The sequence below is a fragment of the Dermacentor andersoni genome, chromosome 11 (assembly GCF_023375885.2).
Source record: "Dermacentor andersoni chromosome 11, qqDerAnde1_hic_scaffold, whole genome shotgun sequence".
Taxonomy (NCBI): domain Eukaryota; kingdom Metazoa; phylum Arthropoda; class Arachnida; order Ixodida; family Ixodidae; genus Dermacentor; species Dermacentor andersoni.
The window spans coordinates 114,967,728-115,102,404 of NC_092824.1; the positions used below are offsets into that span (position 1 = coordinate 114,967,728).

The window sequence follows — 134,677 nt, forward strand, 5'->3', positions numbered from 1 at the left end:
TTTCTGTAGTGCCTAATGTGCGAACGAGTATCTTGCTGGTTCTGCGCTCGCGTCTTAAGTTTTATTCCATGTGAATTCCTGGACATAAAGGGAGCAGTTAGCGCGTGCCCGTCTCTCTGGCCCGCATATGTTACTCTACACTATAGGCAAATAATTCCCTGTTTTATTGTCTTTTAAATGTCATGGTACCGTTTGGTATACAGCTGTTTATTGCTGATGGGAAAGACCCGCAGGCCTAGAAGAAAATGAAAGATGAATTAAACTAAGGGCGAGCAAGCTGGAAGTATGTCCAGGAAGCACCGGGCGCAGGCGTTGGAGCCCATCCATGTTCGGTATAGCTTCCGAGTTCGCCGCCCGTGTCCCCGCCAGGGACAAGGCACACAGGAGCGGGAGCGCATTGTCCTTTTATTTTTATTTTTTCGTCTTGCGTTAACTTTCCTCATGAGCAATCATACCGAAAAGTGCTTCAAGTCCCCATGAGAATGCCAATCACTTGAATGTCACCATGATGATGAACGTGACAATGATACTTCTGAGTTTTAGTTGAGTATAATTGCAGCCGAGAGGAACCGGTTGTGGCGGGCGTAGAAGAAAAGAACGTGCGCTGCGCGCGTGGGCATCAGTAGGTGCACGTCTCAATCGAGCAGGAGGAACGGACGAAGAAGAGGACGTCGCAGAGGGGCGCGCGCGACGACGTCCACTCGCCACGCGCGCCGAAGACGACAAGGACTGGGCGGGCCTGCGCGCCATTGGCGTGTGCTACCATCGCGCGTGGCGAGGCCCGCAGCTGTTCGGAGACCAATGGGCCCTCCCTGACTGCGGCATTCCGACGAAAAATTGCGCTCTTCTCGAAAGGGTAAGCGACCGCCGCCGCTCTCTCTCTCTTCTGCGAAGCGGTCGCGGGCGACCGCGCACTGCGGCGAGCCGTCGGTCGCCACTCGGGCCCGGATCCCGGAGCGGCCGATGATGGCACCCAACGGCCGTCGGCGTTCGCACGGCCGCTCGGAAGGGTCGACTCCCTCGTGTCATTGCTAGCGCCTGCGCTGCGGACGTGGTTAGCCTGTACTTTTGTCTACGTAGAGATCCGAAAACCGTTTCGAATTCTTCATTGCTTTGGAGAACTTGCTGCCCCCGTATGACGGCCGCCGCGGTACTGTAGCGCAGCCTATTCCGATGCCATTCCTCTTCGCGATTTTCACGCTTCGTCACTGGTAAGAGCGACGCTGGGCCACCAGCGCGTGTGCACCTTGCTTTACGACGTCGTGCTGCTTGGACCGAAATTTCCATTGCCAAATTCGGCGCGTGACGAAAGCGGCGACGTTGAAATCACCGCGGCTTACTCGGGAACGTCCACATTATGTTATATATGGCAGCCGGGCAAGGTACCATGATGTCTCGGATCGAAGTGAACCGGCCTTGTGCGGTACAGGGGGCGTTGGCTCCGCCCGCCTTATCAATGGAATCGGCCAGCCGTGAACGCTGGCCGCCGAGCAGGTAGGTATACGGGAGCCTATAAGAGCTATCAATAAGTGCGTGCGTAATGAACATTTTACCAGTATTATGGGTTTGTACCATGGCTAAGCTTGAATGGTTAATGGGGGTAAATGTTCCTTTATTTTTTTGTAATGTACGAGGAAAGGGTGGGGGTGGGGGTACGTACTGTCCTGGAGGTAGAATAAAAGCGACTGGAGGGATAATTCACCCTAAAGCGATGACAGCGTGTCCTGTTTTCGTGGTGTCTTTGAGACAACGTGGCGTCTTGCCTTGCAGGTCGACACCCGACTCGCAGTTCCGTTCGGGGCGGTTTCGCGCGCGGGCCCCTGTCGACACTTGCATCGACGGAGTGCCGCTCTTGCGTAGAATGAGGGTGGTCCCTTCACAGCAGCGGCAGCAGTTGCACCTGCAGTGATCCCCGGGACCTCTCACTCGCTACCTCACTTGCTCCCGCGGCGGCGACGACGATGGCCGCGCCCCTACCACCTGGGGGCTCGCCCGGCGGTGGGTCTCCCCGCGCAGCCGTGCCGCCCGGCGGTGGATCTCCCCGCGCAGCCGTGCCGCCCGGCGGTGGATCTCCCCGCGGCGCCGTGCCGACCGGCATCGGTATGCAGGTTAATGTACCCCCGTCGGCTAATCTACCTCCGCCTGTCGCGCCTGGGGTTTCGCCTGGGGCTTCGCCTGGGGCCAACTTGCCTCCACCGCCCCCACCCATTGCAGAGACGGGCGAGGCACAGGCACAGCCGGGCGATGCCATTCAACCGGCGCCGGGCACGTTTCTGACGACCACGGCAGCGGACGCGCCTGTAGCGCAGGTAATATCATCGCGATATGTAGCTTTAGCCTATCCGCAAAACATTATTTCAGTTCTCAGAAATTTAGCTTGTCCGTGAACTCCTTACCCTTTAAAGGGTCACCAGGTTATGGGAGCTGCGAAGTGCAGCAGCAGAGCTGGTAGCGACATGTTGTGACGCATTGTCAGACTAGAGTGCGCTTTAAAAAAATGTATCGAGCGAGTGTGCTCGTCCAAGGAAAGTCATTAAATGACTGCACGTTAACTATTATGCCGCTATACCAATGCTTTACACCAGCAGTTATGTATAGAATAATCTATTAGGTTGCTGAGGTATTTGCTTTGTGTGCCCTCTCGTTAAACTCCGCCTCGCAAGACGTCGCTGCCAGTGCGTTGCTGCCATGCACCTCTCCGGTAACTCGGTATTCCGCAAAAGCTTTACAGACAAGCTAAAACTCTCTAACCGGGTTACCGTAGATTTCTTGCCTGAACGGCCGCTTTGACGGCGCCATCTTGCTCCGTAAAATTAAAACAAAGAGGACACAGAGCTGTTAATGAAGTGACCAACCATATCCTAGTTAGCTGCTGGTGTAGATATAGGAAACAACATCATCGTTAACATGCAGGCTTTTTTTTTCCTGCGACATCATCCACGTAACAAAAAAAAATCTAACGCGTTGTGATTGGAAGAAATGTTACAATGTGTAGCTACCAGCGTTACTACTGCCGTCTACGGCTCTAGTATTTCGTAAAGTGGAATAATTTTACGGAAAAGCTAGCTTATTCACTACATGAAAAGTGACCATCGACCTTAATATATAACTTACAGTTGCACTCTGAAAATGATGCAATACTGGCAACTACTCTATACTTGTATAACAGCTCATCTCAAGTTTAGTTCTGCCCAAGAAAAATAAGTGTCAAGGGTTCCGACGTAAGGCAATCAAGGAATGCAATCCGTAAGAATTATTTTCGTGATCCACTTTTTTCGTTTTTCTGCGTTGGCTCCGACGCCGGTCGGACGCCGCGCACCGATTTGCCGATCTCGGCGATGACGGCTTCCGAGCCAGTGAGAAAACGCGAGAAATATCTATCGCTAAAAGAATCCTTACGTAATACGGCCCCTGGCAGCGCTTTGGGCCCCTCCTTCGAGGTGTCGCAACAGCCAGAATGACAAAAGTGCGAAGATATCCGCAACTTGCCTACTATACTCCAACTAAATGCTCGCCCCCTAGCGGTCGCACCGAGAAACAGCTCATCCAGGTTCAAGCTTGAAGCGAAAGAGGGCCTCCTATCACGGCATGCGCCGAATGCCTCGTAGTTCTCAAATCGTCGTGATGCCGCCGCGCACAGGCCCGAAAAGGGAAGAAAAGATACGGATGTACCGTTATGTACCGCCAACAAACATTGACACCAGTTGACACCAGTTGCCTTCATCCAAAAAGATCACGTACTCGCGACGCCTGCGGCAAAAGGATGTTCCACATCCGCCGCCAAGGTTTGAGTGATGGCGCTGGCTAACACTCCCAGGGCTCTAGTAGGAAACGGTAATACCCAAGAAAGTGGGTGGGGAAACGGCGCCGCGGTAGCTCAATTAGTAGAGCATCGCACGCGTAATGCGAATACGTGGGATCGTTCCCCACCTGCGGCAAGTTGTTTTTTCATCCACTTTCATTTTCATCAATTTATCATTTCTTAATTCAGTTAGTAAGTACAAGTAATTTACCCTGTGTTTTTCTTGGTGTCAATGTTTATTGGCTTATTATATGATATGATTAATAAAAATCGGGCCCCTCGGTTAACGCCCTTTCTTCTCGTTTGTGTAACATTATGCGTGTCATCGCGGTGGAAAGACGTAGCCATCTTTGTTTATTTGGACAGTGTCGCCTGCACAAGTAACGGATTATGGAGTTGCCAATATGATGTGTCGCGTGCATCGCATATGAATAGCTACATTCACATAAAGTCAACCGACAAGCAATTCCACATTCAAATAGATTTATAAAGAAAAAATTCACTTGAAGGCGAGCAAGCAAGCCTTACAGATTATAACATAAAATTAGTAATGGACAGAAATACGACAAAATCGTTTTTTAAAGCTTGTTATAAACTAATGTTGAACTATACTTTCGTTAGTTCTCATATCTAATTTTCTCGTCCACGTTAGTTTACCTGTTACCTTGTTTCTACATTTCAATTATACATAATTATCTTCCCGCGTGATTTATTCGGCTTCATTGTCAGTTACTTCGTGTGGTTAATCGTAACCTTCAGGTGGAGTTCGCTCACTCTGCCCCAGAGAGAATGAACGTATTCGATTTATTCAGTGGTAAAGAACACCCGCAAGTTCAGCTTAATGCGGGACATCTTTACTCCTTTTATCGTTAGTGTGCAGTCAGGAGGATGGCATATATTTAACGTTCTGTGAATCTACCTCAACCCCCATAAACTTGCAAAGAATTTGCTAAATGAATGTTATCACATTGGTCAGGCGTATAATATCTGCCGAAGCGCTGCAGCTATTGACGATGATTGTGATGTAATTATTCAGCTCGAAAAGAAAAAGATGGAACTGAATGTGTGCAGAATGTTCAATTTTTTTTTCAGTGTCTAGGACAAGAGGAGGAAAGAAATTGAAAATGCAATATAAGCGTAGAGTAAGCCTGTAAAACGCAGTACGTCTAGCTCTCCTTTTTGTATTTAGTAGGGGTGCATGCATCTTGAAAATATTTTCTTCGAATTGAATTTTTGTTTGGAATCGAAGTGCTAGACACGAGAATTTGATATTATATTTCCTCGAATGATTGACTAAGGCATAATATGCCATGTTGCAACGAATGTTCGAAATTTCATATCATAGACAAGGGCCGATATACATGGGCGTAGGTCAGTTCCACTTGTAAGCCAGCCTATAAGTGTGCATATGGTCTTGAACTTACAAGCTGTCATATTGAACTGACTTGCATATAGCAATACATGCATTGAAGAACCTTGATTTTGAGAAGCAGGAAAATTATTCTATTAGATATTGGAGGCCTGTAATTCTCACAATCGTATTCGATTCGAACATTTAACTATTCAAACACCTATACTTAGCTTTGTGTATTATGTTAAAGTTCGCGAAAGGCAAGCGTTGTTACAACTTCGCAATTTGTCACTGCCCTCTTAGGTGATGACCGGTGCGAAGCAGGAAGGGCCCAAGAAGGAATACATGGCGGCCGTCAAGTCGTACGAGGAGCTTGTCGGCGAAAACGTAGTTCGCGGCAAGATGTACCTGGAGAGTAAGCCGCAGTACGAGGCGGGACCCATGCAGGGTGCAGGATTCGGCGGTATGGGAGGCGGCTTCGGGGGATTGCCCATGGGAGGCGGCTATCCCCAAATGATGGGAGGCTACGACAGGTTCCCAATGGGATGCGACAGACCATCGATGGGAGGTGGCTACGGAGGTTATGACAGGCCGCCGGACATGTACGGACCTCCGAGGGACAGATACTCGCCAGATCGGGGCAGGTACCCGTCGCCCGACTATGATCGCCCTCCGATGCGGGAACGGCCACGGAGTCGTAGGGAAGATGACTTCTACTACGACGAGCTGCCCAGAGGAGCACCGTCTGAGACAAGGTTGCCCGTGACGAAGGATTCCGAAAGCCGGGCTGAGCGCATCATCCAGAAGATACGTCAGGACATCGAGGCCTTCGACAAGGACGATGTCGCCCCGGAGGACGCGGCGAACGTTCCGAGCAGCAAGCCCAGCGGAAGCTCTGATAGGAGGCCGCGAGCGGGACCCCTGCGCGCCATGAGGAGGGCAACAGATGATTACGAGGATGACATGGAGGTGCGACGCAGTCCGCGCCAGAGGTCGTCCTCGCACCGGTCACGGGAGGACAGCGATGACTACGACAGACGTGGCCGAAGGAAACGATCGAAAACGCGGTACGAAGACGAGGACAAGCAGCACCATCACAAGTCCCGCAGGGACGAGTCATCCTCCTCCTCTTCGTCTTCATCGTCCGAAAACCGCCGAAACAAGAAGCGGCACGGTTCGAGTGACCACGGCCGCAAGCGCAGCGGTTCTAAGCGACGGAGCCGGACGCGGTCGAAGAGAAGGGACGAGGAAGACGAGAGGTCTGCATCGCGTCGCTCCCGCAAGAAGTACCAAGGTAGGGAGGACGAGATGCTTGATCCTCGACCCACGACTGACCGCAACTTTATGCAAGCCGGCATGCTGTACCGATACGAGAGCCAGCCGCTAATGCTTGTCAAGGGAGATGTCTACAAAAAGGAGGAAGGCGCAGCGGCGGATGCGCCAGGACAGGACGCTCCGAAGAACCCCGAAGAAGGAGCGGCTCAACCGGCGATGTTCCTGCCGCCGGACCAGTACCAGGACTTTCTTTTGGACGTCCGGGCTGGTAGGAAACGCTCGGGATACCCTGTTCGTGGGACACCTTCGAATGTGGCTCAGGAACTTGGCAGGTACCATGACTTCCTTTGCAGCGTCTTACCAGAAGGTACCTCTCCTAATACTCTGGCGGCCGAGGTTGGGAAGTACCGCCAGTTCATCCTGGGAACGAACGGCCCCGGGCACGACAACTACGAGTTTCTTGTGGCTACTAACAAGGGCGTCGCGAAAGTTGTCAAGCCTTCTGCTGCTTCATCGGCGGACAATCTCGGGAAGTCCCCCGCCGGTTACCAGTCGTTCACGGTACAAGCGAAACCCCCTAGCGACAACGCGTTCGCGATGCAGGCCATGCCTCGCAGAAGTCCCAGCCGGCCGAAGGGCGAGCGCTACGAACACATCGAAGAGACGCCGCAGCTCAGGACAGAGTGGTGGAGCCGCACAGCGGGCGCCTTTGACGGCACTGGAAGGCCCGCGTCCCGAAGCAGGTCGATGAGGGGCCGCCGCGGGCTGGGGAGGTCCGCGTCCCCCCGCATGATTTCTCCACAGCGGCGCAAGGCGTACGACGACGAGAACGCCGAGGCGTACCAAGAGGCAAGCTTCGAGATGGAGGGCCCCATGGGACAGCAGTACGCACAGGTGCGCCTGTCTAGGCGATCTGGAGACCCTGGCAGGATGTACTCGATGAACCGCAAGCTGTCACCCACCGCCGTCGGCTACGGAAGCCCGCCGCGTGTCTCGTCGCCAGAGATGCTCGCCATGCAGATGCAGGGAATGCAGATGGGAGGAATGCAGGGCATGCAGATGCAGGGCGTACCGATGCAGGCGATGCCCATGCAAGGGATGCCCATGCAAGGGATGCCCATGCAGGGGATGCCGATGATGGGGATGCCGATGCAGCCCATGGCCATGCAGCCGATGGCCATGCAGGGAATGCCCGTCCAGTACGACCCTCGCTCCGGGCGCGTCCCGATGCGCATGGATCGCAGGATTCACCAGATTCTCACTCAGCAGCAGGGAGGAGGAGGGCGCCACAACGCCCCCGTTGTGCAGGCGCAGTTAGACGGCGTCGAAGGTGTCATGTTCAAGTACCAGATTCAAAACGAAAGCAAGCAGCGTCAGGCGGACGACGGAGACAGCAAGACCAAAGACGTGTTCATCGAGACGTCGAAGGAGCCCTCGATAGAACGAGTCATGAGCAACGTCGAAGTGCAGGTCGACGAGAAAAGGGTGTCCAAGGCGACCAACGCGCGTGTTAAGACCCGCGCGTCATCGGCGGCGACGCACGACGCGGGGTCCAGGAAAAACGCCGAAGCTCAGGCAGAGATCGAAGAAATGCCTCACGTTAGCTTCACGAGGGATCCCAACTTCGACTCCCCCCCGCTCGGGTATCCGTTTCCCATGATGCAGCCGCCTTCGCCTCCGCCGTCCCAGGTCATCTCAACGACTACAGTGCACACGCATCAGCACCACCACCACTATCACGACCCGCAGAAGAACTACAAGATCGCCTACTTGCTCCCAAAGAGCGGCGGCATCAGGAGGGACAGGTCCATCCAGGACCACGACCGCTACGAGGACCAAGAGCCGCTGGGCGCCGCCGTAGGCGTGCAGTGCATGTCTTTGTACGAGAGGTTTATGAACTGGATCTATCCGGACACGAAGCAGACGGAGGATGTGAGTCTGATGACGGACGCAGAGGAACTCACCGAGGACAGGAAACAATCCGGCAAGAAGGGCAAGAAGGGTGCCAAGAAGGACGCCGAGGGCAAGTTGGAGGACGGCAAGAAAGACGATAAGAAGGTCGTTGGCAGTGAGCCGGAAGCTGAAGCGAAGGGCAAGTCCGCCGAGGCCATCGAGAAAGGCGAAGGCAAGGACAAGGAAAAGCAGGAAGAAGAGAAGAAGAAAGTGCCTCGTGGTCCTCCGATACCGGTCAACCTGCCGTGGCAGGGACACGAGTACGAGTACGAAGAGCACATCAAGCCCGACGGGACACGCGTCGGTACATACCGCTACAAGGGTCTGGGCGGCGCGCCGAAGTACCCCGACGACGAAGCTCCATCCAAGGGAGCGCTGAGGCTTCCCGACAACCAAGCGTCCAGCGAGCCCGCGGCCTTCGAGGCGACGACAACTCGAATGGAGATGGACGGGCAGCAGTTTTGGCAGCGCGAGATTCGCCCCATACCGGGCAGTGCTCGCGCGGCGCCGATGGCGCCCATGTCGCGAGAGGTGCACCAGAGGCGCGAGAGAGAGCAGCCGTCGGCTCGGTCCCTGTCGACCCCGCAGCACTTGCGCGTCAACGCCCAGACGAGGGCGCGCGTCGTGGAACGAGGTGGAAACAACCTTCCCGACAACTTCGTGCCCGACGTCCAAATTCGGGTGGACTTCGGCGACACCTCGGACAACAGCGGCTCGCGCGACTCGAAAAACAAGTCCAGCGGGGGTGCTTCGTGGCAGCCCGCCGACATGGTGGTCTCGTACGCGCACAAGAACTTTGACGACAAGAACATGTTGGACGATGAAGATGACGACGACGACATGCTGCCGTCCGGACACGTCTACGGAGGTCACGGCTCCACTAAGAAGCTCATTAGGAGGTAAGCGCCGTTCTGTGTAGCTAACTGTCGACTGCACTATGCGGGAGGGGGTAAAGACAGCTGCAACGAATTAGCGTTTAACAAAGTGGTCGCACGTTGTAGCGCACACTGAGGGCGATAGTACAGTCGGGTGACGTTTCTGGCACAGCCAGAAATTTCCCGCGGAATTATGGGCTGTGCAAGCGGGCACATGACATCAATATACGCGTGATGCTGTTCAATATATGAGGCTGCTGCATGGGACGCAACATGTGTACATCGTGAGTGCCCTGCTGCGGCGGGTACAAAGTATGGGAGAAAATGAATGAATGAATGAATGAATGAATGAATGAATGAATGAATGAATGAAAACTGTGCACGTTGGGGCTTCCTTTTCCTCCACTATTCGTAGTAGCTCACAGCCTGCAGAATATAGTTACAAGGGCCGGTACCTTTTTGCTAATAAACGTTTATTTATAGCCACTAACTATGTCTGCATATACCGTTCTGTTGCGCATGGGAACATAATGTGTACTTTCTGATACGTTATGTCATTGAATATCACCATCATAACTTCAGTCGCGTTTTGCCCTGCCATTGCCGGTAGCTAAAGAAGTGGAGGCGGCTTCAGCCGGGTTTCTACGCTCTTTGCTCCGAGATGCCCTTATTTTAGGCGAGTACGCACAATCACGTCAACTAGATGGATTAATTACCGTTTCGACGTATTTCGCTCATCAACATTAGGATGCTGTCATATCAAAACGCAGCGCTACTGTACTGCTAGACAGGAGCGAAATAATTGTGTTTTGTCTTTGCGGATGCTTCGGCACGGCATTTTTATATTGGAAACTGGGAGCTTAACTGCTGGAAAGTCACTCGTGCGAAACTAGTTTCTAAGTAACTACTTTCCTAAGTCGTTACTACTTTAATATGCTTTCCTCATAATTATCACGTTCGGCGGGAATCTCGGGTTACATGTCATGTTACGCATTCCCTGTCGCTGCAATAAGTTTCAACTTAGAATACCAAACGCACTGGTCAATGACCTCCGTGTCGAAATTCCGAAGCTATCGGATTCGTGGATCCAATAAAGCAGCAGCTGTTCGATTTTGTGGACCTTATGGAATTCCAGGGGATGCTATTTCATATCAGTAATTCGCACGCCCTTGCCGTGCTTACCATTCCTTAGGACAATGCTTTAACTCGGGAGCTCCTATCCAGATACAAAGAAATGGTCAGATTGTTAGTCTCGGCATCTACGAAACCAAGTTCGATGTTTACTTGAGGTACCTAAATTATATGCTGACTTTTGGAAAACCACAATACTGGAAGATTTAAGACGCCCTATAACTGCGCATTCAAAACATACTGGGTATTTCAGCGAACACTCAATTTTTTTTTTAATTGCCTGTGGCAGATAGCACAATTCTAGTCCACGAGCTGGTCTACTCGAGGAGACGGACATTACTTGCACAGAAAATTTAAGTGCATAATCTAATAAAAAATTCACTAATTAACATGTTAAGTAGTTGCCCTTGTGGCACATATTGCAGTTCAAAAATTCTAGCTCGGTAATTCGCAAGGCGGATCCACTTGGAACGAATTCTGAGGATGACACTTTCGAGGTATTAATTCCCGAACATTGCCGAGAAATGCGTTGGCGTTCCGGTTGCTTTTGTGCTTGAATGCATAAAATGACGTTTTGTTAAGAAAGTAAGTGGATTGACAGTGCATTTTTACCGCAAGTTTGACGGAGCATATCTCGTAAATGGTGTCATCCACACAATTCTTTTCAAGTGGATATGCCTTGCAGTCTCATCCGCTAGAATTTGTAAATTGAAATACGTGCCATAAGGTAATTAGGTAAAAAGCTTGATTAGTGATTTTTTTTTATGAGTCGATTATGCATCTAACCTTTTTGCGCAATTTCCGCCTCTTCGAGTAGACCAACCCATAGACTAGAATCACACTGTCTGCCACAGGCAACCGTTAAAAATTTTTGAAAGTGTTCACTCAAACACCCTGCGTTTCACAGAGTTGTGAACTGCATTAATTTGTGCAAAGCTTAACAATTAATCTACAAGCGTAACTCTGAAATGTATTACTATTTCTTTAATCGAACTATTGCAAAACAGTGTACTGTTTCCACGTCAGCTCTAAACCATTCAATGAATTATTGTTCACTTTAGACACTCTGAATGAGAGCTTGCAGGATCTCGGTATGCATTTCAGCAACCTTAGGCTTCATTTTTTACACAGTAGGCTAGAAGCACAAGGACGACGAAAGAAAGAGGTGGGACACAGCGCTGTGTCCCGTCTGTTTCTTTCGTCCTTCATCTGCTTCTGCGCTACTGTGTTAATAAATGCCATACCAACTAGCCCACCAGTCTGTCCTTTTGATCTTGCGCTTCAACTTGGCTTCGACGCTCGCCGAACTTCAGCAAATAAGAAAACTTGAGGGCTGTGTCAACTCTGCTTCCAACACTCAGCAGAAGATAACTTTTCTCCCTGAAATGCAAGAAATGTCATTTACGTATTGCTTCACAGACTCTTCTTGGGAAGCCTTTCCGCGTCTCGCTCGTACTTGAATAGGGAAACGGGGAGTTTGCGACAAACCAACGCCTTCTGTCATCCTACCGTGTGCACGTGATGTTTCTCGCAGGGGCCGCAAGGTGCGCGGCATGCCGAACAAGGAGCTGATGGCGTACTCCATGGTGGTGGTCGTGGCCGTCGTAGGCCTTGCGCTGCTCATCACCATGAGCGGCCACAGGACTCAGTCGAGGCAGCGTGAGTAAATCGACTGTGCGAAGGAATGCCGCAAGTCAGGCAGCGGAATAAAGGACACCTTCGGCGAAATTTCAGGTCGCGTAACGAACCTAGTTTGAGATAGCGCAGCCTCCGTGCAGGATTTTACCTTTGAAATGCGACTGGATGGGTCACGAAAGGCTCGTGAAAGTGGTCGTTCCCGATGACGAAGAAAGGGAAAAAAAAGCAATTATTCTTTGCCACATGTGACACATGACCTGGAACGTTTGAGAACAAGCGCGACAGCTCCGCATGACTGCATCATTACCTCCGAGATAAGTGCCGCCTACGTCTGCCCGCACCATGCTGAAAAATCTCGGATGCGACGTGCTGGGACTTTACACGGCATCCGATGACCATCAGGTGCACGCGTCGTCTGCTTGGGTGCCATTTAAAGGCTTGTAGCAAGAAAGTTATACAATTGCCAGCGCCGCGGCTTTGCCAGGATTTCTGCAATAGCGCTTTTTGGAGCCAATTTAACCAAAATGACAATTTTGGTTAATAACAACGTTTTCCAGCAGAAAACACTGACATAGGCAGGCGGGAAGACGACATACGACGCACTGCTCGTGCGGTGTTTCATGTGCATGCATGGAGGAAGGAAAAATCTTGGAAGGATGCACGACGTCAGGAGCCCCGGCAAGTCAACCTCCTCTGACGCGAGCAAAGATGTGTCTCCAGTGGAAAAAAATGGAATCCAAAGTCTCCCGTTTTTTTAATTCCGCGCGTAAACCTCAGTAACGTTGTGCAAAGGTGACGTCGCGATTTTCGAAAGCATCTTCGCGAGTTTGGGCCGCTTTCGTGCGAAACTTATCAAAGATCAACACTGTGACGGTGCCGCAGTGGCGTCATCGTTGCGTGGCGTTCGTTGTAAAGCAACAAATCAGCCTTCGGGGTCACCTAAACGCCTTCGTTGCACAGCCAAACTCGTTGTAGTAGTTTTTGCTGTAGAGGTGTTCACAACGCGTGTGGAGGATAGGAATTCGGACGAGATAATTCATCCTTTGTTATACAGGTCATTTCGTTGTAGAGGCGTTCGACTGATGGAAGTTTAGCCCGAATCAGTAGCCGCGGTAACTCTCCTAGCCGCCCCCTAATTTCCGGACGCTGTTAATAGGCTCCTTATGGCAAGGACACCATGACAAAGTGGGAAGTTCCCGCCGATGTGCTTTGCTAGCTGCTCCTTTGCCACACTTCGATTTGTAAGGCACGAAGCTGCGGTTGCTGTTGCCTTTCCTACTCTTCAAAGCCTACCGCAAAGCACATTAAAGGCGACGAGCAACATTGAACGGGCGCGCAAAAAAAAAAAAAAAAAAAAAATCGGAAGGTTTATTATTATTATTATTATTATTATTATTATTATTATTTCTCTTTTTTTGGCTGTTGCTTTTGTTTTTCTCTCACTGTGGGGTGCGTTCGCGTTCCAGCTTTCGGACTGGATCGCCACCTCGTCCTGAACGCTTCCAAGTTCAAGGCAGTCCAGGCAGGCCCAGGTGAGGGTCTTGAAGCTGCTAGCTTCGCGGTGTTAAAAAAAAAAAAAAAACTCAAGCTGGTTTCGTCGACTGAACCTTCTCGCTTTGTATTTTTCTTTCCAGCCAACGGTGGCTTCTGGCATGCTGCGCCTCCAGTATGCAGAGATGCTCGATGCTTGACCAGAGGTAGGAAACGCGTTCCCGACGCCTACTTTGACTCTCGGGCATGCGCTACAGAGTTTTCTACAAAAATAATTAGAGAAAACTCGAACGTATTGCGTCAATAAATGGGAGCTGCAAGCAAGATGGTTCATCCATCTTGGCAGTGATGGTTATAGTACACGGATTTATCTAAACTTCGTCCTTCTGTCTTCGAACGCCTTTGTGACTGCAAATGAGCATTTTCAAAGAAATATTGCGTTTCAAAGCCACCGATTTGAAAGGATTGCTGCGACCGAGTTCCCTCCAGTAATTTTTGTAATTTGTAGTAAATTTTGTAAGGATGTGCAAGCAAGAGCAATGGCGTCGTTGTTGGGGAAGAAGGTACGCCTCAGTTGGTGCAAATACTTTTTGTAGTGTAAGCAACAACAGTGAACCATGAAAGGAGCTGTGGACCGATGCGTTGTCTTGTAACGACTTTCTTGACCGCTTCTCTCTTTCATATGTTTTTTCCCTCGTCTTTAGGTTCGGCGTACATCAAGCATCTGACCAAGGACTACTTGAAGTCCGCCTGTTCGGATTTCTACCAGTTCGTGTGTGCCCACCGAGACGTGACCGAGTCGCCTCGCATCATTGCCCACCGTGCCCTCGAAGACGGCGTGCTCAACGTGATCAAGTGTACGCGTTCTCCCTCGGCAACCCACTCTAATTGGCGGCGTACAAAAGGGCTTGATCGAGCCTCTGGTTGCAGCCTAGCTACACAGACTTGCTAGCCGCGAAAGCAGCCTTGCTTATAGAATTTATCGAAAAACCCGATCGCAGATCATCTGTAAAGCGCAGTAATTGCTTATACACACGTTGTTATACGTTTTACTTGTGAGCATAACTACCATGGGCCGCTGGTGTTCGCCCGAACAGCAGGCCAGCACAGCAGTTAGCGTGCCCAAGTATCTCGTTATTAAACGGTGAAAACGTCAGACATTGTGGACGTAAGAGCTCGTCAAGCACGTCCTCACTGATTATATACTTGCGCGTACGTTTTTATGTGTAAACGTTTGTAAATGGCGGTGGCTGTAACTAGCGGGTCTTGCTGTCTACTGCACGACCTTTTGTTCGGCTCACAGACTGCGTTTGGTCGCTGTTGCGCTGGAACTTGCAGGAGAGGATGCAACAGTAGGTATACGACCTTTAACCTTGGTCTCCGTGTACCTAGTGGGCGCCCCAATGTGTTTCGTCTTGTCATCACGAGATCGCGTGCAGTCTTTTTGTCGCGAGATTCGCATCTAAAAAAGTACGCGAGCTTCGTGCGTTGCGGTGTTGGTGTCAAATCTAACTTTGTGGGTGGCTTGCGCTCACAGCCCAGGAGAAATACCCGGAACTGATGACAGCCAGGCACCTGTACAAGGAGTGCTTGAACAAAGGTAAGCTCGGTTCTTCGTCATGAGTAAATGTAGCGGCCGTAGAACCAATGCCAGTGCGACCAACGGACTGGTTGACAATAGTATATAGTCGCATTATGCATCTGTTTTCATCCTTTTAACATAACACCGTTTTCCGGTTGGTATAAAGTTGGGATTTTCGTTCATCCACTGGCTTGTTCACTTTAATAGTCGGCTCAATTCATTCCTTTCGTTAATTCACCGCTGCAGAGGCGATAAGTGAGCGCGGCTGGGACCCCCTGGCCGAGCTCCAGGAGTCCACCGACCTGTCTGGCTGGCCCTTCACCGACCCCGTGCAGCAGCCGCTCATCTGGCGCGCCGCGGCCCGGCTGCTGCGCCGGTTCAACCTGCCCGCACTGCTCTCCGTCGGGGTGGAGAAGCACCCGCACAAGCGCGGCGCCAGCATACTCTCGGTGAGGCGCGCGCACCACTCTCACGGCACCCACTGTGTAGCACATTTCAATCGCGTTTGTGCGTGCGGTCGCAAACGACGGCACGGTTTCGGAAAGGCACCTCGAACGACACTACATGGAAGTACGTGCGTATTAAAACGGAGAATACGAAGGCAAGCGACACAATAACTCAAGCTAAGGTGAGTTGAACTGAAGACGCGCAGGACAAAAGGGAGACAAGGCAGGAACGTCGCTGAACTAGAAACGTCCTTGTTATCTCTGTCCCCCTTTTGTGCCGTGTCTTCATTTCAGCTGTTAAAAAACAAAGGAAGCTTTGGCTCGGGACCAACTGAGATTTTCCTATATTCAAACACATGTAAAACGCTGGAATGCTTTCTTTAGCCTACTGCTGAACCGACTAAAATGAAATGTGTGGCATTTAAGAAAGAAGGCTGAACTTTATACATATCGTGGGAAGCAGAATATTGATTTAGGGCCTCATCACTTTTAGAAAGAGTTCTGAAAATCAGTAAAAATAAAATAAAAAATCACGCAGGAACTTATCTGGTAGAAACTCCTCTACGTAAGCGTTGTGCAACTTTCTCGTCTCCACGCAGCCCAGTGTGATTGTCAGCGTTATGAAACTTGATCCGGCATGTACAAACGACAGCGCTGTGGAGACACGAACCGGTGCGGACGGCGTCGCAAGAAGTATTGATGACGCATGCAAAGCACTGCAGGTGGCGGCGCCATGGGCGCTGATAACGTCCGATCATTATAATAGTTTTTTAATAGCTCTTTAGGGCCTTATCCATCCGCGTCGAGCCGTTATGAACCGTGGCCAAACGTACTCGCCTGGAGGCACCGCCGCGCGGAGCGTGCCTTGAAAGCGATCTGCGATGCCGACAGAGTGCCGACTGCTCATAGCTTCGCGCGCTGTGTTCTCGCCGCTTACTTAGCGTTGAAGAGAGACACGTGGGCCCGTATCTTGAAAGCAGTCTGCGAATGTGGCTGAGTGCAGCGTGTGCTGAGAGCTCCGCGAGCGCTGTGTTCTTGCAGCTTCGTTGGCGATGAAGCGAGTCGCAGCACCAAGGTGAATTCACTCGCTGCGGCGGGCACTGTCTTGAAAGCGGTAGGCTTAGGGGATGGACGGACGGACTTCTCATTGGGTAAGCATAGAAATGCTTACGCTTTTAAAATAACAGCCTAACGTTTTCAAACTCTGCACATGAAACATAAATCTCAGTTCTGTAAATTGCATCAGTTAGAGCTTCTCATGCCGACAAACGTTTATGTACGTGTCCACAGCTTACACTGAATTGTTACAATGCTTTCATTCTAAAAAAATCTCCGCCCAAGCACTTCGTAGAGATGGTTAACAAACGAAGCTGATACGTGGCGCCCCGGTGTTTATCACTGGGTCAATCGCGGGCGTTGATTAAACGGTGGCTTGGTAGGCTGTCGGATCCTCGGTACGCAGTTGCTGCTTACGCTCGGCTGCACGAGCATGTTCTTGTGTCCGGGCTGCAGCATCGGCATGGCGTAGACGCGCTCTTTCCAGGTTATGCTCGCGGCGTCGCTGATCGAAAGCTGCCTGCTCCTCAGGAGTACTAAGACGCGTCGACTACCCATTTCGGTGTCGGAGAAAAACTGGTGTGCGCGCTCTCGGCTGCGACGGAGAGCAACTACGTCAATACCGGCGCAGCCAGTCGCGCATGCTCATGGGGTTCCTGCGTCGGAGTTTTCGGCGTGCAGGCGACAGACGGACGGACGAATCGGCTAGCCATATACAGCTTCGCTATAAAAACGTTTACGCCCTTTGAGGCGTATCTTGCCCCAAACAATAGTCCTCATCTGTCTTGTTTGCGTTTCCTTTATAACTCTGTGCTTGATACTTCCTTGTCAATGAAAGGTACGCCATTCTGATAACGCGCACGGCGTCCTGATCTGGAAGTAGCGGGCGCGCAGCCTCATAGAAAGGAAAGGCACGCGAGATTGATGACAATTGTTGTCTGCAATTCTTTTTTGAGCATACGATGGTTCTGAAACTTTTACTGTCAAATTAGTATATTTCAGAGCGGTGTGTAATACATTCATTTTGTCCGCTTTTAGTGTTTCAATAGGTGCTGTTAACAAAATAGTGATGTGTTTTGGTTGCTGAATTGTGTTGTATGCCTCGTTTATTATTTCTTTATTTCAACACTTTCTTCTAATTGAGGTCCTTAAACATATGCTTCCTGAAGTCTATTTTAAGTGCCACAAACATAAGATTCGGCGCAGTGGATGCCAGGCAAAAAGTTTCTCCGTTCCCATGTACTTAGATCGGTACTCCTTTCTGTTAAACTTGCCTTTAAAGCTCGTCTCTCTCGTTCGTCTCGCTGCCCCCCCCCCCCCCCCCCCCCCCCCTCTCCATGAAACTTGAAATCATGAAACAGCACCAACTTCTCCAATTTTCTTTCCTCTAAATATGGTCTATAAACGGATATACTGTGCTATCGAAAGCGAACAGTGAAAAAGCTCACTACGCACGTGGTCGCGCCTCGTTCAAGCCTTTGCACTTGGACCACATGTCGCTTTCAGAGTTCTAGAACGTCTTCCCGAGGTAGTTAACTTCGGCCAGACGTGGAAATCTGAAAGGAACTTGAAACTGAGCATTCTTTGGCGACTTGAATGGTACAAGAGAAAACCACGCACGCGTGTAGCCAACACCACCTAGATAGCACAAGGCCTGTTCACTACGCTCCATGACGTCATGCTACTTGGCCCGAAATTTCTATTGCCAAGGCTGGCGCGACGAAAGCGGCGACGTCAAAGTCACTGTTGCTTACTCGGGAGCATCCCCATTAGATTCTATGGCAGTCGGGCCAGGTAGCATGACGTCATGGATAGGAGTGCACAGGCCTTGTGCTATCTAGGTGGTGTTGGTGTAGCGCGACATCAGTGACGTCAGCTGATGCCGTGGTGTCTCACTTTCTCGGCTAAAAAGCGACCCTTTTCTGCCAACGCCATGAGGTGCATGCAAATGCTTAGGGGCCAGTAGTCCACTGCGAAGAAGCCACATCAAGCGCCCGTGTCGTGTTCTTCTTTGCCTGTCCGTTTAGCGCTGTTACTTTCCAAAACACGTATAGAGCTGCGCTCAAATTTCTTATTAGGCGGCGAATGTTTCTTTTCTTGTTCTCGTTCCCACCCGATCGCGCCACGTTGACCACCTCCGTCGCAGATCGGCCATCCCGAACTGCTGCTGCCCCCGCGGGTGGGCAACCGGTCGCTGAAGTGGTACTACGGCGCCGTGATGCACGCGCTCGGCCCGTTCCGCGAGCGGCTCGTCATCCCGGTGTTCGCCGTCGAGGTGTCTGCGTTCGAGAGCCGCCTGGCCAACATGCTGCGCGCGCAGCCCAGGGTGGCCGTCGAGAAGCTCGCCGACCACCCGGAGCTGGCCGAGGCGAGTCCCGCTTTCCAGGCCCGTTTTCCCGGACCCGCGCGTGGACGGCCATAGTTTAAACCGTGCTATTGTGGACATTATGAAGTTCGCCATCTTGTCTGTCGGCTTTGATTGGCTCTCACGACAGCTCTGGTGGGGACGCTTAACGGAAGCGTTGAATCGATCTAGAGTGTGATATATTCATTAGAGCAACTTCGCACGTTTCTTTTTCTGCCGCGAAATGAGTTCGGCAAATCAGTTCTGCGGGAACCCATGCGTCTTTGTGGCACGAAGTTATGAGGATAATGAAATGAAAGTGGCCAAGCAGCATTTATTTCACGAAGAAATGCAATATTCAGGGCAACCTCTGTACAATCAGGGGTTGACCAATTAATAATGAGTCATGGTACGTCATAGCAGCCGGTACCGCATGCATTTTCACAATGGTGTTGCCGATATTTTCGTGGGTTTGCGTTATTTTCTTTTTCGAAAACTCTTTTTCGGCTGTAACGCTTTGGACAGCTTGGATAGCACTAAGCTGACACTTTAGCTTATCTTAATATATATTTTCATTGATGATGTGTGGTGTTTAATGGCGCAGTGGGCCAGATATGACCAGAGAGTGCCATGACACGGGGTGTATTGTCAATGAATTTCTAATGTAGTAGAAAATGGAGTGCTAATTGTAGGTGCTACATGGCTGTAAAACTGCTAAAAATCTGTTGTTGTAAATGGCGTAAAAATTTATATAACTATCCAAATAATGATAGTGACTATAGTGGGCGCTATGGCAAGTAGAATTTCATTAAGTATAGATGATGCTATAAAACATACAGGTGACTGTAGCAAGAGTGCTCCAAAAGGGTCCTTAAAGGCAAGGGCTGCTTGGCACGTGCTACACATTGTCACGGACGATGTGCGTAATCTTAGAGCATGTGAAGCAGATGGGCCGGTCGTCAGGAGTGCGCCAATCGGCTGGATTGCGAGAACGTGGCGTGAAGGTTGTAACAAAATATATTTGCATTCAGTGCACCTCCAAAGCCCACCGTTCTCTTCCTGCAGTTTCTGAGCATTGCCCTCGAGAACATCACCCACGTGACCAAGTCCACCGAGTTCCTGGTCAAGGACGTAGAGTTTGTCAACGATCTCGTGACCGCCATCAAGGAGACGGCCCCGTGAGTCATTCCGATCGTACGCCAACCCTCGGCCGAAATAATGTAACGATTTCCTAATGCAGCCGTTTTGTTTCCCGCTTTTAACGCGGGTATCTTGCCTATGTTATCACCAAAATCAGCCTCTTTGGAGCAGTCGATAAGAATGGAATGGTGCCGAAAGAATCGTTGCACTGTGCTGGTCCCGTGGCTCATGCTTAGGCTAGAGCTGTCCAAGCTCGCAATGTTCCCGACTGTGACACGGTAACTGTGCCGGAACGTCAGTTCCAGAAGCAACCCCTGATGGTGTTGGTAGCGGCATCGATGGCGGCATTACTCGTCGCCTTGTCGCTACGTGTGGTCCGTCGTTGCAGGTATCTGGCCAAGCGACCACGTGTCTGCGAGCACTGCCCGAGATGGGCGGACTGCAAAACTGCTTTGTCATGGCGTCAGGGCGCGGCTCCGCGTTCGTGAATAGTCACATTCGCCCTGTGCTGGTACTCTAGCGTGCCATCAACTAGCCCCCATGACTGTGAACGCAGTTTCGAAGTGCCAGCCTATGTACACGCATTATACGTATTTGCCGCTTTGCCGGGATGCTAACACAAATACAGAGGCTCGAGAATCTAGCGATTTGTGGAGAAACTGCTTTTAAAACGTTTAGCTTTCTTTGGAAAATTACCGCGAATTTTTTGTGAATGTCTTACCGTTTTCGTGGACCGATCTCGAAGATAGTGATGACCAATACAGCGGTAAAAACCGCACGGTGCCACGTGGTATCACCATCCAGTGGCAGCACCGCTAGCAGTGGTACCGATGGGAGCGTTCTCGCATTCTCTCGTGGCAGCTACCGTTTTGAAATGACGTCATTGAGGGACGCTGCACCGCTGGTCGAAGACGCTGCGCCGCTGGCGCCTGCGACCAGAGGCGGTCGCGGACATTGCACAGGGTTCCCAAGTGATCGTTGGTGAAGTGGCGCTGGAAGCACCGGTTGGTTCCCGCGTACGGACAAGGTGCCGCCGCGGTAAGACGAGCGCCACCTGTTACACTTGTGGTGCGACACAGTGCCACAAATAACCACCTCCCAAAGCCTGGTAAACGTATTCTTGGATAAAGGACTGGGTTGCTTCTTCATATTTATTTATTTATTTATTTACTATGAAGGTTACGTCGAGTTAGCCTCGACGTAACCTTCATAGGTCTGTCTTTTTCTCGCGTCGTCCTCAACGGATTTATAATAGTTCAGCAGATCTAGACGTTGCTAACACCGTGGCTGCTTCCGTCTAAATGACAAAAACATCTGGTCGGGCTATATTTGGTGGATCTTTCGTTATAGCACGTCAGCTATAGTCTTTGACGACTAGACTACCTAGTACAGAGTGTGCGGGGAGGCCCATCTCATTATTCGCGTGTGCACTGTACCCGTCGCGTGATCTCGCAGGCACATCGTGCTCAACTACTTGGGATTCCGGGAGGTGGTGGTAGCGTCGCCTTTCCTGCCTTCCAAGCTGCAGTCGCTGAGCGCGCTGGGCAGGTCGCCGGCGCTGCGCAAGGAGATCTGCCTGAGCGCGGTCGCCGAGTCGCTCCCGGTCATGACCCTCTACGCCGGATTCAACGCCTTCAGGCAGGGACTGCACGACTTCAAGGTCCGTGCCGCTCGCGCGCTTCATTTACTTTGTAGGCTCGCGTTGGGGCTGGTTGAAATAACGTTTGTTGGGGAGACAAGGATTTACGGGTCGCATGGTAGGGGCGCGAACACGGACGGGAAAGTGCATCTAAAGTCTGGTTTATTTTATGAAATCACCAGGTAAACAAGTCCTTTAGGACCGCTTTCTCGTTCATTTTCGTGTTCCTATCGTACGTCAAAACTTTACACTGCTGTTTTCCAATAACTGCTTTTGCCGACTTTATCAATCTTGAGTTAAAGTACCTGGAACCGTATGCTGAATTCCCGCCCCTGCACAGTTCAGTAGTACTGGCTGAACCTCCAGAAGCGAAGAAGCTCGTTCAGCTGCGATGGTAATTGCGAGACGGTGGATCCGCGGTTAAAACACGTGACCTAAAAGTAAATTATTCAATCTTAGGCACTGAGTAGTAGTGAATTAATTAGCTAATACGTGATTATTATTACACGTTTTATCATACGTCCGTCACTAGCGATGCGTCGCCCAAAAGGACGACGTCGTCACGGCAATGTCATAAAAAATCTGGCATTACGTATTATAATTTGTTACAGGTTCGGGTATTACAGTACTGTAGCAATTTGACATTAGAGGTTTAAATTTGTGTTATAGAAATAACTAACTTTCATTGGGGAGATTCATAGCTTCTGCTGATACCAGATTTGCTGTAATGCTGCTGTAAATGCCGTACGTGCTGGAATGAAGTGTCCAAACTTGTCCTTGTTTTAGGAGCGTCTATGGGCTATAGTATAGGCCGAAAGCCAGCTTAGGTCGTGATTATATAGAATAACTTCTAAATTTGGCCTAAGATAGTACATTTTTATTCACTATTGACCTTTTTTCTTCCTTTTAATTGTTGCCTAATCGATTTACGATTACGGATGACGTCAGAATAAGAATGACTAGTTATCCGCGGCGAGTCTGATTTAGAGGGTTGTTTATCCCTTCTTTGATCAGGCTGCAAACGTCACCGGAGCCACAAAAGACGCTGTCTCGTCCTTAGTGAAGAAAATAAGCTGGATGGATGACGCGACGAAGACGAAGGTCTCAAAGAAGGTAAGGGACAAAATGTTTGACCCAAGGAAATCTGAACAGGGCTGAAACTGTGTGATGTTTTCCTTCCCGCTGCTTTGTACTCTAGGTGCTGAGTAGCCACTTAAGAACCTTCCATCCTGGCTGGATATCGGACAAGTTCAAGGTTTTCGCCCAACACGAAAACGTGAGTGCGTTGGTTGATAACAAGTTTGTGCGCTGTTCTTGACAATTAATACTGTCTCTATAAAGCTGCGCTGAAATGAATCACCGGTTTTTCTAAAATCACTGGAAACAGTTAATGAGACGGAATAACAATTATGTCCTCGTGAAAATGAGCGCTTATTATTATCCAAATGAACTTACAGATGAGTGACTGGCTAGTTTCTATAGGTCCTTTCAATTTAGCTAAATTCATAGGGGAGCCATATCATTTGCGAAGATTTTAATTGCAAATGAAAAACTGAAGTTAACGTAAGCTATTCCGAGCGTTCACTTAAAATTATCACTGCTCGTGTTGGGACATAAACGTAGGGGCGTGGCGGCGGACATACGAAAATTCGAATACGATTCGAATAACCTTTTCTGTTCGACTCGGTACTTGATTCGAGGATTCGCTGTTCTAAATTGTTGGATAATTATTTTCTGTTTCAATATTTATTTTTGTTTGAGCAACAACAGCTACGACAGCGGCAACACCTATTGGAGACCCAGGGTTTGATGAACACCGATTGTCGACGAACTATCCCGAATGAGTCTGCCGCAGAAAAGCCGCGGTTCTTGCGTAGAGGCACCGGTTCTTGAGCAAACACATTGGGCTGATCACTTCTAATCAGTAATTCAGTAATCGATAATATGCCTCATTTTTAGGTAGCACTGTATTATTTGGCCTGTGTCAGCATGTTTGATCCCCTTTAAGATGTGTGTAGGTGTATTGATCAAACGCAACACTCTACGTGCAGCTGATGGCGTGCTGTTCGTCTGTCTCATTGCGTTAATTTTCCCGGTGCACCAAATAAATGAATACGGTCGCTCCTCATTTCGGAGCTTCTCGGTTGGCTGGACGCCCATAATTGCGAATGACATTACATGGATTCGTCGAATGATTGAGATTATTTTTTTTTTTCCCTTAACCAAAGGGACTGCACGCGCGCTTTACATTTCATTTTGTTTAGAAACGAGAATTTCGTATTCGATTCGATATCCGGAGTTCGTTTCTATCGAATATTCGTATCCCGTTCGATTCGAAAATTTTCACTATTCGAAGATTCGAAGAGGCAAATGCGGCATGGCTGAGGTTATTATAGGAACCAAGACGTCATGTTATGACGGTTCAACGCGGTCGTTCTTTTTGCCAGATATGTGGGTGGTAGTTTGGCTCTATATACGTATATAGTATCAATATGTCCTCCTTTCAACGGTATTTGCACTGCCGTTTGCACAGCTAAATTTTGCTTCAGGAAGGCATCCATCATCCTGTCACAAAAGAAAAAAAGGAAGAGATACTTCCCTGTACAAATTTATCTCTAGTTTGCATGCGTGAAGTGTGTGAATGTCCTAATGTGCGCAGCGTCACTGTTTTATTTTTCTGTTACCACCGCGCAGAAACTGCTGCGTCTGTGTCGTTGTGCAAGACAAGAACGGTTGAGGTTCGGCATTTGCCACACGTATCTCGCTGTGTTCCGTCTAGATTTGCACCGTTAAACCATGTTCCATAATACGATTTTATTTGTTCCGTATTTAGTCTTACTTCGCAATTGCTTAACTGGAATTCATGTCCCAATGCCGTGTCTGTCCCCGATGACGATGTAGCCCAGTTCATAATGTTAAGTTTTTTTTTTTCATAGCTGTTACTGATGTCCCAAACGTGTTAACTCGTAGAATGTCACCTGTATGGCGCAAGTACAATGTTTGAAAATGAAACTATAGCTGTGTAAAAAATCTGTCTTTCTGTTATCTTCGCCACTACATTTCCCCCATTAAGCGGCGCCCTGATAAATATCGTACGAGAATGTTGTTTTGCCGTAGTGCGTGACCTTGCTATGCACTGCGTTGTATACCAGAGCGAACGCGTGCACTGGATGGCGATGCGCTAATAAAGACCATGCCATATTAAAATGAATATGATCTAGGCGCCGCTATAGGTGACACCTCTTATAGAAGTTTGCCTGATGACTACAGACGCAAAGGTATAAGTGTGTTTTAATCAGCGTGAAGCTTAGTAAGTATGTAGTCTGCACATTCATGTGTTTTTTACTAGTATTTGTCATCGTGTCATTGTTTCAACATATAGCTATCTAAACTTATTAGTGTTTCCTGCATTCTTGGGCCAGTTGGCTCAATAGGGCACGTTTACAGTAAACGCTTTTATCACGCTGATGATTTTAAATTTGGAGGCGTTTCGAATGCGGCCATGCCTCCAGTTAGAGAAACGCCGACGTGATTAAAGGCACGGTTTGTAGCGGTGATTACGACTCACGGAGTGCACTGATGTCAGCTTGTTGGATCCACGGGACATTGCGCTTTGCGGAACATTAAAGAGGGGGGGGGGGGGGGGGGCGACTTTGGCGCTAAGCAAATGGCGTCCGTTTTCCTTCGATCAGGTACCGATGGTGACCGAAAACGAGGGTCTCCGTTCGTACGCGACCATTCGGAAGGCGCTCTTCGAGAACACGTTGAAAACAGAAGCAGCTCACATCGACGAAAGGTAAGGCCGGGCCACCATGGCAACGGTGATCGTAGCAGACATTAGCACATACCTACAACGAGGGACTGGCAAAGAAGCAGGTACAAGAACAATAAGAGGAGGGCGAGGGGTGGAGGAAATATTAGTCATATAATAAACAAATATTGCAGCTAGAGCGTTCGTACTTTAATATTTAGTCCAAAATGAAGAAATAAGAACATGTTGTTGAGCAGTTAGTCTATTGTAGGAAAAACAGGAGCAATTTAATCCTAAATTCATGATCTACATCATTGTCTAACTTATTTTGTTATGGTAACTTTCTTTTAACATGGTCTCGTAGTACTGCAATTTGTATTCTGTAAAAACTGAAGTCACCTTTATGAAACCTCACCATTATATTAATGGTAGTGCGAACTGTTTTGCACTAGACAGTGGCGGCGCACAATTCCTGGAGTTACAAAACGGCATCTTGTTCAATTTACATCTGTTTATCTCTGCTTATCTGTTTTAACCCTTAGCATAAATTTGTGTAGCTGAAATATAGGTGATGCAGTAAGGTTGTGCAGGGTCAGGATAAATGCAGAATAGAGCATTTCCTTCGTCGAGTTGATGGTTCACAAAGCTTCCTTGACTTCCAGGTGGCTGGGTACCATCCTTGACCCGGAGTGTTCCGCTGACGTCCAAGGAACAAACATCTGTGAGTTCACGTACAGACGCTTCGTTACTCAGCAAAGGAGGTTATAAATTCTGGTCTCCTAATTACGTGCCGAAAGTGAAGCCGCACCGCCACCATCTTGGACATTAGCTTGCAGTGAAGAAAAAGGAGCTAATTGCTTTCATTCAATGAACATTTAAAATGGTTAATTTTGCCATGCCGATACTTTCCCGATGTGTATGTTTGTATTAACGGTTTCAGGATGAAGCCTGAACGTCTTGACAAATTTTATGAGAAATCATGTCGATACTCAGCCCAAGGTATACTTTCACCGGGAAAAACCAGCTGTTTTCTAATTAGCTTAGCACTTATTACGTTAACAAAGCTAAATTACTTGATCGGTGAGTGGACTCCAGCCGGCTGTGCTGTATTTCTGAGGTGAAGTAGCGGAAAGCGCTGTCTTCACCACTGGTGATAAGAAGCTGCGGTAGCTCCCACTCAAAAAAAAAAAAAAAAATTGTTTAACCTCCTTAATTTTATATCTAATGGACGACAATGTTTTGCTTTCGCAGATGCTCCGGTGTCCTTCTGGAACGTCTCGTATCCGTCTCACGACAACTTCCTGTGCGTACCTTTACATTGTGCAGCGTAGCTTGTGATGATTTACCTGCTGTATTTCTTTAATGCAACAAAGGTGTTAAATTCCTTTCCATGTTGTAGCATGATGCACATGCCGGACACTCTGCCCAAGATCTCTCGTTGCTTGGTGGCTCAGCTTCTGCGAGAAGGTATGGACATGTTCTGATTGAATGGTTTATCTAGCTAATCCACCTGAAGTTTACCTAAAAGGAGCATTGAAAAAGAAAAGTTGAATCATATTAGATCGGTATATTAATTTTCAAAACCTTTTTTTTTTCATTTCATTGTTGCAAAAAAAGATGAAAACCAAGCTTACCTTCGAATTTCGCGCCCTATATTGAGGTATCAGTGACGTCAGTCTGACTACACGAATTTCGTGGCATTTTATTGCGATACCAATTATATGGACACCCCAAGCGCATTTCTGCTGTCGCCGTCGCCGTGATGTTCTGCATAAAGTCCAAGAGCGATAAAATCATCGCCGCGCGCCGTATGTTGCATGTGCGAGTGACAGCGTGTGAGGGTGAGCCGGCAATCGCGGCTCAATCTCGCGCACGCAAGAGAGGAAAGCGGAGAGGAAGCGCCAAGTCTTCGGTCGCGTTCAGGTTTCCGAGGGGGAGGGTAGGGAGGAGGGGGCGCTTTCGGCTCCGGGCGGCCCGGGCGGTTGCGCGCGCCCGCCCTGGCCACTGTATCTTGACAGCCATCTGCTACGTGGACAGTGTTTTTGCGGCCTAGTTCGGGGTTGGAAGCGAGACGCAGCACGAAGGTCGATTCGCTCGCTGCTGCAGCCGCGCTTCCGCACTCCAGCGTTTTGACAGTGAGTTTTCGCGGTCATCGAGTGAGATGTGTTTGTTTGCCTGTGTGCGCTTGACACCATGCTTGTTAATTTAGCTGGTATGCCCATGTTTACAAGTTTATACGGCCGATAAAACGATTATCCTTATTTGGTATAGCTGTGTATACGAATTTGCTATAGCAATCGATGCTACGCGTTTCGGGAGAAACCGCAACTTTTTTTAACATCTGAGCCATCTATTTGTTAAGAAAGCGTCGACAGAAGTTGTGTGTCGAGTTCCTGTTTACGTTATTTATTTATTTATGTCGACAGAAGTTGTGTGTCGAGTTCCTGTTTACGTTATTTATTTATTTATTTATTTATTTATTTATTATGAGGTAAGCTGGCAGCGTTGGCAGAATCGTTACAGTGCATGGTTGTGTTATTTGCTCCGGTGAAAGAAGTAATGGGACGAGGACAACGCAGTAAAGTGGCAGGCAGAGAGGGGATAGCAGAGAGGTAAGAGAAGGCAGCCATTTACAAATATGGAATAGAGCGACGCCGACAGCCATTGCTGGACGACTGAAAAAAAGTACAGTGAATCTGGCCGACGGGAGTTAGCCGTAGTTTCTGCAAATGAACGAAGCAGAGCGCGCGTGCTGCTGTCGCATTCCCCTCAATGTGACGTAATGTCGAGGCGCAGTCCATACGTTTTAAGTTTTTGAACTATTCTTTTACACTGCACGCCCGCTCTCCCACGCCGACAGGGGCCGGCGACCATGCGAGTCCTTACTCGCAGCCCACGTGGTCAGACGCCACCAAGAAGCACTTCAAGAACGTGCGCCAGTGTTTCACCAAGCAGCTCTCCGAGACCGCCAGCCAGAACGCCTCGAAGACGGTATCCTATCGTTATCGTAATAATCGTCCGCAGTGACGCGTCTTGCTCACTGGTTTCGCGGTGTAATGGCACCTTCGACTGGTCATTTCGTAGTGGTGTCTGAGTGCTTCCAAGTGATGTTTATCTATTTACACATACTGCAGGCATCTTTTTTTTTTATGACATGGCAGGAGGTGGTGCATAGGAAATATCACGTACAAGGTTAAATAACTGAAATAAGTGCTACAACGAAATAGCAACAAGAGCAACTTTTACGCAGAATGTAGGCATAGGGCTACCATTGTCAAAGTATACGTTTATTAAAAATTCAGGTTACAGGGTTAGATAACTGAAAGAAATATTAAAGCAACAAAACAGAAACACAGCGATACTCGCACATAAATATGGCTAGGTATAGATCTTTACAAACGCATCATTTGATGAGCTGCATAGTGCGCCGTCGATGCTGTTCAGTCGCTCCGTAGCTTGGAGGTAAGAAAAATGAATATTTAAAACAATGCAGGAGGGATATGAACAGTACAGTGTCTAAGGGGTTAATACGTCGCACATGACTGGCAAGTGATTGGCGCTTGAATTTGATGGTTTTTTTTTTTTTTTTTTTTTTTTGCAACACGCAGGAGCTTCTTTCAGTGGTGGCAGACGCCGCTGCAATCAGCCCAAGCTTCAAGGTAATTCAGTGCGAGCACTTCCGCGAGATGGGAGGGGGGGGGGGGGGGGGTGACTATACCACTGGAAAAATTTTGTCGAGTAGGTAACTCGTCGATCCTAGAATTCTGTGGTCCACTGCGCACTTCGCAGTGCGGCTATTACACAGCAGGCCGGAGTCCATATTCGTAAAAGTATCTTACGTTATAGAATTGTTCGTAAGAGAAAACTCCAGCCAATCCCGAAGGCCGTCGGCTAGTGGCAAAGCGCACTGTCGCACGTAAATCGTTGTGAATTCGACCCCACAATTCTAGGCCTAATGGCTCAATTCTTCAACCTACACGAAAAAAATAGTTAATTTCTTTGCCGTTTCCATGCTTCGAAAATAATTGCGGTTTGGAGTACGTTGTATAAAGCCCCAATGTTCTCTTGCGACAGATCTACAAGTACTTTGTCAACCAGAAGAACATCGATGGCAAGAGCTTCGAGAAAACCTTCAACATTAATGTCGACCAGTTCTTCTTCGTTTCCTACGCATCGGTGAGTGATGCCGGAGTTGCGTTGCGCGCGCTTGTGAGATGCAGCTGCGATCAAAGGCTCTGCGAGGGAAGAGATGGGTGCAATGAGCTGAAGGAAACTGTGGCCTGTGAGATCGCAATAAGGTGCGCCTCTGCGATCTCAGAGGCCAGGAGAAAAACCTCCACCGCTTCTCCTCGCCACCGCACCCTTTTAGGTAAATGACGTCGACAGATGAGCACGTCTTTCGCTCACATTACTTGGCTTTGTGGCGCGAACACACAACCTGCTAATGCATGAGACACGCACACACACACACACAAAAAAAAAAAAAAAACTGAGTGCGTGTGTGTGTGTAGGGGGGGGGGGGGTTGCCACACTCACACTGAGTGCGAGTGTGGCACGAAATACATGGGCATTCCAGTTACTATTGTGCTTCAACGCATAAACGAGCGTATTGTTCAAAAAGTGGGACAACAGTGCATTTTTACGGCGAGTTTGATGGTGCATATTTCCAAACTGCTGCGATTCCGAAAATTCATTCGAAGTGGATACCTCTTGCAACCTCACCGGCTAGAAATTGTAAATTGCAATGTGTTCCGTAAGACACATAACTGAGACGTTAAATAGTAAATATTTGTTAATTAGTTCATTATGCGTTTGGATTTATTGTGCAAGCAATGTCCTCCTGTCTCGATAACCCAGCTCAAGGACTAGAATTATGTCGTCTGCAAGAGGTGATTTTTAAAAATACCCGTAATACTCTTAAAATGATTACCTCGTATAGTCGCTGGATAAAACACGAATAGATGCTGGTGTCGGTGGCAACACAAGTTATATGCATTCCAATTTTGCCGCTATGTGGCTCAAATATTAGTTTCCCGTCTAATTCAACGATTTCATTTCTTTCTTCAGAGCTACTGCGGGAGCTCTCCGCCTGCGAAGCCTTCCCAGCATAGCGAGGTGACAAACCGTGACAGGCACGTATTCTGTTTAATTCTCAGCGCAGTCTCTTCCAGCGAGGCATACATGCGTGTTCTTGAACAGTAATCACTCACGAACGACGAGGGATTACCTAGGAGCTTTTAGCCGAACCTTTGAATGGATTCTCTCTATATCTTAATTTTATATCATAGTTTACCTAGCGGAAAATGCGGTGCCAGCGTGTGCATGTGTGTGCGGGTTTTCGCAATTATATATAAACGAGCACGAGAATCACGGGAAGATTGGTTATGACGACTCGTCTTGGCTTTGGGCATTGTCTTCACTGATGCCCTTTTAATGAAACGAGACTCGGGCAATATATGTATTGAAACAATATATGTTAGGCACAAATTAAAGCAAGGCGAAGTTGCAAGGTTTACTCGTAAGGTGTGTTACTCTCGCTGCTCCATCATGCCCATGTATTAGCGGCTAAAATAATTACCTTAGGTCAAGTGTCGCTAAAGTGTCTTGTAACGCTAAAGTCGCTTTGAGCAGTACACGACCAGCTGGCTCTGAACAGTCAGTATACCGTTACCGTGTTTGCCTACTTTGCGTTTTTGTGTGTGACGGTGTTGTCCAAAGACATAGATCGGCGATATAGCGTGGATAACAGCAAGAACAACGACGGCAACGAGAAACGTTGTTCTTGCCTCCTTTCAAACGAGCTTCCCTTCGCCGGTGCACAGGGTGAACACCGCACTGAAGAACAGCCCCGAGTTCCACGCCGCCTTCCGGTGCCCTTCGACTCGCGCCATGAACCCCGCGCATCGCTGCCAGCTGTGGCACGCGTCGTGAACGCCACGAGCGCCTCGTTCGTCCGCATCCGAACCGCCGACAGACGCATGAGAAAAAACAAAACCTGGATTCGACGCGAAATCTCCGAAGAAGTTTTGTTTTCTGTACTCTGGGACCCCATTGTGCCTGGACATCAACAAAAAGTGCCGTGTCGACAAAGTGTTCTGTTACATAAATTTTTTTTTTCAGATGCCGGCCACAGCCTTGTCTCTCAAACGACTTATTCTTTGTTGTGTTGCTGCAAATTTTGCTGCGTGTTCGTCACTAAGGAGCCCTAGGAAATCGTAGTGCAATGAAACAAGTTAGCATTAACTTGTGTCGTTGCACATGAAGCGTGAGAACTGTTCCACTCGAGTTACATAAGAAAATACGAGTCATTGGATGCGATAGCATTTAATGACCCTGTATTTTCCTTATAACCGCACATGCGCAGGTGTGAAGATGCGATTATGAGGTGCGCCGTAGTGGGGACTTCGGATTACCTTGGACCACCTGGGGTTCTTTAATGTGCGCCTATGAATGCATGGTACATGGGCGTTTTTGCATTTCGCCCCATATCGAAAATTTCGCCCCGCCTCCACGGCCGGGATTCGATCCCGCGTCCGCTGCCTTAGCAGCGCAACGCCCAAGTCACGACACCACCACTGCGAGTAAGAAATACAAGTCATTGAATGCGGCGCACAGGATGAACATTGCACTTCGGTATATGGCTCTGCATTTTTCTTATAACCACACGTGCACCAGACAACTAAATCTTTTTAAACAAGACGTTCTGGCAAGACGAACAAGTGGTTTCGAGGGAGGGCACGTCGCCATTCCCTTGACCTACAAAGGACACGAGCCACTGTTCCCAAAGACAACACAGATATGGTGACCCTTAATGGGGTTAAAATAGCTTCCCAAGGCAACGTGCGGGCTACACGAGAGGAGCTGTAGCGGAAGGCATCGGAAAACGTTTACCGCCTGTGATTTTTAAACGCGCACGAGCTTTCCGTTGCATGAGCTTTCCGTTGCATGAGCTTTCCGTTGCATGAGCTTTCCTGCATGAGCTTTCCTGCATGAGCTTTCTTGCATGAGCTTTCCGTTGCATGAGCTTTCCTTCATCTTGCCCTGCATCGGTGCGCAGCCGCCATGGCACGAAATCGACCTAGCTGGCCGTTAATGTTCGCCTGCATGCTCTTCTGCAAGGTATGGGACGGCGGTAAAGGAAGAGCATAAAAGAAAATAAATGATGGTATTGTTCTTGTGATCGCGTCGACGAAATATGGCAGGAGGAAAGTTATATAAAACACTAGGTGTTGGTCACGTTTTTCTTTCTTTTTTTTGTGCAGAGCGAGTAATTGCTGCGACATCGCTGCGTGTAGAGCAATGGTCGCTCGCACTTCGATAGCAGTAGCTCACCTGGACGATTTGCCGGAGGGGTGGACTCGGAGACATGCTATCAGATAGATCATTATTGTCGCCACCACTACCACTATCGAGAAAGACCGTATTATCGTTAAAACCAACAGCGCAATTGTTTTTGTATATACCGGGTGTATTACCTGTACAAAAAATGCAAATGCATAATCGACTAATTAACAAATATTTACTAATTGCGTTTTTAACTGATCACCATGTAACACATATTGTAATTTACAAATTCTAGCCGGGGAGTTCGCAAGGTGGATCCACTTGGAACGAATTATCGAGATGGCGCCAGTTTCGAGATGTTGATTCCCGAACTTTGCGGAGAAATGCATGGGCGTTCGGCAGACCTTATCCAGCCCCGCCCTACTCTCACTCTCACTCTCAGCTCGCACTGACGGACAGGGGCCAGGAGCTGCTGGGAACATATGGGTTCCGTAACTAGAGAACCGCCCCGTCTGGTGCCTGCGTGCACCACCTATTTAATTCGGGCCCAATAAATGTTGATTCATCATCATCATTCCGGTTACTTTTATGCTTCAACGCATAAAACGAAGTTTTGTTAAAAAAGTGTGTGGAACGACAGTGCATTTTTACCGCATGTTTGACGGTGCATATCTCGTAAATGGCGTCATCACGCAACCCTTTTCAAGTGTATATGCCTTACAGCTCACCCGCTAGAATTTACAAATTGTAATGTGCGTACTAAGACAATTAGTTAAAAACTTTATTAGTGTATTCTTGTTAATTAGTCGAATATGCATTTCATATTTCTTGCAAGTAATGTCCGCCTCTTCAAGTAGACCGGCTCATAGATTAGAATTGTGCCATCTGCCACAGTCAATTAAAAAAAAATGTTTGAAAGAGTTCGTTGAAACACGCTGATGTAATCAAACTATGCGTGCCCACCCAGGATCCGATCCTCGGTCAGCGACGTGCCAAGCTGTCTTGTCTTCCGGGTTGTCGTCGTCAGAGTTGTGGTCGTGCTCTCGCAGCACCTCCTATAAGTATATAGGAGGTGTTGGCTCATGTCTTTGGTGCCTGGCCGGCTGTTTCCGCTGTTTCGGGTCGCATTTAAGGCTGGCCTTTAAGTGACCATGGTTTCACGTTTTTTTTTTTTTTTTAATTGAAGCTTCCTTTATTGCCTCTGAGGGCGCGACAGTGGTTAATGGTGATGATGATCCTCTGTATACCCACCGTGGGGGATCGGTGAAGGACTGGGCAGTTTGGAAAAAATAATTTAAAAATGGTTTAGGAGAAAAAAATAGGAGATGTATTCTCCTCGGTGTTCTAATTATTGCAATCTCCTTGCGTTTCATTCTACATATTCCTCTCTCTCTTCATCCTCATTGCTACGTGTTTACTACAGTCGACGAGGCTGTGAGCGCGTCATCCGCGGCCGCTGCTACCTCCGTAACTCAAAGAAGATTGGACTTATTTAGACTCCAACATTGCCTTGAATCGTATGTCTTTTTTTTTTTTTGTACATTTAAGCCGCTTCTCATCGTAAGCTTTGCAGAAAAGAGTGAGGTACTTGAAGTTATACGAAAAAAAAAAACGAGACAGGAGACGTTTACAAAAAGCTTTTCTTTTTATTGTGAAATTGCTATTTCATTCCGAACTGCTCTGATTCGAACGGTAAGTCCTGGCGTCCTTGTGTCGAACCATTGTGTGCAGCCCTCGCAGTTTTCCGAAGACTTCCGTACTAGGACCCACTTAGTTACACTGGAAATTATAAACGTTGTTTGTTCCCACACTTCCCTGTAGGCGCGTTTATTTCCAGCCCTGCGAAACGACCTACTAGGCTTATGCAAGTTTTTGCATTACCTACTGAACTTGATGGGCGCTGACATTTTGGCCAAGTAAGAACACCGTGACCTGGTCTGGCGAGTGCCAATGATTATTGATTCTCCAAGCTGTCTGCGGACTCAGCTGTCTGCGGAAAGCTGTCTGCACAACAGCGTCACCTCAATGTGTTGTGAAAAAGAGAATTGCTCGTCAACAAGCACAGTGAGCATAATGTATATTAATAAAAAAATAAGAACAAATTGGTTATTTTCAGCGTCTCCCGCACTGAAAACAGTCCATAAAACGCTCTCAACATATTCAAAATAGCTGCCATTGAAGCGTTTCGCCGGTTCCATTTGGCACCCGGTTTTGACGGCGCTCAGTTCTTGGGGACCTTGAAGGACTTGCTCTTCTTGGAAGGCTTAGCCGTAGTCGCTGGCTCCGTGGTGGTCGTGTCCGTTTCGTTGGGAGGGTTGATCCGGAGCTGCGAACGAGAACAAGAATCGCGCTCTAGCGACATCCCGTGACATCCGAGAAAGCTGACGCTTTGCGAACTTCTTGTTGAGCTGGCTGATGCCACATCTAGAACAAGAGTAGTGTCCTATACCGAGAAGAAGCCGTCGCGTGGCGACAACTACAGAGTAATTCATTCCCCTGTCTCTTAACCCTTCTTGGAGCAAAGCCCACAGCATATCACCGCACATCGGAATGCTTGCACCGCGAGGGCTACCCCCAATGCCTTCACCCTCAATTTCCCTCTGGGAGACTGCGCTGACCAGCTGGGAACCGCAGGAGCGGTGACGGTTGATCCAGCGGACGCGCGGAGTGCCTGCTGATGGAGCCGATGGCGCCCTGATGCCTCAGCCCTACGCGGAAGATACCCCACCCTGATACAAATTTTTTATCCGTCTATCCCTCCTATACAAAAAAAAAAAAAGGTGTAGGCTTACAGCTACTGACAATGTCACAGATTAAGACGTTTCGAGATACTTGTTCTCCTTAACCACGTGAGACGTTGAAGATGGCGTCCTTCGAATAGCAAAACTTGACGTAGCCCGCAACTGTACGCCAATTTTGTACTTCATTCTGTCTCGTGTAAGGAACGGAAGGCCATCTTAATCGGCCTTGTACTTATTCCTTAGCGAAATATCACAACCCCCTCTGGGGGATCAGCCATGAATCGGGCGGTGAAACAATTGCTATTATTATTTTTTTAATCAAGATAACGTGAAATGAAATGAGTATCTTGTAAAAGTGAGTCAGTCTATTTGCGCGTACATCAATATATGGTATTTATGGACGTCGTCTTCAACGCCTCATGGAGTAATAGTTGTAGCAGCAGTCCATGTTATTTTTAGTGAATGCGCGTTATAAAATGAAACAAAAAAAGAACACAAGTGATGAAAGAAAATGTCGGGCCTCCGCAAGGTTGTCCTCATCTATGACTTGGTCAGTGGATGCGTCATGCTTACAAAAAAAAAATTGTGTCGAACTTCAGATTTTAGAAAATGGTAGCACAAAAGCAGTGTAGAGAGTACAGGAACGAGACAGGACACAGTCACAACTGGCATCGTCCAACAACGAGGGCGAATAAATCCAACTGTGCAACACGACTTCAGGAAACTAAACTGACTTTGGCAAAATTTTAAAGGACAGCTGCGGAAGATAAGGCGGACCGGCGGTTCAGAGGTTGCTAGTCATATGTTCAGGTAACAATAACAACGACAACATGTAGCAACTTTGTCACTGTATGACTTGCACTGAAATGCGCACCACGTTTTCGAAACGTACATGCTTGTACTAAAGTTTGTTTATTTTGATTTCCTGAAGCGATATCGCGTACGTTGCGAGGGACACCAAAGAAAACGTGCGTCAGAAAAGGTAATAAGCGGGCGTTTAAACCCGCTAGCATCGCGTGTTTATCTGCAGTCAGAATTTCAAACTACCTCCTTAGATTGTTCACGTCAGTGTCAATATATGGAAATTTAGTCCTGCCTTCGTGATCCCATGCAGTTGAGGCCATGAAGTTCGTTGACCAGATGTACGGTGGAGGAGTTACTTCGGCCATAGTCAAAACGAATCGTTTTAGCTTCACCTGCAGCTGACCTTGGGAATTAGTTTCTGATGTTAACTATTATTGGGAAATAGCCGAACTATATACATTCTAGTTTCTCTTATAAGAACCGTACAGGTTCGTGTGTCGGCCGTGTGCCAGCGGCCCAAGTAAACTGCCTGTAATATTTCTTTCGCAGTAGACATTATGGAAATTAAAAAAAAAAAAACAGGAAAGTGTTGCGTTTCTATTCCGAAGTAAATTGTTTCCGGTTTGCTAAAAGAATAATAAAGAACAATGTGCCTCACACCTTGACCCAGGTACGTGCCAATTCGTATGTTCTTTACGCGAAGATTACGCCGAGATTAGATAAGAAAAGCTGGCTCAGTTTTTCGCCAGCGTTGCCATAAGGCGTCTCCTAATGGCATACTGCCGCGACATTTCATCTCTCTCGTCTGCCAAATTTAGCGAGCTGTATTTAGACGGAAGCCTTCGGGTGCCCCTTGTTTGTAAACAGCCTGCTATATTTCTATTTCCGGCCGCGTTATCGCGGTCGTCTCGCTCCTGCTTCTGCAAGATGTACTCTTTATCCCCCTCCCCTTTTTCTTTTGGTATCGCTAGTTTCGGAAGAGTCTCTAGACTGCGTGAGGTGCATGTATAGCAAGTTCTCGAATTTCCGCCTCCTTACTTGTGGAACGCGATAACGTCTTACGGGGTCTGATCAGTAGCCGGTCTTTCTTTCTTTTTCTCTTTTCCCAGCGAACACCGAACGTGCTCGCAATTAATGCAGTGGCCGACTTGTTTAAACTCTACAGTCGTATTTCAATTCAGTGCCCTACAACTTCCGTTCGGACAAACGGTTTCGTTGTTCACTGTCTTCTCATCTTCCGCGTGGCGGCCTAATATATACGTGTCGCCAACTGAACGTGACACCCAGAAACGGGACATATAGCTCCTGCAAGATGCACTGCCTCGATTCGGCCGTGCCGCAAGCAGCGACAAAGGGACGCTCACCAGAATGCGCTGCTTCTCGGCGCATGCGTACTCGGACTCGTCGACGTCGTTGTAGCAGTCGGACTTGTAGCCCTTGGGCAGGCCCTTGCCCTCGAACTCGCACAGCTTCTCGACGGGCCTCGCCTTGACGATCATCTTGTCCAGGGCGCGCGGCTTCTCTTGCGGGCAGTAGAACACCTTGGGCGTGCTGGCGTCGAACACGATGCTTTTGCGCATCATGTCGCCCAGCGCCACGCATGCCACCTGCGTATCCAAGCGGGAGCGTCACGTGACGCGGGGTGCCTGGCCTGATCGGCTACAGCAAAGCCTCCGAGATCTGGTGGCGCGCGGCGCCGGATCTCGGTGGCCGTAGCTACAAAACGTAAGTTCTCTAGAACCAGAGGGAACTATTAAAATTACGGTCAGCGCGTGGATTTACACTGTTAGTACAGTAGCGCCCCAGGCGCTGCTGGAGACACCTGGATGACTGTAGGTATACAGATGGCCGTCGGCTGTCGTCATGTAGCGCGTATGTGCACTTGCTTTGCGTAAGCGTTCGTGCGAATTGCAAATTTTTCCGTTCAGTTGCTTCATCCTGGGTTTTCCTTTTGTTCCTCTGTAAACATACATGCCGCACGAGTTACTCGCATTTCGCTCGTTCGTTCGATGAGCTTTCATTCCTTGTTCACCCGTTCCTTAAACAACGGGGAACCAGCGCTGCACAGTACGGCCATAGACACAGCTACGGCCATTTTAATTGCACAACTAAAGCGTGCTGACGACGTCCGGTCCGGAGGCCACCAAAACGGCTCGCCATTTTGAGCGATAACAGATGCGCGCCTGTATCGACGTTTGTTTTAATCCTATGCGTTCAGCCAATCGAGCGCTGTTCATATCCAAAATTAAATTATGGGGTGTTACGTGCCAAAACCACTTTCTGATTATGAGGCACGCCGTAGTGGGGGACTCCGGAAATTTCGACCAGCTGGGGTTCCTTAACGTGCACCTAAATCTAAGTACACGGGTGTTTTCGCATTTCGCCCCCATCGAAATGCGGCCGCCGTGGCCGGGATTCGATCCCGCGACCTCGTGCTCAGCAGCCTAACACCATAGCCACTGAGCAACCACGGCGGGCCTTCATATCCAAGCGCGTTGCGAGAACGGACGCGCTCCTGTAGGTTCTAGCACGCCGGCGCTCGGTCAGGTCAGAAGCAGTACACGTCTAGTATATTCAAGATGAGCGCTTAATTTGCTGACGCGACATCACAGCATGTGCTGCTAGAAGCTGTTTCCTCCGCTCGCTACGAAACCACGGTGGTGTGAACAAAGCTTTAGCAGCACCTTCTATAGATGATATTATAGTCGCTTCATGGGCGCCGCCATCTTGGGCTGATACACAAACAATTTCTATGTTTTATTAGACGTAAAGTGACGTAACATGGTCATGAAACGCTGAACGCATTTATACAACTATTTTCATGGCTGCGAATCGACTGTAGTGACGTACACTTCGTCGTCAAAGACAGAAAACAGCAGCGTTAACAGCCCAAGATGGCGGCACCTAAATGCTTTCGTAAAATAATAATAATAATAATAATAATAATAATAATAATAATAATAATAATAATAATAATAATAGCTTTATTTGCATCCGAAAAACACGATGCCGAAGGCCTACAGAAAAAGCTGTCGCATTGCAGCTTGACAAGGCGGCAGGCCCCCGCACTGGCAACTTCACGTAGCAGTCAGCAAATTATATAATATATATGAGTTATAGTCAGCACTCACTGAAATCCATGCATACAAAGAGATAAAACTCATTCCATATTCAGACATCGTCATACAAATTACAGGTTATGAAGTGCAAACATTGAGCTTTCAAGACACTGTTTATCCATACAAGAACGCCACCAGAGACCAGCGCACACAAAATGCACCGCAGAAAGCGCAGATAACTCCGCAGTGAAAGTGCAGCAAAATTATACACTAACTATACTATTCTTGTTTCCCTTTTTGTTTTCTTCTTCTACGCACTAAAGTATTTTCGAAGGTCCGCAAAAGTAATTTTGCCTATAGTAATAGCCTATAGATATAAATGAAAAAAAAAAGCCCGCTTGCTTTCCGCGTGACGTCACGCGCATCACTTTTCGTACAGCCCGCCGGCAGTATAGGCGACCAGCCGCCGGCTGGGAGCGCGTCCTTTTTGTGATCCTGGTAAGTCGTGCTACCTCGGCGTGTGCGCTAGGTGTTGCGGTCACTGTGTGGTTGTGCTGCTGATTTGTGAAGCGCGAGATAGGCCACTGGTCATGCCATTTAAGTATTCGCCCATGCAAGGGTTCCGCTTGAACTACCCCAACGAGTCGCAGTTACCCTTGTTCTCCTTTCCGAAGGAAGAAAGCCGCCATCATAATTTGTTACGGGCAATATTGGGGAAAGAATACGAAGTGATGAGCTGTGAAGAAGTAGGTGAGGTTATTTCTAACGACTGTTCGATAGGTAAAGCACCAATTAGAAAAAAAAAAGGGGGGAAAGATCGTGCCGCTGTCCGCCAGCCGCACCCACGTCCTTTTTTCTCGACAATGTTTCTCTCGGAAGTTTCTAAAAAAAAAAAAAAAAAGGAAAAGCGGCATTTCTCTTCGCTCCATCTTTCTGGCCATTGCCTGAGCGCAGTGTTCCAAAAGACACTGCCAAGAACTATGCATTATTTGTCGAGCGTCAAATGCGGTATTACGGATTACTGAAAATCATGCATAGTTTTATTCAGTTTAGCTGAATGTATGTACGTTTTTTTTTTCTTATAGAACAACGAATGCTATAAGCTTTCATTGGGGCAAATAAAGAAAAGTATCCTCAGCTGCTGCAGACACACATTAGACGTTCGTGTGCCCCACGACGTCAAAGGCACATTTTTCGCTATTTCACTGCAGCGTATAATTTGCACAAACAAATTAACTCATGTCGTACTATATATCGTAAGCCATGTTGCTTTGAGATAAATGGCCGTGACTGCATCATAAATGGTGATTACACGCAGGACAATAATTTCCTGTATTCGCGAGAATGCGCTTGCCATTTTGAGAAGTTCATCAGGCGCAAGACCCCACCGACATCCTATTTTCAGACGACCTCGAGTCATTTCTTCGCAAGTAATAAATAAGAAAGCCTGCATTTAATTATCGTTGTCCGACAACGGTAACTAAACCTTTTCTAATTTTTGCGCCTGTTAGCGCAGTTGCGCTCGAAAGAACACGCTTCCGCGATTAGTTAGATTTAGAGCTACTTCTGTTCATTTTACACCTATAGCATTAGCCTATAGTCTCCACCGGGGCTCATCGCTGAGGAGACGCGGTGACTGTGCACATAGAAAATAAAAGAACTCGCGGCTCAAAGAAGAAATCCGCCGCAGAATATCGCCAACTGCGAGAAGCGTCCGACTACGGTGGTGACGTCACCGTCGGAGCAATCAGCTGGCTTTCAATTATGTCGAGGAGGTGTTGGCCTTAGGCGCTACAGTTAACATGCAAAGATTCATCGCCGGTTTCGCATTGAATTGTTCTCTCGTTCTTTTCCCATATCAGCAACAAGACCCGCCCCTGTCTGGTTCACTGGATCGTCAGTTTGTTGCCTTCTTCAAGCGACTAAATGTGCAAGGTCACGAGCTGCTGGCAGCAGCTGTTTCCAGGGCTGGTCCGTCAACGGCTGCTCAACAGGTGAGAAAATGCCGCTAGCTTCGAATAAGTAAGCTACGGCAACTGTGGCACCTAAATATATGTACCAAGAATGTAGAGGGAGTGTATTTAAATGGTGGCTCGAAGCCTTTTTATGGAAGCGGGTAAGGGGAAGAGAAAGTGGTCTAAGTGCGGCTCATTACGGACGCTTCAACTGCAGAGTTAAGCGTGTGTCTAACGTTAACGTTTACTTGTACTGGCATTCGGAGATCGAGCAAAAATTTGACGAAGCAGAGACGTAGCCCTGTGTTATCGTTTAACGCTGGTCTATTGGTTTGGATGTTAATAACGGACGATCGCATTACAAAAGTCGGGAAACAAGTATCCGAGTAGAATAAGTACCGCAGGAATTAGTAGCCTGCCGTGTGCGCTCACAAAATACGTTTTTTACCCTATATTCTTTGCGACAGCGTAGCCAAGATTCAAGAGGTCGATACGCCCGTTCTCTCTCTCTCTTTCTCTCTCTCTTTATTTATTTATTTAATCGCGTGTGAGTTCCCAACACCAGCTATTGCCTCCGGCTGCCAGATTCCCGCTCGTGGACACTATGACGTAAAACGCCACATGTAAACTCATATATTATGGTACATTGCTTTCAATGGGGTGCGCTTATAGGATAAAAAGAGAAAATGCACTGAACAATGTTCTTTCGTAAAGCGAAAAAAAAAAAAACAAAGTCATGCATTGGCACGTTAGATTAACATCTAAGCCTAAAGTAGTTCGTAGACATTGTGAAAACAGTTATGCGGGGCTTATTATCATACGCGGGCGGATGAAGCACACATAAAATTGGCTGCACGCTTTATGCTGAAGGATTGAAAAGCGGGCGAGCTGGACGCTATCCGTTCTTTGGCAGCACATGTGGCATGAAAGTAATGTGTAAAAAATAATGAGATATTGACGAGCAATGAATGAACGTGATCTCTTCGTTTGACAGGGAAACCGACGGCTGACTTCTACACATGGTCTTGTTCTTTACTATGTTATATGCCTCGGCAATTTCACGTGTGCGCTGATCGTGGTGTTTCATGATGATTGAGTTTTCCTCAAAAGAAGGCGCGCAGCCGCAGTCACGACAGTGGCTGGCAATATGCGACGACTCCACTCCCTTTACGGAATTGGCATGTTCGCGTAGCCTAATACTTACACACCGGTCAGACTGTCCGATGTAGACGCTACCACACGCGCGTAAGGAACTCTATACACCACTTCAGAGGAACACTCAGTGTACTTATTAACACGCTTTTAACACTTAGTGGAACAACATCCTGCCCTAAATGCTGCAAGGTTGAATCATCGAGCGAATATTTGCTTAAAATGCGTTAGGACGCGCGCCAAAGCGAAGAAAAGAAAGTAGTCGGTGTGGGCAGCGATAAAGAAGAGTAAGTATCCGGTATATTGCTTAACTGACTGGAATTTAAAAAAACAAAACGATGCATGTTCAGCTTTATCATCGGCGTTTTAGTATGCTGATGTGCATTAGATGCAGCCTATTCCTGTCTTCTATTGCGTAAACTCTTTTTGAGAAAACAGTTATCCGTTTTGCCTTTCTCGTGACGGGCCCACATCCTCTGTGAAGAGACCGGGCTCTCTGCCCACGCGGATCTTGGCATTAGTCCACCGGGCCGCGGCACGCCATCACGTTTCTCAACAACGAATTGCTGTTTTTCAGGTCGACAGCCAACTGCGGCCGCAAAGCTCCCTCCGGCTGGTTTTTGTCGGTTGCACAAGGCGGCGATGAGAACAGCCTTCGACATTGCGTATCTCTTTGGCTATTTCTGGCCCGTGCGCCATGTTAGGCACCACATATCAATCTATCAGTCAATATTGTGCTTAAATTTAGCGGCTTGCCTTTCACAGAAAAGTCGTCATAGCATAAAACAGCATTATAGTTATTATATTTCTACACGTAAAAACGACCACAGAGAGACGGAAGAGAAGGAGCCAGCTGGCAACAGCCACCAGCGGAGACACAACGCCTGCCAGCTCTAGAAGAAGGAAAAAAGAAAAAGGTACATAGAAAACAAGAAGTAGCGCAGAGATTAAGACGAAGAGAACATTTTCAGTGAAAAATAGGGGTTGATAAAGAAAGGGTGGATATACGTATACAAAAAATGGGCGGTTTCGCCCGCAGGTGAAGCGTTGAGTGTGATAGCAAGGTTTGGCGTTGTTTTCGAGCTACTCGAACGGTGCTCTAACAATACAAGGAAGCGACGTGGCTCAGCAGAAACAGCGCCCTGACAGGTAACCAGGCTTATCACAATGCTGGCGCGAGGATGAACGCCGGCGGCGATGTTACGGGCGTCGCCGCCTGTATGGTGCACGAGATGAGACCGACGGTATCGGCGCCCAGCGAAAAGACTATATTGAATTCTTGACCGTTCAGATCAGTGTATGTAACTCTGTGTGATACGCGCACAGCTGCTCAGGAACGACGCTTTTGCAAACAAACCCACCGCGTGTTACTGCAGAATGAAAGCCTCCAAGCGCGGGCCGTACATAAACCGTCGATGCCAGGACAGCACGACGACGACGGCGCGGTCGTGCCTTGACCGTCTTCTTTATTAGCCATCGCAATAAACAAAAATGGAAATGGACCCACCGGGGAACAACGCAATGACGAGGCATGCATCTGTGTCACAGACATCAGTACGGCTCTCACGTCCGGCAGATGGCCCACAAGTTAACACGAGGTCAGACCACATCACTGATTCGTGTTTTGATTTCGGGTGACAATTAGTGCAAGAAATAGTGACCGAGTACTTTGCCTAATATCACCAGGAATCACTGTAGAGTACTCACCATTGATAGGGTGGCTATCACCAGGAGTTTATCTGAGGCAGAAAAACAAGGCAAAAAGAGAAAGCTGAGTATGGACGACACTTGAACGATAAACGCATTAACAGAACTCTGGCGATTACATCTTACATCTGCAAACCACTTATCCAAAAATGAGAAACGCTGTATAAGCTCCGGATGGGTTCTGAAGTTCCGTAACATGCATTAGCTTACAGCTTTAGGTAGCTTCCGCCGGTAGCTCGACCGGGATTCAAACTTACGACTTCGGCGTCGGTATGAGAAAGCCAGAGCCGCCGCGCAAACGGCGAATACTGCGAGGATTGACTCGATTGAGTCAACGCTGGGCGATTAGTTGTTGTTATTGCTTTATGGCAGCACGCCTGAACCAGTTCTGTGTCCATCTGTCTCCAAGTATACAGGTCAAGTCAAAAGGAGACCGAAGCATAACGTAATTACATGCTTTGTTTGTGCCTTTAGCGTCGAATTGTGTCAAGGCCACGTCGAATATTTATATAGCGTAATGAGCGGCGTTACAAGCGCAACGTTGCGGTTGACCTATTCTGAACGGTTCACTCTATGTCATCTGGGAAGCGCACTCTTATTTTTTTTTAAATATCCATTGTAGTTGACAGTAAACCGCACTTCGCGGAGAGTTAATGTAATAATTGAACAGATGCATTCACGTATCGTCTGCTGCACAAAGTGTTGGCACCCAGCGTCGCACGTAGCACAGTGTGGCCAGGCATGTCTATACAGTACTCAGTGGCGAATTCTGCATCAGTCTTATTGGTGTTTTGCCTATGCAATTCAAACATTCGCCCAGAATCCGCTTCGAAATAAGGGGTTGCCTTTAGGCCTACGTTACGGTATCGTAATCCCGTGCGTAAGGCACAGTCCTCCAGTGAACGAACACGTGAAGAGCACTACTGAAGGCGTTGGATCATTTTGTGAGCTACGCTTAATAGCTTCCAGCTAGAAATCATATGAGAGAGGGAAGTTCCATTCGCTTATGTTGAACCTATAGTGACGTCGCCTCTACAAACGCTTGGACGATAAGGAGCTTTGACATTGACAAGCACAGTACACGGAGTCACTTTCAGCAGGTCATCGCATACTTATATCACGCAATCTGATTATTGAAGAACGTTTTCACTCACTCATCTTGGATCCTGGGGCAGACGTCCTTATTAATCACTTAACAGACGAGCCCTTCGCAGCGGTACCGAGCTCTGTATGGACGGGCAACAATCCGAAAAAGGCTTTGCGCTGGCCACGGGTGACGTGTGTGCGTGCGAGTGGGGATGTGTGTTGTGGTGGGGGGGCCGACAACGGCTGGCCCGTCGCGCCTGGATGGCCGTCTCACCCGCGGCGGTAAGGGAGGTCAGCCTCCTTGCCCGAAACCTGTTTCGGAGTCGGGGGAGGTCTCCTCATGGAATGCCCGAGCAGCAGGAAACGAAGAGTTGTGAGAAGCCGTGCGAAGTCGCTGCAGGTTCTGCTCTGGGGCCGTGCGAGTCCGTCTCCCGTTGCCTATCCGCGCAGACTTCCTGGCGTAACTACGTTCGCGGTCGCGCACAGCACGCTCCGCGGCCGCGCAACGTGATCTCATCTTTGCCTCGCCGTCGTGGCATCTCGTCTCGTCGTCGGGCGGACAAGAAGATTCAAGTGCAACAACCAGTTTTGGTTGTTGTCGCTTGCATGCTTCGTTGTGCCATTGCTTTGCTTATTTCAGTTGTTTCTGTTTTGTTTGTCCGTCTATACGGAAGACAGCGAGCCGTCTCGTAATCTTCTTGTTTCCGCACGGGGCGTCACTTGTCAGAGGGATCTGCCCCTTTCGTAGCGGACGGATGTGGGGGTGGCTTCTCAGTCTCCCAGTGTGTCGAATGAAGATGATATTGCGACGTATAAAAAAAAATAAATAAACGTAGATTATCATCATCACCTGTCGCATATAGTACCTGCTTTGCGCTCGTTTTGAGGAATAATACAAACTCATAAAAAATTAAATTGCACTTTTAATTTATACCCGTGTCAGACACACCCTTCTGGTCGCGATCGGGGCCGATCCGGGTTGAGCTCGATCCAGATCGAGTGTTGCTACACGGTCATTTGCGATCGCGAGTGTGCCAGATGCCTAGATAGGGAGAGTGGGTCTTACGTGGGCTCCCCGCTGAGGCTTTATTTTTGTTGAAAAGTTGGTGGTGCTACCGTCGCCTTCATCTGAATGAGCGGCCCCGCGCGCCGGCTGGACGCTTGTCGCGTCGGAGAATCTACCCTAGCTACATGGAGGTTTTACAGGAGTTTGCAGTTTGCTGCACTTAGTTTTAATACTCGGTGGCGGAAACACCGATTTTATTCCCCAGCGACATGTACTCTATAAAATGAAAAAAGGAGCGATGGAAAGGTTGCAAACGACGCAACATCGACGGCACGTCGAGCAGACGACAGCTACTCAGCCCGTGAGCTCGTCTCAGCCAATGGGCACTGCCGAAACCGCCGGAGCTTCAAGATTAAGGCGATGGCAGCGCCGCCACAATTTCGGCGTTTTTTGCATCACCCTCGGCGCTTGCCAAAGCGTTCGCCAGCTGGACTACAGTGTACTAGAATAGGGAATATTCTAGTACACTGTAGCTGGACCCACTCCCCTATTACGCTCTAATCATGCTCTAATCCGGATCCGGGCAATTGCGATTTGTGAATCGCGATCAGGCTGACGTCTGCGCCCTCTAGCGCAGTTTTCTGAAAAACTCTAAGAACAACCAGTGAAGACAGTTCAATAAAAAAAAGTCTAAAAACCTTTTTATCAGCAATATACTATGCTGTAAAATTGAAATATTGTCCAAGTTCAACCAATTTTGCAAATCTGAGTTTGTAGCGAAGACATTACGCAGTTCTTAGAGTTGCCGACGATCAACAGAAGATGACACGATCCGGATCGTTGGACCGTGTAGCAGCGACCATTGTTGATTGCGATCAAAAAGTCCGATCCTGATCGGCCTCGACTGTAAGTAGAAATGTGCGTACGACACTCGTATTGCTTCCTAATTGTTATATATTGCTGTAAGCTAATTGTTGCCACGTGGGCCTGTGGCGCAACGGATAACGCGTCTGACTACGGATCAGAAGATTCCAGGTTCGAATCCTGGCAGGCTCGCAACTCTTTTTCTTGTTCACCAATGTCCAACTAATCTTTTTTTTTTTTATTTGCCTTCTGAACATATCTGAGTTTTGTGTACTTTTTCATATTACATATACGCTGCACATACGGAAACGTAGACGCATGACATACAGCTCAGCTTTGTTTAACCACAAAATTTAGTGCTTGATGGCAGTGCCCGGCGGTATTAAACTGTATAATATGAATTGGCACAAAAGCGTGGTTTCAACGAAGCTAGTATTAAGCGAGCGAACGGGACGTACAAGGCGTTACTTAGTGCGAGATTAAAAGAAATGCCCTGTATTGTGTTTTCGAAAAGCCCGCGTACGGAACTAGAAGGGGCTCCCAGGCATCCCTAATTGCCGCGGCGACTCGCGTCCGGCGCCGGTAACCCTGTCCTCATTTTTAAGTCACTTTTTATTAGCGGACCCGCTGTGTAATTGCAGTCTTTACAGTCCTTCGCCCGCGAACACTCATTGAGGAACGATATACTTACGACGATCAGCCACAGAGCACCTATATGATCAGCCAAGTGGCGAGGTAGCTGGTGAAGTGCGAGAGAGATGGCGCCACCGTCTACCACCGTGGTATTCGCGGCGTCTGCTTCTGAACGTGATGGAGTCATAACGATAAATAATGAATAAATAGTAATAACTAATCTACAAGCTTTTGTAGCACCAGATTTATTTGTCCTTGATGGGCATTTCGTAAAATTTTATTGAAAATCAGCGATGATTGTTTCTTTAACTTCGTTAAATTTGGTTATATTTCGCAACTTTCGCAGTATTGGCGTTTAGAGATTCTATTACGAAATAAATGCGTAGTTTAGCTGCATATACATACATACTCTTTAATTTGCGAAAGAGCCCTTTTTTGAAGATTGGTCCGAAATTTGTTCGCTTTCGTCACTTCAACTTAATGACCCCACAAAGCCACTGATTTCGTAGTCAGCGAGAGGCGCCTGCTCAAAAAGCTAAGTTCGAAAATTGAATATATATATACACACACACTGTTGGCGACATAAGTCGGAAGTTACTTGTACCAGTAGTCCAAATAGTGTAAAACTACTGATAATATTTTGTTTGGCGCTGTACGATGTTTTAGTTTTTTTTAGTAATAGGGCCTCAAAGTTGTAAATTATGCAAGTTGAGAAAGTTCTCTTCGGGACTTTTAGTGAATCATGATTATTCTTTTTTTTCAGAAACTTCGTGCGGCGTCTCGCAAAACAAAAGTTGATTCCTTTCTGCAGACACATTACCCACCTCATATAGAATTTTCGCTGAAAACAAAAGATGGTCGGGAACCCCTTTTAAGTCTGTCTCTGGAAAACGGGTGATTGTGAACACCATTATCCTTTTTCACAATTAGCCAGGTCACCAAGAAAAGAAACATTGTTTTGGACGGCTGTGTGAAAATACTAACTTACACGATATACATAGAAATTATTAATCTTGATTATTCAGTAACGATGAAATACTTCCTTTGTGTGAGAAACATGGCCCTAGTTTGTAACAACTCGTAGTAGTTTTTTTTTAAAGAGTAATAACTTATTTAGGTTCGTCTTACTAGTAGTTTCCCGCACAAGGTGTGCGTAATTAAGGTGCGGCAAAAATACTTACAATAATAATTTTATGCATTCAGGGAAAATGTGTCTATAAAAACTCGGTATATACCTTACAAAGTTTCTTATCAAATGCATCCATATGACAATCTCGAGTAAAATTACCAGAAAATGTACACCTAATGGTTTGAAAGTCGACAAAAAATACACTTCTAGAGCTAAATTTATATTTGGGGAACGAAACTACCAAGTTATTGGACTTGGTAAAGATACAAGCCATAATTTTCTCAAGCCAAGCAATATGGATTCAACACGTTGACCACCTGCAGTCTAAAATGCCTTCTTGCTTTAGGCATGATTGCCAGTGTCAGACATTACATGCCTGCTAAAGTCAAGCTCATACTGTACATGACTTCACATCTTCATATCTTCAGTATTATAGCCTTGTGTGGTATAATACCGTGGTACCACTAACTTGGCAAAATTACACCTGCTGCAGAAAAGAGTGGCGCGGTACATGGTAAACTTCACAAACCTTACCCCCACCAGCCTCTTCATTCAGTACGAGAAACTTCCTGTGTTTCATTTATACAGCTATAGACTCGCACTATTTTAGACAGATCAAACTTGAGATATGATATGGTATTATACTTTCTTTGGCTGACTTTCAAGAAAGCGACAGCATCAAATACGCCAGGCACACAGATCTGCAGGTTATTCCTACCCCTAGAGCCAATTCTTGCAATCAGTCGTTATGTTACGCGCTACCTTCTTTGTTAAACGACATCTACACGTTAAACGTTGTTCTTCGTCATAGCTCAACTTCGGTTATTAGCAGGGTCTGTTGGCATCGTCTATGTCCTACGTAAGTTCAAGTATTTTCCACAGTGTATTAATTTCTTTTTGAATGTTTAACAACTTTTCGTCTTTTATGAGTCTACTGTACGTTGTCACCCGTCATGACCAATTTCACTTATCGGAGTGTTACGCTTACGCTCTTTGCCGACGCTGGATGTGCATTTTTTTTAGTGTTTAATTTTTTCTTGCATTGTGCTACAGTGTCACTTGTCATGCAGGTGGGGTGTCATTTGCACGTGGGCATGTCGCTTATGTGCACCGCGCAATTCTTCACCGTACAATTCAGTTGTCAAAGTGTGTCGCGCACGGTCCTTACCGTCCCTCGATGTGCATTTTTTTACTCTTTGCTATTGTTTTCTTCATTGCCTGGCATTACAATGCTACTGTACCATGCCGGTGGGGTGACCTGCACATGTGCGGCGTGGCAGCGTGCTTGATGCTGGCACCTTCTTGGCATGTTGACGACGGCAGCAATTTTTTTGATGTATTTACGGCGAGGTATTTGCCATGATAAAGAAACAGGTGGGATGATATTTATGCAGCCATTTTTATGCTAATACTGCTATGGTCATGTTGAGTAAATTTGTACTTTCATTTTTCCTGCAATTCTGATACATCGTGTACGTAATGCATAACGTACATTTCATGCATTTCTGCGTGCATTAATATATTCCAACGTAAATTGTACCCGTTTTGTTATGTGGTTGTTGACTGCACTGCCATGTGTTACCATGTAAATGGTGTTGGGACCTTAGTAAGGCCATTGCGACAGTTAGTCCTGGCCCTTCCTGTCAGAGGCAGAAAATCCGCCTCCATTCCACCCCCCTAAAATAGATGTAGCCGCCGTAAAAGCTTTGCCGACGTTAGGCAAGCACAACCGACGTCAGACGACGTTACACAACAAGCATCACCACCACAGTAGCCACGTACGTCACGCGCGCACCTGGGCGGAATTGCGGTGCACAGGTTCATTCATTTCTAGGCCCTCCGCCTAGCGCAAGTGCCTTATTGAACTAATTGAATTTATCAACGTAAAAAGCGTCAGAAAATTCGTAAAGTATGGCTTAGAACATGCTGACATGATAACACCGGATTGCAATTCGAATATACGAGAGAGCATAATTATATTACGCGGAGACTCGAACACAAAGCCTTCCAGCTGTCGTTTGTTTTAGCGTGAGTACGCCACGCAAAATCCCGTGCTATTAGAAGCTTACAACCTCGTCTTATCACGCTTGTGGTGCGTAAACAAGGCTGGTGTACTGTTACCGGACTGTTACGTGAAGCTGTTACCAGACTGTTAACCCCAGAATTTAATTCTTAAACTCATTAGACATTATATACTAAATGCGCTGGTGTTTGTGTACGCCTACAATGAAAAGAAAATTATGAGCTGGATTTTAAAATCTTCATGTCGCCTTCGTCCACCATAGTGGGAAGAAAAAACTGCACCAGAGAGCCATTGAGTTTTGCCTCCTCAGAAGAGGCGAAGGTGTTTTGCAAGCAGAGCGATTCCTTTATTGAGGCGGCGTCGTTTGCGCTCAGTTGTCGCGCTCCGAATTACCTGCAAAGAAAAACAACGAGGAGGTCTTAGTAATGAAGCGCGTACCTAACTGCAGCAACAAACAGAAGCTAACAATACAGCTCATTTTGCAGAATAGACACGTGGAGGGATGGTAACTAAAGTCAAGTGTGTTAGAGAGTTTTAGAGATAGTGTTGAATTGGGGGACGCAAATGGATTACTCAGTCCGTCTAGGTTCTGCTGGTGCTGAAGCGGCAGTGTACACACAAGCCTCCTGTGTCTTACACTCCAAGAAAAGTTCGCACCTTCTGAGGCGTATCTTCTTTGCAAACAATAATCGTCATCTATCTTGCGTGCCATTCCATTCATGAACGATAAGAACCCAGTATACTTCCAGGTTACGAATGCAGCGTGCATCATCAGCGTGATGTAGCGTTCTTGACAGAAACATAGCGAGGGTAGGTTTTGTAAGAAAGGAAACGCAAGCAAGACAGATGACACTTGTTGTTTAGGGACAAGGTGCGCCCCAAAGGCACATATTGCAATTTACGAATTCTAGTGGGTGAGACTACAAGGTATATCCACTTGAAAAGAGTTGTGTAGATTGCACCAATTACGAGATACCATCTGTGAAATGTGCGGTAAAAAACGCACTGTCGTTCCGCTTACTTTCTTTACAAAACGTCGTTTTATGCATTGAACCACGAAAGTAACTGGAATACCGATACATTTATCCGCAAAATTCGGGAACCCTTGGGATGATGATGAAGATTTATTGGCATCGCCTTTGAAACGGGGTGGCTTCATAGAGTGACCTAGCCTGCTTGAGGTGAACATTTGCTTAATACATACTGATTGGCTAGTTGGTGAGCCATGATATTGAAGCAGCGCATTTAAAACTGACACTTTCACGAATACATGAAAAAGGACATACACAGGCGCTACTTAAACAGGTATGGTACACCCGCTTTTCATTCTAGCATTCTTTTTTAACTACCTTGTACCTATGTCTGTAACGGATCCGGTCGTATCCATCTCTTCTCTGCTTTAGGATCTGGATGTGCTTAGTGGTCTCCGGATTTGTGCTGCTGCATACACATGCCTCATCTAGTTCCGAACATTGCTCCGGTATGTATTGGTCCTCAGGCAACCAGCTCGAGCCTCAAATATCAGGGTACTGCCCTTTGTGTTATCGTTACAGATTTTCCTTTCTAATTTCTTTCTTCCCCTTCTTGTAATTATCCATGGTCCCCCCCCCCCCCCCTTTTTTTTTTGGTCTCTGCGATTTGACCTCACCTGGCGTCAGTAATAAAAAAAGCCACAAAAAGTAAGTATTAACGCTATATTTGCGCCCGCGAACCGAAAGAAAACACAATGTCGCTTACTTTAAGGGCTCAAGAAAAAAAGAAAAAAAAAAAAAAAGCTGACTAGGTTCTCTTGCGCACAGGCGAAGTTCCGGCTGATATTTCAAGCAGGATGCTGAGCCGCCATATTGTTCGGGCAGCTAAGTAGCCTGCATTTCGACGCTGCCTTTGCGAAGCTTTCTTCTTTGCCGGCTCCATCAGTATTGGAACGAGACATGATATCCGTGGTTTATCTTGCTGTCTATTCAGTGCTATACGGCGAGTATTGGTACACAACCAATGACTGCACCTATTTGAAGGCCATGAATGCAATAGAAGGATGTCTGTCTGCGCAGAACGGCTTTTTTTTTACGAGTCCACTGGGCATCGTTCACCGCCACTACCCGCCGAGGTGGCGTAGTCGCTTTGGCGTTGGGCTGCTAAGCCTGAGGGCGCGGAATCAAAGCCTGGCCACGGCTGCCGCATTTCGGTGGGGGCGAAATGCAAAAAACGCCAGTAAATGCAAATAAAATGCAAAATGCAAATATGGAGTCCGCCACTGCGGTGTGCCTCATAAGCATGTAGTGGTTTTGGCGCGTAAAGCCGTAGGATTTAATTTTTTATTTCACCACTACGGCGGGGCCGTGAACTATCGTGAATAAAGGCTGATTCTAGTACGACGCGAGTAGGCAGGCATTTTAGGAACATGCATGTAGAAGGTCCTGGCTGAACGTTCCTAGAATTTGTCACCATCTGTAGTGCTGCCCAGAAATATCTGTGGACTTGATTCAATTCGATTCGTGACATTTATATGCAATAAAGGCGCTGCATTGCGTGTAGCGGGAGCGCAGGCAAGCCTTACTCTTGATCAGAGCCGTCTCCGCCTAGCTATGGAAATTTGTCTCCTCTTGCGAACCGAGGTGGGCAGGAAGCTGTCAAGCAGCCGGGCCGATTTGCGGGAGAACCGGGCTAAAAAAGCAGGCACAGTCAAGAAGCGAACAGGGAGGGTCAGCGGACGGCAGGAGTAGTGTCTACCGTGCCTCCTCCTCCGCCCTCCGAGGCATTGACTTTTCTTCTTCGAATATGCTGACGATATGTATGGAAAGACAGCAGCCCCAAAAGCCGGGCATACCTTTCAATTTGCATTGTCTGTCCAATATGTGGCCTCTTTTTTTGCCCGGTTTTTCAATCGTAGCAAGCCGCTGCAGACCAGAGCGTGCCGCTACCAAATTTAAAGGTACCAGTGACGCCATGTGTGGCAGGTGGTGCCAATTAATGGTATGTGGAAGTATTGGAGTCGTGATCTGTCGGGCCACGTGATAAAATACTTCAAAATGATCATTGCGAGTGTCCTTTTGAAAGAGCCCATTAAAACAGATTAAAAGGTTACGTGTTGTCAGCCTAACGCGCTGCATTGCCGGGCCGTGGCAGCCCAAGGTCTTTGCTCCATGGTACATTTACCAGATGGCGCCACTCGCGTTGCCAAATATTCCGGCGGCCTTCGCATTCACGGTGCTCTGGTCTGTACAGCCGCTGTTTAAAGACCGTGGTGAAGAGGAGTGTGTCCTGCGACTTGTTGCATCAGGTCTTCGTAGCTGTATCTGCTGAAGTGAGTACGGTGTCAAGCGCAATGTTCAGTATGCCTAATAAAAGTTGTACTAACCTCTCCCCCTCGCCACCTGCTGACGGAGAGGAAGTTTAATCATCAGCGACGCGCCGTCTGCCTCAAACCACGGGCTTCAAAGCAGCGAATTACTGTGCTAACGAGGCCAAATCTTTTTGACATTTGACTCTCCTGACCAATAATTGCTTAATACGGGTGAGCGTGCGCACAGGCATGCCTTTACAGTGGGAGGGGGAGGAGGCTTAGTAGGACACAAACGAGCCTTGATGACGTTAATTCTCAGTTCACCCTTACACAGTAAAAGAGCGTTTCATCCGATGTTTCAGATTATTCATACTCATTCGTACAATCGAACAGGAGCACACGTCTTCTGTTGACCGGAGCGGTGTTGGCCTCTTCCACATATGCTCGAAAAGCGATGCACGTTTGGTGAATGGCGCGAGAAAAAGCTCTAAGAGACCATGCGGAGCAGGAAGCTCGCGCTGTTATCAAAATTCCGATTGCACAGTCGATAAATTTTATATGCGTTTCGCGGCTGGAAACACTGTTCACGAACCGGTCAATAAAGTTGGCTCGCCGCCATGTTTTTGGTATTCTTGGCCGGCTAAAGGTTTTCATTCCGAGCTAACGTCGTGGTCGTGCGTTGCTGCAAAAACATTGCCGTGCGCGGAACGAACTTTCTGACTTGGATTGCGTGTGTCCAATCACACCACGTGTGCAAGGAAGCTTTCGGAAATTAGTTTCGAGGATAGTATGCATTTCTGAATCAGTGACTAAGACTAAGCATTTGATTCGTGCCATGCGGTTCCAATTGGTTTAGATATCGAGTTCGATCGAAAAACCGCCGTGCGAATGCTCAGCGCTAGCGCTCGCTCGTTCCAAAGTTATCTCGAATCTCACCTACAACAGAGAACTCCCTGGAGTTTGGAAGGTTAACGGCCACGCAGGCTCCGAGGGCGCTCCGATTGATGTTCATGTCGGTGACCCGCCGCCAGCCGTTCGTTTTGGAGTCGTAGCATTCCACGAACGGCACAGTCGTCGTTCCTGTGAATGAATGAATGAATGAATGAATGAATGAATGAATGAATGAATGAATGAATGAATGAATGAATGAGCGAGCCAGCGAGCGAGAGGACGAAGAAGCTGGTACTGTAAGTTTTATACTAGCGCCCTAAGACTAGCTTCTGGTAATGATTGAAATTTGTGTAATCACTAGTGTTTTGCGCTACTATGAACAGCATGCAGTTAGCTAAATTTCATATTTCTTGAGTCCTAGCTCTCATGCTAGAATGTTAGTATGTAATATGAAGTCATCATTCGAAGGCTTTTGTCATGGGTATAATGAGCAACACGGGGTGTGAATGCCTTTGGTGACATTTAGTCAAGCTCGGCTACATTATATGCCCCTCTTCTTAGCAGTGGTTAATCGTGGATAAACCGCCTTGGTCGCTTAGTGGCTTCGGTGTTACGCTGCTAAGCACGAGGTCACGGGATCAAATCCCGGCCGCGGTGGCCGAATTTCTGTGGGGGCGAAATGCAAAAATGCCCGTGTACTTAGGATTTAAGTGCACGTTAAGAACCTTAGGTGTCCAAATTAATCCGGAGTCCCCCACTACGGCGTGCCTCATAATCAGATCGTGGTTTTGGCACGTAAAATCCCATACTTTTTTTTTTAATCGCGGGCAGTTTTGGCTACTCTACGAAATATCGTGACAATTTTTTTTAGTGATATTCATCGACGTTCAATATCATGAGCATATAGGTGCTTGGCCGTACTACCCAGAATGTATTGTATTGCAACGCAGTGCGCGTTGATTCAGGTAGCCATTGTATTGATAATGTAATAAAACTGTTCCAGAGAAGCACCCTGTCAAGCTGACGGCTTGAGTGGCGTACAAAGAAGAGGTTATGTCTACTAGTAGATAGTATTATTAGGTTAAAGCTGCCAATGGTGGCTGCTATGATCAAATTAAGTGCAACAGCGAAGCGATATCATGCATGGTTAGCACCTTGTTCACATTAGAAACGATAATCCCATTCGCCGTTAGTTAGTCAAATATGTAATGTCGAAAAGAGCACTAGCGAAATTGGAATGGAATGTATCGCGTAAAAATCGGAAGGAGTCACAGCAGCGGGCTCCACCTCACAATAACCCTTAGTGTGGCAAAGCCAGCTCTACAGAGCGCTATTTAGCGAGCAACGCACGCATGCGAGGACATCATTTTAGGAGCATCGGATCGGAAAATCGCCTCTAAAAATAGCTCTTGTTACCGCAACGAACATCACAGGATAGGCGCAGAGCAAGGCGTCAGTCACCGTAACAACACCGGCAGTGTGAGGCCTCTGGTGTCTCCACATAGGCAAGATGCGCGCCAGCTGACTACGATATGTTGAATTATGTTGTACATTAAGCGAACGATACCACATGCATCGACGTAAACGGTACACGTTCGTTACTGTTTCTATATAGAAAAGTTTGGTGGTTTCTAATACAATATAGATTTACTGAGGTGGCTCAGCGACTACAATGTACTGCTGCTAAGTACGGGGTCCCTGGTTTGATTGCCCGCTGCCACAGCTGCGTTCTGATGATGGCGGAACAAAAACGCCGTGCAAACATATTTTAGTCAACATTGTTCAACTCGCAAGTGGTCAAGCTAATCCGATTTTTCCCCTTCTGCAGCGCCTGTCATAGCCCGAGTGTAGGTTTGAGTTCCCATCTATAGTCGTATGTACGTAACATTGATTTTCTTTTATTGCACGCCGTGGTAGGCCGAGACACATTATAGACTTAACAATAACCTTTCCTGGCTTCTCATGCAGTATGTTTTTTGTGGTCTGAGCTGTACATGGTTGATTATAGATTCATATTAACAATGACTGACCGCAACGAAAGGGCAGGATACAGCGTCACTCGCAACAAACTTTCCTGTCCTGTCGTTGCTTGATACCCTTTGGCGTCCTTTTCCACCGTAACATGTATGAACCAACTAGCCCTTTCAACATGTAGTGGTTGACAGCACTCTGACCGTTGAATCCGCCAATGGCGAAGAGCAGGTCGTCGAGCACGGCGACTGCAAAGTTGCTCCTCGGCGTGTGCATATTGGGCAGCTCGAGCCAGCGGTCTCTCAGGAGGTCGTACTTCTCCCCTGCGAGGAATCGAGCATAGAACGTCTCGCTGCACAAGCACGCACATGTATCGAGGCAGTTTTGACTTTCACTAAAATGCTTTCTGATTTCCTTTAAATTTTTTGAAGGGAAACTTCCAGTGAATTAAGAAGAACAACAATACGAGCCGCGTTTTCACGCCAGAACAGAACGTGCATTGGCGCTGGCTAACACTTGCCCTTTTCCTCACCGCATATGAATCACCCACATTGCTTTATGACAAAATAGAGAAATAATATAAACAACACTGAATCAGCACCGTGATTGTTAATTGACTATCAACCAAGCACGTTTTTCTCTCTACACATGCCGGTGATCACATTGAAATCTAAAACTTCTGGTTACGCGCACTCAAGTCAAAGTACCGACGTCCTGCTTATCAGCTACGTCTTCAACCCTTCATTGCTTTCAATGTTGAGTTTGCTGGCGCTAGACTAGTGATCTGTGAAACATTTTCGACTATGTGCCAACCGCCCATCCTACTGGTTTTTCACCCAAAGGTTGTGAGGGAATTGAGAATCCAGATTCAGTGCAGATGCTGATGTGGGTGCGTGGTGTACCCGTGGAAAGCCTGTTCGTTCCGTTGAAGCCCCCGAGCACGTAGACGGTGTCCTGGTAGTTGATGACCCGGACTCCGCTACGAGGCACGGTCATGGCCCGGATGTAGGTCCACACGTTCACCTTGGGGTCGTAGAACTCGGCCGTGTTCAGCACTTGTTGCCCGGTAAACCCTCCTACTATGTACACCTGTGGGAGTGAAAGGAGGAAATGTGTGTTTGGAGGCAGCACGTGAGTTTCTATAACGTCTCGAAAACGTAATTTAACCTACACATAAGCATTGTTTTACTCACTTTTACGAACAACACGTTGTTTAGAGGGAATCGAGCTATAGGGTGATGAAATTGCGGCATTTTAGAACTAGTACGTATTCCATTTGAGCAATATGAGATGGTTAGGGTCTTCTATTGCAGTTATTTGCTCAAAACCTTGTCCCATTGATGCTGAAAACTCCTTATGTGATTCCAGAAGCCATCTGCTAATAGTTGGGCAATGTGACTCCTCACCTAAGGTATATCGCCTGGCCAGACGAACATTCTTCGAATATTTCGAATGCATGGTTTGGGCATAAATAAGCAGTTTAGCGGCAACTATAGCTGGCACAAAACGGCTTTTGTTTATGAAAGCTATGCCCAACTCATGCACGCAGCCTTTTAATCACTTTGTGACGTAATCAAAAATGACGCTTTAGCAGGTCACACTGTACATGCTCTAGGGCTGTTAGCGAAGGGCCAATAGGTTGAAACAACTCGTTGAACTTGTCAACACAGGTTTTACGTCGTCACTTATTCAACGCCATCACGGTGCCCGGCCGCCAAGTCATGAAGACGAGAACTGTACGCGCGCGCATTTACTGAAATTCGACCTCATCAAGTTTTTTAGCACTGGATTACCGCGTTGACGCCGAGTGAAATCGATACCCCTGAAAGCTATGTTGCTCCGTCAGTTGCAACGTTTGCTCGTTACTTCCGCGTAATTAAAGAAAAGTAAAGGAAGCACATTTTCTCCATAACTGGGCAATGGAGTCCTGCTGCTTTGTTCGCGCCGCAGTGCCGTGATACACTGTAGCGCGTCTCGATTGACTCCTTCGGTGACATCTGCGCGCCAACATCATGACGATTATTATGATTATTTTTCTTGGCATGCCGTTCAAAACGAGGCGGCGGCAAATAGCCGCCTAGCCTGGTCGAGATAATCAGGTTTTACCACATTTATTGGAGCCTATCATCTTGTACATCTCTCCTTGGTGTTTTCCATCTTCATTAAAACCTATATGTCTTATATTGTACAATTATCTCTGCCTATAATGACCCGGCCCTATCGATATCTTCCCAACTTCATTTTCTCCCCTGTACTCTATGCGTCTCTTTCATATCTCGGTCGCTGACCAGTGAATGCGCTCGTCCGCTTTGAACCCGAGCGTGACGTTGTCTAGCACATCCTATCGGTCAAATCCCTCATCTGCAACTACGCTCCGATGTCACGTGGCTCTCGAGCTCATCCCCTTGACATCACCCACTTTTTCACCCGCAGCTTCGCGCTGATGGCAAGCAACCACGTGACTAAGCCACTGCTCCAATGTATAGCCGCAATTGAGCCGGCAGCACCATCGTCGACCTGGAAGTTTATATGAACCCAACAGAAGCAGGTCGAGTCTGCTTGTCGGGCTGGAATCGGCCTGTCGAGTTTATGTAAACGCTATAGCCGATAGGGTTTAGCGAGTGTCGAGTCAGGCTGAGCCCAGACAGGGTAGGTTGACCCTGCCCGACGCATTGAAGTGCACGCGCAAATGCGGGCGGGTAGGCTGTTCGCTGCCAGCAGCGATTAACCGGATGCGTTTCCTTATCTCTGGTAGGCTGTTGCAACAATATCGATCCGTCAGGTACGAGAAGAAATATTCTTGAGCTAGTTGGTTTTACATAGCTGAACAAGTAACTTAGCGCAATAAAAGACACAAGCACAAGCAAGGGGAGGAAGACAAAGCGCTTCTCTTTGTCTGCCTTTCTTACGTCTGTGTCTTTTATTGCGCTAAGTTAGCGTCACGTGCGAGTTCACGTAAGCGCTGTCGAATCAAGCCGCCTGAGCGCGACTCGACCCGCTCCTGTCGGGTGCATGTAAACGTGGCCAGTCTTTCGCCGGCAAAAATATAAAAAGAAGAAAGAAAGAAATCGGTGCACGTGGGCGCACCTTGGAGTCGACGACCGTGGCGCAGGCGTCCGAGCGTTGGTCGTTCATGTCGGCGATGAGCGACCACGTGTTGGTCGTCGGGTCGTATCGCTCGGCCGTGTTGGTGCGCCGATCGCCGTCGTAGCCGCCGAGCGCGTAGATTTTGCCGTCGAGCACCGCCACGCTGACGTAGCACCGGGCCACGTGCATGCATGCCCGCTCCGTCCAGCGGTGCAGGAGCTGCAGCGACGGGGGGCACAGAACCAGGTCCCTCTCTCTTTCTCTCTCACCCTTCTTCGCGGACACACGACGCCTGCAGGACAGGGACGCCAATGCGGCTCGGTTTCTCGCTTTCATTGTCTCTCACTTACTCACTCTAAGAAAAAAAAATATGGCACGCGCTTTTTTTTTTTCGAGTGCGCCTTTAGTCACGCGGCAATAATCGTCGTCGTAGTAATAAAGTGCACTTCCTTCCAAAGGTTTGTTGTACAGGTTGCTTTCCTTTCAGTACGAAGTCACGTCATCGTGTGGATTTTATTCTGGACACACGAGTTCAGTGCTGGCTTGTTACGCTATTCTGCATCTTCACAGCCAATCAATCAATCTGTCGATTGATTGATTGATTGATTGATTGATTGATTGATTGATTGATTGATTGATTGATTGATTGATTGATTGATTGATTGATTGATTGATTGATTGGTTGATTGATTGTATTCTTCACGCGTAAGTGCTACTACTGACAGGAAAGCAGCCGGTATACAAGAGCATGAACGGAGGTGCACGCTAGAACTCTGACGATCATTGTCCCGTGGCTAGAGCACACGTAAAAAAAAGAAGTGCCGAATTTTTTCTTTAGAGTGTTATGCCGAGTCGAGCGACGGAGTCGAACAACGTGTGTGCCGTGCAACATCGCGAGCCCGACAACGTGACACCAATGGCGAGCCGCAGTACAGCTTCCCAGAGACACCCTGTATCTCCGGGAAGACGCGTCATGGGAACGCTGTGTCACCATGACACGGGTTAAAGTATCCGCGACTTCGTTTGAACAAACATACGAGGCGTGACACGTGCAACAAGGTCCCACGTGCACACGGGATCGTGTTCCACGTGTCGATGGAAGTTTGTGCCCCCTGTTTTGTGCCTACGTTACCTTCCACCACCAGATGATGTGGTGTTGCGCCTGACTCTCTGTCCGTCGCTGACTCAGCATAGAAGTGATGCCGCCGAATTAGCGTCCCTGCTCTGAGGTACCGATTTTATCGCAGATGTCCATCGATATACCCATACGTTGCGCTCAGCGAGATGTTGCACGAGACAACTGTTGTAGTTAAAAACAACTTCGCACGTAGAAATGTGAAACAGCAAAGCAACCGAAAGGTCACGCAGGCGGCACATTGCGCAAGTCGTTCAAGCAACAAGAGTATGATGTTGACACCAGCTCTAATGGTAACTTGTATAAGACGCATAGACCGACGTCATCGAGGTCTTCACAGTCAGCACGGTGAAAAGTCACGCTTTAGCTCGACTCGCTTATTTTCATCAGTGCCTATGGAAGCTGGCGTTACGAGTATACTCCCTATACTCAAGAACGCCACCATGCGGAAGGAGCTATGAGGTCACTAACGTCTGAAGTCGCATCCCTCGTTGAACGAGATATAAAGACTTTGTGTTGGATACGACAGGTCACCTAAGTCGTACCTCCGCGGAGTCTAGGCTTAGGTACTGAATCCTAGTGAATATTACCGTAGGTTTCATAATGGTATCTTGCACCGTGTTCTTTATTTTTTTTTAACAGCTTGGCTAAAGTTAGCTGTGACATACGGTTTAGTGTGAATGATGGTGGTCTGTACTGCCCGTGTACACGTACTGGGTTGAAACAACGGACGCAATTGAAGCACTGGGAGCCGTCAAAGCCGCCAATCATGTAGATGAGGCCGTCCAGCGCGACAAGTCCGTGGTAAGCCCGAGGCATGATGTCCCTGTCGTTGGGAAATATCAGCCACCGATTGGCGCGGCAGTCGTACGACTCGACGAGGTTCGTCGCGCTGCCATTGCTCCATCCACCGATCACGAACAGAACGTCCCTGTAAGGCATTTCGTTACTACAATTCCTGACAGAGAAGCGAACAATGTGTCAACGCTTATACCGACATCATCCTAGTTGGTATTCATTCGCATTCTAAGGGCTAACATGAAATAGGAAGAAGAAACAGCGCTGATATTTACAGCTGTTTTGAAAGAGTACAAAACACATTTCCTTCCTGAATAGGCCATGCGATTTTGTTTACTCTTTCCAGTCCTGTATAAAGTGTTATTAGTTGGTGAATCCTACTGGTTTGAGAGCTTAGATGGATATCAGCACTCTTACTAATCAGGCGTGATCATACTCTAGATCATGAACGGGTTAATGTAATTACAAGATGTCACGTTCACCAACTCTTGCACGCTGTTCGTGGGATTTGGGCGCGCAGAGAAAACAGCACTTCCGTTTTTCCCGACAGTCCGATGAGTTTTTTTGAGTTCGAGTGTTATCAGCTCAATATAAAGACATCTTGCGCGATAACGGTTTACCTAAGTAAGTAGTCCCTGTGTTGGTACACAAAATATCTTCACATAATCGAGAGGCCTTAGTAATCACCCATCTAGCAGAATGACTGTTCGATGGAAATCAGCGGCAACGCCTTCTGACGTCCAGAAGTAGTAATTAACTTCACTCGCGGTAGTCTTATCTCTGTGGATAAGCGCTTGCCTTGGAATCCTGGGCCTTAGCATGGGATGCGTGAGGTTGATCATTCTTGGGCCTTCGTGAAGCTCAAGTTGCTCCAGAAGTCCATGGACTGGCTCAAGTACAGCGCGGCAGTCAACGTCATCAAGCATGGGATGCGGAAAGACTTCCTCTTGAAGAAATGATACCTTGCAGAGCCCGAATCTGTTACACAAAGTGAGTCGGAGAGTAGCGAAGTTAAGAAGCAATAGGTGATGTTTAAAACATGGTGTCTACGACGTGTTTCCGGCTCCACAATTGCTTCCGGCACATGTATTTAGTAAAATCCTAGTTTTCGATATCTGTTTCTGTTACTCGGAGGCAACCATCGCTGGGGCGTTGATTTGGACACCACCTACAGTACATGCCTGTTACTATAGGCAAGTTCAGGGAACCTAATGAAGAAACCGTTTTGTATGTAAGAACCTTTTGTAACAACGCACACAGGAAGTTCCCAGTAACGAAACACGTGGTACCAAAGGCGCCTGCCATTGAAAAGAAATGCAAATTAATTCGTAAATTCAAAAATGCAACGTTTGTTCCAACTTCTCCCGCAAGAGTTGGGCAGTGTGAGTAAGATTTGTGACCTTATTAACAAGATTGAGTAAGCTTATTACTACTCTTTCCCAATCCTCAATTTGGCGCTTGCGAGTGACAATCATGCACATCTGCTTATTGTTTCGTCGCACGTTTTGTTTAAGCGCTGACTTTATGAATCTTTTCGTTCTTAAATGCTATTTGGCAGTAGCTGGCCGCCTTAGATAATACTATGCCCAGCATCAGAACTTGCCGCAGAATGCTCTTGCGAACAATTCTATAAATAGCATAACGACTTTTTGCGAATTCGGACCCGGATTCCGGATTCATTCACCAATTGAATTGGGATGCGATTGAAAGCGTATACGCGCGGAAAACGAAAACCCGTAAGTTACCTTATAGCGCTGAGAAGGCTTGGTAGGAAGCGATGCCTGTTTGAGGCATCAGCTGAAGTCCACTTTATAGCCGCCGAAAACGCTTTGCCTTCATCGGCAAGGTTGAGCTCGTCAGAGCTTAGCAGAGCCTTGAGATCATCATAGGAGATGCGGTCAAAATCTTGGTTTATCTTTGCGACCTGTTGTGGGAAATGGTGTCCGGTTGTTACTCACGCGTTAAATTTGTAGATATTTCACTGAGTAACAAAGGAAGTAAGAATGAGAAAATAAATGTACACGTGGCCTCAGGGGCCTACACACGAATTCATAAAGATGGTTGCGCTTTATGAAACCAAAATCTCCAGTAGACGAGCTTGCTGTTTATTTTCTCGTTCTCGTAATTTCAAACGTACCTCTATGAAATTCCCAGAAATAAAATTTACGGCCATGTCGACGAGGCTGGGGTGCTTGTGTTCCCTGGCGAACTCCAATATGCGAACGCAATTGGCTACGCTGATGTCTTTGGAAAGGAACTCGTGGCATTTTTGAACAATTCTTTCAATCTGCAATGAAAAAGAAAAGAAGGGGTGTAGTGAAAATAGAATCCTGGATCACGTTTGAGCAAGTACTTCGTCGTAAACGTTAATGCCGCCTGTATTCGAAAGAATATCTGAAATTATCTGGTGTCGCAGCGTTCTTATTCACCTTCATCTCACACTTTGAGATGTTTGTTAACGATGGCTTAAGGCCGCGACTGCACGGGTGTCGCAAGGCGGTCTGTTTACAACTCGAGAAAGTAAACGGTAGCGCAGAGAAGGAATGCAGCCACGTAAGCTGGCTCTCTCAGCGTGCAAAATAGCTTGTCGCGTGTTAGTGTGATTAGCATTCCTTGACTAGTTCACGCACTTTCTGGTGTCTTCTATCGAGCTATGTTTCTAGCCGTCTTTCTGCCGGCTTGGCCCACTGGGTAGTCCATGGTGTAATGGGCAGAACATCGGGCTGCTGTGCTGAGAAAACCGGGTTACAAAACAATCGGACCAACTTGGTTCACTGGTTGTGTGTCGCTCATCAATGAAAAAAAAAAAAGGCATTTAAGAAATTTCTCCGCTGCTTGGGTGGAATCGAATTTGCGTCATATACATTCAGACTTGCTGCACGCGCGGATTTCGCGGCGGCGCCGCTAGGTGACGCAGCATGTCCAGAGGGAAGCGTGTGAAAGGAGCCCGGCTACATACGCTCCTCGAACATGACGAGTTTCGGCGGTGGCAATACGCCTTGTGGCGCTACGTTTCTTCAATACTAATCACATTAACGTCTAAATTCATCGTGAGGTGGGGTTCTACTGGAGCATTTTTTTACTGATAGTGCACTTATTTTTCGACCATTTACATAATCACACTAATGGTTTCACGTGCAAGAACACAGGACGACCTCTGTCTTAACCACCGAAGTTCATTGGGAACAGCGTACGAAGAGAAACACCACGTGTACGCTCACACCAATAGTGGCGTCATGGAATAAGTCAGCAAGCAGCGCTGGGTATCGCAGTCTAACAAGGAGATTGGCGGTTCAGATACACAATCATCATGCTGCTTTTGTATATGGAAAGCTTCTACAAGTTCGCGCGCTTTTTATTGCGCTATAGCAATTGTAGCGCCACTCCAGGAAAAATTTTTGTCTCCGCCGTCGCCGTGATGTTCCGCACAAAGTCCAAGTGCTACAAGATCATGTCGCGCCCCGTGCGCTGTGGCTGCGAAGGAAAGTGTGCGAGGATGAGCGGAGAAAGATAGTCGCCTTATTGATGCGCGCTGTCTTCTCGTGCGCCCAGTGTTGAAAGTCAATGAATTGGGAAGCGAATGTTTACTGCAATTTAAACGGCCGATAAAATTACGAAACTAACTTATTGTAGTTGTCCAACACTTTGCTATCGCTGTCAATGTTTGTCTCTGCGACGTTTTTTTTTTGTTTTTTGCCTTGGTGCTTAATTGATGAAGATTTTGGTTAGATTGAAGAAATGCTTGCTAACAATGTGCATTACTACGTGCTCAGTGATGGGAGGCAGGTGTTTCCTTTAACTTATTGTTGCGCTGAAGTAGACGCTCGTTTTTTACGCAGTTGCCAGTCTGCCCAATGAACGCTTTCGTGCAAGAAAGTGGGACCTGGTAAACGACGCAAGAAACGGAAGGGTTTCGCTGCCTAACGACTTCAGTTCTTAGCGCTCGTTCTTGGTCATTCACCTCGTGTTGCCGCCGTCTTCTGCGCTGATTAAAACTATGCACTCACTTTAACTAGCGTGTAAGCTTCTGCCTTACTGCAATGGGAGTTGATTAGTGATTTTTAGATTAGACGATTTTTATCATCACTTAAGTTGGTTATACCAGACAATTTTGCGCCAGAAAATGAATAAAAGTACGCTAACGGTAATTTTGGCTAGGCTACATAGGAACAGTTGTCTAACACACACAGCTATGCACCAGATATGTGGCAATATAAATCAGCCAAACGTACCAGTAAGTTGTACAAAAACGTTACGTAGAACTTCAGTGTGCCTTAGCTCAGAATACCGCGCTCTGCTCTGCCGTGGCGTGAGCTACACATAATCAAATTGTCGTTGTAGAAAGCAAGCTAAATTTCAGCGCCACGAACAGGCCATAGTGAAGAAAGCAAATAATGTCGAAAAGCGTTTGGACCCTTAAGTTCCGCAACCGATTAACCGTACAAATTAGGTTATACAGTCGCTAACGTACACGTCACCTTCACTTTTAAATAAATACCAGAAAGAACATACCATTGCGAGCCTCACCCATAAACAAATATGACGGTACTTGGTAAATAGGAATAAGTAGATCTTACATAATGTTTCTGGTTTGCACATTGTTTACTGTGTGTGTGTCATGCATTGAAACTTTGTATTCCTCTGGCGCTGTTGCACAATTTCATGCGCAATAATCGCATATTAGGAGGGTTGATGACACCGTGATTTTTTTCTCGCTCAGTGCAGTGTAACTTGATGTATCATATAGTATGTATTACGTCGTATGACCCTGGTAGATGTACTGAATGCCTGTTTTATGTTGTATGCCAATAGTTGACGTGCCGCTTGCGTGTGAGGGCCTCCTGCAAGTACAGAGCTCCTCGCCCGGATTTCTACCCCTCAACAAACTTGTTGGGAAACGGAGCATTCCGCACTTCACCTGGAACCGCTGCGCCGCCAGGAGCATGCTGAGCACGTTGTCGCTGTTGAGCGACACCTTGTTGGTGTAGACGTACTCGAGCAGGGCGGCCATGACGTCACCGCGCACCCCTTCCACGGGGTACTTGCGCGCCTCATCGCCGGCGCTCACCGCCGGCGCAGCGGACTGCCCCTGCTTCGTCGTCGCTATGGCGGCGCCTGTCTCTTCTCCAGGCGCGAGCGCTGCTGCCGCCGACACCCCTGGTGCGGCGGCGGCGTTGATCGTACCGGCCGGGCCCAGCTGGTTTCCCCCCGGTGACGGCTCCCGGAACAGCGGGCAGGCGGCGTACAGGAGCACCTGGTGCACCGGGAACCGGCTGCCATCGTCGCTGCAGACGACCTCGGCGTCGGTGAACACCCGTCGCCGCCGGAGGTCGTCCAGCACGCTGAGCATGCCCTGCGAGTACACGTCGGCCATCCCATGCAGGCTCTGCCACGCTGCCGCTAGGACGCCGTCATGGTCCGCTGGAACGCGCCCCCCCGGGAACCGACCCACCGAGGAAGCCTTCGCTGGGGCCACGGTTCCTCGCGCGCGCTGCTGCTGGTGGCCCCCTGGCGGTTGTTGCCCCCCTTCTTGGTGCCGCTGCACTTCTTTTTTCTCCTCGTCCTTTGGCTGGCCGTGCCGTCCCGCATCCCGTGGGCCTCATCTTCGTCGCTGCGGCGTCTCGCACGCGCTTCGAGCCTGCTGGCAGCTACGAGGACCTTTGTTATGCGCGCCGTCCTTTTGTTTCTGGATTGTAATCGTTCCTCTGACGGGAACTGATACATAATAACAGGGGGAAAAGATCCTAGCATTGTTCGCACGTGACAGATAAGCGAGGACTCAACTGGAACTGTTGAGGCCTTTTTCTTCCGTTTCGGTGGTGTAGGTACACAGGTCGCCCCTTTGCTCCGCGGGCATGAAATTATCCCAAGCCCAACTTAGGATGAAGGCATATGGTGCATGGGGGAAAAGGTACAGGCACTTTGTCCCCTGCGACACACACACACCAGTATATAACTGGTCGCACAGGCATATATAGTCATTTTGTGTGCCTTCTATATGCAGTATCTGTCCTTGGGTATCATCATCATCATCATCAGCCTAGTTACGCCCACTGCAGGGCAAAGGCCTCTCCCATACTTCTCCAACTACCTCGGTCATGTACTAATTGTGGCCATGTTGTCCCTGCAAACGTCTTAATGTCATCCGCCCTCCTAACTTTCTGCCGCCCCCTACTACGCTTCCCTTCCCTTGGAATCCAGTCCGTAACCCTTAATGACCATCGGTTATCTTCCCTCCTCATTACATGTCCGGCCCATGCCCATTTCTTTTTCTTGATTTCAACTAAGATGTCATTTACCCGCGTTTGTTCCCTCACCCAATCTGCTCTTTTCTTATCCCTTAACGTTACACCTATCATTCTTCTTTCCATAGCTCGTTGCGTCGTCCTCAATTTCAGCAGAACCCTTTTCGTAAGCCTCCAGGTTTCTGCCCCGTAGGTGAGTACTGGTAAGACACAGCTGTTATACACTTTCCTCTTGAGGGATAGTGGCAACCTGCTGTTCATGATTTCAGAATGCCTGCCAAACGCACCCCAGCCCATTCTTATTCTTCTGGTTATTTCAGTCTCGTGATCCGGATCCGTGGTCACTACCTGCCCTAAGTAGATGTATAAAACGGACATCCTCCCATATTGCAAACGGTTCTGCCGCCGCAGATGCCGACTTCTGACCCAATCGAAATCGCCTGGTAATGTGCCAAGTCGCGCGGAATCGCAAACGCAGCCATTGTGGCACATTGTGTGACCGAACCAATCGCTATATACTAGCAGAGACCCGCTGTATACGTGTAAATATATGGGCCACTGTGAGCTGTTTCCATCAATAAAATAAGCGTGAGACTTTTTTCGTAATTCCAGGTATTTGAAGCTTCACTACATAGCGGTCTCGGTATTGTCCAGGGAAGTGTTTCGGTGATGCCAAGGGCCTGGAAGCTTGCGGCCTCTATGACAGTCACAGACATGTAACTGCTTTTGAGAAGTCGCTGCATGGGCTGGTTCTTGGGAGTGATTGGGATCGAGTGTATGGTCAGCAGGCGAAGGTCCGCGCAGGTACGCAGGGCTTATATATACGTCGTTGAGTCGGCCCGTGCTTCTGCAACATAGTGCGCCTGGTTCACTGCGCGGCATGAAATTGAATGCGCTGAATTTTTATGCTGGTTGCACTTGCGACTCGCGGAACGTGGGCGGATGACGCCGTAAACCGACATCGACGCACTCGACGGTGCACGCATTTCGCCATCGTCATGTTGTCAGGGTTCGTCGCGTTTTTGCCGCTTGCGCTTTCGTTAGTTAGCGAATAGCTTATGCCGACCGCAGAAATTGCTGACGTCGGCAATGATGTTTGATGATGGCAGCACAAATTGTCGTCGACATGCTTTTGGTAGACGGCATGACAGTTTGATAATGACGCTTCTGGCAGCACGACGGCGGTAGTCTTCCTAACGACTCACCTTTTTAAGGAGTAAGGTATCCAGTTCGGCAATGATTATTGCTGGAAAAAAACCTGCCAAAAAATATAGAAGTTAATGCTATCTGGCTGAGGTCACGGGAAACGAAAAAGAATAAAATCGGTGGCTTTTCAAACGCGTAGTCGAGTAAAATTTCAAGTATACCATTTTGTCAAAGTAAGCCCCTGCATCAACTCGCAAGTCTCGTCTTTTCTGGCCACTCTTAAAGCGTAAACATTGTAAAACTAAAATAGCGCAATACACTGGACAGATAGCAAGACGAAAAAAAAAAATATATATTTATTCTTGCCAATGGGACGCCAACTGGCCTACGCTTCTACACCACTGGAACGCAAATGCAGAGAAGTCAACACGGATTCGTAGAAATGCCGGAGTGGTGGTAACGGCACGCCATCAAAACAAAGCTTTGGCCCTTTGTAAAGAATGGTAACTTTCCCAGACTACCTAGCTACCGGGAAATGTGAACAAGCTTAATGTTCAGCCACACGAAGGTTTATATATATTTCAAATCAATACACCCCTGGGAACTTGGCGATCAAAGCAATATTCTAGTCCTAAAACAGTTACTGCGCTCCTTTTCCAGAATGTTGTCTCAAGGTCAACGCAACTAATTAAAATAAGAAATTACTTGAAAGCATGTCAATTGACTGGAATAAAGATTTTAGTCCACGCCCAGTACCGTTGTTTATATTTACAATTTGATTTAATTCTTATTTGTCCAGCCCTCGATACCGTAACTGGTCGCCAATCCGGCCCTCTGGACAAAAAGTTGCAAGACTCCTGATGTATACACGGAGACTTGTGAAATGGCCCAAGTATGCCGAATCTTTGTCGGATTGAAACGAAAGAAGCGCCTTCGTCCAGCGGTTACAACACGGCATCTTTGTAAGTGTTCCTTCTGCAGAATTGCTTGTGTGTGTGTGTCTATTCGGTTGTTTCTCTTGAGGAATATGTGCACCGTTTTGGTAGTGCATCAGCGTGCAAGAATGGAACGTGTTCGTGGCTTTGCGTATTCAATGTTCTTTAGATATATATACGCTGTAGTTTCTTTCTGTCTTGCTTTTCTTTTTATTTTATTAGTTCTTTTTGTTATTTTGCATTTTCTAATCGGCGAGGACCGCACATATATGCTTGTCGTCAAGTGCTTTGAACTTCCGTTGCAAGTTTTCTTCCCTGGTGATTTAGCCAATGTTTCCGTTGCTGTGACCTGGGTAGTGTTCATTTGCTGCGTCAACGCCTTTTGGTGTAGATTTGTGTACCAATACAGATCTTGAAGGCCGTATTTTTGCAGGCTGCGCGCGGCGGAAGCGCTCGGTTACGCCGCCGCCGACGACGCGCGCTGCAGGTACTAATCAAGTCTACGCCCCGGCCAACGTAACGTTGGCACCAGCTACCATCCAGCGACTGCTCTCTCTGGAATGAAAGCATATATCGAAGGCCATGGGCGGGGTATGCTTTAGAAAACATTGCGTCTAGCCGTGTTTTCGGCTTTCAAATGGCTTTTGGCGCATGTAGTTCGCAAAAACATAGCCTTCAAGATTTTTTTTTTTTATCCGTAGAAAACAGATGGTGGGAAGCAATATATAGACATTGCCTACTTGGGAGCCAAAATATGCGTAATGGGTACCGGTGATGGGTACCACGTTCTCAATAACACACCTCAATAACACGGCAACTACAGAGTTTCTAGGCCACCATGATAGATTTCTGGCTCCTGCAATCGCTACCGCGGCTCTCAGGTAACAAAAGTATGGCCTTCGAGACCCGCTTTTGTTACTTTGAAAAAACCGTCGTTAGGGGCGCTGGGGGTGAAATCTGGACACCGCTCTGCATAAATTCAGGGTACGTTCGATTCGCCTGCACCACTTGAACCAGTTCACGAGGTGCTGCACCCTGCCATTCGTTTCAGCGGTGCAGCAATGGCGGCCGCAGAACCACGACGTTCGTTTCAAAAGGTGCAGGAAAGGTGCAGGGCTGGTTCATGATTTTGCTGCACCCGCTCCACTGTCGGTGCCGACTTGGTGCAGGCATACAGGTGCGAAGCAGCGACGCAGCAGACGACGCAGCACACGGGCGCGAGCACCGTAAAAAGCCCGCTTACACACGTGTGATGTGTCTACGCAACTGTAGTGTGTATTTACGCCCCAGAAACCGATCATACCTGCAGTTCAGGACCTCTCAAACTTACGCACTCCGTGCACATTAGTCTGACATAGCATAACATTTACACCGCGTCTGCACCTTTGCATTCGTTTCGAGTGTTTCGCTGGGCCTGCACCTCCGGAATCGAGCTGCACAGTTTTTGAACTTCTCGTGATCCGCCGTGAACTGGTTCACAGTGGTGCAGGCGAATCGAACCTGATCGAACAGACCCTGAGAGGCGGTGCTCGTTGCCTTTCAACTTATATAAAACCAAGAGCTCGGTGGCGCAACCCACTGCCTCGTTCCAAAGGAGATGCTCATAACATCCATTCACCTATTCATCCTTCTGGATAGGTGGATGGATGTTATGAGCGTGGCCATAGAGTTTCTCACTATATTATTGTTATAGTGAGAAACTCTATGGCGGAGGCAGCATAGAGTTTAAACTCTATGGGCGGCAGCGGCGGCCATAAAGTAAAGCCGCCGGCGCGTCGATAGCGCCGACATGCGGGGGCGTCTGCTAGCGAGCGTTTTCACAGGCCCCTGAGAAGGTAACAGGCGCCGTGGGAATCTCAGAGGCCGCAGCGTGTAATCCTGGTTGCAGACGTGCTCCAGAAGCGGCGCTCGTTGCCTTTTTGCTCGAGTGCACTACCAACGCCTCCTTTACTAGATGCCTGCCGCGTGAGCCGAGAAGCTGGTTCCTGCCACTCTCCTCTTTACTCTTCCCGACCCGGGTTAACCCGGGTCGGCTGCGAGCGCTAGCTGCGGTGGCCGCTGCAAACCTAAATCACGTAGCCCTGCCTTCGAGATTTTAGCAGCGTCTGTTTTAGATCTCGGAGGCAGGATCCGTGGTCTCTCGTCAAGCCATTGGTCGAGCGCGCGCCAGCCTAGTAATCGTCACTTCCTCCGCAACAGAAAGTGGGTCGGCTGCGAGCGCCGTCTCTCCGGGACTACCCTGAACTACAGGAACCTCCGCTCCAATGGGAAGACTAGCGACGCGGCAGGCATCTAGTAAAGGAGGCATTGGCACTACCCTCTACGCCATAGAGTTAATATAACCAACTCAGTATAGTACAGTTCAGTATAGTAACTTTATGCTAAACGCGGCAGGCATGGATGCATTGGCGCCACTCAACATGCCACTCAATACGTCGCAACAGCAGGAGGTCTATACATTAATTCAAGCAATTGTAGAAGTCAATCCAAAGCAATCCGTTAATCAGTTGCAGACGCTTTTCAAGTTCGTGCACGTTTCGTCTGCCTGGGTTCGTATCGCCAGCTTTAATTCCGCTGCACAGCAGCTTGGCCGCTATTTGCGAACATTCGGACACGTTGTGAAAGAGACGCAAATATTTTCTGAGTGCCATGCACAATCCTGTTCCAGAAGTGACGCAGTGACTTCTTTCAGGTGGACCTGCATCATCACCTCAAACACCGCAACCAAAAGTATGTGGGCCGCGAGGACACTTTTCTGTACCGCAAGGCTTGCAGCTTCGGCACCACTAAAGAATGCCACGGTATGTAGGCAGTCGCTGCAACGTCAGCAAATAACAAGAACATCCAACTTCCACACGTCTCCGAAACGCTGTATCCATCCCATATTTCTGATCGCTGCGAAGCAGATCACCAAAGGACTGGCAGTAATTACTGGGAGGTGAGTTTATTTTGTTAGGCTACGCTGTTGTACGCTACACTGTGTGTTTATAGCGCTCTAAGTTTTTTCTAATAACGTGACACTGTTGTGCTAGCATGTTTTAAGTTTCGCCTCCTCGTAATAGTTCAAGGACGATCTTGTATTTGCACCGTCGTGTTAAGATAGGAATGCGGGGGTTGGATATTAATGTTGATGCCGACCAACCGTCGCAAAAAAATACATATTTTTTTATTTGTTTCTCTTCTACGTCGTCTACCCCGGCCCACCTATTTTCACCGTTTCTGCTTCTCGCTTTGGTAATAAAACACGGTGGATATTTTCAGAGGATTTCGAAAATGGTGGAAGTCGTTACCCTCAGACAAGAAGGCATATTTCAGAGCTGTTGCTCTCAGGAACAAATGGAAAATTGCAGGCAAGTTACAAATTTCCATATGTTAGAATGCATGTCAAACCACATTCATAACACAGCTAGCCGAGAGCTGTTAACCGTGCCCAAGCATTGTTAACTATTCGGATCTTTGCGCACCTAATTCTACAGCCTAATAATACGATTCAGTAACCGTGAATAGAAGAAAAGAAGTATTTATGACCAAAAGAAGTATTGCCACACTGCGCTCGCACATTGTTTATAATGGTTATGACATGTGTACATTTTCTCCATTTGTCTACATTTGTTTTCAGTGGAAACTGGCACAAATTGTGAAAAGCACAGCTCTTTATTGTTTCTAAGATTGCAGTTTTGAATTCCAGGCTACTTCGGGGTAGCATGGGGCATTGGAGGAATTTATTACTTCAGCCACATCCAAGTAACACCAATCACTCACAGACGCCGCTTTGTTGCCTTCACCCGTGAGCAATTTAAGAAGATATCTGACTTCGAGTTTGAAATGGTAAGCATTTTAGAGCAAGTGTTTTGAGTGTGATCAATGTCACTAAGGGAGTAGGACATGCTTTTTGCATGTGATAAGCAGTGGTTGAACTAGGAGATTTCCTGGAGCTTACGAAGCTTGTCAAAACATTAGCCATAGTGACATTCCATCTTCAAGTACTGTCGATTGCTTCAAGCATGCATCTTCCTTTGACACTGCCTTGTTAGGCTTGTAGGTTGTTACTGTTGCAAATAAGAAACATAAAATAATTGGAGACAGTATGGTAGCTTATCCTCAAAAAGTATGTGATGCTTCCTTTTTCAGCACAAGAAAGGAAGCCAGAACAGTTGTAGGGATTAGGAAGAGACAGAAAAAAGTGAAGCTGGCAACAACATACTCTAACAGAGGCACTGGAAGAGCTATTGCGTGCATGATATCAGTTAAAGCCAAGACAAACAAAATAAACTTGAATGTAGGACAGCCTACTTCAGAAAGTACACAAGGAAAATCAAGCTGCAAACAAAAGAAGAATGGCAAAGACAGCGGAATTACCTTTCACACCACTTAGCCTTGAAAGAGAATGAGAGGAAAGAGCGAGAAACAATGTTTAGGGGAACCTCAAGAGGTTAGCCTACAGGCTGGCATACTATTCTGCAAGCGCAAGATGAAAGGGAAAGAACACACACACATACATGCAGCTGCGCATGAAGCAAACTGACACACAAGTTGCGGCAATTTACAGTACCTGGTTCAGCCTCTTATCCCGCAAAATCAACTTTGTAGCATGTGATGCAGCAGTAACACGCCATAGCACTACAACATCTTGCACCTAAAGGTACATTTTATGACATATGGTAGAGTTGTGCAAAAAACATGGTCGCCAACCACAGAAATAAACATTTCAAAAAATATCAAGACATTTCGGCCATCTTATTAGAGCCTTGTTCACGATGCATAAATGTTTAAAAGTATTGAACAAAAGACCTTCCGTTTCCTATACAAGAGTCTTGTCCACAATGCATTGTGGTCATTGTAAACTTGTTTCTTGTAAACCTTTATTTCTGGGGTTAGTGTTAGTGTTTCTTGCACAATTGTGCCATGATCATCCCCAACCCGACGAGTTTTTGTTAAACTCTGTATTTCTTTCGTGACATATGCTCAGAGTGGCCTTTAATATAGTCCTAGAGCTGGCGATTTGATCAATTCCTTCTATTACTTGTGCTCTGAGAGTTAATGCTGCATGTCCATATCATGCCACTAAGTGTAATGATAAAGGTGACGCACGCTAGAAATTTAAGGATGATTTGGAATTATGGAGGTAAACGTGCTGTACATGTATTTTCAGAATTTTGTAAAATACATAGATTGTAATGTTACTTATGTGAGAAATGGTGCAAGAAACATCAACACTCACCAGAAAGACAATATCAATGCTGTGTCATATGTTCTGTCTTTCTAGTCTCTGTCCGTGCTTTTGTGCACCTTCCCATGCCCTTTAAGATTACCTAACTAGCCAAACATCATGCCCTTTTGTATAATGCAACTAATGTTTTACTGTCATAGCATGACATTTTTCAGTCGTTAACTTGAGAGCATCCTGGCACGCCATTTTTGGAGAAGAGAGAGAAGTTTAATGATACGAAATGCCGAGAGGTCGGCTTGAGATATATTTCTCTAGCCAGCTACTCAGCATTGGGGGAAGGGGAAGAGGGAAAGAAAGAGGCGCATGATGGGTGACGATGACGATAGAAGGAAGATGAACATATGGCAAGCAATTTAGCATGTTCAAAGTCTGCAATCCGGGCCCTTAATTTTTAAAAAGTTCAATAATGCCTGGATGGCCTTGAAACTTGATTGAGCATCTGGCCAAGGGCCTAAAATAACGTCCTCCGACAACGGTGCGCTTTCGAGACGTGTAAGGTCATTGTCCAACCTTTCATGCTCTTCCATTTTTGGAGAAGTTCACTGGTCATTAAAGGGGCCTTCAACCACCCCTCGGGCTTGGTGAAATAACATAGTCCGTGGGTAGCCTATGCTACTGTAAACATTTCAGCCAAGTTTTGCTGTCGTACGTGGTGTGCAGAGCTGGCAAGTAGATTGCGAGGTCACCTTTCTCTCAAATGCTCTCTTTTCAACTGAAGGCCCTGTCCTCACTCTCTTCTAGACACACTATTGCGTCATTGGGCGCACTATTTCGTCATTCCTTCAGACGGCTGCTATTGGCCAATAGCTGACATCAAGCTCTTATTGGCTACATGGCACAGATACCACGGCTGCCGTGGGGTGCTGCCACGAGTCCACTGGCAAAGCTCACTGCGGCTCGCTGAGGACAACCGCATTTGGCTTATGTTTAGCGCATCGTAGGCACCAAAGGTGGAAGTCATGGCACCAACATTAACATCCAAAATGACATTTGAACTGCGTGCCATGGTGACAATGCTCTGCTATGGTGCGTGCCCACGGCGGAGCGTTGTGGGCAAGCCACACTGCACCGTAGCCTTCGCAGTGCAATGCATTGAATAAGGAATGGGAGCACAGCGGAGGCTGTGTTTGATTGCCAATAACTCTGCTTCTGCTGAACGCATTCAAGTACTTTTTACTGCAAAGTATTTCTGGAATAGCCTATTTTCACTTCAAATGCCTTTCCCCACTTCGATAAAAAGTGGTTCGGAGTCCCTTTATTGCATAAAGGCTAATATTCTTCATTTTGTTAATTTCACATGATTTAAACGACATTAATACATAAGTGTATTAAATGCCCGAGACCTTAAACTTGCTGGTGTTTCAGCTGATAAGTGATGTGCAGTCAACTGTAAGGTGTATTTTATAAACACTTCACTCTAGATATTGAGAAAATTCACGAAAAGCATTTGTGGAAAGCTGTAATGAATGACAAAATGCCGAAATTTACATTATTGATCTGCTCAGATTTCATCAGCTTTAATATATTACCAATGAAACAAAAATTTTGCCATCGTTTGTGTTGCACATGTTTGCATTGCATCTATGTTTGTGTTGCATCTGCCTGCCTGCTGTACATGTTCGGCATGTGATAAGACCAACAAGTTCTTTTGGGGCGATAGTCTTATGGTGATATGCTCCTCGTAATAATTTCTTTTTATTGTATTTACTAGCGATGTGAAAGTACTGCCATTCATAAAGGCTTTCATGTAGATTCCAAACATGTTAGATTTCAAGTATGTCATTACTTTTTGTGTAGCTGCTATATTTCTTTAGTTATGTCCTACATGGTGGTACTGTCACTTCCTGCTTGGGCCAAGCAATGGCCTGCAGTATTCTGAAATAAATAAATAAAATATACTGATCATTGCGGGCACTTCCTTGTCTATAAAATTTTGACAAAAAGCACCCTGTTGTAGCTTATTTAGCTTGTTGTAGACTGCAGAGTGCTGATATCTATCCAAACAGCATGCACAATTACTGGAACTATGCAAAAAAAATTTGGGACGCCATAAAAACTTTTTTTCGCAATCCCATGAAGTATAACCTTGGACTTTCGCAACTACTGCTGATATATATTAGAATTTCAAGTAGATATCAGCATTCTACATACCTTAAAGAGTATTTATGCCAAATTTTGTTAGTATAGGACAATTATTCACATACCTTTCAAGACTTTGTTATCGACCCTCATGCAAATTTTTGATGGCTTATCTCAAGCAGATGCCTTTATTACACTTCTGAGTGACTGTAATTATGCTTTCACTTATAGCAGCAGCTGCAGGCAAGTTTAGTTTGGTGAAAATTCCTGCAGTAGATATTATTCCTAGGCCTTTCTTAACTATGTCATGTTCTAGCTGTGTCATGTTTTCTACAGCATTACGATGACCTGTTACAGTGACTGATTGGCTATGGCATTATGCTGATGCTGAGCGCAAGGCCATGGGTTTGATTCCTGGTTGCAGCAGCCACAGTCACTTGTCTACTTGGATTTATATTCACATTAAAGAACCCCAGACAATCAAAATTAATCCAGAGCCTCCCACTGTAATGTTAAACTGCGCAATTTCTTTTTCAGCAATACGAGCTCTTCAAACCTCACCTTCTGCCATCTGTGCACCCAGTGTATCACCGTGTTGTACGAGTGGCCAATCAACTGCTGCATGGAAACAGAGACATCCCTGAGATTCACGATGTCACATGGTCAGTGTCAGTAATTGACAGTCCCATGAAGAATGCCTTTGTGATGCCTGTGAGCACCATCTTTTTTTGCTTCTTCTTTCAGTTGTCCCTGGTCCAGACACTTTGATTAGCTGTTGTTGAATGTTGCTTTACTGTAAGCTTTCCTGAAGAGGCAAGAATCATCTAGCTGGTCACGCTTATAGTTATGCTTCTCTGATTCGATCAATTTCACAGTTCTACAAGCTGCTCTGAGGTAAATTGCATGCATGTGCGTGTGCATGCCAGTTTTAAGGGTGTGCGAATATTTGAAACTTTCAAATAATGGATGTAATATTGCCCTATCCGATTTGGTCTTCAAATACGCTATTCATTAACACAAATATGTTTTAAATGGTTTTCTACTACCTCAAATTGCCAACTGTGCAATAAATTCCATCCCGACAGCCATAGTAGGCATAAAACACGGCAAGTTACATAAAGGAGCACAATATCACAATATATGCCACTCTTTGGTCTAGTCTTTTTCATCTAAACTACCATCACTCGCATTCACCCCTTGGTCTTGAGTATGTGAAGAAACTACTTGTTTGCGCCTAATGCTCCAATTGCAGTTTTAATAAACAAGACTTCATAACGTGCAGTTCAATACGCAAACTTGCTAACCTTATGTCTATAGGAGGATTTGAAGATAATTGGTGAGAATGGCAGTTAATTATTCGAAAGCTTTTCAAAAAGTATTTAATATTTGATTCGATTTGTATTCGACTTGGTATCGAAAATTACTATTTGCACATTCTTATTCAGTTCTGAATTTACACATCCGCCGCCAAGGTTTGTTAGTGGTGACGCTGGCTAACACTCCCAGTGTTCTACTAGGAAACATCAATACCCAAGAAATTGGATGGGGAAACGGTGCCGTGGTAGCTCAATTGGCAGAGCATCGTACGCGTAATGCGAAGGTTGTGGGATCATTCCCCACTTGTGGCAAGTTATTTTTTCATCCACTTTCATGTTCATTAATTTATCATTTATTTATTTCATTTATTAAGCACAGGTAACATCCCCTATGTGATCCTTTGTGTCAGTGTTTGTTGGCTTCTTATATTACTAATAAAAATCGGGCCCCTCGGTTAACCCCCTTTCTTCTCGTTTTCTTCTTCTCATCGATACTTTAGGAAGGCTGCCAAATAAAAAGCACAACACTTGAAAGTTGTGGTGTGTTGCATCACATTATATTGTGAATTTTTTTCTCACTTTATTTTTTATTACTTCTATCACCTGTTATTTCCTTTGCCCCTTTCCCCAGCGCAGAGTAGCCAGCCAGTACTTACACTGGCTAACTTGCCTTCTTTCCTTCCCTTTTTCTCTCATTCCTTCTCCTGCATAATAATCACATTAGTAATCAGTCTCCCTCCTAATCTATGTGCCCATGCAGCTGGCAGATACCTTTGACACTGTTGTGCTGGACTTAACCATCATGTATAATGGGACAACTGTACCCTATACTCTAAGAAAAGTTTGCACCCTTTAGGGCATATCTTGATCCCAAACAATAGTCATCGTCTGTCTTTCTTGCATTTCCTTTCTTGAGGACTCTGCACTCGCTAGTTTGTCAAGGATGGTGATGTTCGTGACCTGGAAGTGCCAGGCGCACCGCATTAAATAAAGCAAAAGCACGCAATATAGTTGACGATTACTTGTTTTGGAATTTGGTGAGCCCCAAAGGGTGCATATTTCCTTAGGGCGTGCCACCTGACTCAACCACCTATGTGTCGGAGGAGGATAGTGCTTTTGGAGGAGCTCATGAAACATGATAAAGAAAGTACAGTGCTACAAGACAAGGCGTAAGCAACAGTGCAAGTGCTGTTGCCCTCTTTTTTCTTGTGCCTTGTCTTGTAGTGCTACATTCTCTTCTCTATTCTTTTTTCCTTTCCTCCTTTTGAACACATCTTGCCCTTCTACCATCTCCCCACTTTGTTGTGTTCCGAATTGCCTATGTAATGCTCAACCACTTGAGCCACTGTGACGGCTGTCACCCTGTCCCGATTCTCGGGTATGCATAGTATGTCTAGCCTTCTGAGTGTTTGTTAGCCGGCGTTATGCACAGCTGTGGCAGTGGATGGGGGAACATCCTTTCAGTTGCAGGTGTCAAGCAGCACGTAATCTTTAGGTGCAGGCAACTGACCATTAAGCCCTCGTGTGCAACCTCACAGCAGCAAGGCTGTTGGATTCCAGACCCTTGCTATGCAACAAGCAAGAATAATAAGGGGAACAAAGGGGTCCTATTTTTATTAGCTACAAATACATGAAGTCGATTGAGTCAGGGAAAGCACTGGGAGAATCAACTTTTTTTTTTGTGTGGAAATGTAGAAATTTTAAGGAAAATTGAAGTGAAAGTGGACGAAGAGACAACCCACATCTTCCTGCGCCAGCCCATCCTGTGCCATGTATGTGGCATGGGATGGGCTTCGAGCTCTCCATACCGCCTTAGATAATCCATCCGTCCACTTTCTCTACCTTGACCCCAATGTCATCAGGCTGTTCCCAGTAAAGAAAAGAAAAAGAAAACAGAAGGAGAGAGAAACAAAATGTGGAATAGAGATCAGAGGAAACTGAGCAAAGAATGCAAATGCAAATTTCTGCTTACAGATGCATGGCATCTGCAGCAGCACATTATCAAACACTTTCACAGGAATGTGATCTTTTGCTTATTTTTGCCTCATCGATACTGCCACTCAGGCACAAGCTAATCCTGTACACTGATTAAAAAGATCTGGTGAAATGTTATTGATAAGGCACTAACAATGTGGGGCGTACGTTGGTTGCTGTAAGTGAGCTAATAGGTTTAGAATTGATTCTGATTTTTTTATTAGAATATACTGAGCAATGTCCTGTATTCCACAAGAATACCCAAGCATTGGCGTTACTAGCACTCTGTACTGTGATGATGCAGCACAGATCCAAAAGCGGTGATGTGAGCACCTGTGGTTCCAATTTATGGAATTTGTAATATCATTTGATCATGTTGCAGTCATTTTCGCTTGTTAAATAAAAGCACTGTGTACAACGTGCCTTCATTGGAATATCAACATGCAGCTTATGGCAATGCAGGGCTGTGTGATGCTAGCTTTAGCTTGGGCCCAGCTCTGACGCGGCCTATTCAAATACATGTAGTATGCAGAAGCGCTTTTCTGATATAACCCCTGGACCAATCTTAATGAAATTTGTTGCACTTGAGAGAGAAAGGTAAATTCTAGTTACTGTTGGAAGCAGAATTTCTGTTTAGGGCCTGGATTTTGTTAAAAGAATTTTCAAAAATTTGAAAGTTCGAAAAAAATACAAGCACAACGTTTACAAATTAATTACTGCATCAAAAACAGACATCGCGGTTCTGTAAATGGCATCCATTAGATCATTTAAAACAGACAAATTCAATATGTCATTTTATATCTTACATGAATTCGTTACGTCGTGTGCAAGGGCTCTGCAAAAGATGTATTTCCATATTACTAATTTTTTTTAGATTCATGTGTAACATATCAGTTCTGTCCGCTTTAGATGTACTATTAGATGCAATACATATGATTTTGATATCACATTTTTCACTGCTGAGTTACAGAGTTGTGAACCTGATAGTTTTGTTTTCTGAAAATTTGCAATTTTGCCAATTTTTAATAAAAAATTGACGACCAAAATGAAAAATTTTAAACCAACAATCGATAGATTTTAAGTCTTTCTTTTAAATGCAACTAATCTCGTCAAATTTGGTGCAGTGGTTGCCAAGAAAAACGAAATCTCTTTTTACATGTATATATATAGGAGTGCCCGAGCTAAAGCTTCTTCTTAAGACCTGCTAGGCAGTTGGTACCTAAATTCTGCAGCTCTTGGATGCCTGAATTCTAAGTGCCAGGAATCAAGGAAGAAAAAGAAGAAAAATTGTTCGGGAGAACAGTACACATATATTGCTCTTCTCACTTCTTTTGGCCTTGTCTGCAATGTGCTATGTCTACCACTCACAATGGATGGCCAGCAAGTTAGAATTGCCACCTTGGAGAATGCAATTTTACTGTGTTACATGAATAAACATAATATTGATTTCACATTGCTCATGTATATAACATATAGGTATATACTGATAACTTTGGTGTGAAGATAGCAAAAGAAAAAAAGCAGAAGCTTGTACTATGTACTGCTGGTACCATGGCATGGCATACCAAGAACCATCACTTTCAGTGTTTCCTACTACTGGTAGAACAGTAAACCAACAGAGTGTCAGAATAAAATGAATATGTCTGTGTTCCGTGTTACCAGCATTCAGGATTGACAGTGGAACAGGTAGATGAGCTGAATCGGCTCTTGGCAGGTTCTGTGAATATACATTCAGGATGACTAAGACTCACCTGCAATAATTAAGAGGAAGCTTTATCTTAGGAGCTCCTCTAAATACGTGGGAATGGAGAACAAATTTTTCTTGGCAACAACTGCAGCGATCTTGATGAGGTTTGCTACATTTAAAATAAGTCAGAATCTAGTGACTGTAGGAAGTAGATATTCAATTTATGCCATCACTTCTTTTTAGAAAACTTGAAAATTACAAAATTAAAGAGAAAGAAAGGTATGAACTTTGCAAATCTTTAACTAGGCAGTAAGAATGGTGCTAATACAATTCTGTAAACTGATACTAATAATACACCTAACGTGGTCAAAGTTGATGTATCGTACACCGGTCACTAATATACAACTAATTTGGGAATAGGACTTGCAAACCCCTCGTAAACACTGCAGCAGTTCGACATAATCTGTAAATTTATATATCACATTTGTCCATTTGAGATTCTCCAGCAGATGCAGTTTACAGAACTATATCTGTTTTTCCCCCTTGGTGCAAAGTTTCCATTTCGTAAACTTTGTGCTTCTATTTTTTCTTAAATAGCTGAATTTTGGCGATATTTGTAAAAAGTTAAGGTCCTAAATCAAATTTTTTTTCTGTAGTTGCTAGAATTTAACTTTCTCCTACAAATGCAACAAACATTATTCAAATCAGTCTAGAAGTTCTCTAACGAGAGCATTTCTGTGTTTCAGATGTATTTGAATACAGAAGTGCGAGTTGGCGCTGGGCTAAAGTTTCCTCTTATGGGGCTAAGCTTATGCCGCCTTCGTCAACACTTTTTTTACCAAAGCAGCAGAAGGCTTTGCTTGTTTTTGTACAGGTGCTGCTTGCTTTCAGCAGCTGCCTGCAAGCAATGCAGATACATTTCTGCATTGTTCACTGCATTGAAATGCCTGTCTATTGTCCTTTGCAGAATGGACAGATTTTTGTTTTTGCTGGCATGCTCGAGGTCTGTGGAAATGACGAACAGCTGGGAAACGTACTTGCTCATGAAATGGCCCACTGTGTCTTGGGGCATGGCGTAAGGCACATTGCTACCTTACTTTCATTGTAGCCTCTTTCTTGCTGTGTTTTCAGGCAGTCTGTGAACTTGTACTTATTGCATAACACCACCTCTGATAATTTTCAAGCTCCAAATGGAAACAAAACAGAAGCTCATTTGCTCCTATTCTTTCACTGTTATAACTGTAAGCCATGAGTTAGGAGTCTGTCCTATGTTTAGTTCGAAATTCATGGAATGATCTAACACATGTTAATTTATTGTCATAAAGGCAAATAGCATAACAGAATGAGGTGCGACTTAGTGTTTGTAACAAGCCAATTGAGAGTGTTTTACTTGTTATAGCATAGATGGCACCACCTCATCTGTATCAGGAAGCTTAAGACAGAATATTTTTTGAAGGAGATAATTCAGTTATCATGTTCTGTGTTTGCGCGCGCATGTTTGTGTGTGTGTGTAAACAATAAAAACAGGTTTCATGTTTTTTTTAACTCTATTTTATATTTGAGTCCTGCATATTCATAAAATTTTAAAATAAAGCAGTTTCTGGTGACAACCGCCAGAGTAGGTGCATTATTTTGTAATTTAGCAGGGTTAGTGCTTTTGCAATACTAATAACGACAGTGGTAGTGATAGCAGGTTAGTTATAGGGACAGTTACTTTCATTTATTTACTAATTTATTTATGTGGTATTCTGAAAACTCGTAGTACAAGATATATTCAGCAGTCTCAGGGTATGCAGCTGAATGCAGTGGTTTGCTGGACCGGGCCGCAACACCCTTATACAAGTTCACGCTGTGTGAAATATAGTGGACAACAGTGAGGTACAATATGGTCGGGAAAAAAATATTGCATAGAAGTGCAAGTACGACTTCACATACAAATAACTTCAAGTTTTGCACCAATGACAAATATAAATTTTTATAAATGTGTGCCATGAAGAATCATATCACACAAAATCATATCTAAACGATGAGCAAAACGAGAACAAGGTGAAAGGAGGAGCCAACGTTTCGACAAGTGGACCTGTCTTCTTCAAGACGACGTATGCCTTGAAGAAGTCCACTTGTTGAAACGTTGGCTCCTGCTTTCACCTTGTTCTCGTTTTGCTCATCTATATGTACTGTGCCGAGGAAAGCATATGTCGCCTTGAAGAAGACAAGTCCACTTGTCAAAGCATTGGTTCCTGCTTTCACCTTGTTCTCATTTTGCTCATCATCTTGAATTTCCATCTCCCGCATTCCCCGTGTTTTCCCAAAATAATATCTAGGGCATATTAAAGCAGCCAACCAGATGCATCATTTTTACTCTCCTTAAAGGCAGAATTTGATAAATTAAAAGTATGGTAAATGTTCTCCATTGCTTTCACTAGTGTTCAGCGTAACTGGCTGAAGATATTGCTGGTGGTAGATTACACCCTTTCCTGCCATTGTCACCTGTGTTCTATGTGAGCTTACTGCTTTTGCTATTTGCTCCATCTTGCTCCCTCTCACTCGCCCACTTATTTCTCAACTCTTCATCTTTGAGATTTTTCCTCAACAGTACTTTGGCCACCTCTTATCTCGGTAAGGGTGTTTTTGTTGCCATGAGAATTGGCTTTTATTGCTTTCTCGCAAGGATCACTCCCATCTTATCTAGTTACATAGGAAAGCAATCTGTGTTTATTTGTTGACATTGGTGGAATCGTCTTCGATCTTGAACACAGAAGCACTACTCACTTGCAGACCAGTTTGTTCATATTGAATAATTATCTCCCTGTCCTATCTTTATCTCTTCTCTTCTTGTTACATCTTACACAGTACATTACAAAAATTGTTTAGACCATGAACACATTTACATGCAATCCTTCTATAAGCATTATACTTCTTAAGCTCATCAGGATTGTTACTTGTTCCTTACAGCATTGTTCATTGTACCATCGAATTCGGCACACAATATTTTCCTATTTAACGTGTTGGCAGGTGCTCTGACACAGCAATGCTCAGAAGAAGCTAGTTGAAGTGTTCTTTGTGCGGGTGGCACTGTTCTCTTTTCGAAGGTCAAAAGAAATGTCCGAAGCAAAGTGGGAATATTGGAGGGTACCTTTAGAAACAAATGATTTTGAGGATCAGCAGATTCAAGACAGCTCATGGCCTCTGGCACACTTGTATTATGCCTAAAGACCAGAGTTTGGTTAAAGCAGTGATCAGCAGGACAACTGAGCTCAGGTGTATCATTTTAATTTTTGCTGAAAAAGGCAGCACTCAGAGAAAAGGCCAGCATTATCTAGATAGAATGAAACAATTGGAATTACATCTTGGGCCTTCTGCACAACAAGAAGACAGTACAAAGGTATTTCATCTTGCCTGTCGTTTTCCTGTTGCACAGAGACATGGTAGAAAAAAAACAGAAACTGCATATTGAGCGCTTAAGTAACTGTATGAAGGAGATGTTCCCATTTGGGTTTTCATGTTACTGTTTCAGTTTATGTTGATAATCTCCCCTGTGTTGAAAATTGAAGGCCACTTTAAAAACAGATTTTAGTTGATTACTTATAATCTATTACATTTCTTGGTAATCTACAATCACTCTAGTTCAATTGGAATTTTCATTAACTAATTAGGTGTAATTTGTTGCTTTATTTATTTAGACAAGTTGAAACTGCTGACGCTATATTGGGAACCAGAATGTTGCTGGAACTACAGTAGAAGCTATGTTTTAATGCAATAGCATTATATCTCCCATTACGCGGAAATCCGTCGTAGTCGGCATGACCGAAATATGGTACCAAGAATGGTCGATGGCGCAAAGAGTAAAAACACGTAAAAAAAAAAGCTCAGATATATGCAAAATTTTTCAGGGAGCTTCCTGTAAACAAAGTAAATTTCATTTCATTTTATTACCTTAAAGACCCTTGTGGGGTATTACATAAGGGGTGGGTATACTAAATATATTACAGAAGGTTGTCCACTATGTTATGTTACAGAACATTTGTTACTTCTCCCATGAAGGCAGATGAAGTTGTGATGGCAGCGATGTGGTGGGGAAGGCCATTTCAGTCTTTAGCTGTGCGATGACAAAATAACGACAGTGACGCAACAGTGCGTGCACTAGGGCAAGTAATGTTTAGTGGATGGCCTGTGCACAGGGATATGCACAAAGGTGGTAAAATGTAAAACGCTTGGCGAAGCATACTGGTGTAGAACTTATGGAATAATGATAAGTTGGTGATACGGTGATGGTGTACTAACGTATAAAAACCAGAGTCTACTTTTAATCATGAAATGCTGATGTCATATGAGTATGACGAGTAGATGTGTCTTATAGTGCAATTCTGTATGAATTCTAATGCATTTCTGAGGTAAATCTGGTGAGGATGCCACATGGATATTGGAATTGGAAAGAATTGGCATTATTAATATTCGCATTAATGGCATTGAAAAGAAAATCTCGTACATCTCGGCCTGGGTGGGAACCTGGACCTTCAGGGTGCAAGATGAGCGCACTTCCCCAATGCCACAGCGGCTCCACGGTTCTGGCTTACTAAAGGTGTGCCTACTGCGTGCGTCATTGCACATGTCACGTTGCAGCCATCTGGCTGACTAAACGTGTGGCCTAGTGTGTATGTCATTGGGCATGTGATGGCGCAGCCAATGGGGAAGAGTCGGAGCCACGTATGAGTGTATAAATAGAGCATGTTCATGACATTCCAACGTTTCCAAACAGCATAATGCTTTCACATTCCTCACATGGAAGCAGTCTTAAGTGTGTCTGCTGAATTCGTTTGTAGCTTCAATTGCCAAGCCTTGCTCAAGCATGCAAGAATGCTAAATTTTCCTAAGGGTAGAGAGAGCGAATGATCCATGACTTAAATGCGTGACTTGAAAATTTCCCACAATTCACCATTTATTTCCTGACATACTTGCAGTTGCTGTAAGTCGCTCATAGTCTACTTAGCACTATTTATTTGCCGATTTTGCTTTCGTCGCAGAAAAAGGAAATTCATTTAGAAACTGAAGTGAATGTTCAATTTTCTCTTCACACAGGCAGAACAAGTCAGCTATGCTCAACTCATCGATTTTGCCTTGGTCGGTTTTCTGGCGGCAATTTGGGCCATCATGCCGACTGACGGCATTGCTGTTGTAACGCACTGGTTTTTCGAAAAGGTTGTCAGTGTAAGTAGTATATATTTGTGCTTTTCATGCAGCACGACAACAGGGGTTGACAGGGAGCATCTGTTCAGGCAGTGGTCACAAGAACATGCCTATAGTTTTTTTGTCTGAGAAGTAGCTGAGATCATGGACTTGAGTGAAGGTACTTAGTACTACTGCACTGCCAGTACTACTTGCAGTGTTTGAAAGGTTGCTTTAGCTAACATTAATTATGGCGAGATCATGTGGCTGAAGATATTGCAAACCTACTGACACCATAGTATTTGCTTGTTCTGTATTTAGACCTGGGTAAGCACTGGTTACTCGTAGACTTTTGGTTAATTTGTTTATTTTAGTGTGTTATTAACATCTTGTAAGTGCAAAAACAACTTCTGACTTCACAGAGTACGTAGAATATTTGTCTCTAATCTTTCCTCATTCGTAGCTTCTGTTGAGGCTTCCTTACAGCAGGAAACTCGAGCTTGAGGCTGATGAAGTTGGTCTTCAGCTAGCAGCAAAGGTCGGTGCATTTCCTTTATTTTGCAGTTCCCTTTATTTGTTATTGTGCTTCCATAATGTGCCCGCAGATGACCTTCTGTGGATGTGGCCATGTTTACTGTTCTCTCGTATTTCTAGGCATGTTTCGATGTTCGTGAAGCCAGTGCATTCTGGACAAAGATGAGCCTCATGGGAAATGCCTTAGATGACGTAGAGTTTATTTCTACTCACCCTAGTCATGAACACCGTTCGGAGTACCTTGACAACCTCATGAACAATGTAAGTGGCTCTTTTCGCTGTCGTAAGCCGACATGTCTCGTCTCTGTAAAGCAGCTTAGTGAAATAATTGCCGCAAGTTGGCTTAGAAAGGGGGGGGGGGGGGGAAAGAACTTGGAAAAAGTTCAAGTTATAGGGAAGACGGGACGAGATATAGGTGTATCATACTGCATGTGCGTGTGTAAGAGTGCCAGGTGGTAAAGGTTAACCTGGAGCCCTCCACTACAGTTTCCTTCCTAATCCACTGTGCAGTTTTATAATTTTAAACACCACAATTTGATTTTTATATGAGCACATCCTCTACCAAACTTGCACAGTCAAGGAAAAAGTCCAACACCTTCGTTTATCAAGGCAAACGCCTTAGGTGTCTATGTTGGTGGTGCCCTTGGTTGTGACCTTGGTGAAACTGCACAGTGATGAAAAATGGCCGACGCCGTGAAGAGTAAAAACATGCAACAAAAATGCTCGGGTTGACATCAAATTTGTCGGGGAGGTTTCTGTAAACAAAGTAAAATAGGGGCTTTGAAAAGAAAACTTGGTACACTTCGGTCCGGGTGGGCAACGAACCCGGGCCTTCGGGGTGCGAGATGAGTATGCTTCCCTGAAGCCATGGCTGCTCTACGGTTCTGGATTACTAAAGGTGTGCCTAGTGTGTGCCTGACTGCACATGTCACATCGTGGCCATCTCGCTGACTAGTGTGTGTGTCATTGGGCAGCGCATGTGGCAGTGCGGACGAAGTGGCGCCATGTCATGAGTGTATTAAATGAGCACATTGATGACATTTCGAGGTCTACAAACGGTATAATGCTTTCGCATTCCCACACGCAAGCAGCCTAAAGTGTCTGCCGAATTTTAAGTTTAGTAATTGCTGTTGCGCCAGGTGATGTTGCACAGAAAAGTGGGCGCACACGCTCTGTGCATTAACATCACTGTTGGAGTGGCAGCGGTTGTTGGCGGCAAGCGATACAGGAGCTTACACGCTCTTGCAGATTGCAAGGATGGCTGCACAAGTATTCCACTGCGGAAGAGGCGCGTGTCGCTGCTCCTTAGTGAGGAGGTTGCTTTAGTGCCACACGTGTACTTCCTATTGCGGCTTATTATGTCTTGCAGGAAATCTAGCCCCGATTGTATCACTTAATGCATTACCAATATGTCTTGCATAGAAGTCTAACCCCGATTGTATAACTTGATGTGTTACCAAATGTGCAGTAGGCTTTTGCCTTCTTGTGTTATAAGAGGGGAACACCTGCTGAACTTTTTTTCAGTGCCATGCAGGTCATATCAAGCACTGTGGTGTGGCTCAAAAATCTGTTTGGAGTGATCCGCTTAGCCTAAAGGTTTATAAAAAATGATATGACATTAATTAAGTACTTTCCTCTTTTCACATCATAACTGGGTGCGAGTCATTTTTGGCAGTATACATTATATGTTGCCTTAGCTACCCACATAGCTAGGTCATAACTGAAACAAATGAAAAAACATGAAATACCTCCACTTAAATATTGCTCTAAGGCACCTCACAATGCATACTTGCATACTGCATTGCAAAGTATAGACACAAAACATAACTTGCTTAGTGGAGCTGGCTAAGTTGCTTAGGTAGCCATACTTTACATGCTACACAGCAATCATTCACTCTCTCTGAAGAGCCCTGTGCATCTGAAGAAACTCCTTGTATCCTCCTACTGCTCTATTTGTGCTTGTAATAAACAACACTTCAGAATGTACTATGTAATGACAGAAACTTGCTCACTTTAAGAATACTAGGTTGTGAACATCGTTTTATATTAATTGTGATAATGGCTGTCGGTTATTCAAAAACAATTCTACATTCGATTTGTTTCAATTTGCTTCTGGCACTATTTGATTCATGTTTGATTCGGTCTCAAAAATTACTATTCGTGCACACTTGTAGCACTCGCGTGCGAAAGCACATGTATGTGAGAGCTTATGCGCATGACAGTGTGAGCATGCAGAAGCACATGTCTGCACTAGTTTTTATATGACACGCGTGCTATCGTGTGAGAGTTTTGTGGCATCCGAAGGTTTAGGTGCTGTGGTTGCTGGTAACGCTTTGTTACGCTTCTCCGCTGCCCTGTCTGGTGGTTGTGGGTCACGTTTGTCGCTGAAGTCCGCTGTTCGTACCTTATTGAGATGTACTACTTTGTCTAGCCGGTTCACCGAAGCTTCACTTCCACCGATTTTTCACCGTGCACGGGAACTGAATTATTTTTTATGAAAGCAGAGCTTTTTTTGTGAACCCTCCCAACCTCTCCTGACCGTGGCTGCTGGCTGGGTACTGCTGTCTTGTCAAATAATATTTGCAGGTAAGGCATGTACAAAGGTTATATGAAGGTGCCCATGTAGTGGCTCATGTAAACTTTGTATGCTGACCATGTATGTCCAGCTCTGTTCTGTGTCACAAGATAAAGAAAAACAACAATAATAATAAGTCCCTACGTAAAACTTGCACATATAATGTTGGCCCACAGGCATCTCTAAAGCACATCGATCTGTTAATGAAAGGGTGAATTTATATTTCACAGATTCTTCGATTTACTTTACTTTCTTTGATTTAGCAACTCGGTATGTGTCACTTGGGGGTCTGGCAATCCTCTACAGTGGGCATGTCCCACCGTGACACAAGAGGTGCAATCCTTAAATGTTGCTCAATATGCGTCGTGCTTTTCTGTGCATACACCTGTCATCACCAAATTGTATGCATCGCCGTTAGCTATGCAGCGTTTAATTAACTGCTTTACTTAAGCCTAGTTTTGCATTGATTCCAACATATGCATTGGATCTGTGTGAGTTTTCTTATTAAGTAAATTTGTTTCTTCAGCCTAATTAGTCATGTCATCTTACCATATTTAGGACTCTTGGGGATCTTACTTTCACATAGGAAATGTAGAATGTGATAAGCCTTCGAATTTCAATATGCAGTGTGGCAGATGACTGGGCGTGAACAAATAATCTAAATATACCAAGTGCTGTTTGTTCCCAGTCATCTGCCACGCTCTATTGTGAAATTGTGGGATACCAACTCACTCAAACCTGCTCAAACCTTAGAATTTTCTGATTACCAATCTCACATCTCTTGAACCACTTGGTTGTTTTGATCTGCCTCTATCTGCTTTTCTTGTGGAAGGGCTTAACTGTCAGTTGTGACTGACCAAGACTGAGCACAAGTCTTGGAAGCTTTCACATGGCATATTTGTTTCCACATGGCACAGTGAAAAGGTAGTGACTCTTGAACTTGTACTGACTGGGTAGTTATGATTAAAGGTGCAAGTTCTTTTTTTTGTAAAATGTATTCGAAGCTAGTTCAAGTGATAGGCTATGTCCTATGTATAATCTGGCATCCCCGTGCAATGTATTTTCGACATTGTGTTGTCTGGTGTTGCCACTACCATGTCACATTGAACAATAACAGCTGTTATCATGACCAAGGTGCATACTGTCATCTATTTGCTTTGACTAAAAGCCACATCCAACACATTTTGGTTCATGGTTATGACACAATTCTAGGTGCACATTAGAAAACTCTGGGTATTCAAAATTAATCCAGAACCCCCCACCACAGCGTCTCTCCTAGCCCAAGGAAAAAAGGAAGTGGAGAAGGAAAGGCAGGGAGGTTAACTAGTTTAGCTCAACCGGTTTGCTACCCTACACATGGGAGTGGGATGGGGGGATGAAAGATGGGGAGGAGAGAGAGAGAGCACTTAGCACAGCACACACATTGTCAGTTACAGTCCATCACTCTTGCGCGGTACATGACATCACTGTCACAGCCGCTTGTCCAAGCTCATCTCTTTGAAAAACCGAACTAGTCCCTTCTTTGCTTTCAGCTGCGATTTCTTCTGTCAGCGATATGTAAAAATCGTTTCAACTGACAATGGTCTGTTGTCAAGGTGCGCTAGAACGGACACCAGGGACTGTCTCTGAACATTGTATTCAGGACAGTCGCACAGAATGTGTTCTAGCGTCTCCTTGCAAAGACAGACGTTGCGGAGAACGTTGTCAGCCATTCCAATGCGAAATGTGTAGATTTCATGAATGCCACCCCTAGCCATAAGCGATAAAGCAGAGTGACCTCTCTTCGGCGGAGTCGAGTTGGCATACAGAGATCATAGAGGGCTAGCCCAAGTGTTGCTTTGTGGACATAACCCTCTTTAATCTACCGATCAATCAATCGGACTGTACCAGCCTTGCACTTGTGAATATTACCTATGTTCTAAAAAAGACAAACAAGTACAATATGCCTTAAATGGGTAATACACTAGGGATGCAGGGCAGTAATACCTTTATTTATCATCACAGGGGCTATAATTCTGTTTATTAATATTGTTTACACAATTGTTTCCCCATGATGCAGGCTATTGAACTCAGGAGGCAGTGCCATTGCCCAAGGTTGCCACCCCAGGATCCACGTGTACTCATGTCCATGTTGAAGGAAGAAGTCAAGCAAGAGAGCCTTGCCAAGCAAGGAATTGTTGTCTTGCAGCCACCCCACTGAAGCACTGCGGCAGTCCTAATTGCTCCTGGTACATCTTTGTCTCCTTTGGCTTTTATGGCAGATTTACACGTTTATCGTATAAGCCCCCACTGTCCAAACTGCTAATTCGAGATTGCTCTGCACCAATAGTCTTACTTATGCCACTTGAGAGTGCCTCACATATTCATTCTTTATTAGGGTCACTGCGAGCACTATTTTTCTACAGTAATCGGGTATGGTGCATGATGGTCAAGTTTATGATATTAGTTTAGCTCTCTATTTGTTTTAGTGATACTAGTATAAAGGCAGTTCGAGTCATTAAGTTTTTGTTGCTTTCACTGAACTCTTTAGCAATAGCAAGCAATGCACATCTTTTCTGGTTTACCAGCAGTCATTAAATGTTGAGGCTGGGCATTGAAATTGAGTACAAGAAGCACCAACGCAAAATAAAAATATACCTGTTGCCTAATAAATTCATGTGCTGATTAATATTGTTTACAAGGGGAAGAGCTTTGGGATTCGCCATTACCAGTACCTACCAATGTTTCATGGGAACGACTCGGGTGTGTGAGAATTGGCAGTGCAAAATTTCATGTTTTCTTTTTAGGAAACCAGCCCAGCTTGCAAACAAGTGCATAGCAAATCCAGGTAAAGGACATCACCACACAATGAAGGAATGCACCTGCCATGCTAGTTGAATGTTCTTTGCCAAACCAAACTTGAGCTTCATATGCATTGCCATCGTCCAGTGTGGTTGGTGCAGAACTGCGAGGATTTGTAGCCATCTCTGCTTTTTTCCGAGAACATGAAAAAGCCTTCATATGCTTCAGGAGGGAATTCATGAGCATTTGTGCTGCTGAACCAATACTGCTGCTCCGTTTAGGTGAGCTTCGTGCTCTTGGAAACCCAACACCGGGGAAATTGGGCCATTCAAAATCTTCAATACTGACTGGTGACTTCTCACAAGAGCACTTATTCAGTTGATCGAGGCCGTTGATGCGACGAAACCGTGCTGTTTCAAGGGCTTCAAGCCAAGGAGGACATATACTTAAGCACGAGTCATGGGGCAGGTCACAGCTGATGCATAGTTCACTTGCTTCCTGGCTTTCATTGATGTCGCATTGTCCGTGATTGTGTTGCTTGAGGAACAAGACCTTGGCATTCTGGCTGCTTTTGTGGCATTCACTTTGTGACTGTGCATCATCATCAGATATGTCAGTTTTGCATTGAACCGCTTCATTTGAGCTAGAGGCACAATCATTGTTTGACATTTGAGATTCAGGGGGCATGGTAACCGGTGAGCTCTGATCAAAATCATTCTGGTTGCAAGGAGCAGGTTTTGGTGCAGGTTGAGCCTCCTTTAAGCATCTCGTTGTGATGGCTGGCTGTATTTCGACAGTGGTAACTTGTTCTTGAGGCTCTGGAGAGTATCTTTGGTTCATGAAATCACCTTCATTGAAAGCAGCATTGTTGAGGGAAGCTTCTGAACATAATTTGCGAGTTTCACTTGTGACAGTATCACTTCTGCCATCAATATTATGTGCCCAGCTTACTTGTTTGACGTCATCATTGGCTTGGTTATCACCGTTGACACACTCTTCAGCTGCCTCAACTCTAGAGTTTTCTTCAACAGTGTCCTCTTGAAGAAGGGATGTACGTGGGTCTGTGTCTTCGTTCACTTGGGAATCTGCATTCTGGGAGTCATTACTGCACTGTGGTTGCATGCTGTCATTTTCATTCTTGTCATCCTGCGATTTGCTTTCTGCCGTCTTTGTGGAATTATCAGAGGGACGTTTTGGTATGTTACTCCGTTTTGCTGACTTCCTTTTTCCAAATTTGGCCTTTCTTTGTTTTCGTAGCTTCAAATTATGCTGAGTCATGGTTACTTTGCTTGTACGTATGCTTTGCTGCGTCGTCTTCTGCGTGTATGGAAATTTCAATGCACTACAATAGTACCAGGCTGGCTAGTGGAACTGTCGACTGGTCGTTCTGCGTAGACGTGCTCTGTAGTTTACGATGCAAAGGAGTTATTTGCTCATGGCACAGAGTGGTTGATTAAGCTTGCAGCTATGGGAACCTTCTGGAATCACACACAATGCACCATTCTTCTCATTTGAGTAAAATCGATGTTGGGTCGTCTTCTATGATTTCTAGCTACTGTGAAAGAAGCTTCTAGAATGAGCCCATCACTTGTATCGGCCAAACCATTGTGAGCAAGGTTCTGAGTTTTGATCTTACTGTACTGGGAGGAGGGGGGAGGGGGGGGGGGGGGGCATTTATTTGCACTTAAGCTATTCATGACTACATGATTGATGGTGCCTGTTGTGCTTCAGCTGCATGATATACGCTAGGGTGCAGTGCGCACACAGAGGCCCTCAGTCACGCATATTCATAGGTGAGAAAACTTTAATGACAAAAAGATGAAGAGATTGGCCAGAGCACCAGTCTCTGGCCTCTCAGAATCAGAATCAGTATTTATTATTAAATGTTTGGCCTGACTACGTAGAGTGGGCATCAGGGTGTGGATAGAACAAGTTCAGTCAAGGTGCTGCCCACAGTGTTTATGTTAAAAAAGGGAACAGCTGGTTGTTGCACAATCTTTAGGACTACATATTGTCTATTACTTATTTCAACATATAAAGTGATAGACCTGTCACTTGTTGGCACTTGCATTACGAAAGTTTAACTTTTTGTGTCTTACATGCATGTGTGTATCACAATGGCACACCCTTTCCTGCTTGTTTTCTCCTACAATACCAGTGATGGCCATCTCTGCTTCAATTGGTTCACACCACTGAAAATGTGCGTTGAGTTGGCCACTGTTTTACCCTCTGCTTTATCAGCCATTGAACATGTGATGGACATTTTTAAATTAACTTAAATGCCGAGAAGATCATTGCGAAGGGGGTAATAAAGAAATTGTGATCATTATAACTGACTAATTATATAACAACAAATTGTTGGTGTTATTATTTCATGTCAGCATTGAGCTGAACGTACGTAGTGTGTGTGTGTGAGTGAGGCCAGTAGCAATGTTAAAGAATAGCTGCTGCCCTCGGTGCTATGTCTTTACGCTCATCCAGTGCAAGTTGATCACTGGTGCCCAATAAACTCTGTCCAACATACTGGTATTTAACACCGCTTGATCACATATACTGACAGGTGTGCCTGCTGTGTTGCCAGTGATCTCTGGAAGTTCTCCTGCATTATTAGAGACAAGTGGTAGAGCACTTGTGCAGCGGACATAATGCCAACAGTGACTTCAATGGGCGCCAAGTGCAGCTTGCTGGACTAACCCTCACGTTTCACTGCAGCACTTTTGTGGCAGCACAGCACATTGATAGACTCTCTGTCGCCCCCACAATATACAGAATGGGTTTTATTTCCATCACCATTACATTGATGAATGGATATCTGCTTTGTGTCTGCTTTTTTGTGTATATTCTAGGGGTGCCTGAATAGGTAAATTTTGTAATTTAATCAAGTAGAGATATACATATGGGAAAAAGAAAACGGACTGGTTTGGACTATCACATAAGTCCCAAATATTTCTCTTTAAGAGCACTACTAGGGAATAGAAAACAAACATAACATTTTGTATGCATTGTGATAACAAACCTGTAGGATATTTAAGGTGAAAACACCTTTGACTGCACATTATGGTGTAGAAAAGAAAAATGCAGAAAGAAAGCTGAAGTACTGCTTAGACGTAGTATCTCTCACAGAATATTTTCTCACAATAATTTTATTTCTGCTCGCTATATTTAAAGAGCTACAGGTGGTTAAACATTACTCTTCTTGTGCTGTGGCATTTCTCCTCAACTTGTATACATTACAGCCTGGTTTATGTCCTGCCTTTAACAATACAACAGTGGGCAGAAATGCAAGTGTTGTCTACTTCCACTTGATTTGAACTCGTTGTTACTGTGGTGATGATGTTCCTAAAAAATGAAATATAGATACTATGCTCACATTTTTCACACTGCAGTTTACTCCCTGTAAATACCTACTGCTATTATTCATCTTTCTACTGCAGCTATATCTATCACCGCAAATATATTCATGTGAAGAAATGCCTCTGCATCCCACTGGCTGCTATCGACATTGTACAATTGTTAATCATATTCAAATTCTCTCGCACTCCTTGCCTTTAACTGTGCAGCCTCACAAAGCTTCCACAAAGACAAGTTTCTTGGAAGAAACTCGTTTCACTCCCTCCCTTGGCATGCATGCAAAAATGCATGTCTATAGGCAACAGCTGGAGCAGATGATCCGTATTCTAAGGTGGTAGTGTACCATTGGTGTATTGCATTCATGTTTTTATTTTACAGATGCACAAATTGGTATGCATACATAGCTATTCAAATAAGCTTAATGGGGCAGCAGTCATGTGGAAAGTCAATCAAATTGCTCACCTGATTGACAACTCTAACCCATTCTATGCAGACTGGGCAGATACGGCTGAAAACGTGGGGACTAATGCGACTGCAATCTTTTTGTCCAGAGCACCTAAATTTGGCTCTTGATGATCACAAAGACCTACCAAACCAGCTTATTGCACATTTACAAAAGGCTTCGGTAACCATTATATTCCACATGTTTTTCCAGAAACGAATACAGTGGACTACCATTAACTAGACTCCGGTAATAAGATATTTCAGTTAATTCGATCTAGACAGAAGGTCTTCGCCAGCCCTCACGCATTTCTATGGGTCAAAACTAATGATTTATATCCTGAAGCTAGCCTTTACTGAATAACTTGGAACATCACTGGTCCTCAAGCATGCACCTGACCACTATGGCGGTCCCGCAATGGCTGCAACGTTGGTCTTGGCGGCGCTAGGAGACAGTGAATGCGTCGAGGACAACTTATCTGCCGCCGAAAAGACCCACCCCGGTGGCCTAGTAGCTATGGTGTTGCGCTGCTAAGCACGATGTCATGGGATGAAATCCCGGTCGTGGTGGCCGCATTTCGATGGGGGGCGAAATGCAGAAATGCCCGTGCCCCATGCATTGGTAGTTGATTGGGGGCACATTAAAGATGCCCTGGTGGTCAAAATTAATATGGAGTTGCCCACTATGGCGTGCCTCATATTCAGATCTTGGTTTTGGCATGTAAAATCCCAGAATTGATTAATTGATTGATTGATTGATTGATTGATTGATCGATCAATCGATCGATCAATCGATCAATCAATTGATCGCCACCGGAAACGTTCATTTTCGACCTTCTCTTGGCAGATTTCGAAGTGCAAATGGCAGCTAACAATGTCTTATTGTTTGCGTGATTTTATATCCAAGAAAATGGGTCCGAAGATTGCCTGCGCATCAAATACGAAACTGAAACCGCGTTCGCGGCGATAGTGATTGCCTCCTGTCAACCCAGCGTCATTGCTATGGTCATCACAAGGGGGTGGCAAAACAACTGCCCTTTCAGCATAGAGTTAGTGTCTTTCAGGCTTTAATTATGGTGTACTAGAGTACTGTACTTTGATTGGTGGCGGAGTATGTCAGGCAATACGGAGTGTCAAACGTAATGGGCCACGAGGTGAGCACTATGCTGTAGTCCATGCGTGGTGTAGCCAGGGGGTGGCACCCCGGGCATGTAAACCCCCCCCCCCCCCTACCTCCCTCCACCACTAACTAAACAAGAAAAAAAAATCTGGCTACGCAATTGTAGTCCAGGCACAATGATGAGAAAAAATCTTGTCTGAGATTGTTAGCGATGAACATTAAGTGTAGATACATTTCCATAGTGTGAATGGAAGCACAGCATCTTGACGACATGACGCTTACTTCAGTATAACTGTGCTTTTTGAACGTTATGCTAGAAAACATCTTTATGCCGATTTTCGCTGGCCTCTTAATAAAGTGAGGGACATTTAATTGGTGATCAGGTCTTGTTGGTTTGAAGGAAACACAATTTATTTCACAACTAGAAACTGGTATTTTAGTGAACCTGTCTAGGGCGGGGAGGGGGGGGGTCTGTTTCTTGGTACTGACTGTCCTAGCAACGATTAGTTAACGCTACTTCTAATTGTTTTTTGTTCAATCTGCAATCTTTCAAAATTTGTTCACTTGTGAATATTGATTCGCTCAGTCTTGCTGGTATCTGTAATTGCTGTAAACCCATCACGTTGGTGTAAGCCCATCATGTAGCTGTAAATTCACTGCGTTGGCTCAGTGGCTATGGAGGGTGCTTTGCTGCTCAGTGCAGGTTCGGTTCTCTGTTGCAGCGGCCGCATTCTGATGGGAGCGGAATACGAAAACGCTTTCGGTATACTTATATTTGGATGCATGTTACAGAACTCCAGGTCGTGGAAGTAATCCTGATTTTGTCCACTACAGCGTCTCCCATAACCCAGTGTACCACTCCTGGACGTTAAACCCTCAAAATTCAATCTTAAGTTGGAGTCAATGTTTGTTACAGCGATTATCGCTTAAATGTAACAAATGTACAAAAGTCAGCTTCCTTCGACGAAGGTCATACATAACAAGAAGAAAGAAAAGAAACAGATATTCGTCCATATTTCGTCCAGATATATCGACCCATATTTTTTCTTTCTTTTAAAAAGGCGAAAAACTACTTTTGTATTTATCGCGAGATCGGCAACTAAATCTCTCTAAACAGTGCCACAAGTTGCATCCTCGTCGGATGCTTCGCAGGCATCCTCGGTGACGTCGAGTGCGTCGGATGTGCATAACTTACTATAGCCAGTCTGGATAATCCCATGACTGGCTTTACCGCTGCTTCAACGAAGGAACTCCATTACTTAGCCTCGGTATTTTGCTAGCTGGTCGTGATTCTTTGGCCACGAATATTGGTGGATAGTTCGTATTGGATAACAGTTTCAGGGGAAACAAAAAGTTGACCTATCGAATAAATACAGCACTTGCTTCTCGGGGAAGCCGTGTGGTTTTCCTTTGCGGCATACTGGTTCTGTAAGGGAGCAGTGCACATCACCCTCTCAAGGAGTGGCGCACAAAAGCGTAGACGTCACACTTCTGACATTTGCTGTGATTTATTGAAACCAGTACAAAAACGTGCATCCACGTGTAAAACACCTGGAAACTGCCACGGCTTTCGTACTGGGTGGGCTAAGTTAGCCGCTAAAGTCGGTCACCTTTTATTTCATCATGAAGGGCAAGTCAGCTGTGCTTCGTTTTTCCCGAGGTCTGTGCATTCCGTCCCCGGCCGGTTTAGATGAACTGAAACGTCTGTGGTAAGCCGTCGTGAAACTTCTGACTGGCGTGAAAAAAATTCTCACGAACGCAATGAAAGTCTTCTGTAAGAACAAGCTGGCGATGCTTCCCGCTGCGCTCCATGCATGCAAGCAGCGGCTGCTCGTACCAAAATGTTGAGGCCTGGTACATATGGGCGTGCCGAGTCCGATCCGCAAGAGTTCTTCCACGGTATAGACTATCCGTGCCGGTGCCGTGTTTCCCCGCACTTCCGATGCGACGTCAGAGCTCGTCGAGTTGGCCAGCATGGAGTTGATGCACCTTATCACGTGATGTCGGTCGTCCTTGACTGAGCGGCTCCTGGCTTCCATAGCCTTGGACGCGGCCACGGCCGCTTTCGCCGTTCGTGCGTTGACGTCGTAAACGCGCCTGTATCGGGACACCTCGAGCAGCTCGAGCCAGCGCGGGCACGTCTTGGACCGGGTGTCATGGTCATCCTGTCCGCAGTTGAGACAGTGCTGCCGCCGCGCCGCGGACGTGTCCGAGTTCGAGTCGCCGTTGACTGCTCCCGAGGTGCTGGAAACGAGTAAAGAGAAAGAGCAGTAGACAATAAATAAGGAAGACTCCGACCAAATGAAGGAAAGACGTTTTAGCTCCCCTGACCGGAGCCTTGCGAACAAGCCTTGTAACGACATGACCTCCGAGCGTGACGCCCGATTTTTGAGGCCGTGGGGATGCGATTGCGAAGGCCGAAACGTCCTTGCTTCATTCTCTTCTGCAGTTGGTTCATTTTTTTTTCATTACTGTCACGATCCTTCCCCACCAGACGACCTTCCGTCAAAACTTCACCTTCAGAGAGCCACACGACAAAAATTCTCTGCGATCGCTTAGCCATGGTACACTGTAGCCATGGCATAAGGATTGCAGGCATGTATATATACTTGGACTTGTCTAGTCTTCGATCGCAACTGTGGCTTCGGACGTTCTTGTGGCGTTTGTTTCGCTTTGTCTTCCTGAATTTCCGAGCGGTTGTAGTTATCATAGTGCAAGCAAGCAAATCTAATTCTCCGCGCACGTGCATAATCACTGGCAATTGTTGCTTTTGTAACGCAATAGTTTGTTGGATATTATTGATTTGCGGAGTCCGAAAGCCGTTTGAAACCAGAACAATGGAGTTTAAGCATTTCCATGTACTTTCCATAATGCACAGTGCTCACGGAATGAAACGCGACAGGGAGCATTTAGTAGAACACTGCATATAAGCAAAGTACTCGACAGTACCATGTCATGCCGCTAGGAATCTAGGCAACGTCGATGTGACACGAACTGCAGCCGGTGGTAACGAAAGTATGCGCATTAGTTAGCCATAAACTGACGCGTTTCATTCCGTGAGCACTACATTCGTGCTGGCTGAATCGCCCCGCTTGTAACTCCCGCAGACACGCCCTAGTTGCCACGAGTAATTTTTGCAGGAACTCTATGAAAAGAAGATAGCACGGACTGTTTTGCTTTTTTTCGAATGCTACGTTTGTAAAGATGGAGCGAGTCATCATAATCATCATAATGAGCCGATTTAACCCCTGTTGCGACTGGGGGTCCGGAAATGTGGTATATCCTTTCCTCGTGGCGGAATAAGGGAACGTGTGGCTGGGCCCGCTATCCAAGAGGTTTTAGACACATGCTTATATTTACGTATTTACAAGACATTCAAAGATGTACAGCAAAATAAATTCATGAAGTTGCAGCAGCCGATCACTCCAGGCATCCATCGCTCTTTTTATCCCCTGCGTGCTCATTGTTCAATCGCCTCCCCCATCCTGCCTCAGGAGACGGATTACATCAGGCCCCACCAATCCGGAGGTTTGTTGCCCTTTCCCTCCGAAGGGGAGCTTTGTCGGAAACATGCACATCACTGGGCGCAAGCGGCGTGGGTATAGCCCACTGACCCCTTCTCCAGCGTGGACGCGTCAGTGTGGGCAGATGATGGGTGAAGGACCGTCGCCTCGGCTAATTGCACAAACCTCTCCTGACAGTGGTACTTCATTGGTGGGCATAAATCATCCCATTTTAGAACAATTTTGATGAGGCCGTCGGCCCGCTCCCTATAATCGCGGTATCCGTGAGCAGCGGTTGTCGCAGGGTGACTGGCCGATCACAACACCCCGGTGACAACCTCATGCATCATAATAATTGCGACTAGCTAGCCCAGCTTTCTTGCTTCAATAAAAGCATCTGGCTGGGGCCTCCATTTACCCGTGTTCCGCGCCAGCCGAACTTGTCCTATGCCTGCAAACATCCTAATTTAATCGCGCCGTCTAATCCCTCGCCGCCCTCGACAACGTTCCCCTCCCTTTGTTATACTTTCTGCTCATGAAGCGACATTTCCGGCGATATACTTGTAAATGTACGGAGGCGAACAAAATGTGAGGTAGGTCTTTTATGGGCACGTTGGCTATATGCACCAAACGGCGCTATGCAATTCTTACGGAACTTATTTTGCGCACGCTCTCGTTTCGAATTCGTTATTTGCCGCGCGACTGGCCGCTTGAGCCACTTTGCGTGTATTCGCGGGCTTCTTTCACGCTCGGAAAAACACTTTTATAAAGCATGTATCGAGCAACAGAAATCTGAATCGGGAGTTTTTCATGTCGCACTAGAATTTTCTCATTTTGAACTTTTCATCTAATTAATGTATTTGATAGGTTGATTAAATAATTAAGACAAATTATCTAATTAGCCGGAATGAAAAACTAGTTTGAGTATCTCCAAGCGATGTCGTCGCTTGGAGATACTCAAAGATACTTGGATAAAGGAGATACTTGGAGTACCTTACCTTTGTTCTGTCCAGCTACGTACGTGACATTTGCATATTTTTAAACTCTGGCTAAAGTTAGCTGGGACACCCTGTATAATGGAGTGCGCTTACGCAAGAAAGCCGGGTAACTCGGAGATCGCTGGGAGATATGCCTTCGTCCTACATGAGAGCGAGCTGACGACGATGAATTTGCAGTCATACCCTTTGAGGAAGGCTGGCGGCCTTGGACACACGGCCATGACGTGTCCGATGCGGCCGCACAGCTTGCAGCGGGCCGGCCGGTCGACGTACAGGTGGACCCTGTGCTGGACGAACCCGATGTTCACGTAGTCCGGTATCTGCGCCGAGGCGAACGTCACAATGGCCGGGCTCGGGGGGTGCGGTATGCGCACGTTGAGCACCGGCACCGCGGACCGTATGGCGGCCTCGATGTCGGTGGCCGTCATGCCGGGCGGTATGCCGTTCACGACGCCGACGGCCTTGAACGTGCTGCGCGGCTCGTGCACCTCGACGGCCACGCCGCACAGCCGGCGGATGCCCATCAGCGCGGCCGTCACCTCGGTCTTCAGCGTGTCGACGGCTAGCAGGTTGAGGCGCGTGTTGAGGCGCACCCTCCGGATGCCGTCGGGAGCGACGGTCTCGAGCTCCTTGGTGATCCTGATGCAGTTGAGGCTTTTCACCTGCGTACAGGCAAGATGGACATTTGGGAAGACTAGGAAGCTCCCTCGCATTATTTAGATATGCCCCTCGCCACCTCCTCCACTACCTTAGCCCACCTCCGTATCCCTATACCAGTCAAACCTGGGTGGTTGACTACGGCCACCACATTCCAGGAGCTAGAGTACCTGGCAGCGTACATCGTATCCGCCGTCAAGTGCGCCGACAGAGGTTACCGGGACTGAGGCAGCCTGCTCAGTAATCCACTGAGCAACAATAAACAATAATAAAGTTTTATCCCTCTCCGACCAGGTTTCGGCATCGCAAGGTGATAAGCGCCGTTGCGTTGATCACACTGACGATCGCCCCTGCAAAGTATCAAACCGCTTCACGGCGCGAAGACAGCGGACATTTAAAAAAAAGCACGCGCGCTAGAGCCTCTCGATGGAGCCCCGTTTGCTGCCGGATAATCCTGCAAGGCCACACGTCTCTGCGACAGACGCACTGCCTGCAACGTCACCTATTGTGGCATGTAACTTCGCTTAAGCACCCAATGCAGTACGCAATACCGTCAATCGAGTTCTATGCGCCACGCGAACAGTGTTGTATTTTGTGGAAGGCACGCGGGCTCCAACGATTACGCTGGAACCTTCGACGTGTCATGTATAGGAGCCGACGCGTTTGTCCCGCACATCAGATTTCGACGATCGCCGACTCTGTTCGCCACTGTCGTACTTCGAGTGTCACTTGCTTTTGTGGGCACAGGTTCGCCCAATAACATGTTTCATGATTCACAGTTTTGCAACTGTGTTCTTCACCGTTACTACAGCGTGTCATTATCTTTTTACGTGCCAGACGTGCATATCCCAGTAGGACACACCAACTAGTTCGAATAAGTGCCTTTTTTTTTAAAGGTGTGTGTCAGTGTACTGGATAAATGCGAGTACTGACCTGCGTAATACCGTCGATGGGCACGACGAGGGCAGTGGTGCCGACGGCAGTGCGACTCGGTTCGAATCGAAGCGACGGCAACAAGTCGTCGTCGCCCTCCGAGCGCGTTGGGAAGCAGCCGCCCTTTTGGAGGTACGGGTCGTTGTAGTGATGGTAGCAGGGACCCAAGTAGCTGAACGAGGCGTCCTGACACGCCAGACGCTGCATCCTGTCGGCCAGGGACTCGCCACTGCCCAGTTGCCGGTTGCCGCCGGGTTGCTGCTGGGTGTCGCTAGCGGTAAGTTGTAGAGGCCAGTGTGAACGATCGGGTGTCCCTGGGGCACTGTCGAGCGGGGCCTCGTAAGCCGTAGTGGTACCGGGAACTGCTACTGCCGTGTTTTTATGAGTTACAAAGGCCTGGGCATTGTCGTTCGTCTCTACGACGGGAGCGATCTTGGAATCTGTGACGCATGGTTTCACTTCCGCGGTTGGCTTTCCTGAAGATTTAGGCTGCGGGCCCGCGTCGCTTTTTGAAGACTTGCTCTTAGTGCCTCGGCGCTTGGATGACTTGCGGTTCTTGCGAGACATGCTGTTTGCGTGGAGCTCAAGTCTTTGGTGCAACACAAGGTTTGTATTGTCTAACCTGCTAAACTGGAAGTTTTAGTGTATCTTCGGCGTTGACAGTCTGTACTAACCTCCGGGCCCTCTGAGATCGGAGTTTCTTATTTTTCGACTGGAAGCTTTATAGCGTCTTTTCAGTTGTGGTTGTAGGCACTCTACTGAGCCCTGGGCCTACACCGTTTGTTTGGATTTCTGCATTGCATTTCGCTTTACTTTATGAACATTTGGATAACTTATACCTCGCAGCTGCGCAGGCATATTGAAGCGCTGCCCGTTTATATGGGAGTTATTTCCACGCGTCAATATCCTGACAGTTTCTGTCATCGTAGCCCAGAAGCTAGCTTCCCGTGTTGTGTGCTTTATGGGGTAGATGTAGCAGCCCCTGAGTGTCTTCAGGTACGTCAGAATATAATCGGTTCTTAAATTATTTGTTGGCAATGGATGATCCGACAAAGTGCGTGAACTAATATTTCGCGATCGAAATCTTATAAGTAAATGTGCGGCGAGTGCCAATAGAAACTGGAACACTTGCTTTGCATTGAAGGCCGTTAGTTAATTAGCCTTATTGTTATGGTTTAATAAGTACAAAGTGGCAGATTATTTGACAGTATAGATTTACCTATATTCGAGCATTAGCGAGTGAGGTCTGAAGTGCCACTCGGGCAGCAGCGGTTGCTTGAATGCGAATTCTGTGCTTCCTTTCACATTTATGCAATCGGTGCAAAGATGGGGATAGTCTGCGTACCACCGATTCCTCGACAGAAGTTGTCATTTGCGGCGTATACACGCGTGGCCAACCTTCATATGCTTGCCCAAGGGCTCGCACATGCAAGTTTTGACCAGACTTCGAAAATTCGAGTAGCGCACCACAAGAATATTCCGGTGTCACTTGGCGCCTGTTGTCTACAGACTTTTGTCCTTGGCAGTGTACCTTTCGTGCTAGACACACATTACTCAGGGCGATGGCACCGTTGCAATATACCGCGAAGATATAATGGCACACGTCAAGTGATCGAACAACGGTCATGTAATTTTACGGGCACCAAACAAATGTTAAGCTTGAATTGTAGATTACGCTTCCGTCATCGCAAGGTCAGCTTTAGAGGCAAACAGCAACTAAATTTCACTTTAAGTACATTTGTTATAAATGAGTAGTATTACAACTAAAACAATGTTGGCAGAAGCTGCGGGGCTGGTAAGTGCATAGTTTTCGTGTTGGAAGCCTTTAAACAGCACCTAAGCAGACGATGCGTGCACCTGGTGGTTGCCGCTGTGACGTAAGTCTCAGTACGCCACCTCCGAAGTTTTCCAGTGCGCCGCGTGGACGCCGCCTAATCTCGGAGGTCATGGCGAGGAGCCGCGCGCTCTGGGTCATGCGTCATTTCCGGCGAGCGGTAGCCATCTCGGCTCGCTTAAGCTTCACTCCCTCCGCAGATTGCTTCCAAGATAGACGTGCAGGGATTGCTTCGCGCTGCTAAGCACGAGGGCGCGGAATCAAATCCCGGCCGCTTTTCACTCTCCGTGTGCGCTGGCTTTTTATGATTTGACTAATAAACATCGGTTTCCTTTATTCTCGTTCGTTGCATAGTGATGATATCGAATCCGGCAGCTTTGATACATTTAACTACTGACCAGTTGCCTGCACCTAAATAGTCCACGTACTACGTGGCGCCTGCAGTAGATATGATGCTCCACATCCACTGCCATGAGTGGTGGAGGCGCTGGCTAACACTCCCAGACCTTGTTCTAATAGACGAACGTAACTATACCCGAGAAAGTGAATGGGAAAACGGCGCCGGCGGTAGCTCAGTTGGCAAGGGCATCGCACGTGTAATGAGAACACGTGACCTCGTATGCCACCTGCGGCCAGTTGATTTTAATGCGGAAGCATTATCGGCTCCATTACGCAAAAATCCGGCGGCGGCGTGACCGAGCGATGGTACCAAAAATGGCCGACGGCGAAAAGAGTAGAAACGCATCAAAAATGCACGGATTGACGTCAAATTTGGCAGGGAGGTTTCTCTAAACAAAGTAAATTAATGGCATTTTGAAAATAAAATTTGGTACATTCCAGTGGTGGGGGTCTCGGGGATGCGAGACGAGTACGCTTCCCCGTACCCACGGCGGCTCCTCGCTTCTGGTTTACTAAATGTGTGCCTAGTGCGTACGTCACACGTGACGTCGCAGCCATCTAACTGACTAAAGTTGCGGCCTACTGAGTGCGTCATTAGGCACGTGATGGCGTAGCTAACGGGGAGGAGGTGTTTGCCACGTGATGAGTGTGTACAACGAGCGCGCTGCCTCCCTTGCTCTTCGCATTTCATCGGTGCTGCAAGGTCAATCCAAATAAGCCGCGAAGCTTCGGGCGAGAAGTGGTTCAGGACGAATTGTCACCGACATCAGCAAGGGTGGTTATTGGAGCAGCAATCGAAGCGCGACTATGTTCGGAGGGAACAAACATTGGCAAAGAAAAAAAGAATTTTTCAAATTAAAGCGAGAGACAGATTCATTCAACAAAAATAAAATTTCTAATCAATTTTATATATGCGCGATGAGTAAAGAAACGACAACTGTATTTTGTTTTACCATTATCAATGAATACCTTTTTTTAGCGCCCATCGTATCGCTTGCAAAGCCAGTAGGTCTTGAAGTGTGCAGAAAGGGGCACTCGTAAAGTTCACCTGTTAGAATATGCCCCCCCTCCCCTCCCCCTCACACGCTGTGCTGTTTTGCTTGGCGACGTTTGTCTGAATTTGGTGACGGAAGCCAACACGAAGAAACCGACAAAAATGACAGCAATTACAGTAGAGGGGAAATTACCTGCACGTAAATGAATTCAAGAAATGATAAATAAATATATATATGATGAGATCATAGGTAGTCGAGTACACCGGTTCGGACATAGAATGACTCCTGTAACTTAGGTCTCGTGTGTCCCAGTTTTCCGCCGCTGACAGTAGCGTCTGAACACACCCTAGCGAGCGGGGGAGGCAACATGAAAGGGACGTGATGCAAAGTCGCCGTGACACGCTTATCACAAGTCATCTAAGATCAACCGGACATGTCCAAGTGTGCCTTCTCTGCTTACGAATGGACATGTTTGCTATCGAGATTAGGAGCATGAACAGTACCAAGCTGCAGACCGCAAAGCTTGGGGCTACACTCATATCAACGATGAAGCGTTAGTCACCGTCATTTTTGAGGTCGTCTAATGGTTTCGGCGACGCTGGGGTGGTGATCATTATTATTATGATGATGATATCTGTTGGCAACTCCTTCGAAACATTGCGGTGAAAAATGGCTACCCTTGCCTGCTTGAGCTCACCAGGTATTATACACATGCATACCAGTCTAGTCTTTTGGCTATCTCTCCTTGGTCTTTTATTTCTTCATTAAAACATGTCTCCGTATTGTACAGTTACCTATGCCTGTAATGACTATTATTCTGTCAATATCTTCCCTGCTTCTATTTTTTTTTCACCAATATTCTAAACGTCTCTTGTTTATCTCGATTGATGAGCAGTTAAAGCGCTTCTGGAAGGTGGACGTTCCCTACGGGTCTCGTTGGGTGTATATCGTGGCATTTCGCAACAAAGTGCTAACTTGTTTCCGCTGCAGCTACACTGGAGTAGCTGGGCTTGCTATCAAAGGTACGCATGTAGTAACTCTATAATGATGATGATGATGATGATGATGAGTTATAGGCATCCCCTTTGAAACGGGGCGCGAGCGAACTGTCACCTAGTCTGCCTGAGTTACTCAGGTATGCTGTCAATGCTTTTCCGCCTTCTAGAATTCCTGTATACATCTCTTTAATCTTCGCTATCTACCTTGTACCGCTGCCTATGCCTGTAATTGATCTGGTCGTATCAGTCTCTTTCTATACTTTTTTTCCACCAATATTTTAAACGTCTCCTGCCTATCTCGCCTGCCGACCGGTTGATGCTTCCGTCCACTTTAAATCTGAACGCTTCTGGAAGGTGCACGTTGCATACTGCTCTCGCTGGGTGAATCCTTCGCATTCCACTAAGATGTGCCCAGTGGTCTGCGGATTTTCGCTGCAGCATACACATGCCTAATCTAATTGCAAATGTTTACTCCGGTATGTTTTTGTTCTTAGGCAACGAGCTATAGCCCCAAAAAGCAAGACACTTCGTGTTATCGTACAGACTTTCCATTCTAATTTTTTATTAATTACTGTAAATCTCGGTGGTCTATTTCGTTTCCACTCTTTGCATCCAATTCGCTGTCTCTGTTTCCGATCACTCCTGCTTGTCTATCTACACTTTCAATTACCTTGTAACAGCAGACGCAACTTCATGGCGCTCTCTGTCCGGTGCAAGGTGCTTGTTCTTTCAGTCCCGTCTATTTCGCGCTATTTATTACAGATAACTCTCGTGTTTGTTTCATTCTCCCTCTGCTGTCATGTTTGCGCCGTTGAAACGAACGTGCGCAGCATCCAATGAACTCCTCATACGATATATAGGCTCGATTAACCACGCTTCGGACGGGTGGCCGCAGCAATGGCGCGCGCGCATACTTATTTTGTTTTTCTCCCCCCCCCCCCTCTCTCGTCGGCTAATTCATTTCCGCGTGGCACCCATACCCTTCTCGAGCACGTAGACACGGCGCGCCCCCTAGCGGTGTTTGGGCGAAACAGGGACGTGAAGAATTATGGTCACCTGAAAGCGGACACCGGAAGCGCATGGAGCGAGTGGCTACCGCATTGATTGGAATTGAACACGCGTAAGTTGCTCTAGTATGCTTGGGCACAGAAGCGTGCAACCGTTTACGACGCTCCGGATGGCCTCGGCCAGTCGCGAGCTGCCCGCAGCTCTCTCCCGAGAGCCACTGTGCTGAACATGCAGGCGAGAGGACGAATCTGGGCCGACAAGCCGACAGCGCTGTTAATAACGAGCCCTTTAATAAGTGGCGCTTTTATTTTTTTCTAAACATAGCCCCGGAACAAGCGGAACGTTTGGGGCAAGGAATGTGTTTGAAATAAAGCTCGCTTGAGTGGGATATATAATTTGAACATCATATTTCTTAACGCATGTTAGGAGGTGGCCGAATTTGTTAATGCATCGACATAAATGAAATTAACGGTTAGTTACTGTCATATATCAACTCCGCTTTGCGCTATATATGGAAAGTTGATGAGGGCTGTTAGGTTGCTGAACTTAATTGTCTGTCAGAGTCAAGCGTGTTTATAAATACCCGCTTAATAAATTCACCCGGCAAAACTACTCGGGGAGGCAGGAATTTAAATACATATATGAAATGCGGAGATCTTCGAAGAATAGCTGCAAATGCCAACAAGCCTATAATATGGAACAATTGACTGCAAAGTAGTGCGAGTGGTTCGGCAAACTCCAACAAACCGACATGCCCTTATGATAAGCATTTACGGCAACCTCACTGAGCTCCTCCCCTGATTCCACGCAACCTTCCGACGCCGTTGTTGGACGTGATATAGGTCGGCGCGGCAGCAAGTAAGCTAGCGTTGCCTCATTGATGTCGGAAATGTTCACGCTATTGTGGCACCTTATACCATTGTGCGACGGTGACCAAAAATGTCCAATTTGTGCCGGCATGTTTGCTACTATTTACAGTCGATTTACATAGCGGTAAGCACCTCTTAGGCGGCTAATTGACAGTTCGAACAATGCGTTCGCACAACCTTCGTCTTTGCCGCCTTGTCAAACGTTATAGCGTCCAGCACTTTAAGTTACATGTAGTACAAGCCGTGTCAGAGCTTAGCTCGCATCTGTTATGTAAACTTCATGATTGCTTCTGCGGGAATTATGACTTTCAGCTCGCTTCATGAGGAATGTTGCCTCGCGGGTAGTGGCGCCGGGGGAGAATGCGAGTCATCCATGTGAAAAATCTCTCCTTATCGGCGGAGCGCAAGCACGTAAAATAGAGGGAGGAGGAGTGCAGAATGTTGACTGGACATCCCACGGTGCGCAATAAAAGGAAGGTGGAAAATTACCTGAGGTATGTGTCCGCCATAGACTCAAGACGGCAAAGAATGGGGAAATGGCTGCGGATGCGACAACAATCGCGCCGCCACAGTTTTTGGAAAGGTGTTTCCGCGGATTGAGTGCCTAGTTTAGCGGCAGACTACCTGCATGCGCTCGAGGCTGCAGACGGGCTGCGTGTTTGCAGCCCTTTTATGTACCGCGAGACGGAACGTTACTTCCTCGTGGGACACGCCCGCGTTTCCGTAAGCAAGTCGCGCACAGCGGTGTCAACTGTGCCTGCTATCTGATATGACTCATCCGCACGATCGCATACGCGCCCGGAAACAGCGCAGCATCGGTGTTGTTGCGTACACCCGTGAGCAAAAGTATGCGGAACACAGGCTCGCCGAAGGAAACCAAATTTATTCGTAAAATGACCCGCACGAATGAATTCTGTCGTTTTACGTGCCAAAACCACGCTTTCATTGTGAGGCACGCCGTAGTGGGGCACTCTAGACTAATTTTGACCACCGGGGGATCTTTAACGTATACCCCTAATCGACTAGACACGGGCGTTTTGCATTTCGCTTCCGTCGAAATGCGGCCGCCGCGGCCGGGATTCGATCATCCCGAGACCCCGTGCTTAGCAGCACAACGCCATAGCCGCTAAGCCGCGGTGGCGGGCATTAACGCGCGTAAATTGAATCTGACGAATGCACTGGAAAATTCGCAATGCCAAATTGGACTGTAGTCTTCAATTTCAGGTTACATTCACAGACAGAGGAGAAAGTTCGCTTTATTTTGGGTACACGTCCTGGTACGTATACTTTTGCACGAGGGTGTACGTTGCAAACGCTGTGTCAAATAATTATAGGCATGACCAGTTTCCAAGGCCGCCTTCGAAATAACGTGTAAAATCACTTACCCAGAAGAGTCATGGGATTTTGGGGGAAATGAAAATCGATAATTTATAGTGACGTAATCGAACACGCTATTTGAGGTTTAAACAGCAATTATAATTTTAAAACGACACGGCAAGTAGCAAAGTACGGTATGTCTCGACGCCTTACGGGGAAGGTTTTGTGCTGTAGGGCTGAATTCCCACCAGGTGACCGCATATTACATAAGTCGGCTGTAACTTCACCATATGTATTGCTTGAAATCGTATTATTTATATTTTATAGGCATTCGCGCTTTATCCTATTCGTATTCGTATTGCGATTTAGGGAAAGTTCACGCTTACAAGTGGCGCTGCCTACGTGGCAACGAGTACAACGGCAAAGCCGTGGCATCCCTCACAGCATGGCGGTGCACGGGACTCTGTTTTCGTGTGGACCCATAAGTTTTGATCGCGCATTCGAGTTAAAAATTCTTCATTCCGCTCGTTCACGTTATCAAAAGACTACACGCTCCCGAACGGCAACACGCCGAAGTGCAGTTCGCTGTGCTAAAACCGTCGTTTCGCTTTCTAAAGCTTTGCTTGGTTTGTATATGGCGAAAGGCAATTGGACAGGAAACCACGAAAGCACGTAGCTATTATTGCAGAAGCGATTCGGCAGTTCCGAAAGCACGAACGTCGGCTTGATAGGGAAAATATTGATTCCTCACGGCTACAGGGTCGGCACTTGTAGTCTGCATTCCACCAATACCGGCTTTATAATCGCTATCGCGCTCACCTTTCACTTTCTAGCATAGGAATGGGTAAATACAATCACGACTACCTATCGAGAAGTGCTGAAAAAAAAAGAGTCTCATAATGTGTACTAAATCACAACCGGCCGGGGTTGCTAATATGAATATGGCGTTTTGCTCGTGAGGATGAAGTCGCGGGTTCGTTTCCAGACCGCGGCGGCGGCACTTTTGGTGCACCAACACACATAGTCTTAATTATTCCTGAGCCCTCCACTACGGCATACTTCAATATCCGCTGTGTCATTTGGTCCTTTTAATTGAATCAGTTAGATCAATCAATCAACCACTCATTCAAATAATTGATCAGTCAGCCAATCAATCAATCAATCGTAAGTGGAGAGTGAATACAGTGACAACCACAGGATGTTGTTTACTGCGTTATATATGGTACCTTATATGGTAATTATCTGGTACCTTAGAACATGCGTGGTGACTCATAATTTATTATAACTTCCTTCTGGGCGAGTTGGTGCATACTTGATTTGACAAATGTAACAGCACCAACGCATGCAACCACAAAGGAAGAAGGACGAGACACAAACGCCGTTTCTCGTCCTTGTTTCTTCGTGGTTGCATGGGTTAGCGCTGTTACATTTGTCAAATCACGACTCATATAATTAGGTATAGCCCGCCTCGCCATCTTGTCATTTCGACAAGGCAGCTTCATTATTAGCGTAGGCAAATCCATCTGCCAAGCGTCATTCCCATGCAGGCGGAACCGCCATGCTTGCGCCCCCTATATATATATATACATACAGTGAAGTAGACGCGCGTATGAAGCGGCTTATTGACGTTTCGGCCGGGGTCCGGCCTTCATCACACATATATATCATCACACACACACATATATATATATATATATATATATATATATATATGTGTGTGTGTGTGTGTGTGTGTGTGTGTGTGTGTGTGTGTGTGTGTGTGTGTGTGTGTGTGTGCGTGCGTGCGTGCGCGCGCACGCGCGCACTAGCGCCAGTGTTGTCCCTAGTAGCTTTCTATTGAAAACTCTGTGTTGCACAGGATGCTCGATGCGATGGGCGCCAGTTGCTATACGTCGTCGATACGTCGCGGCGAAACGGTCGTATTCTCGAGACCAACTGGAGGAACGTAATATCATGAGAAGCCAACGCCGCCTCACGGGCTTGCTGGACTGCCTACATCTGGATTCCGAGGTCTCAGCTGCGCAGCCCCGGGCTTTGGTCCCCGTGGAAGACCTAAGCCCGGGTCGCGTTAAACCTTGCTGAACGCTCAATAAGGTTGTATCCATGCATCCATCCATCCATCCATTCATCCATCCATCCATCCATCCATTGCGTTAAAATAATTAAATAAACATTATGAAAATTGTATGACGGCAGGATTCGAACGCAGGACACCTGACACAAATGCCCTATCGAAACCATTACGCCACAAACGCATGTGCAAGCGGAACCACTGCAATCAGCAGCGATTATGCGTGCTTGCCGAGTCTCATAACCTTCTGCATTAAAAATGTATAAAGTGCTATAAGATTTAGACCAATTGAGGCACAGATAAAGCGCGATAAACGAAGGCCCAAGAACGTCTGAATCCCTCATGTACTTACTCCCCATCATTTCCATGGTGACCGAATGATTGCAGCGCCAGGTTTCCCTCTGGTAATCGTACGAAACTCTATGATAAGTTCCCAAGCGAACTAAATCCTTAAATCCGAGTGGCACATACCCCGTACCCATACCCAGTCGCCCCTGTGACATGACTTTCGAGTGCTGTATCACCGGGATAGGCTCAACCAAACAATAAGATAGCCCGCGCGCCCGCCCGCTCGCAAGAAAAAGTGCCTGCACTTGGAGAATAATTGTGAGCATTAAAAAACCGCATGGATTAATTATCGTCTAATAATCGTCACATAATTTGAAGGGATCGCGAACTTTCTGCTGATCGACATCTTAGCTATATCGTGACCAGTGCTTACCGTAGTCTTGACCTGCCTTGGCTCCGTGTAAAAGAGGCGATGAATTGGCGTATGTAGCGTGCCGTGACAGACCTTCGTCAGATACCGAAGCTATATCTCGACTTTGACCTGCTAGTCAGTAGATAATTAATTGCCGATTTCGAACAAATGTCGGCCTCACAGGAAAGTTCGCTTTTAAGAGACCTATTGCATCATGTACTGATGCAATCAGCGCTATATTGTATCGCCATGGGAAATTTTCCTCTAGGAAATAAGGGTACGTAGTTTTCCGTTTGAACTAACGCGCAAGAGCACTTGTTAGGATAAGCTATAGAGTGCCGGCTTAGTCCTGTGCTTGTCTTTAGTGTGCATGCCGTTAGAAATCTAGCTATAGGCAAAGTCGCAGCAAGGTACGCGTTTCCAGACAGCAAAGAAAGGGGAAGCGGGTGTGTGTCTGTGTAGTGAAACGCCCGACGAGAATCGTGCCACATTTTTGGTATGGGTGTTGCAGACGCTCAAGCGTCAGCTCGGCCGCGCTCGAGGCAGAAAATGCCGCGTGCGTTTTTCAGCCGTGCCTTTCCTGCATCGCCTTCGATGCGGAATGTTACTTCCTCGTAGGAGACACACCCCATCCCTGTAAGCAAGGCGCCACGCGATCTCGATCCCTCTCCCATCATCTCGCACATTTTTTCTTTCTTATTCATTATTCTTGCTAATTTTTCTTTCGTTGCCGTGTTGTGAATTGGCTGGGGTGTGTGTTGCTGCCGTGACCATTTCGATCGTCCATTAGTGCGGCGTGGTGCCCTTGTTTTGCGACCAACTTACATAAGTTGTGTGTGTGTGTGGAGGAGTGGGGGGGGGGGGGGGTCGCTAGGATAGCCAGAATTGAGAGTTGTCTAGTCGTCGTCGTCAGTTCAGCAGCTCTGTGCGCCTCGTGCATGTCCACTCCTTCCTTTAATCGGTCGCCTTCGGGCGCAGTTCTCTCGCTGTCTCATCGGAAGCGGGCCGTTTCTCGGAACTCGAAGCTTAATTCAGACCGGTAATTTCAAACGGAATTCGGTCAGCGGCGCCCCATGTACGTTCCGCTCGAATAGGTTCCTCGCTGTGTGTCTATACGTACACTGTACTTACGAATTTGATGAGTGAAGAGCTTCGGGCGATTTGGCGAGCTTTTGGAGAGCCGTGGAAGAAATGCAGCGCGAGGTCCAATGTTATTGCTCTACCGGTGGGCACTGTCCTCGCAGAGCTGAGTGGGCTGGTTTTTTTTTTTTTTTAATGTCAATTTCTCGTGGACAGCAAAGGGAGAGGTGAAAGAAGATATTTGGCTATGTTCAAAAGCTAGGAAAACTTTAGCGTGTAGCGCACACATACCAGGACAATATAGAAAGTATGCACCCAAACATGGCGCCGTCATCTCAGCTTTCAGAGTTGTGCGTCATTCCCGGCGAGTGGTAACGTCGGCGTTTCTTTCACTTTCGCTATCAAAAACGTCCATTCCTGCAAGCATTTCGTGACGCATTCTCGTGACTCGTGTTCAAACTTAACATTTTACCGGAGTCAATTTTTTTTAAATAAACCAATTTGTTGAGCCAACATTGGTCGTTGGCATACGTACTTCGCGCTGCGGCGTATTTTCAACAACAAGGCGCGAGCGAAATTTCAACGCTGCCTTAATTATCAACTATATGACGTTCCGTCCGACGAGAGAGCGTCCTGCAGAACAGAAAGTGGAAAGAACGTATTCCACCTTTATTTATCGGGCCCCTCGAAGGCACACCGAACGGAAGGCGCTAAACGCGGCGCTCAGTTCTGGGTGCACGGCGACGGGGAACACTCCCGGGGCAGTTCGGATGACTTGACGCTCTGCCGCGGCGGCGGGGCTGGCTGGCTCCTTCTGTCATCGCGTCCCCCCTTTGGCTCTAGGTATGTGCCGGTGGCTGCTGTGAATCTGGACTCGTGGACTTTGAGCCTTCGCAAGACGAGGAAGACGCCTTGGACGACGCCTGATGGCCTTGGTCGTCGCGTCTTAGGGTCTCCTGCAAGACGGGGACGAGCACCAGGGTCATCAACCTTCGTAACAACACCGTTAACAGTGATGGCTGGAAACAACGGCGCACACGCAAATAATGACGACGGCGAGTGACAGCAGCAGCGACAACTTGTTGCGATACAACGCAACGGCGACGCCGTTTCCCTGTTTGCGGAACAGTGCTGTTCATTAAAGCGTTCAGCAAAACGTGCACCTGGAACTGCGAGACATGCTATAGGTCCGCGGAGAAGGACGCGGTCTGCGCCTTGAGCACAGTTAAATGCGTTTCTAGATTTTATAGGAACTGTACGGGGCCTTAGAGCGCATTTAATTGCACCGGAGATTGACAGAGATTGCTCGACTGACTGCGACTGTCGACCAAGGAGCGACTCTCGGCGACCGGCGCTCACACCAGCAAGCGCGGTCATCTGCACCTCTCCTCACGAAAAGTGTCTCGCGATTGGTGCCGTTCCAGTCTGCTCACACCTGCTTCGTCGCCACGTAAAACAATCGTCGGCGTATACAGGCGCCCTGTTTTTGGGCCACTGATTGGTTCAGTAGGTTTTCGCATGCATGCACTCGCGCGACTGAAAGAAAAGAAAAAAAAAGAACATCGAGAGGCGCGCGATGACCCAAGAAAGTCTTTTTCGGACCAAATTTCGACCACCTTGCGGCCATTTGCGGCTCTTTGCGACCGACCTCAGTGCGACCTGTGCGAGTGACCGCTGTTAAAGGACCCTTAAATGCAGTCTTTAACTAGTATTAATGGGTACGCATGTTTCGATGGATGTGTGCCCCGGTTATGTCTTGTGTGTTCACGGCGTGTATCCTTCTCTTTCAATCGCTGGGGTGTCCTGAGGGACGTTCGCTTGTGCGGCACGAGGCGGCAGGTTCGATGCCCGGCCGCGTTTCTCTGCCCCCAGACCGCGCACTCCGCACGTCTGGAAATCCCAGGCGATCGAAATTAATCCGGACTCCTCCATTACGGCGACGCTCGTCGTTGATATGTGTTTCTTTTGGAAGTCAAGAGGAAGCTTTAGCTCGGGGCCTCCTATCTAAACACATGGGAAGGCGGAAATCGTTTTTCTCGACAACCACTGCACCAAATTCGAGGAAGTTGTTGGTTTTAAAAGAAGTTAAAATCTAGTGGCCGTTGGAAGCAGCTTTTTAATTTAGAGCGTCGATGTTTTTTTTTTTTTTTTTGTGAGAAATATTGAAAATGGCAGAATGTCAAGGAACGAAACCGTCAAGTTTACAACTCTATAACTCGGCCGATATGACAATTGTGTGATGTGCACGTAGTAATACATCTAATGCGGAAAAAATTGATGTATTATGCACCCTTCTGAAATATACTTCTAATTTATTATTTTAGAAAACCCTCGTGAAAGTTGTAACAAATTCAGGCAAGCTATAAATTCATATGTAAAATTTCTCCGCGTTGTTCTAAAGGATACAGTTTACACAACTGCGGTATCTCTAATTGGCGTAGAGTTACGGATTTAGAAACTTCGTGCTTATGTTTCTGTTACCTCACCGAGTTTCCTCAATTCTTGTAAAAAAACTCGAAACCCAAGAACCAAAGTTCTGCTTCCTACAGCCACTAGAATTTAACATTTTCTCTCTCAAATGCAGCAAATTTTGTTCAAGTCAGTCCAGCGATTAACACATAAAAGCATTCCTTCGTTTTATATGATTTGGATAGAGAAATCGGAGCTGGCCTCGAGTTAAAGCTTCCTCTCAAATTAAATCAATTAATTGATTAATTAATTATATCATCTTTCGTCCACCATCTCAAGGAATATTTTATGCCGTTAGCCAGGCTCACACATCCGGGCCTTCCTAAAGTCAACACATTTCTCGCTCCCGTTCTAGTTTTCAATTTGGAGGGTTGAGGTTTCGAAGGCAAATTACAGGCGTTCAGAGAAAGTCGTGTGACTCGCGTGGGCTTGTTAAACCTGGATTTGTTACAATGTGTAAGGGTTTTGCAAAAGTCCCAATCAGCAGTTAGTGACTTCTCGCGAAAGTTTGCGTGGATCACCGAGAACGCGCCTGTCCGGTGACGATGATGAAAAGAAAATAGTTATAAGAACCAAAATGGAACTGGCAGACCTATTTTTGTGACTTTCAGTAAGCACATACCAAAGACAGCGTCAGCCGTTAAGCGGCCTTCTCCAATTCCCCGCAGTCTTCTCCAGTGCTCGAAATACTGATCTAAACAAAGCTCTTGTTATTAGCGGTGATGATATATGCTTAGAAAATATTTTATAGACCCGATCTATGATGTCACTAATGGAATTTCTAGATCCAAAAGTGACATTATAGATCGGACCCATTGGATTGGATTGTAAAACTTTATTTGTCCAACAGATGTAGGGAAGGCTTTAAGCCTTCCCACCTAGACGACGGCCAGGAGTCCTTGGACCCTAGCGGCGGTTTCGGCCAGTCGGACAGTCTTCAGTTGAATCTCCGGATCGGAGCTGAGTAATAAGGTCTCCCATTGTTCTAAAGACTTTATTCTGCCTGTGGGCATTCCCACAGAATGTGATTAAGATTAGCCATATGGCTTTACATAGCTTACACTGGCTGGAGTACTGACCCGGGTAGTAGAAACTGACACCGGGCTTGGAAACGAGTTGGTTTGCAGGCGACGCCAAGTGGAGGCCTGGCTCTTGTTTAAGGATATATCAGCCGGAGGATATTTCGCGCAATGGGGCATATAACGTTTCGCATTAAAGCTCGGGTGCATACTGTGCCACGCACCTCGAACGTCTTCTCGCTGATGGCCACGATGAAGGTGAAGAGCTGCTTCCACGCGGCCACCGCTGTGGGCGTCATGATGGAGCCGAGCTTCTCGACGAGCGTGTCCACCACCGCGCCGCCCATCCTCTCGAAGGCCGTCTTCATGTCGGAGGCGCGGTGCGCATGCGCGATGGCCACCTTGCGCACGATCTCCTTCGTCGTCTCCGGCTCTTCCAGGCTGCCGTTGGGCACCCGTTACAGGTCATATACTTAAAGGGGACACTCGAGGGAAACGCGAAATCAGCTTATGGTCGGTGACAACCTTGAAAATTCAGCACAGGCTTCACCCACAACAGCGCAATGTTGCTGCCCTTCACGTCAGAAAGAGCCAGCCAAAGTCCGCTCACAGCTTAATGACTGTTCTGCTAATGTAGATGCTAGGCTAACTGGAAAATAAAACTCGTTGTTTCAAGCTAAATTAATTATCTTTGGCTGAGCACTGATATGAAGATTATCCATAAGATTTGCCAGGATGTTCAGGCTTCATTCTAAAGCCAGTGACACAGTGGTTTATCTGTACGTAGAAAACAAAACGCAAAGCAGCTTGGCGTCATGAAACTAAGGTAATGCAAATTCCTAGTTTGTCGCCGATTATAGGCTTAGCGAGTGTTCTTTCATGACTCCGTATATGTTCGTTAATCTTGCGGCGACGGGTTATATGCATGCAAAGAGCAAATCAACGTCGAAGTACCATTTTCTGAATTTCGCGCCGAAACCTCAGCGCTGGTACGTCAATATAACGTCAAGGATTTTAAAGCATATTTTCGTATTCGGCCCGTTGTGGCTCAGTGAAAGTTCTCGAAACTTGCTAAGTTCTGTCTATGGTTCCATTATGATGCAACATAGTCGATTTTTACGAATAAAAGTGTTAAGTAGGTCGGATGATGCAACATAGTCCATCTTTACCGATAAAAGTGTTTAGTAGGTCGGAGCAGAAGGCTATCAAAATACATGACGTCATGGCGCGCTGGTGAAGGAACTGCAAGGCGGTGTCGCCACCCGTCTTTCGTTCTCACGTCTTTTATGGCTTATCAAGTCCCCTCCGTCTGTAGAAGTGGCTTTCCTGGTATCGTAAATAAAATTTGTCCTAATATAGTGTCAAGAGGCGTTATAGTTTAATTGAAACGCCCAGATAGCAGAGCGCCGCAGCGAGAGGACACAGAGCTTTGGCAACACAGGCACAAGGCTTCCAACCACTCGTCGTCGTTTTTCTCGAAGCAGTGCCTGCTGCTCGTTCTTGTCCAGTGCAATTACCTCCACGGAGTAGAGGAGCCGTCTCAGCGGCCTACGCGCAAAATAGCACAGATGGTTCAAAGTACGGCTTGAGCCGTTGAATGTGTACGATTTCGTGCCCTCGGCGGCGCTTATCGGAATGCGGCTCAAGGGGTTCTACCAAATAGTTCACAGGAGACGTTTGAGTGACGACACGGTAAGGACCCTAGTACTTGGAAACAAGCTTGGGTGAAAGTCCAAGGCCGGTAGCGGGAATCCAAAGCCAGACTAGTGAGTCAGGGGCAGAGGGTGCCGGAGAGGAGGGAATATCCCGAAGGTGCTTCTGTCGCTGCTGATCTTCCAAAGTAAATGTGCGGGCGAGCTTTCGCCGCTCTTCCGCGTGTGCAGCAGCTTCGGACAGGGTAGTAGATTCCGTTGTGTCAGGGCGATACGGATGGATAGTGTCCATTGTGCAGGAGGGCTCGCGTCCGTAAAGATGAAAGAACGGGGAAAATCCTGGAGGGGGGGGGGGGGGGTCTGTGTGGCGGTATTATAAGCGTACGTCACGAAGGGTAGAATTCGGTCCCAATTGGTTTGGTCAGATGCGACGTACATGGCTAACATATCGCCAAGAGTGCGTTTAAAGAAAGCCCTCAGTCATCCCATTAGTTTGCGGGTGGTATGCAGTAGTGGTACGGTGAATTACGTGGCATTCCTTGAGCAAGGCTTCTATAACATCAGACAAAAAGACGCGGCCTCTGTCGCTCAGCAACTCTCTGGGGGCTCCATGGCGAAGTATGATGTTACACAGAAGGAACCAGGCAATATTACGCGCAGATGCGTTGGGCAGAGGCGAAGTTTCCGCGTAGCGCGTGAGATTGTCTATCGCCACTATCACCAAGCGGTTGCCATCTGAAGTACTCGGAAGGGGCCCATAAAGATCAACTCCGACCCGGTTAAAGGCCCGTCCTGGACAAGGCAATGGTGAGTGAGTGAAATAACTTTATTTCGGTCCAGAGAAGACGCAGGGGAGACCCCGTGCCACCAGGCTAGTACTACGTAGGGACCGCCAAGCCGAGCTTGACGGTCCAATCGCGGGCACTCTGGACGGCCAGGGTTTGGTCGTTGAGTTCAGGGCTGCCCAAGAGCTCAGCCAACCTATCCTCGCTGAAGGAGGAGCCGATGGCTTCGCACTCCCACAACACATGGTCCAATGTTGCCCTTAGTCCACAGGCAGGGCAGCCCGCACTGGGATATCTTTCAGGGTAACGCACGGGCTTGTAAAAGTCGAAGGGTCACCGCCCGCGCCCTGCATAAGGCGGGGTGCGGGACGGGGAATACCCCGTCCCGCACCCCGTCCATACCCCTCGTGCCTTAGCAGCTAAGGCATGAGGGGTATTCTTGCGGCGTTGGCAAGCGAGGCAGGAGCGGACACAGTGGCGTAGCAACAGGGGGGGCCGGGGGGCCGTGGGCCCCGGGTGCACGGGGCCAGTAGGGGGGGGGGGGGGGTGTCATATACATCTGAAGACACCCGAAAATTGTCGATATCCTCGCCTTCATCGACTACACCCGGGGGGAGGGGGGGGGGGGTGACAGAAGAGCTAAGGGCCCCGGGTGCCAGATGACCTAGCTACGCCACTGAGCGGACATATTGGCGGACGAATCGGTACATCCCGTGCCAGTAATAACTAATTCGCCGGCGCGCCCATGTTTTCAGTACTCATGCATGTGCGCATTGCGGGTCATCGTGAAACACTGCACATATGTCCGAACGTAGATGCCGAGGAACCACGAGTAACCATTTGCGCCAGCCCGAGACGTCGTTACGGCGGTATAGGAGCCCGTCACGAACAGCGAGGTGGTGTGCTTGGCGACGCAATGCACGGCCAGTAGAAGGCGCTGATGGGTCTGACAAAAAAGCCAGCATAGCAACAATCCATGGATCCTTCTGCTACTCCGAAAGAATATCCGTGGTGGTGAGAGAGGACTCGCATATTCGTACTTTCTGATGATTGGGCTGGCCTGGCACTGGGGCGCGAGACAAGGCATCCGCGTCCGAATGTTTACGGCCAGAGCGGTATACAGCACTCGAATATCGCACTCTCGGAGCGGAGTGCCCATCGAGCGAGGCGACATGAAATATCTTTCAAGGACTACAGCCAGTAGAGTGTATGGTAGTCCGTGATGACGTCGAACGGGCGGCCGTAGAGGTAAGGACGAAACTTAGTTATGGCCCAAATGATAGCCAGGCATTCTTTTTCTGTAACAGAATAGTTTGCTTCCGCTTTCGTGAGTGCGCGGCTAGCGAATGCAACAACGTATTCATCGAAGCCAGTCTTTCGTTGTGCAAGAACAGCGCCAATGCCGACGCGCACTGGCATCCATGTGTATTTCTGTCGGTGCGCTTGGGTCAAAATGTCGGAGTATGGGGGGTGAGATTAGAAGAAGACGCAGCGTCGTTAATGCGGCATCGCAAACTGGCGGCCAGGCCAAGAGGTCGTGGTTACCCGCGAGAAGCTACGTCAAAGGCGCTATTATGGTGGCGAAGTTGCGGATGAAACGACGAAAATAGGAGCATAATCCGATGAAGCTGCGGAGTTCTTTTGTGGTCTCTGGTAGTGGGAATTCGGCAACGGCTTGGAGTATGGTTGGATCTGGGAGCACACCATCTTTCAAAACAACGTGGCCAAGGATGACTAGCTGCCGGGCGGCGAAGCGACACTTCTTTAAGTTGAGCTGGAGTCCAGCATCGGCAAGGCAATTGAGCACGCGTTTGAGTCGGAACAGGTGAGAAGAAAATTCCGGGGAAAAGATAATGATGTCATCGAGATAACAAAGGCATGTCTGCCATTTGAGGCCCTGGAGGATGTTATCCATAATTCTTTCAGACGTTGCAGGCGCATTACAGAGGTGAAAGAGCAACACGGTAAATCCATATAAGCCGTCAGGCGTAACAAATGCTGTTTTCGGGTGGTCTGCGTCAGCCACCGGGGCCTGCCAATAACCGTATCGTAAGTCTAAGGACGAAAAGAATTCAGCGCCTTGGAGGCAGTCCAGTGCGTCGTCGATACGGGGAAGAGGATAGACATCTTTCCGGGTTATCTAGTTGAGTCGTCGATAGTCCACAAAAAAAAAAAAAAACGAATTGTCCCATCTTTCTTTTTACCAGCACTACCGGAGAAGCCCAGGGACTGTGTGATGGCTGTATCACGCCGCGTCGGAGCATGTCTCCTACGTGCTCATCGATGACACGGCGCTCCGTCGCGGACACACGGTATGGACGTTGGCGTAGAGGGGCGTGGCTGCCGGTGTCGATGTGATGAACGACTGTGGAGGTACGTCCTAAACATTGTTTTTGGAGGTCGGAAGAAGTTCGAAATTGGTTATGGGGGTCGACGATCTGAGTGAGCTGACTCGGAGTGAGGTTGGGATCGATAGACGGAGCAAACGTTCGGTCACATGCAGGGGCAGGCGCAGAGACAGGGAGAGCCATGGCGTCAACGTGAAGAGGAGTCGAGTCATCGTAAACAGCGCTCGTGCCGAATTTATCAGCAAAACCGAGGCACTCGCCGTGATGTAAGCTTGATGGACACGAAACCTGATTCGAAACGTAAAGTGCGCTGGAGCCCTGGTGAAAGGGAAGGAGGGCAAAGGGAAGCAAGAAGGGATGACGGCTTGCAGCAAGTTGAGATGGCGTGAAAAGAACTGCGGAATCGTAGAAAGCAGCACAGGAAACGGGTACAAGGGCGGAAGAGAAAGAAGGGATACCAGTGACGGTGGCGACGAACACTCCAACGGAAGGTGCACGTGGAGGCAAATCTTCAGGAAGACTGCCGCAAAATGGAGTCAGCGCAAGTTCTGCACGGGCACAACCAATAACAGCGTGATGAGAGGAGAGCAAGTCCCATCCTAGAACGATGGCATGAGAGCAGCGGGGAAGAACAACAAACTCAATGTGGTATAAGCTGTCTCCTATGGCGACACGGACGGTACATGTTCCTAAGGGCTCAATTGGCTCAGCGCTTGCTGTGCGTAGCGAAATGGCAGAAAACGGCGTCGCAACTTTGCGGAGCGTACGGCGAAGCTGGTCGGCAATCACGGACACTGCGGCACCCGTGTCGACAAGCGCGTGAGCGGCAATACCTTCGGCAAAAACTTCAATGACGTTCGCAGGGAATAGACGAGGGCTTGAGCAGTTCGAAGAGATCGCAGTTCTAGCCTCCGGAACTGCGCCTTTTAGTTTTCCTCCACAGCTGGAGAGCGGCGGACGATGGGGGACAGGGGACGTCGACGGGGAGATGGAGACCAACGAGTGTTGAAGCTTTGGGGAACAGGAGATGAAGGAGCGAAGTGCGGAACTGGTGGCGAATAGCAGGACTGGGAGTCAAGAACATTCCCTTGAAGTCTCGCAGTATCGGGAGGATGCCAACCCCGCCGGCGGCAGAACCGTGCCACGTGGCCAGCAAAGCCACACGCGAAGCAGATCGGGCGGTTGTCTTGGGTACGCCACGGATTATCAACAGGGGGCCTAGCGGTGCACAGTTCTGAGCTGGGCGTAAGGACTGCGGTGGCGCGCAGAAGCCGCTTCTGGGCAAGTAGTTCGCAGCTGCAGAAGGCGAGGCGTAGAAGCCGCTTGTGGGCGTGTAGTGCGCAACTTCAGGCGGAGGACTTGGCCTGGCGACGACGGCAGCGTATGTGAGCGGAACCGGCGCTGAAGGTGGCTGATTAGCGAGAGGCAGTGCGTCGCTGACTTGTTCATGTATGACGCGTCGGATTTCCGGCGACAAAGAGGACTCAAACTACTGGGTAGCAGGCAGCAGTGACAATTGGCGCGCGACTTCTTCTTGAACGAATTGCTTGATTTGGTCGAGGAACGAAGAGTGGGCGGGAGCAGCACTGGAACTGTCGGTTAAAGCCAAAACCGTGTCGCCCGGCGCGTCAGCTCGGCACGTAGTAAGGCGTTGTTTGCGGAGCTCATAGTAGCTCTGGTACAGTGTAATGACCTCGTCAGTCGTTTGAGGATTTTTCGCCAAGAGCATTTGGAAGGCGTCATCCTATATGCCCTTCATGACATTCTTGATCTTTTCAGAGTCGGACATAGCGGGATTAATGCGCCGGCAAAGGTCAACTACGTCTTCAATGTAGCTGGTGAAGTTTTCACCCTTTTGCCGAGCGCGACCACGCAAGCGTTGTTCTGCGCGAAGCTTGCACACAGCAGGGCGACTGAAGACTTATTTGAAACAGTGGGTAAATGCTGTCCAGGTGGAACGGTTGGATTCATGATTCCGGAACCAGAGATTAGCGACTCTAGAAAGATAGAAGATGACGTTAGTCAGTTTAGCTTTGTCATCCCATTTGTTATGCGCACTCAAGCGATCGTATGACGAGAGCCAATCCTCCACGCCATGGTCGTCATTGCCGCTGAAGACTGGATAATCTCGTTGGCGTAGAGCACCGGAGCATACAACAGGCGATGCCAAGGGACGATCGGGCTGCGCGGCGTCCTGAGGCATGGCAGAAATGGTAGGGAGCGTCCGGCTGCGGAGCTCCAAGTTTGTGAAGGGCCCAGCACCTCCACCAAATGTCAAGGGGCGTTATAGTTTAATTGATGAAACGCTCAGATAGCAGAGCACCGCAGCGAGAGGACACAGAGCTTCGGCAACACAGGCCAAGGCTTCCAACCACTCTTTGTCGTCGTCTTTCTCGAAGCAGTGCCTGCTGGTCGTTCTTCTCCAGTACAATAGCTTAAATTAATGTTCTCTTTAGTATCCCGTTAAATCATTCACAATAAAACAATGTTGGCACCGTTAAGGGTGCTGGTTTATATCTTATGACTAACACTGTTACCTTTGACACTGTAAAAGAAAATTATCGTGCACGACAACCAGATCAAACTACATCTGCGGTGCGAGAAGCCGTAGATGAAAACTATAATAATCCTGACCATCTAGTGCACCCCGAAGTATCTGAGGTCTGAATGTGACAGCGCGATAGCTATTAAAGTTTATTTCGCGCAATTTTCGTGTGGTACATCGTAGCTACCTTCATGTGTACTTGCCGCAAAAAAAGTCGCCGTTAAAGAAAACTTCACTCGTCCGCATCAATGCTTCCGTCTTAAGCTTAAATGTAAGGGTGCTAGCCAGAACTGTTTGCCGTGCAGAGCTCGAGGCGTTCGGAGGAACCCGCCGGTCATACATACCTGTCCACGATGGCGGTGATGGCGTATGCGAAGGTGAGCGCGTGCGCCAGCATGCGCGGGTTCTTCGGGAGCTCGCTGGCCGGCTCGTTGGCGAACGTCGTGAACAGCTTCTGATACTCTGGGTGGCGCATGAAGAGCACCACGAAGATGGTCACGCTGCCCGTGCGCAGCTGCTTCTTGAAGGCCAGCCACGTGTCCCGGATGGCCTGCTTCTCGTGGCTGCTCAGGTTGGTCACGCTGTCCCGCGCGCTGGCGTCCGCGCTCGGCGAGTTGCCCATCGCTTCTGCAGCCGCCTAAACTGGCAGCGGAGCTCTTCTCCTTGTCGGGTACGCAGACGATGACGTGCCTTTAGGACGTGGCTAGTACCCACTGCGGGGGATGGGCCTGGGATCGGATCGTCTTGTCTCGTCTCGTCTTGTCTTCCAAGCACTGGTGCATACCCACTATGGAGGATTGGCCAAGAAGCAGGCAGTTGTACGCGCCGACACGTTTCCTCTTCTTCCTCGTCTGCTGCTCGGTGCACTGACGCCCGCAGGGATTGGTACTACTGTACTAAACAGCTCAGATGCCCCAGTTGTGTGCGATGTTATCGCGAGTGTAACTGTAAGAACAACACTGTGGCGTGGGCGCCGATGAAATGATGATGACGGCCAAGGTTAGCATGGCGCGACGATCGGCAGCCTAATTACGACAGCGGGATGACGAGACCAAAGTTGCACGTTGGGCTTGTTGGTATATCATGATGGAGGCGTAGAGCATCAGAACCAGGACAAAAGAAGAACGCCAAACGTTTGTGTCGTCTGTGTTCTTCTTTTGTCCTGGTTCTGACGTGCTACGCCTTTTGCCCCCATCGTGATGACGAGGACGACGACGCGACAACGACGGTCACGGTGATGACGGCGGCCATGTCGAACAAGGCACCAAGGCGGTGGAAAGCCTGCGTGGGACGCGCGCGTCGAGGGGGAAATGCAAAGAACGGCCACTAACACGGGAGGGAGAGCCAAACACGCTTTATAGAGTCTTTTTTTATATCGAATCATTAGATCGAAGAGAGCCTTGCATGGAGATTTTCTTTCTGCCAGTAGTTCGCGGAAGTCGTGCAATTCCATCGTACAAGAGTTCTGACCAGCTTCATATAATCTCCGAAGCTATCTCTTTTCGAAATGCGTCCCTGTTCATGCACGTTACTCTCTCTGCAATGCGTGTCCTGACCTGTGTTGCTGTTGTTACACATGAACATTATTATTCCCGCTGAGAAAAAAAAAATGTGCTAGCGAACGACCACCGCTGCAGACGATATCAATAACGTTGTTAGGAAATAGGAACCGTTCTGAGCACCCGGTCGCAAGCTGCAGAGAGGACGATTGTGTTTTTGTGCTTTAATGCCTGAAACGACATTTTGTTAGGAAAGCAACTAACGCCAGTGCATCTTTCCGCAAAGTTCAGGAATTAATATCTCGAAACTCGTGTCATCCTGAGAATTCGTTGCAAGTGGACCCGCCTTGCGAACTCTAGGATTTGAATTTGTAAATTGCAATATGGACCATAATGTAAATTTTGCACAATGTTTTCTGCAAGTAATGCACGCCTCTTCGAGTAAACCAGCCCACGAACTAGAATTGTGCTATCTGCCACAAACAACTTTAAAAAGTTTTTGAAAGTGTTTGCTGAAACGCCCGGTATAAGCTGTCTTGCCGAATAATTCACATAACGGATAGTACGCATATAACCAATCGGATTATAGGTAGCTGCATCTGTGCTACTATTACTGCAGACATGCTGGTGGCCGGTTCTGTTTTGCGCGCAACTACGCAGTGAAACAAGAAAAGAGTACCTAAATATATTCACATGCTACAAATATATACGCATTCAAGCGCATAATTACTTTATTAAAGCGCAGCTTTCCCTGTCTTCTTTCCCTGGGTTTGGTGTGTCTGATCGGGTCTACTTCTTCCCGAATGAGGTGGACCGACCCTGGAGGCAGCGCAGCGGCATACCTGGCTAACCGGGAGATGGCGGGCCGTAAAGTGGGCCGACACCGCAGACAACTTAATCCGCAGTCGCGTGGGTCACGTGGTGATGGCTTCCGCGTCTTGCTTTTCGTCGGGCGGGCGCGTAACCGCTGTGCTGCGAAACGCGTTGCAGAAGATGAACTGTTTGATAGCTAGCATTTAATCAACCGCCCCAAGGAAGTTCCGCTCCACGTAGATCCCAACGTGTGCGCTGTATCTGCGTAATTTTCATTACAACGGCTGCGACCGTGACTCGGCACCCAATTTACTTCGATGGTGAAGTGGAATGGCAAATCCCACTTCACCCGTCTACGAATCTCTCCACGTGTCAGCGATCGAGGGAGTCCCGTGGCCGTCCCGCTGGATGGGTTGTTTGAGCCGGTCGACATGGGCGACACGAGCCCGGGCAGAACATGAGTCTCTGTCCGACGCGCAGTGGTTTAGGCTAGCTTACTGAGACGTTCGAGTATGTATATAAAAAGGGGTCTGTCACAGCGTACCAGCAACTTATCGTGCAAATGCGCGCTTAGGCGCCGGTGTTTACAACCGCACGAAGTCGAGCCTTTTTCAGCGTGACGGAATCTCTGTCTATTGAATGAGCGTCGGCAGTCGCGAATAAGAAATATGGCGTCCATGCAGAATTCAGCAAGCCGGGCGCCCGTGCAGAAGCAAACATGGACTGCATACCATCATGGTCTCGTGCGCAGGCGTATTGAAAGTGCGCGTAATCAATAGTAAGATCTTCTACCAGTTCCTATATGGATCCGCCGCGATGTACAGGCAAGGTCAAAAGTTAACGGCGTGTCGGTTCCGCGCAAAAGTCGAGTGTCAGCGCAGTCGTTATCTTGCAGCCATTAAGACCTCAGGACACTATGTTGGTCGAGTACATTCGTACACCGTATCAGATCTTAAATCCATGCTGCGCGTCGAGATTCAAATATTCAGCTTTTCTTGAGATCCGGCATGCCACACCACATTTAAGCTTGCCTGTACGTTGCAAGCATGTTGTGATCATCCGGTTCGTTACTGTTCGTGTACGCTCTGTAAGTCTGTTCGTTTCGGGATGTTACCGCGTCGAATATACGATGGCAGAAGCGTACAAAAGCATGGAGCTCTTCCACAGTGTCCGTGGTTGGTGATTATCACTCGAGGTGGCCCACTCAGGAGAGCGATGGCGCCTGTACGACAGTACGAGTTCAGTGTTAAGACGAGTGGATCATGTCACCGCCTATTGGAGATTGCTTCTTTGCCCGCAAAAGACGACGTCGGTCCATGTTTCGTGCACAGAGGTCGTACGCAGAATACAAGGGCACGTGCGCAGGACCGCCAGCGCAGGGCCGGACTCGGTGATGGTATAGGCCTCATACACTTATTGCCGTGCGTCTCCTGCCAACCGCGACGTCAGTGCTGACAGGTACAAGGAGGCAGCGGATTCCAAGGTATGTGAAGAGGCTCTTTTCTTTTTTGTTAACGTTTCCGCTGTAAACAGGGCCGGCATAATTAATTTTGCTTCTTTCACCAGTCTGCCCAATTAAGCTTGTAGCAAACATCGTGACATATAGCGTAGTATAGGCATCCGCATTCATACTCGCAGACGTGCGGTCCGCAGCACTTTTAGCCGCCTCTGTTAATCCAGAAGTAACCTTTGAATGCAAGTGTATTCTGGGATGCGTGATTGACGACAGACAATACCTCGGGAAAATGGCCAACTTTGACGCCAACTTCGAAATAGGCCTTAGCAATCACCGATTGCTATTTTTTTTTATCTATGTGTGGGCACAACTGTGGAGAGGGCAATGTACGAGTCACTTGACTGCTTTTAGACGAAGTCAGTACGTTTCAGCACAAAAGCGCACATCTTTTGCCAAAATAAACGAAGCCACTTGGGACACGATGTCGATTCGCGCCGCGGCCTCCTGGTACTGCTGGCACTGGTCAGCTCTGAAGGGGGAGGAAACGGAGAGTATGTAATATGCAGATGCAACAGGAAGCCGGCTAGACGTGCCGCAGTAAGCTCCAGTTATTCGTGCAGTGGCTCCGTTTCCTTTGACAAAGGCTGTATGTGGTGCGTGCATGGTGCACGAATCGAATTAAACGTATTTTAGCTTCCACGAGACTACTTTCATAACTTGTTCCTGCGTATGCAAGTGGGAGGGATTCATCTTAAAGGTCGGCGACATCTGTGATCGCATATTTGTACGTCCTCAAGTACTCTACTCACGTTCGCTTAATTGACTTATTTCAAGCGATCTTCCACGCCTCATCGGTCGTAACCTCAGCGTCCAGTATTCCTGTCTGTTATCTAAATAGACTTAATTTGTTGACCTTGATCCCTTAACCCCGACTTAGCGCACAAAGAAGCAGCGCTCTGTGGTAAAGAAAATGCGCCGTCCACGTTTCAGTTCACCAACGCCACAGCTTGAATCGATGCCACGCTGGTGCATCACGGTGCGATTAAAAATTCGGCATGCCTTTTGCTTCTCCTTGTGTTTTGTTTCCAATAGAAGCCTTGCGAAAGCGTATAACAGTTGACCGTTGAACAGGGGGATAATAAGCATGCATTAAAGCGCCCCGCTTGGACGCTATTAGCACGCCCCTTCGTCCAACACGCATCATAACCTGAGGGGGCACGCTCGTGATTAGCAAGGCCAAATTTGGTACTTTGCAACCTCTTGGTTCACATGGGAGTCAACGAGTCGCTGTTCCCTTTCGCAGCCAAACCGTCGCTGCTGTCGGCGCGAGCCATTATGCGCAAGCGGGAAGCACAAGAGGGCGCCACAAGCGCTGAATGTCTCGCTTATGGTAACAGCTACATGCTTACCCCTGTAATCACTTCATTTTTCATTCACTCTGCTCGTATAGCAGCAGCAGTACCATAGGATTATAGCTGCTCTCTGCTACTTGCTCAGTGAGGGTGAGTAAAAATGAAATGCATATGGTATAACGGAGCGCACGCTTCTGAGTGCCTCGAGCACTTTTTAGTCTCTTCGGAACCCACCTTTTCTCGTCCGTAGTGTTTCTAACCTCGTTAAATACTCGCTATAGTGATATGTTTTGAAAAACGTGCAGTGCTGTCGCCTCTGGAGCTGTATTTGTACAACCGGGAAAACAGTAGTACAGAGCCTTTAGCATGGCAACGACTCTCGACTGGCAATTTATTATACCCGTTCTTCAACGGTTGCGATCATTCAGAACGAGGAACGCAACGCTTCTTGAGCGCGAGTTATTGGTTCCCTAACCTAGTTTTCTGTGTCGTCGACGCCATCTGTAAGCTTGCGCAACACTGCACCGTTTTAGGCAGTGCAGAGAGAATATGCAGGGGCGAACCCCGTTACGTCAACGCCGCTTGTTTCGCGCTACCTTAATTTTCTAGAATGAGAGGGAAAGGTCGAATTCGTGCGGCTGTAACATTCATACAGGGGGGTAAGAGGTCTCATGTAATTTGCAGAAGGGCTCTCCAGGCGGTATCGTCCTGCTTACGGCCTGCATCCTCTTGAAACCCTCTTCCCCTAGCAAGCACGCAGGTAGTGCGTGCGCACACCGAAGCGAACGGCGTGACGTCGAGGAAAACGAGTTGGGCACCGACGAAGGCTGTAGCTGCGCAAGACCGCTCGTCTGAAAGGCGTCAGAGATCGGTGTATACATGGAAGCGAAGGCATCCAACGGCAGCGGAAAGTTCAGCGCGTGCGCCAGGGCAGCGTCGGCCAGCAACACCACCCTTACCGTATTTGCTCAAATTTAAGCCGATGCATTTTTTTTTCTGTCGAGAAATCATGTACGAGAGTCGGTGGTCGGCTTAGAAACGAGGATGCCGCAAGGCCTTCCGCACGTCTTCCGCACGCCTGCGGTGGTGCGAAAAAATTGCACCCGTCGCACCCTGGTGCCCAAATTTCGGTTTAGACTGGGCCCGCACATGCAGTGTAAACCGAAATTTCGGCACCGAGGTGCGACATGTGCACTTTTTCGAACGACCGCACGTGTGCGGAAGATGTGCGTAAGGCCTTGAGGTTTGCGCGTCAGTCGCCCCTTAACGCCCCCTCACAATGAACGCCACAATTAGACAGTAACAATAGAACGAATTTTTCAACTGTGCGTGCGTAGTGGTTGGCTTTCACCGTACGGCAAAAGGTCGACACCGCGAATGAAAAAAAAAAGGTTGCTGATTTTATCCAAACACAAAGATGCAAGAATGACCCTAACGACGGAAATTGTACAGGTGAAGTCGTGGGAGCGGGTGAATGTTCGAGGCATCGCCCGGAAGAAGTTACTTCAACACTTCGACGAACCGTAATTAAATGCACGTTCTTTACGCAGTAGAATGGCTTTTATTTATTCATTCGACTTGTGTTCGACTTGTGTTGCTTTGCAATTTTGTGCATTTCCCAAAATTAGGTGTCGGAGGAGAATCGAGGCAGTCCCATAGATTCGAGTAAATACGGTACTACGCGTGTTTCTTGCCTATGCCATCGCACACCGTGGGCACAGAACGTGCGAGTGGGGTCAATGAGATTCGTGCGTTCTCCCTGGTGCGTGCATATATGCGCGCGCAGCGCGTACGCATTAGCACCCGATGATGATGCGGGACTACACGGCAAGGAGGGGAAAAACAAACAGACAAAACGAAAACAGCTTGTCCGCTCTAACGGCCTACAAAGAAAACGGATACATGCTCACGACGACGAAGACGCCGGTAAAAGCGCGTCTCGAATCGGCGGTTATTGATACCGACGCGGTGCATTGACCCTTTTTCTTATTTATCCCCGTTGCCACGTAACGGAGGCGAGAGCGGCCAACATCCATGACGGTGTGCACCTCCGGTACAGGCTGCAATCCTCGGAAGGGACCTTCATTCGCCATCATGCGAGCGTCTTTCACCTGCGCCCGTAGCCTCCTCCGCCGCCAACAGAGCGATTAGAGTGCCTCCTAGCAGCTGAGCGGTGAACTCATCAGCCTGTCAGCTGACACTGCAGAACAGGCGAGCGTTGCTTGAAACCGGTTCGATGTCATGGTTGACATGTTTAGCAGCCATTCGCATTCGCGACTCCTACGTTGCCTGATAGGTCAGTTATCAACATCTGTATTTTACTTGTACTGCGAAGCTTTCATTGCCTCATTCCAGAGACATTGCGGCTATAGTTTGCGGTCCTTTCTCGCCTCTTTTTTCGTCTTCTTTAATAAAAATAAATGCGTGACCGACGGTGGGATCGAACATCTGCCTGCCGGCACTGCAGCCAAGTTCTCTAACCATTAGGGCATGATCTTATTATTATTGTAATTATTATTGTCCGCTAGATGGCGATCGCATCCATTCTTTTCTCGTTCCAAAGCCAACTAGCTCTTTGAGACGCTTGGCGTGTTCGTCACGTGCAAGTTTATCGCATTCTTCCCTCGTGACAGTTAGTGTCTTGAGACGCTGTCTCAGACTACCCCCGCTCGCGATCGGCCTATAATACCCTGCCTTTACTTGTAGCAGCTAAGG

The 134,677-nt window shown here is 47.2% G+C and overlaps 6 protein-coding genes and 1 non-coding gene across 10 annotated transcripts; 3 read left to right on the top strand and 4 right to left on the bottom strand.

The window, feature by feature from the left end:
• Nucleotides 1–440: 440 nt before the first annotated feature.
• Nucleotides 441–31,602, top strand: LOC126539630 (uncharacterized). Its single transcript, XM_055075454.2, has 23 exons — nt 441–856; nt 1,771–2,309; nt 5,457–9,280; nt 11,922–12,046; nt 13,492–13,557; nt 13,660–13,722; nt 14,221–14,373; nt 15,054–15,116; nt 15,345–15,547; nt 18,747–18,968; nt 20,010–20,122; nt 21,540–21,744; nt 22,738–22,836; nt 22,922–22,999; nt 25,416–25,519; nt 26,137–26,195; nt 26,726–26,777; nt 26,874–26,941; nt 28,335–28,465; nt 29,083–29,133; nt 29,549–29,650; nt 30,542–30,606; nt 31,297–31,602. Exons 2-23 carry the CDS (start codon nt 1,962–1,964, stop codon nt 31,403–31,405), a joined length of 6,303 nt encoding a protein of 2,100 aa, XP_054931429.1. The 5' UTR covers nt 441–856; nt 1,771–1,961; the 3' UTR covers nt 31,406–31,602.
• Nucleotides 31,603–34,384: 2,782 nt separating this feature from the next.
• Nucleotides 34,385–45,517, bottom strand: LOC126539545 (uncharacterized). Its single transcript, XM_050186431.3, has 4 exons — nt 45,331–45,517; nt 44,177–44,208; nt 37,668–37,910; nt 34,385–35,084 (listed from the first exon to the last, which is right to left on the bottom strand). Exons 1-4 carry the CDS (start codon nt 45,332–45,334, stop codon nt 34,980–34,982), a joined length of 384 nt encoding a protein of 127 aa, XP_050042388.1. The 5' UTR covers nt 45,335–45,517; the 3' UTR covers nt 34,385–34,979.
• Nucleotides 45,518–47,251: 1,734 nt separating this feature from the next.
• Nucleotides 47,252–47,324, top strand: TRNAR-ACG (transfer RNA arginine (anticodon ACG)). The gene has a single exon. It is a non-coding gene; the product is annotated as a tRNA-Arg (tRNA).
• Nucleotides 47,325–51,208: 3,884 nt separating this feature from the next.
• Nucleotides 51,209–67,651, bottom strand: LOC126539544 (uncharacterized). Of its 4 annotated transcripts, none has more exons than XM_050186429.2 (11): nt 67,001–67,651; nt 64,220–64,369; nt 63,828–64,006; nt 62,881–63,060; nt 61,999–62,215; nt 60,150–60,368; nt 57,965–58,151; nt 57,266–57,385; nt 55,137–55,280; nt 53,475–53,581; nt 51,209–51,310 (listed from the first exon to the last, which is right to left on the bottom strand). In XM_050186429.2, the coding sequence occupies exons 1-10, from the start codon at nt 67,454–67,456 to the stop codon at nt 53,481–53,483; spliced, it is 1,953 nt and encodes a 650-aa protein (XP_050042386.1). In that variant the 5' UTR covers nt 67,457–67,651; the 3' UTR covers nt 51,209–51,310; nt 53,475–53,480. The 4 variants fall into 4 exon arrangements, with proteins under 4 accessions (XP_050042386.1, XP_072141732.1, XP_072141731.1 ...); XM_072285631.1 differs by having other exon boundaries at nt 55,141–55,280; nt 67,001–67,627; XM_072285630.1 differs by lacking the exon at nt 53,475–53,581 and having other exon boundaries at nt 55,141–55,280; nt 67,001–67,627.
• Nucleotides 67,652–72,941: 5,290 nt separating this feature from the next.
• On the top strand, nt 72,942–96,273 carry LOC126539632 (metalloendopeptidase OMA1, mitochondrial-like). The gene is made up of 10 exons (XM_050186518.3): nt 72,942–72,957; nt 73,077–73,346; nt 73,670–73,758; nt 74,097–74,236; nt 78,255–78,428; nt 83,662–83,769; nt 87,774–87,902; nt 88,324–88,398; nt 88,515–88,655; nt 93,029–96,273. The coding sequence occupies exons 2-10, from the start codon at nt 73,141–73,143 to the stop codon at nt 93,167–93,169; spliced, it is 1,203 nt and encodes a 400-aa protein (XP_050042475.2). The 5' UTR covers nt 72,942–72,957; nt 73,077–73,140; the 3' UTR covers nt 93,170–96,273.
• A 3,878-nt stretch (nt 96,274–100,151) lies between these two features.
• LOC126539543 (uncharacterized) lies at nt 100,152–105,514 on the bottom strand. Its single transcript, XM_050186427.2, has 3 exons — nt 104,754–105,514; nt 103,347–103,825; nt 100,152–100,906 (listed from the first exon to the last, which is right to left on the bottom strand). Exons 1-3 carry the CDS (start codon nt 105,318–105,320, stop codon nt 100,276–100,278), a joined length of 1,677 nt encoding a protein of 558 aa, XP_050042384.1. The 5' UTR covers nt 105,321–105,514; the 3' UTR covers nt 100,152–100,275.
• An 11,158-nt stretch (nt 105,515–116,672) lies between these two features.
• On the bottom strand, nt 116,673–127,587 carry LOC129386999 (cytoglobin-1-like). Its single transcript, XM_055075618.2, has 3 exons — nt 127,187–127,587; nt 119,737–119,953; nt 116,673–116,980 (listed from the first exon to the last, which is right to left on the bottom strand). The coding sequence occupies exons 1-3, from the start codon at nt 127,462–127,464 to the stop codon at nt 116,864–116,866; spliced, it is 612 nt and encodes a 203-aa protein (XP_054931593.1). The 5' UTR covers nt 127,465–127,587; the 3' UTR covers nt 116,673–116,863.
• Nucleotides 127,588–134,677: the final 7,090 nt, after the last annotated feature.

Coding starts and splice junctions, on each gene's coding strand:
- LOC126539545 (XM_050186431.3), bottom strand. Junction 37,911..44,176: donor TGATAGCCACCCTATCAATG/GTGAGTACTCTA, acceptor TTGGATACGCAG/GTGGCATGCGTGGCGCTGGG. Junction 35,085..37,667: donor CCGAGAAGCAGCGCATTCTG/GTGAGCGTCCCT, acceptor TCTCGTTCGCAG/CTCCGGATCAACCCTCCCAA.
- LOC126539544 (XM_050186429.2), bottom strand. CDS start 67,456: ATGGCCGACGTGTACTCGCAGGGCATGCTCAGCGTGCTGGACGACCTC. Junction 62,216..62,880: donor CTAAGGCCCAGGATTCCAAG/GCAAGCGCTTAT, acceptor AATGCCTTACAG/GGACGTTCTGTTCGTGATCG. Junction 60,369..61,998: donor GCGTCCGTTGTTTCAACCCA/GTACGTGTACAC, acceptor CCGTCGCTGCAG/CTCCTGCACCGCTGGACGGA.
- LOC126539543 (XM_050186427.2), bottom strand. CDS start 105,320: ATGTCTCGCAAGAACCGCAAGTCATCCAAGCGCCGAGGCACTAAGAGC. Junction 103,826..104,753: donor CCATCGACGGTATTACGCAG/GTCAGTACTCGC, acceptor GCCTGTACGCAG/GTGAAAAGCCTCAACTGCAT. Junction 100,907..103,346: donor CCGCCAGCCTTCCTCAAAGG/GTATGACTGCAA, acceptor ACTCGTTTCCAG/CACCTCGGGAGCAGTCAACG.
- LOC126539630 (XM_055075454.2), top strand. CDS start 1,962: ATGGCCGCGCCCCTACCACCTGGGGGCTCGCCCGGCGGTGGGTCTCCC. Junction 15,548..18,746: donor GCGGCGCCAGCATACTCTCG/GTGAGGCGCGCG, acceptor CCTCCGTCGCAG/ATCGGCCATCCCGAACTGCT. Junction 26,778..26,873: donor CCGTCTCACGACAACTTCCT/GTGCGTACCTTT, acceptor TCCATGTTGTAG/CATGATGCACATGCCGGACA.
- LOC126539632 (XM_050186518.3), top strand. CDS start 73,141: ATGTGGGCCGCGAGGACACTTTTCTGTACCGCAAGGCTTGCAGCTTCG. Junction 78,429..83,661: donor AGAATGCCTTTGTGATGCCT/GTGAGCACCATC, acceptor TGTCCTTTGCAG/AATGGACAGATTTTTGTTTT. Junction 83,770..87,773: donor ACTGTGTCTTGGGGCATGGC/GTAAGGCACATT, acceptor CTCTTCACACAG/GCAGAACAAGTCAGCTATGC.
- LOC129386999 (XM_055075618.2), bottom strand. CDS start 127,464: ATGGGCAACTCGCCGAGCGCGGACGCCAGCGCGCGGGACAGCGTGACC. Junction 119,954..127,186: donor ATCACCGCCATCGTGGACAG/GTATGTATGACC, acceptor GCCCAACGGCAG/CCTGGAAGAGCCGGAGACGA. Junction 116,981..119,736: donor TCAGCGAGAAGACGTTCGAG/GTGCGTGGCACA, acceptor CCCGTCTTGCAG/GAGACCCTAAGACGCGACGA.